The sequence below is a fragment of the Amia ocellicauda genome, chromosome 5 (assembly GCF_036373705.1).
Source record: "Amia ocellicauda isolate fAmiCal2 chromosome 5, fAmiCal2.hap1, whole genome shotgun sequence".
NCBI lineage: Eukaryota > Metazoa > Chordata > Actinopteri > Amiiformes > Amiidae > Amia > Amia ocellicauda.
In genome coordinates, this window is record NC_089854.1 from 33,793,122 (window position 1) to 33,937,300 (window position 144,179).

The following is a 144,179-nucleotide window of genomic DNA, read 5'->3' on the forward strand; positions in this document are numbered from 1 at the left end:
TACAAACTATTAACAAATATTAGCACATAAGAATATAACAGGACAATTCAGCGTTGGCATACATACAAACACAGGCAGTGAGTAAAACCATATAGCATTCAAATCTGCATATCCTTATATGCACAAAAACATCCTGACATTTCAGGGCCCAGATGAAATGTAGATTTCCTTCAGTGAAAACAAAGAAAGTGTTATTTTGTTTTGAATCACCAATCTTACGATACTTGAAAAATCATCTCCTGACTGGTCCTCACAGGAGAAAAACCAATGTAATTATACTGGATATACTGGTATGAATCACACCCCTTGAATCACAGAGGTATCCAGGCACAGAGGACTTCAATGTGCCGCTTTTCACCTGCTGAGAGGCTCTGCAGCTCGCAGCAGTCCTGCCCCCGTGTCTGCGCAGCCCTGCGCAGGAGTCACCTGGATTGCTGCTGCTGCTGCTGCTTCTCTTCTACCTGCCGGATGAGCTTCTGTCGGCGCTCCAGCACGTCTGCCAGCTTCTCGTTGTATTTGGCCCGTTCTTCAGCTCGTATTTCCTCCACATCGGAAAAGAAACGGTGCCTGCAAAGAAATGCACACACAATGCCAATATACATCTAAAAACCAATACAAACGAAACACATGCCACACAACGACAACATCAGCAATCAGCTTTAATCCTACACACAAACTGCTAGGCTATTTTCTCTTAGGTTACCTGATCAATGTCAGAAGGCCTGAACTAATTTAAATGTAAACTGCATACATACTTCGTAAACAGACTTCCCAACAGTGCAGTAAAAACATCAACTGGATCCTGGTTCTACTGTCAAGTCATTTATTCTGAATCATCAATTCGCCGTCTACTGTTATCATGTTATTGCACAGTGCCCCATGCAACACGTTTTGGGTTTCGCTCATTTGGTGCATGGCACAATGATAATTAAAACAAATAATTGCAATAATTACAATTGCGCTGTAGACAATTCAAAGTAATGAAGACGGAGTATCTCCACCCCACCTCCTTACACACCTGTTATAAAAGGCGACGGATAGTCCAAAAATGATAGTCCCCAGCAAGAATGGTTTGGCAAAGCGCTTGCCAGCGGATAGCGTGTGTTGTTTCATGATATATGGCGCAATATACTGATGTTGGAAACACAACAAATTAGTGGCAAAGTTTCAATGTCACAGACAAAGCCTCGGCTTTTCTAACCTCCACAGCAGCGGACACTGGATTGTGTTGCACTTTAGTCTGCCTCCACTTCCGCTCCTCGTGAAACAAGGGTATTAGCTGTTAATTTATATTTATATCTTGGTGTTGGTTTGAATATTCATAATGTGAACGAGATTACACAAAAACGGCTTTCAGTTATTTAGTTTATTCATCATTTTGCTCCAAGGAACCGAATTTAAAACTCGCGTTTCAGATACTCGGGGGAATGAAATTGGCAACGGAACGGAAGTGAGCACAAGATGTAAACAGCGCTGCTTTAAAGGGACACTTCAGTACATTGCGAGAGGTGTGTTCAATATGTACAATCATTATTATTACTATCACTGTACGCAATACATATAGCCTACATATTGTAAGGGGAAATAGAGACCTGACATTGTACAATAAGACCCTTTTAACTTTTGAAATTATTAGGATCCTGAATTAATATCTACAGGTAATTGGCGGTCTAGTACAATACCCGCAGTAAATGTACGTAATTAATGTGCCGTTTTTTCCTTTATATTTGTTCTGTGTTTAACAAAAAACAACATGTAAATACTGTAATCATTGTCACTATGTGTTCTCTTCTGTAGTATAACGAGTCAGGTTACCAGGGTTTCTGGTCAGAGAAGCAATACCAGCACTAGGAACTACTGAAAAGCACACGACATCATTGGTTGCACTTGAAAACCGCAAAGGTCTTTTTTTCATTTCAGCTGATTGAGATGATCAATGCTGGAAGACCTCGACAGGATACACAACACTGAACCGATCATTGATCCCAGAAGTGTGATGTTCTCTAGGAGAGGAGGGTCCCAAGGCCTGGACCGGTTTGAATATCTGCAGACACTGGTCACGGAATTTCAGGACACCGACAGCCTAGGTTGGGCTCATTGATTATTTAAAAATATATACATGTATTTTGGTTTTCCTGGGCAATGCTAATAGGCTATCTGATCGAGTATGTCTCAGATATTTTGCTCACCCTTCTGTTTTTGACAGGCCCTGACAGTTGTTGATTCTGTTCTCACATTTAGATGCAAAGGAACAAGTGCTGGCAAACCTGGCAAATTTTTCTTATGATCCCAGTAACTATGAGGACCTCAGAAAACTTCATGTTATTGACCTCTTTTTAGACATGCTGACAGAGGACAGAGAGAGTTTTGTAGAATTTGGGATAGGTGAGTACAGATTTTGGACCTGTCTTCTTGGAGATCTTGGGTAGAAAACCTAATCATGAAATTGCTTCTAATAAATGTATTCATCATTTTTCAGTAAAAGTGTATATTTGGTTAAAGGAGTTATGACAAGAAAGTAACACACTTTATAGGATTACCAGTTTAAAAGGTATCTGCTCATGTTCAGAACCACGAGCCGCCAGAACAGATTCAATGCTCTTGGCACAGATTCTATGAGTCACTGGACTCTACTGGAGGGATGAACACTGTTCTTCCAAAAGATATTCCCTCATTTGGGGTTTTGATGATGGTGGTGGAGAGCGCTGTCTAACACATCAGTCCAGAATCTCCCACAGGTGTTCAATTGGGTTGAGATCTGGTGACTGCGAAGGCCATAGCATATGATTTCCATCATTTTCACATTCAGTGAGCCCTCGTACACTGTGGATGAGGGCATTGTCATCCTGGAAGAGACCACTCCCATCAGGATAGAAATGTTTCACCACAGGATAAGGTGATCACTCAGAATAACTTTGTAATTATTTGCAGTGACCCTTCCCTCTAAGGGCCCAAGTGGACCCAAACCATGTCAGGAAAATGCCCCCCACAGCATAACAGAGCCTCCGGACCCCCTCACAGTAGGGGTCAAGCAGTCAGGCCTGTACCGTTCTCTTGGTGTTGCCACACATGCAGTCACCCACTTGTCGAGAATACTAGCCAGTTGAGCGTCTTTGTGACTGAAGCTCCTTCCATTCGTGTCCCAATAATGACCCCTCTTTCAAAGTCACTTAGATCCTTTCCTCTTGCCATCTTGATCCAAAATCAAGGTTAGCTGGGCCTGCTCAGCATTTTTATACATGCCACAGAGCGTGATAGGATGTTGATTGCTTAATTGTATCCTGCAGTACACCTCTTTGGAGGCATCTGCATTCGTTACGTTCCTCCACTCATTTATTCAGGTTTTTCCTTTAATCTGTCACCTGTCTGTATATTATATGCAGTATTTATCATGTACAGTGGAAAGTCTGTCAAACTTCCTGTCTCTTTAACAACTATAGTGAGAAGTTCCAATTCTAATTGTGGTTGATACATTTAAAAAATATGTATTATTCAACCAGTACCAGTCTCATCAGTAATACAGTTGCCTAACTATATTCAGTTTTATATACATTCATGTATGTATGCATGCATTTATTTATGTATTGTTTTTGCAGGAGGTCTGTGCAACCTGAGCCTGGATAAAATCAACAAAGAATACATCCTGCAGAACAATGGTGTGAAGCTGGTTATTGGCTGTTTGTCAAGTCCCTCTGAGGAGACCGTGCTCTCTGCCATCACTACTCTAATGTACCTCATGACCCCTGCCTCCCGCCAGGAGATCACCCATACTGCAGTGGTGGAGTGTATGCTGCGTTTTTCCCTCTCTGCCAACAGGCGACTAAGCAATCTGGCATCAGTCTTCCTGCAGGACTATTGTTCTGTGGAGCAGGTGGAGAAAGCCCAGAGTTTACAGGGACAAAGTGCACTGGGCATCCCACTACCCAAGGATTAGACCATGGATCTGGGCAGGACAGTTGTTTCTGTGATTCTGTCTTACTAATAATCAGATATTTCTGTTATACCACTAGCTGCCTTTTCACATTTTCCAATTTTAATAAACTAATGTACACTGAATATGTATGCAGAGAATGTACTTTTATTCATCACCAATCGATCACTTATCCTACCTCTTCACTGGAAAGGCTAGAACACTTATAGGAAATAGTTTGAATTGATGCAAGTTATCCTATTTGTTTCAGAAGATTTTCATCTGTATGGTATTTTCTGGCAATATATCAAACAAGAAAGACACTGAGGAAATGCTGGCGTTCCATGCATTGTGGAACTAATTAAATTCCTTATTCACTGCCAACTGATTTCCATGCCAATACAGTAAGATCAGGGTTTTCCTGAAATGTATCTGTACTAAAGTTAGTTGGGCTTATTAACGATTGAGACTTATTGTGGTTAATGTTATTGGTTATTGTCTGTCGACAGGCTCATAATAAAACAAATGGGGTAACAATACATACTAATAAGCAATACTTGAATTCAGAGGGATATGAAAATAAATGAATAAACTGACATTGAAAATTAGTACATAATTTTAGCAGAGGTCTTGTCAACAGCTACAGGTCAGATCTTAGTGGTATAAGAGCTCCTGCATTTTGGCCATTGATTTCAGTACAAGTACCCCTATTAATAATGCATACTTTGCAGTTTATAGGTAAAATACAAAGGGAATTTTTAAAAGGATGCATGAAATGCCCTTCAAATGAATGCCAGAGAGAACATCTGAATGTATGTTCTTAGTATCACTCAGGTTCTCAGTGAGTAACTCCATCACTCTACCTTCCATTTACTTTGTCTTGTTAAATCTGCAATGGTCAAATATACAGATGTTTTCAGTTCTGTTGTCTTCTCCCCCAATCAATTTTTAGGGAGCCATGAAACCAACCTTTTGATATGGAATAACATGTACACTGGCAGGCAATATGACCAGGAATCCAAAACATAATTCAAATAAAAAGATCACATTCTATTAACTCAAAAGAAAATTAAACTGAGTATGTTTTGTCGTCATTTTACTGCAACTTCTCAAAATTGAAGCTGCACATACTTCCATCCTGACAAAGAAAATAAATCTTGCCCAGCTCAAAGAATAAAAAGATTCCAATAATACCATGGCATTTCAGAAGGTTATGTTGGCAGAGGCTGACAGTAAACTAAACCTCAAAGTAATCTAAATGTGTGCGACTCCTTATAAAAATGAAACTTTCAGCCAGCTGTTACTCAAATATCATGCATTTCACATGGTATTCTGCATTAATTTAAATCAATGTAATCTTTCAAATATGTAGATAAATACATAAGGAAAGTAAATGACTGAATGCCTACCTTTTCAGTCCTCAAAGATCAAAGCACTTTCTATTTAGCTTGTCTGTCAGTGCCAAAATCAAAAATAAGAACCCAGATGTTGAGGAAAGTCTGAATGCCAGTATCAGGTGCAAAACACATGTGCCTGCATACAGAAAAACAGGCACAGCTTCCCATGAAAAGTGGAGAGTTTTTAATTGACTATTGACTGTATTAGATCATTTTGCAGTCCTCATTTTCCACAGGATATTGGTGTTTTGAGCAAGGCAGATTTTGGAAAAATTAAAATCTATAGTCATATTGTCAGACTGAAGGTTCACTATGACAACAGGCATTCGGCACCCACAACGCAGTTTTTCATTTTGGGGTATAAAAAGGGGTGGGGATTTGTAGGACTCTCCTGGCACATAATTTATGTATTCATTTATAAAACAACTTTATTGTATAATGGACAGCATCATGCACATAAGACTATAGAATATAAGGCACACATTTTTAATTTAAAAAAAATAACTATTTCCACATTAACTAATATTCACTAAACAGTATTGCAAGTAATGTTTAAGAAGAAACCATAACAAGAAAGATTTTGTATATCATACACAATTCAGTTTCTAATAGCAGTGTTTATTTTATTAAAATTAGTAATTTAAGATATTGTGTTCGAATACATATTACACACGACTTGAAAAGTCTTTCTATCCATCTACACATATATATCTAGATAGAGAGAAGTATAAAATACCAGGAAGTTCACATCTCTGACACCAGATTTCTTACTATTGTTTTATGTAATATTAGGAATCCATGGAACCTTTTCATTTGTTTTAATGATCAATGCTTCCTACGCAATAAAATTCCCATAATTATGTGAAAAACAATATGATTGCATCATGTAGAATTCAAAGATCCAACTCCACAAATATACAGGATTTCTCACAGTCCGATTTCCTTTTCCATTATTTCCCTCAGGATATTCTTCTTTATCTGGAAATAAAGGAATCTTATTAAATATTGATTATGAAAAACAAATATTGCAAACAACTGCACTGAACCATATCCGGATTTAGACAATCGATAACTGAATATAATTGTCTCCCAGTTTATACCATTAGATTGTTGGAGGTCAGTGGCAGCGATTGAATCTGGTCCTTCTCCAGTTTGAAAAGCTCCATTTAAATTACATACACCTTTTCATATTAACAAATATTCACAAATTTACACGTATTAAATTGTGTCCAGAAAGCAAATTTAGAAAATTATAGAATATTCATATTCATATTCATATTAACCAAGGTATGTTGTTGTATTATATTAATAGGTGTATATCCATGATTTAACAGTGTAACAAAATTATAAATTCAGCAGTCCCACAGTGCACAATTCTGAAATGCTTGAAAGAAGCAAAAGTTACCAACCTTTCCAGACACAGTGAGTGGATAGTCCTGCACAAACATCACATAGCGGGGGATCTTGAAGTGAGAAATCTACACAAGTTGGAGAATAATATGGAACCGATTAAGTGGAAGTTACGGAGAGTTTATTGTAAATTGATTGATGAATGTCTTCTTATCTTGACATGGTTCGGGAAATGTAAGGACGGGTTTAAAGGTTTTCTATGCAAAACTGTGTTTAAACTTTATAGGAACATCTGCTTGGTGCTTTCTATCCTGAAGTGCCCAGCACAGTTATGAAAACTGAACACATGCACCAGGCACACTGAGGTTTGTCTGTTTAGAAGTCCATACATTTTATACGAATTAAAGCGGATTAAGATTTATGTTTTTGAGGCCTGCACAAAAGGGTTGCAATGTTCTGATCTTCAGTTACTTTAAAATATAAAGAACCTGATATTACAAAGTTGGTAAGAGTTTACTAATCAGCAAGAAGAGTATGTTTGGTTGAATTAATGTGACATTTAAAAAACTGCAGGATGTAATTAATCGGCTCAAATAAATGCATGCTGACTGGTCCATGATCACCCGATTAATTTGTGTTCCTCCTCTTGTCCACGAGTATTAGACTAGGAGTTCTTTACTGAATGATCTTTGTATGTGGCTCTTGAATACTATGAATGAATACATCTTTCTCACTGCACTTTGTTTAACCTGGAGAATATTATAGATATACGGTATTCACCCACTTGGACTTTTCCACATTTCTTTGTGTTACAACATGGAATCAGGAGTTTTTGCCATTGGTGAACACAGAAAATGTGCATAAATGTCAAAGTGAAAAATATAATCTGCAAATTCTTCTAAATGAATTACAAATAGAAAACAGAAAATAATTGAATGCATAAGTAAATCACCCCCTTTGCTATGACACCTGATTGAGCTGTGAAACCAAATGTCTTTATAAGTCACGTAATTAGTTGAATGGAGTCCACCTCTATGCAATCAAGGTGTGTCACATGATTTCAGGTTAAATACATCTGTATCTGGGAGGTCCCACAGTTGGTTAGTACAATTCCTAACAAAAACTACATCATGAAGACAAAGGAACATTCAAATCAAATCCTGAATAAGGTTCTTCAATCAGAGGTAGGATATAAGAACATTGCATTGAATATGCCTCGGAGCACAGTAAAGTCCATTATTAAGAAATGGAGGGAATATGGCACAACTGTGAATCTGCCTAGATCAGGCCATCCTCAAAAACTGAGTATCCAGGCGAGAAGGGCACTAGTCAGGCAGGCCACCAAAATGCCTATGCACAGTGTCTCCCAGCCCAGCAGTGGAAGACTATAGCCCAGGTGCTTCACAAAAGTGGCATTTATGGGAGAGAAAAAAAACTCGCATCAAATCTCGGCTGGAGTTTGCCAGAAGGCATGTGGGAGACTGAGACCAAGTGGAGGAAGATTCTATGGTCTGATGAGACCAAAATAGAGCTTTATGGCCTCAATGCTAAGCACTACGTTCGGCGCAAGCCTAACACCTCATCCTGAGAACAACATCCCTACCGTGAAGCATGGTTGTGGTGGCAGCATCATGCTATGGGGATGCTTCTCTGTGTCAGGGCCTAGAAACCTTGTAAAGATAGAGGGCAAAATGGATGCAGCAAAGTACAGAGAAATCCTGGAAGAAAACCTGCTGAAGTCTGCAAGAGACCTGGGACTTGGGAGAAGATTCATCTTCCAGCAGGACAATGACCCCAAACATACAGCCAAAGCCACACTGGAGTGGCTTAAAAACAAAAAGGTCAATGTCCTGGAGTGGCTCAGTCAAAGCCCGGACCTCAATCCAATTGAGAATATGTGGAAAGAGTTGAAAATTGCTGTTCACCAAATGTGATGGAGCTTGAGCAATTTTTCAAAGAAGAATGGGCAGAAATTGCTGTGTCCAGATGTGCAAAGCTGATTGAGACTTATCCACAGACTCATGGCTAAAATTGCTGCCAAAGGTGCCTCTACCAGATATTGACTGAAGGGGTGATTATGCATTAAATTATTTTCCATTTTGTATTTGTAATTTAGAACAATTTGCAGATTATATTTTTCACTTGGACATTATGGACATGTTCTGTGTTGATCAGTGGCAAAAGCTCCTGATTAAATTCATTCTGATTTCATATTGTAACACAATGAAATGTGGAAAAATCCAAGGGGGGTGAATACCTTTGAGTGCCACTGTATATACAGAATTAAGATAATTTGCTGACTCCTTTTTCAATTTAAGTACATCCTACATAAAGATCTTACAGCCTTTCACTGGGAGGGACGGTCTAGTTCTCCTTTGTCTTAATTGTTACGCATCTCTCACCTGGCCTTTGCAGAATGCTTTGATCTCCTCTGCAGAGGCCTGCTCTCCTTCTTTCAGCTTAATGCAGGCACACACCTCCTCTACCATTCTCTGATCCTTCACGCCAACCACCTGGAGAGTACAGTCAAATTATAACCAATCCACCAACTGTACAATGAACTAATTAAGACTAATCAGTGCTTTGAAGCATTGAATTTGGAGTAGCAGGTCCTGGTTTTTATCTGGTTTTGAGTAGACCCACTGAGATTCAGCTCATCATGTTGTTATTCTGCCGGACATTGCTTGTAGGTCTTAAAATTCCATGCTGAAGATATATACAATATATGATGCTTCCCTTTGACCCATTGCCCCCCAGTTCTTGCAGAACCCTCAATTGTACTGGACAGACTAATGTGACCAAAGTAAATTACAGATTCAATTATTGTGCTGGTTAAGCTAAAGCAGCATTTAAAAACAAAAATCTTCAGCTGGGAAATCAGATTCTCTTAGTTTTTCCATACTTATCCAGTGACCCAATAACTATAGTTTGTTCTACTGAAAACTCAACATACACTGGATTTTGTTTTGGACTCACAGTAGCTTTGCAAAACTGTGGATGAAAAACCTGATCTCAATATCTTAACTAACATGTTAACTAAGTTAACAAAGATGTAGGAGGCCAAAGCAAAGACAAAATGACTTTGAGATACACAATCACCAGATACTTGAATAATATTTCTGGATCTCACCTGGGCCTCATGTATTTTTGGGTGTGTGTGCAGAAATTGCTCTATTTCCGCCGGGTAGATGTTCTCCCCTCCCCGGATGATCATGTCCTTTATCCGGCCATCAATCTTGCAGTAACCATACTCATCAAGGCTGGCTATGTCACTACAGGAGGATGATCACCATCATATTCAGTGTGAAAAAGATTCCTAACCACCAAGTTCCCTCTGGTACATGTCCAGAGCCATTTGCCACTTCCTCACATGCTTTCCATCTATACTTTTCACTCATGTACAGTCATATAACAGTAGTAATATGTAACCATAACAACAGCATTGTAAAACCACAGACAAGTACAGAGAAAGCCAGGTCAATTACATTAAGATTACAACCAAAGTAATGGTGTGAGACTGTCATGCCAATGTAACCTGTTACATGGGTAGATGGATTTGGACATAAACATGCTATGAGCTCCCACTGAAATAATACTATATTTCAGGGAGAGTAGTATTCTAAATTACTTAAATTCATACCCTGTTGTGTGTCGTTAGACATGTTTTATTTAATAATTGACACGTCTTAGGAATGATGCAGTAAAAGCTATAATCACCATTAAAATGAGGGTTTATTCATTAAAACATGAAAATCAGCCTTATCCTCACAAAGTATATACTAGATAAATAGCAGGTTTGGTAAGTCCTGATAGTAAGTATACCTAAGCAGAGTTTTTCAAGTACTATCCGCTATTGGATATAGGTCAAATTTTACCCCCTGACTGATACTATGCGACTTGGATTGTAATCAATTGGATCAATGCCCTTACTTAGGAGTCCTGCCACTCACCCAGTCTTATACCAGCCAGTGTTACTGATGCAGTCCTTGGTTTTCTCAGGATCATCCCAGTACTCTGGCATTACACAGTATCCCCTGATCAGCAGCTCTCCTGAGGTGTGTAGAGGCAATATATCTCCTGACTGGGGGTCCACAACTTTAGCCTGTGAATAACAATGCAGAACTGAAATCAAGCTGAATGAAGAATCTGGTTAGGACTACTTTATGCTATACAATGGTGCAAGAAGGAACATGGACCACAGGAAATTAACATTAGCTCTTTTTAAATACAAAGTTGTGGATATCTAGAACTAGCTATTCAGACATATTTAAAGCAGACACTATGGGTTCCTTCAAGCACCCAATACATATGGTATCAACCACTGAATGGACATTATCAGGCATTGTCAGTCCCATTTGAATGGTGTAGTAGGTACCTGCTGTGCCTACTAGCATGCGTAGCAGGTTGTTATCAGCCACTGAATGGTTGATCATTAGGCATACCTAGTGTAATACTAATACCAAAGAGCCTCTCTTTCAACTTTGCTTATACTAAATATTTTATTGGGCTATATGGAGGGGCAGAATTTACCGGCTACATAAAAAAGTTAGCGGATATATATTAAGGTAGAGAGATTGAAATTAAATATGTATGTATGTAGGCTGCTATTATTATTATTATTATTATTATTATTTATTCATTAATCTCTCTACCTCAATTGTTTAAGCCTACTGCATTTTTGCTGCATTAGAGAAACATTAAATACTTTTTTCTGTAGTCCTCAAATAGATAGATACCTGATCGTATTTTAAATAATAGGCTACTGTATGTGTAATAATTTTGTAAAATGTGCTTTGGAAGAACAAAAGCACAATGGAAATGCAAAACGTACTGTTGTTGCATTGAAGCAGCTAGAAGAACATTTTATGCGAGTGGGGGCTGCGCCTGTAGCTCCCAGAAGCAAAGGCATATGCATTGAGCCATCACGATATAGCCCCCCATTGTAGTGTATGAACAACTAGTGGCATACAAATGCTACTTTAGCCTTTGCTTCCCCCCCCCACCCCGAAATCACTATTCACTTGCTTCTGCCTGACAAGGCATGTTCAATCACATGGGCTACTTGTCTCCAGAAACCCCATATTGCTTTAGCCTTACTGGTCTCAGTTCCATGTGTTACAGCCTCCATTGCTCGCACTTTATGTGATCCTATTGAGGGAGGAAATGGACAGGCTACATTTTAAATGTGTTGTGTTTTGAAGGTGCCTTTATTTGTATATATTTATCAAAACCACGCAATAACAGGGTCGTGCAGATGTAACCGATGCAGGTCGGAGCTCCCTGCCCAGGATTCAAACCACATCCCATGGTTTCTCTTACCATTTTTACACAGATGATAACCAGATCTTCCTGTCTTTCCCCTCCTCTGACCCTCTCATCCCCTCTCACATCTCTTCCTGTTTGTCTGCTATCTCTGCCTGGATGCACTCACACCACCTCAAGCTCAACCTCTCCAAATCTAATCTCTTCTTTTCTACAATGCAGCAAAAATGCAGTAGGCTTAAACAATTCAGGTAGAAAGATTATTATTATTATTATTATTATTATTATTAATAATACTACTACTACTACTACTACTAATAATAGCCTACATACATACATAGAAATAAAATAAATATCTCTCTACCCTAATATATTTATGCTCTAACTTTGATTCAATGGCTGATAACGACCTACTAAGCATGCCAGTAGGTACCATATGTATCGGGTGCTTCAAGTAATGTCTAGAGGACATTCTGGGGAGGATTAGCTACTACAATACAAACAACAAAGATGACATTAAGAAATAACTTTCCTTATGTTCCTTATGTAATGTGTCTGAGTATTTTAGTTGTTGGCGTGGAAATACCACAGGTCTACAAAATTCTAATAATGAACTCAATAATTATATAAAGTGTTCATTATTCAGTATTAATAAAAAATGTTTATGCTACAATCCAACTAGGAAATTAAATGGCACAACTTTAAGACAAGGTGGAGGATAAACGGCACTCACAGCTACCAACTTGTTCCAGAGTTGCCCAACCCCTGACTCACAGTGATGCAATTGTTAAAACATGATTCATTTCAACAAACAAAAACACAATGCAAAAACACAATGCAAAAACACAAGTCTTCCACTGATTGAATAAAAAAAAACATTAGAATGTGCGCCTGGATCTTGTGACCACAGATCACTTGTGGCAGAGCCTCAGTCTGGACCAGTACCCCCTAATAATCTGAGAGGAGTTTTTACTGCAGGAGCCATTTGGGAGCTTACATATACAATACACATATAACATATTTCTAGTTTTTTTGTTAATCTAAAAATAATTCATGTCACAGTGGATTGTGTTTTTGGAAACCTGCACAGAATTCAGGTTGTTTAACTATCCAGCCCTTGTTTAAATGTACCTCAGTGTGATTCATCACACAGCCCACTGTATGTAGTTTCCGAGGCAGCGTGTCCATTGGAAAACACAGGAAGGTCACAGGGCTATTTTCAGTTGTCCCGTAACCAATCTAAACAAACAAAAGGATGAAGAAAAGTTGGTGTTGTGTTAAAATCCTGAAAGAACAAAACCAATAACAAGACAAGAGATACATGAGCCAAACACAATGGCTATGATAACAATAGAGTACCAGTATAATGCATGTCCCCAAATAAAGCAGAAAATATTTGAAACAATGTCTAATTTGTTCACAGCTCTGACAGAAGACTCACTTTCCCCTGATGTTGAGGTCTTAAATTTACATTCTGTGCTAGAACCAAAATTCACAGAGTGCAGTCAGAAGGGAGACTGCAAAAATAATATGGCATATGAAGGGAGTGAGATATGTAGTGGCTATCTGAGAAATCGCACACCTTTCGGTTGCCTCTAGATTTTTGGTGGTGTTTACTTCAGGTGGGGAAAAAAAAATTAAAATTAAATTAAAATAAGCTGCAATGATCACAGATCTTTAATTGAGCCCTGTCTATCTATCTATCGCATGTAGCATGGTTGCAGCTCATGTATCAAGACAGCTCTTTTAATATGCTGTAATACTAAAAGTATGTTATACTTTGTCACCCAAATTCACTTACTGGGTCAATGGAATGATTAATTGATTCAAGAAATAAGAGCATAAATATATAGAAACTATACAGTAAGGAATTAGTATATAATTAAATGATTAATTTTGACTATATTTAATAAGACCCTGACAGAATCAACCATTAAACAATGAAGCATGGTGGCAAGTCCATATAGAAGTACATTTTTAAATTAGATTAGTCTGGCTTTTGTTGCATAATTTTACCTTTAGTTTAACCATTTTATTTTTACAGTGCTTTTGGTGTCTACAGTCCCAAGGTAATGTGATTTTAGCTTTCACGGTATGCTATATTACACATCTAAAAGATAGGAAAATACATGCATCGCACCAAATAGTAACATTAAGTTAACAGTATTATTGTATGTATGAGTACTTGTATGAATACCACCGGTACACATTGGTAAATATACACGATACATCTATACCCAGAAAATGAATGCAGTTTTATTATACTACTGATATTCTTAGACTAGACTATGTTCTTGTTTTTACTTTTTTGCCAATTAATCTCAATGTGAACCATTTCTCTCTAAAAACAGCTTATAGTCAAAGGTGTGTGTTTTCCAATTGACCTGTTACAGTTTACCACTTATTATTGTTCATTATGTAGAATAAGAGAACCATCTGCAAGTTATTATTGGGGCTGATTTGCTCATGCTCGGTTTAACTGACTGGTTTATTCATTTTCTAATCTCACTTCTACAACAGCCCATAATAGTTACTAAAGCTATATTTTTGCCAATATCTTTACTGGAAACATTTGACAAACACGCCAATATATTAGTTTAATCAAGTGTGAAATGTTAGGAACAAGGATATCCAATGTTTTGCTGTCAGACAAGTAGCCTACATTTTAAATTTTATTTTGAGTTGCTTGATGTAAATGGTGAAAAAAACAACAACAAGTCATGCACATACCTTTGGACAGTACAGTACTTGGATAATTACATTCTCATCTACAATGTTAAATTTGGTGAGTAAACACTAGATTCCGCCTATCCTCAGAGACTCATAAACATATACATCCGAGGCCAAACCATCCCAGGAATACTGCCAGTGACCAAGAAAACATACATTTTAAAGCCAGTTAGGATTTTTTGGGCTTGAAACCCTGGCCTTTTTTCATGTGCCATAAGAACCAGACTTGGGGTCAAATGCAAGTTAATTTGCATATAAATGCACTTAAAAAGTGAACGATTTTGCCTTTGCTTTGGTATTTACACATCTTGAAATAAAAGCACTTGTATTTACATATTAATTATGTACATACATACAACATTTTTCAAATGCTTCTGGAATAGCATTCATCAATGTACAGAACAAATTTCAATTAATCTGAATGAGCCTTTTGGTAACTAAGTGGGATAACCATATCCTGTCAGTCCGACTTTAAATCAAGTGACAATGAAACAAAGGACAATGGATAAATAGGGCTGGGTGATAAATCAATATCAATAATTAGAGGTAATTACTTCCTTCAATAACAATATAAAGACGTTTACATTGACTTTCGATAATGTTGATAATTCGGTACAGCAGTCCTGACCTCTGTGACACAGCAGGAGCGTGCGCAGAAGTGACAATATGCACGTGGCCAGGTACAGCGCCCCAGAGCTGTCTGTAAAACCTCGCTCTTTGTTTTTAAAACGAAGCAAACCAAACTCACAATCGCTCTGCTCGTCCCACAACAAATGAACTTCCGACAAGGCCAGGTCGCCATAAGTAACGAATTCAAAATAAAAAAATATTGTTAACAAAAAAAAGGTCGCTCAAACCTACTGGAATAATGGAGACCCATGATCCACGCCTCCCTGTAAATCCCGCCCTCACGGCAAAACAGCGCCAAAACTCGTAAACGGGAAAAAAAAAAAAAAATCTAAAGCAAAGAAACTGGCGGCGAAAGCGAGGCTTGTAGCGTCACAACCACAGGCAGCAACTCTAGGCGAGCGAGTCAGTGAAATGGACTCACTCAGTTCGAGTTTTGCTCTCGATTTAACATTAATTGCTTTCAAGATTTTATTTTTTGCTTTTGATATTTTTTTTGTTTACAATTCTATAAATTTTGCTTTTGATTGTTTTATTTTTTAATCTCATCATCAACTTCTTTTTTTTTGTTTACAATATTTTTTATTTTGAATTTGTTACTTATGGCGCTAATTATGGGCTCACTGCCCGACCAGCTGCCTGTTGTGACGATCAGTGCCGATACATCGTGACGGCCAAATCGGGCACAAATCAGGCTTAAAATCGTGTAGTGTGACCCTGGCATAAGTCATACATTTAAGTTTTCACTTAAAGATCTTCAATTTGTTTTAATTTATTTTTCATTCAATAGCCTAATAGTTTAGCAATGTGAGCTGCAACGAATGTGCCTTAACATTAGCGTCCTTGTGGCAATGTTTTCTGGTCATAACAGCGAAATATAAAATGTATTAGACTATGTATGTAACTAATTTATACAATCTACTTAACTAAACGATTTACTTTTCCACGTTTCCAAACCACACTCAACACACAGACACCGCTGCACTCAGAAACACACTGTGCGCTCGAGTTATAATAAACGGCAGTAGCTGCTGTATGTGTAATTTAATAATATGAATGTGTTTGTTGCTCCTCTTTCCTTTTTTAATTTACTAGTTTCACACAAGGGTGTTTGGCTTTTAGGTGGGAGTCACATATTACACACTTAACAGTGTTTTCGTCTCTGTGTGGAACACATTGGTCAAGTTCTTGTAGCGCAGATTTCCGCAGACATGCGCGGATCTGCATAATTCCACCGATCGTGCTTGTATGGAATTGGTGAATGCAACTATTATAATCCTAGAACACTTTGATCCAGGTCATTAAAAAGTCAGTCATTAAGACTATGGAAAGTCATTAAAAGTAATTATTTTCCACATCCTTAACCTGCTAGATTTGTTGGTGGATCGTATCGGATTACAACATCTATTATTTCCGATATCCGATCCAATGTTTTTGGCCTGTATCGGACCGATACCGATACGGATTATCGGATTGGCGCATCTCTAGTTACTCATGCATATTTTTATGTTTGAAAAAGATTTTATCATTATAATTGTTTTGAATGTTCTACCTCAGATTTGTGAAATGATCCACTGTTTGGCAAGTGTTTGTCATGTTCTGACCATAAAGAATAGTTTAAAACCACAATTAACCGTCTGAACTTCAGTTCAACTTTCACTCAGGAACAAAAATCAGCCTTTAAACTTGAAAGAAATAATGATTTGACATTTATTGTGATAATTATCAATAGACTGATATGAATTATTTTATCGTGATAACATTTTTGAACATATCACCCAGCCCTATGGATAAACATGTTTGCAGCAGGAGTAGCACACAGAGGATGAGAGTAAAGATAATAAAAGACAATGAAAGAATAAGAAAAGATTTAGCCCTTCTTGACTGTCCAGGTCATAGTATCATCTGGATCCATATAACCATCACAAGCAATTTCTTTAAACCACTTTAACAAATCTATAAAAAAATCGGTGGCCAAAAAATGCCTCCTCAGTATTACACTCCCACAATTTCTTAAAAACCCCAGCAGTGGTATTCCGCACAAAATCTGGATCCACAAGCTAGTAAATCCAAGTTGCAATTGTTTTGATTTCTGTGTGTTAACTATTTCTGCATCTACAGGCAGAGTGCCTGAAAAAACACTGATCCATATTACAGTAAATGCCCGTTTCGAATGTACAATTCACATTTGTAACTATGGTCAAAATGGAGATAGATCTACCAGTACCATGTTGTTAGATTTGATGGTGTCCATATTTCAGTCAAAGAAAAGTTCCTTCTCTAAAACAGAAGTTTGATCAATTATAGAAGTGCTACACAATGATACATATTCATAAAACTGCAATATCACATTTTTTGTACTGCCTTTTATCAAGACAGCTGGGCTGAGCCACACATATTGCAGCAGACAAGGGCTACACTGGGGTGCCATGGTTCTGCTGGTTAGCTCTTTAAATCCCACCTGCTTACAACCTGGTCACTAAAATGATTGGTTTAGATGCACTCGTGTTAGTGGGAGTGTGTAAGTTAAGTTCCTGCAAACTTTTATTTATTCTATCATTTTAGTAACTGTTAACTAGTAGAACTTTCATCACAATCAAGGCTACTGTGAATACCCCAATTGAGATATCTTCAGTGATTCAGGATGTGATGTCTTTTCTGCTATCCATTAAGTATTGAAACATCCTAGGAGCACAGGAAGAAGAGTGGCTCAATTCACCAAATGCAAGGTTTCATTAAGTAACTGAGAGCTCAACTGGAACAAAACTTAGAAGATGCTGCAACTATCAACAATCAGGGTTTCCCACCATTTGAGGGTTCCCTGGAAGATCATCATGCTTGCCTTAAACTCTATGTAGGTCAACCAAAGTTCTTGCAGTTCTTACAGAAACTTTCCTGAAAGTGGAATTTCCTTATACAGAAATACGCCACGAGGAAAGTATCAGACTTCATTAAAAAAATCTCCCTGGGTCAAAAAAGTTTGGGAACCCCTGCCTTAGTACATTTACTATATTAAATCAGCTTTTGCATTCAATATTAAAAACAAAACTTTGACCACGAAAACTGGTGTGTAAAGTATGTGATTATTATTTAAGGTTCAGAATATCACAAAAATAGGATCACTTTATGAAAATATTGATTTAATACAGCTGAGACAATAGACATAAGCTTTAATGTTTTGAAAATACCACATTTGGCATCTTGTTATCTAAATGTATAGTATTGTCCAATCATGTCAATGCAATTTGTGGATCAGTATTAATTCAACTTCTATAAAAAGATGTAATGTATATGTCAGAAAAAGGTGTGTTCCTTAATTATATTCAAATTCCTAAACTGTTACACAAAAAAGTATCATCTTCCTATGAACAAAACAATTATGTATACATTTATATACATGAAAATGTTTTCTGTCAAATGGTTTCTATTTTGCTATTTGTGATATTTGCTATGAATACTATTATAATGGTGCAAGCCAAAGCTAGGTAAATGAAGCAACCAAATTATATTATTGTTGAAAAATGCTTTGCAGTCTTATGTTTCAACCACATTTTAATCACATTCACATTAAAGTGAAAATCTGATAATGCTGATTAAACTGTCAAGATATAATTGACCAATGTTATGCATTGAGTATGGTAGACACATTGCCACAAATGGTAAAATGTATGTACAGAACATTAACTAACCTTGCCTGTGGCACTAAAAAATAAAATAAACAAATCTTAAACTATAACTTAAAATAAGAGAAGGTGAACATAGTATAAATGTCATGGTCATTACAACGTTTTAGTTTCAAATTACTTTAATGGAAAATAGGTGTGTAAAGATTTTTAAATTTGAGGTTTTCTAAATTTGGACACCACTGTATGCATTGCATGTAAAAAGACAGCTAATTCCCAAATGTTACCGAACTGAGATAAATATAAAACTGTCACCATTCTATAAGCAGATGTTTAATTACTCCATCTGCAGATTTATTAAAAGGAAGAACTAGGTATAAAAAGTTCTTAAATAGTTAGTAGCTGACCGTACCTTAAGTGTTAATGCTGACTGACTCTGCTTACCCCTGCAGACCTTTCCACGTAACATTTTGGCTCCTCTGTATGCTTTTTTATTTTTTTATAATGTTATAAATACTGCTGTGTTCTGTTGACTGAAGTCTTTCAAGCTCAAGTGATTCTTTGCTCTGCCTCTTTTCCCTCCCCTCTCCAGCTCTGCCTTATTAGCAGCCTGAGACCAACTAACAGTTCAGCACCAGACATGCTAAGGGTGAGCTTTTGTGTGGCGTGCTTGCTGGTCCTGGTGGTTGCAGTGTCATCTGCCCCCAGCAAGTGCCCCAGTTCCTGCCACTGCCACGGGGACCTGCAGCATGTCATCTGTGACAATGCCGGGCTGAAGAAGATCCCCCGCGTGTCTGACACCACACGCCTGCTCAACCTGCAGAACAACAACCTCCTGGTCTTGCCTACTGGGGGCTTCAGCAATGGCAAGAATCTAATTTCCCTGCATCTGCAGAACTGTCAGATCAAGGAGATTGCTGGGAAGTCTTTCAAAGGGCTCAAGAAGCTTGTCTACCTCTACTTGTCCAACAATGAGATCAATGTCCTTAAGCCGGGGGCGTTCGAAGACCTGACTGGGCTGACCTACCTCTACCTGGATGGCAACCAGATCAGTGACCTGCCCAAGGGCATCTTCTCGCCCATGATCAACCTCTTCATTCTCCAGCTGGACAACAACAAAATCCGAGAGTTGGGTGGCAGCACCTTCACTGGCACCAAAGGCCTGCGCTGGCTGCATCTCAGTGGCAACGAGATATCCTCCATTCAGACCACTGCCCTGGATGAGGTCGAAAACCTGGCCATCTTCTACCTCGAACGTAACCGCCTCAGCACCTACCCCGGCGCTGCACTAAGTAAACTACGCGTGGTGGAGGAGTTCAGTCTCTCCAATAACCCCATGAAGATCATACCCGACAATGCCTTTCGGTCCTTCGGAAAGTATGTGGAGAAGCTGCATCTTGACAACATGGGGCTGGAGCTGGTAAGTACTCTATGGAATTTGGTCAGGGGTAGCTTTGTGGTCACCTGAGATACTAGCTGAAGTATAGACTTCATAGGAAATGGAAGCACCAACAGATTGGTTGTGAGGAGTAGCACTCTTACTGCTTACTTGATTAAACTTTACAATGGATGCAAAATTATAAGCTTGTATTTAGATGATGGAAAGAAGGATAGAAAAAGACATAGATCATTCAGTTCCACATAAGCATGCAAGTTTAAGCTATTATCAGTTTAAATAAAAAGGCACTGGATTTCTAAGTGTTAGCAGTGAGCAAAACTAATAACAATAATGCTTATGCTTTTAACGTTTTGATTATGGTCACATTGTTAACAGGAATATAAAAAAATATGGACTTTCTGAATGATTATACAATTTATGTTGGTTCTGTATCAGGTTCTGCGCAAAAAACATGCTAAACACTTGGAGATCAAAGTACAGCTCATGTGTTTCTAATTGCACTATGTTAATTTTAAAAAGGTTTGCATGGATAGGAAAAGCACTATTTACTAACCTCTAGCACTAGCATGAAATTCTTTACATTCTTTACACTGTTATATAAAGTTCACATGTCTTCGGTTTGTCTACTTGGAGTTTATAAGCAGTTTTGGATGTCAATACAAATTTACATTGATATTAACTGAATGATGTCTTTAAATCAGTTAATATCTACTAGATGCATATCTTGAACAAGGCATTCAGTGAATAAGTTCTTGCTATTTTCCTATTCAAAATTGCATTCTTGATGTAAAAAAGTGTTTTCTGGAATGACTGTGGCATCTAAAAAAACAAAATCCCATTAATATTCTTGAGTTCTGCTTACTGAACTTATTAGGAAATAGAATACTTTTTATTGTACTTAAAATAACATTTTTATGTCTATTGCTTATTCAAACAGAAAACAGGTCTTCCTTTAAAATCGGTTTTAATAACCACTCACTTGAGCCCTGGCGTAATTCTGGATGTGAATCTCTGGACTCTGAATCTCCAAAGCTACAATATCAACTGTATTATCTGTACACTACAGCGGTTTACACTTTCAGTATAACCTTAACTAATTTGTATTCAATGCTCTTAGCTACTTCAGCATCCCACTTTTTATTGTACTTTTGTAATGCACTGGATAAAAATAATTCTATTCAGTCATTTCCTTAACACAATATATTAATATGTATAATTAAGAAATTAAAGAAAACTATAGGTTGTGAATGCAACTTCGGTTATCTGAAAAACAGATAACATTGCACGTTACCATGGGGAACTCATGAATGATTTTTCAAACAAAGCTGCCTATAGGCTGCTGTGTGATGTCACTCGGGCAGAGGGCGGGTCTTAACTAGTATAGCTCACAGACATCCAGCATATTTTTGCCAGGACCAACAGGCTCTTGCACAACCTTGCAACATTTGGGTAGTATTCTCTTTCAGATAACCGGGGTTGCATTCACAACCCATCATTCATTTTTTAAGTTGAGAATACTACCCAAAGGGATAGGGGATACTGTGTACCCAAGCCATTATGAGGGAAGCCAGCAGCAAAGCTTAAGGAAGCAAACTCCGAGGCCACAGCCTATATCAGGGGTGGGCAATAATTTTCATAAGTGGGCCACTCTATGAATGTCAGCATGGCATCACAGGCCACATATGTGTATTGTCATGAATTATTATTTTTAACATATTGTAGCGACCTTGCCTTTTGATGGTCACTGTTGAAATAAAAAGCAAAAGAAACAGATGTCTTCCAAAACAAACTGGCATTTATTAACCGTTTCAAAGAAGTACATCGACTTTCCCCTTTTTACTTCAGGTTCCAATAAACCGCACACAGGTCACTTTTCCATTAACTAACTCCTATGCAACTCCCTGAGAGGTGCATCACCACGCCCTTATATATCCCACTATCAGGTGACTCCTACCCGCCCAATCACCGCTGTACCACCCGGAGACGGGGGGAGCCACACAAACACAATTAACCCATGAACATCCCTCCCTAACCCATCACAATAACACCCCACATATAAAACACATTCACACTCATGCACACATACAGACAGACAGGGTCCCCAAACTGACCCACCCACCCTGCATACACACTTTTACATCTTCCCCCTACCTTTGGGCTGCCCTACTGGCACATAGACACAGACACCCGCCAGGATCGCTACAATATTTACACTGATATTTATGTTAGAAAGTGTAAAATAGATCTAACTTAAAACTTGTACTCATTCATTGTGAAGAAGAGTGTCTCTCTTGGACATTAACAAGGGAGGTGAAGTCAGGTGTCATTTCCGATGTTGCAATGCAAAGTACTGCTGCAAGGTGGTCATCACTAATGGAGGATCTGATTTATTGAATTTCATCACCGAAAATGTCTGTTCGCATACGTAGGTTGAACCAAACAGTACAAGCATCTTTTGAGCGTGGACCCTGATCTTTTGAACGTTTTGTTCATTGAGAGATACATAAAACCTCAGGAGTGGCGCAGAATTGAATTGTTCCGCAAGCAGTGCATAAGACTGCAAGCCAATTAGCTCAAGCTGGAGATTAATATGAGCATTGTCCACACTGAATGTGAAAGGGGACAAAATCAAAGCCATGTCATTTTCTAACATTTTAAAATCAATGAACCGGATGAAAGCGAGCTGTAGAAATGCATATCTTTTTCACATCAGATATCGTAACCTGTTGCAATGTTGGGAGGTGTGTGAAGTTCTTGCCTTCGATTTGACGGGAAAAAAGTAGCAACTTTGCCATGAAAGCTTTGACAAGGGAGTACATGTCATGATGATTAAGCCCCCTTCCTTGTAGTTTACAATTCAGTTCATTCAGGAGACCCATGACATCAACAGCAAATGCAAAATCAGTCTGCCAGTCCGTGTCATGCAGTTGAGGGAAGTCTGTGTCTTTTCCTTTCATTCGCAAAAACAAATCGATCTCTGATTTCAGGTCCAACACTCTTTTCAGCACTTTCCCCAAACTGAGCCATCGGACATCTGTTTGATGAAGAATATCCGTGTGCTCTGTCTCGGACTCCTCCAATAGAGAGACAAATTGCCTGTGGTGTTAAGTTCACTAGTTGTGTAACGGTCTCAACAACATGGCTAAGTTTTAGAACACATTTGCAGAGAACCTCCTGGTGAATAATGCAATGCAGAAAACGTATTTTCGGCTCTGGGTTAGTTTCTGTCACTTGGTCTTGTATCCTTTTTAATAACCCAACATTTTTGCCTGTCAAGTTTGGACAACCATCGGTGATCACACCAGCCAATTTCTGCCAACTCAGTCCAAGTTTTGAGACACGCTCATTAACTTTGTCCAATAAATCCTTGCCTGTAGCTGTGTTTCTCATTGACTGCACTGACACAAGTTCTTCAGTCAATGTAAAATCTGTAGTAATGCCTCGTATGTAAATCAACAGCTGGGCTCTGTCTCCAATGTCACAGCTCTCGTCAAGGGCCAGAGAAAAATAAGAAAAATTGTTTACCCTACCTTTCAACTGTTGTTCTAAGTTCTCAGATTTCTTCAACACGTCGCATCACAGTACATCTTGACAGTGAAAGTTTTTCAAAAAGTGCTTTCTTGTCAGGGCACAATATTGCAGCAGATTCAACCAAACATTCCTTGATGAATTCTCCATCTGAGAATTGCTTGCTGTTTTTTGCCATTTTGGGAGCAACCACATAGCTTGTTCTGGTAATTCTATCTTGAGCTGAATAAATTCTCGTGAAAATTCCTATTGCATTCATGAAACCATCTTGTGCGATTGTCTAGCTTTCTCTTCCGAAGACATGTTCTCATATTTGGCTGCATGTTTCATGAGAACAAAGTTTACAAACGAAAGGAGGCCATTTGATCCATCATGCTCGTTTGGTGTCCATTAATAACCGAGTGATCCAAGGATCCTATCCAGTCTGATTTTTCAATTTTCAATTTGGGAACATTTAAAATCAGACTGGATAGGATCCTTGGATCACTGGGGAGTTTGTTCCAGATTGTCACAACTCTCTGTGTGAAGAAGTGTCTCCTGTTTTCTGTTTTGAATGCCTTGAAGCCCAAAATCCATTTGTGTTCCCGGGTGCGTGTGTCCCTGCTGATCTGGAAAAGCTCCTCTGGTTTGATGTGGTTGATGCCTTTCATGATTTTGAAGACTTGAATCAAGTCCCCACATAGTCTCCTCTGTTCCAGGGTGAAAAGGTTCAGTTCCTCAGTCTCTCAGTAGGACATTCCCTTCAGACCTGGAATAAGTCTGGTTGCTCTCCTCTGAACCGCCTCTAGAACAGCGATATCTTTCTTGAAGTGTGGAGCCCAGAATTGTACACAGTATCCAGATGAGCTCTAACTAGTGCATTGTACAGTCTGAACATCACTGCCCTTGTTCTCAATTCTACACTTTTGACAATATACCCTGGCATTCTGTTTGCCTTTTTTATTGCTTCCCCACATTGTTTGGATGGAGAAAGTGAGGAGTCCACATAGACTCCTAGGTCTTTCTCATGCGTTATTTCATCTAGTTCTATTCCTCCTATAGTGTAATTATAGTGGACATTTTTGTTACCTGCATGTAATACCTTGCACTTGTCCACATTGAATTTCATCTGCCAGGTGTCGGCCCACAACTGAATATTATCTAAGTCCATTTGAATAACCTGTGCTGCCGAGATTGTATCTGCTGAGCCACCTATTTTAGTATCATCTGCAAATTTGACAAGTTTGCTAACTATCCCAGAGTCCAGATCATTAATATAGATTAGAAAAAGCAAAGGCCCTAGTACTGATCCCTGTGGAACTCCACTAACAACCTCACTCCAGTTAGAAGTGACTCCTCTAATCGACACCCTCTGCTTCCTATACATCAACCAGTTCATAATCCATCTACTTACATTACCCTGAATGCCTACAGCTTCCACTTTGAGGATCAGTCTTTGGTGTGGAACCTTATCAAAAGCTTTCTGAAAATCTAAGTATATCATATCATATGCTTTCACATGATCTACAGCTGCAGTTGCATGTTCAAAAATGTTTAATAAATTAGTAAGACATGATCTGCCTCATCTAAACCCATGTTGACTATCTCCAAGAATATGGTTTTCATTAAGATGCTCCTCTATTTTCTGTCTAATATTTTTTTCCAACATTTTACAGGTGATGCAGATGAGACTGGTTGGTCTGTAATTTCCGGGCTCAGTTTTGTCCCCTTTCTTGTGGATTGGTATGACATTTGCCGTCTTCCAGTCAGTTGGCACATCCCCTGTTCTAAGTCATTTGGAATATTTGAGTTAGCGGCCTAAAAATAATTTCCCTCATTTCTTTAAGTACTGTTGGAAATATCCCATCTGGCCCAGGTGATTTGTTTGTTTTTAATTCTGCTAATCCCTTTAGTACCTCCTCCTCATTTATCCTGATCTCTATTAGGGTTTGACTGGACTGGTTGTTAACCTGTGGCATGTTATCAGTTTTTTCTTTTGTAAAGACCTCTGAAATACTAATTTAGGACATTTGCCACATCTTGTTCGTTTTCTAAGATACTTCAATTTTTGCCCTTTATCTGTTTCACTTCCTCCTTTATTGACCCCTTGCTGTTTTAGTATTGAAAAAAGCTCTTTGCATTAGTTTTAGCTCCAAGAGCTATGTTTCTTTCTATTTCCCCATTTGCTTTCCTGATCATTTTCTTAAGATCTATTTGCAGGTCAACATATTCTTTGTATTTGGTTTCATCCCTATCTCTTTTGTATGTGCTATACAACATTTTCTTTCTCTTTATATTTTTTTTGCATACTTCTATTAAACCATTTTGGCCAATGTTTTTTGGTCCTAAATTTTTGGTACAGTTTTGGTACAAATATTTCCTGAGCCTCAACTAGTATATTCTTAAATTATAACCATCCATTTTCAACTGAATCTTATCCAATGTGCTCCAGTCTAACTCTTCTAAGTGCCGCCTCATACCTTCAAGGTTTGCTTTTCAAAAATTGTAGACCATTGTTTTAGACTTGGTCCTTGTTTTTTGAAAGAATGCCTCAAAGCTAACCATATTGTGACCACAGTTTGCCATTGGTTCTCTAACTAGTGTCCCTCTGACTCTTGGTCATTTGAGAAGATCAAGTCAATGCATGTGCTCTCTCTGGTTGGTTCCCTGACAAATTGAGTTAGAAAGCAGTCATTTACCATCTCAACCATTTCTATTTCTGCTTCTATAGTCCCAACTGGGCTTTCCCAGTCTTGGTTATGAAATTGAAATCCCCTTATCCTTGCTACATGCAGTCCTGATTACACTGTACAATGCAACATCTTGTTGAATATCTGAATTGGGTGGTCTGTAACACACTTCTACCACTAATCCTCCAGATCTCTTGTTCAAAAGTTTAACCCACAAAGATTCTGTTCGTTACTGGGATCTAATTTGAGTTCTTCTGCCTCAATGTCATTTGACATATAATGCTACCCCACCACCTCTTCAATTTTGCCTGACCCTCCTAAACTGTGTGTATCCTTTCAACTTGTAATGATCCCCATAATTTTCTCGAAGTGACGTTTCAAGTTGTACTCTTTGAATACTGCTACAATTTCTTTGCAATCTAAGCACACAGCTTTCCCTGCGACATCAGTAAAGAAGTATTTTGATGTCCATTCTTTTTTAAACACTCTGTTCTGCGTCTATTTTTCTCTTCTTAGATAAACTCATTTTGCAATTGTAAATGTACCGGTGAAATGTGAAATCACTTTCCGCACTCATGTTGAAACATAGCAATGCATCACAGCAACCAATCAGAGGACCGCGTCAACTAAGTACATTAAAAGTGCCCTGAACTGTGTGTTTTCACATTCAAAGTATACTAATGAATACTAAGAGGATTTTATTAAAGTTTTCACAGCTAAGCAAGTCTATTTTATTCAAAATGATGATTTAGTCTGGAGGTCATAACGGGCTGGAGTGAGGTAAGGAACGGGCCGGGCCGGGCCAGGCCATATTTTGCCCAGGTCTGGCCTAGATGGACATGAGGCCTCAACTTAAGCACAATGTAACAATAAGGGGAGGAGGCACACAAACAAATCAACTCAAACCAGGAGCATGGGCCACAGAGCCAAGGTCAACTAGCTGCCCTGGGGCTGCCCTGGATGAGGGACGTCAGGCGTTTACACAAGTTGCAGAAGGTCAAGGCAGAGGTGTAGCTGATGACGAGGCTTGAAAGCCAGCTGGGCGCTGTTCAGCAGCTTGGCTAGGCGGTCACGCAGGGAGCAGATCCCAAAGCGCACCAAATACCACAAAATGAGGGGTCAGCCAGAGCTTGCCATGGGTGGTCAGCATACTGTCTCCCCATCTCGTGAGCAGTGGAAGGAGGATAGAGGAATATAAACAAACCAAGGATATTCATAAATAAAAAAACACAAATGAAAGCTAATGAGCAGTACTATAACTGCTGAAGTGAAAATAGTGGACTAAGAATGGCCTCTGCCTGCTGTTATGCAGTAGCATAACTTAAATAGCAAAAAATAAGGGCTGTCTTTGGATCAGTGTTCATTTTTTTTTTTAATGTGTGTTTAATGGCAAAAGTTCCAGCCATTGAAATTCATGTTAAAATAATTTGCCTTTTGGAACAATAGTCACAAGATAGAAATTGTGCTTCTGGAAAACGTCTGAATGGAACGACTGATGGATATACAACTGAATAATGCAGTCAGTAACCAGCTACTTATGAATCCAGAGAAGCAGAAATTATACAGATTTATCCTGTAGTGTATGTTCAAGGTGCTGGTCACAAGGGTATTACGTGACAGATTCCAAAATACAACACTACTGCAACAGGCTATGATGGTCAACTTGTTAATAATCACCCGTTTGCTACAAGTCAGACTCCGAGACATCTATTACAGTCAGACACCTGGAGTCTAGACCAGGTGGTCACACATAGCACTCTGAAATGAGTCAAGGTGCTAGACCTCAGAAGCCAGGAGTGTTGTGCAGGAGAATGTGTTTGACTCCTGCAAATGGCAGAACTAAGCTACACATTAAGTCAGGACACGACCTGTTAGGGTCTTGTCCCGTCTTTAAACTACTAAGGAACAAACAGGCACACGCATTGCTCTTTGCTCTGTGTCATGCTGCCTGATAAGGTGACAGTCAAAAGCTCATCTTATATCAGTTGACAACTCACCAGCTCAAGGTTTGATTTTTATAGGACCATAGTGAGATCCAGATTATTTTGATTATATTTATTAGCCGACACCCTTATCCAGTGTGATTTACAATTGTTACAATGTATCAAATTGTGACAAAATGATTATTATATATATTTTTTCTACTGCAGCAATCTAGATAATATACCATGCTGAAGGGTACAACAGCAGTGTCCCCAACCTGGGAGTCCTAAACCTAGCCCAAACCACTACTCCACACTGCTGCCCCAGATGAATGGATTGGGATCTGTATATTTGCCATAGAAATTAAATAACTGATTCCAATTGTCCTGAAAAATTTGAGACCAGTTTCAAATGGGGTTTTGGTCAACAAGAATAATTTGCATTTGTTTACTGCTGAAGATTATCATTATGGTCTGATCATTGCTGTGTGATGTTGATTAAAAAAACAAATGAACAGTGTGCCTTAATGCCTTGAACCATACTAAAATAAAATACTTGCATACCCTTATAGTCCAGGGACCAAAATTGCACTGCAACCACATGATGTGGTATTTTGATGTGCCTTCAATTACATTTTGGTACTAGATAGTGCCAAACCTATAGAGAACTCTGCAAACCAGGAAAAAACAATGGTATTTTCCAGCTCACTTGATAACTGACATTAAGCGGCTTAAGTAGTGGTTTATGCGTCATTGCAGTTCCATTGTACCTCCTGTTGGAGAAAACCTTTGGATGTTCCCCGAGACCTGCAGATGTTCTGCCACGTTTACAGGCGGCAGTTATAGTTCAGGCATAATTTAAAACAATGCATTTATAAAAAATAAACAAAAAGTAAGTAGTATGTAGTTTTCATGTTCAGCATTGGTTTACAGTTGCTCTCACAGGTTTTCACCCCCCTTGGACTTTTCCACATTTCATTGTTACAACATGAAATCAGAATGGATTTAAATCAGGAGTTTTTGCCACTGATCAAAGAAAATGGCCATAATGTCCAAGTGAAAAATAATCTTTAAATCAATGTCATTAAGATACAATGGGGAAAATCTACAATTACTGTCTGTTGTAATGAATTTAGTGGTTAAAATAACACTCCTTTATTTAAAACCAATTAAAAAAACAATTGGTACTGAAACATGGTTGTTAATAAAGTCAGCATATGTCCCATAGAATTTGAGATTTAAACCATATCTGGACTATATGAACCACACTGAAGAGAATGGACAGAACCGGAGGCATTCATAAACACCAGCTGCCACTAGCTGTACTCCAGTGCAAAAGCAGCAGTAGTCCAGAACTACAATTCAGATGTTTTGTTGTTAAAATCACCAACAGAAAGCACATTAGCATGAATCCAGGCTGTTTATACTTTAAAGGGTGGACCAAGAGTAAAAATGCAAAACAAGAGTATTCCTTCACACTTCATGAAGAAAAAATACTGACATTTGTCTGTAAGCAATGTCTGAAGCTTAACCGGAAAGGGGAAAGTTATACAACTCCTGAAATTGCAGCACACATTTATGCCATTAAGGACACATAGGCTTCCTTAGTTCAGTTTAAATGTACCTTAAATAACCATGAGCTTAAAGAACTATGGATAAGAGAAATTCATTGTAATCTGTAAATCAAGAAAAAGCTGTTGGCAAAATTACATGAAAAGCAAATCTCCAGAGACCAGCAAATTATTTTATAATTCTGTTTGTGTGAAAGAACAGGTACTTAAATGGCAGTCAGAGAATGCTTATAAAAGAGAAGTGAGGTTGTTCAATGGTTTAGAGTTCTTTGGATGCAGATCACTTTCATATTTATCAAGAACTTGACTGACAAACAAATGGAAAAGTGATACCACAATACAACACACCATTACAACAGTTTAGAATTTGGAAGAGAAGACTATGACTAGATTAGTTATGGTTTTAGAATGCCTGTAATTTCCAACACTGTCATGAAGGAGCTTGATATATCTATATCACAACTAGAAATGTTAATGTAATAGGATTTATTTATTTTGTGTTTTCCAAATTGGTGTTCACTTCCATCCAAACCAAACTGACCAAATTGATGTGAAGTGATTATTCTGCTATAAAAATACTACTGATTGAATGCTTTTGTAAAGTGAATTAAGAGAAAATTGCAGATTCAACATTTAACAGAAGTGGCAGTTTGGGGTCAAAGGTGAATCAATATTTTCATATACAATTCCTCACACATCCTTTGTGTCCGCATCTGTTTTGTTGAATTGTAAACTCCTAGACAAACTAAATAAACTAATTTGAAAACTAAACTGCAGCAAAATCTGTATATGGTCAATTAATGAATGAATGCACTCTGATGCTGTCACCCCCTCATCTTTCTCACACCACCTCAGTGTGTTTTTCCAAAACATAATGTATGGCCACACTGTGTGAGCTAAGCTGGAAAATAACCATTTCAAAACCAAGCAAATTACTTAGATACTTTGAAAAGGCAAGGGTAGTTCAGGGTGAGACGAGTGCAGTTACCTATTAGAGGTAAACACTTTCCAGTCAAAACTGAGTATTTTTAGGCTTGCCCGTTTATTGGCCAAAATCCAAATGTGTCCAAGCCAATTATTGCACAAGTGTTATTTTCAGACCCTAGGTTTTCCTCTTTTTCTTTCCTAAATAGAAAGCCCTGTAAACAGGTTAGCACGAGTTATGAGATGGATAAATGTGAGTTTTCTGTGCCCAATGAAGAGATGTATTTTTAGGTTGCCATCACACTCCTGAATAGACAAGTGAGCTCTTTGCAAAGCTGCTGGCAGGGAAGAGGCTTAAAAGGAGACTAAGAGAGAAAAACAACCCTTAAAACTGGAAGACTTCCATATTCCATCCCTCAGATTACTAAACCCTCCACATCACTTCACTTCTCCACTCTCCGAGTGGAATTTTCCATACGCCTGCTTCAACTAGTTAACGTCTTGCATCATTACATAAGAACTTTTCTTTGTCTTCTTTCCCTAGAGGAAAAAGTTGATATTCAAGAGATCCATTTGCATTGCACCTCAATGAGATTTTTAGCATTTTAACTGAAATGTTTGAAGTCCAGGAGGACTACATTTACCAGGCTTACAAAAAGGTTACATGAGATTAAATGAAAAAGGTCTTTTAGATACAACTCCAGAATAATAAGGAATAATATTTGATCTTATTTTAAGCACCTTTAGGCAAGAATTACTGCAAGTATACATACTACTTTTGATTACGTTAGCATTTACCATTTAATATTTGAGACAAATTGCTGTCTGGACTCCATGGAGCCTATTTCAAGACATTTATCTACCTTTGGCTTTGATAGCTTCCTGAAATGTTTTCTTATGGTCTCAGTTGCAATAGACTTACATTTTTGCCAAGAACACCCCTAGAAAAACTAGTGAAATTCTTCAATTGAAGGCAAATAAAGTTCTGCAATGGACTCCAACCATGTATAGCAATCCTGGGCATTACTTCAAGGAACAGACTTACTTCAATTCTAACAAAGAAGTACTTTCACATGGTAAAAACTGCCTGGTAAAAGAAATCCTAATGCTCAGACAATTTTACAGGATTCCCTAATATAAAGTGAACCTTTAATACAATATTAAACCATGCCTATATTTAAAGCAGTATAGGATTTTGGGATACAAAATAAAAAACAAATATTTATGACATACACTCATAGAAACTATGCCAAAAGCCATAATTTAGATGCATGAAGAAACTAGAGTAACTAGACATGAACTCTCACTGGGTTTATTTCAATTTCCATCTTTGTTTCTTTAATGATTCCTCTTTGTCAGTTCTCAGATGGGGCGTTTAATGGTGTGACAGCTCTGAAGTCTCTGCACATTGAAAACAACAAACTCAAGTTCCTGCCTCCCAGCCTAGAATTCACCACCATCCAGAACATGACACTGGCCAACAACTCTTGGATGTGCACTTGTCAGCTTGCCCCCCTGCGCAAGTAAGATTCAGTTTGTGTTTCATATGCTACCTTCATACCTACCTTACATTCTTTACAGAACACGAGGAATGGGCAGCATGTAAACAAGTGCCTACAAGATCACATGAATGTTAACAAAACCAAACCAGACGGGTCTGGAAGCAATTGTATCTTTTCCACTTGTGAAAAGAATTTAAGCACCATCACAGACATTCCTCAATGCACCCGATATTATTCTATATGCTTTTCTCCATTACTCACAAAATCATTTTCCAATTTTACAGTGCAACACAGAAGCACTCGTTAAATGTTGTATTGTTTAAGTTGATGGAATCAGGTTTTGTGCTATTTATGCCATCATAATTAGCTTATACTTATATGTAATCAGTATAGTTTCACATTTATTCCTTTATTAACAAATGTAGTATTTCTTAGTTTTCCATTAAAAGAGAACTAGCAAACTGAGAAAAACAAGGTTCTAGTTCTCTTTGCCGGGATGACTTTGTATTAAAAACATTAACAACCATACTGGTTGTGTCCATAAAAGGTGATTTATATTCGTTCTCATATTACAAAAAACAACTTGGTCCTTTGGTGCATGAGTACATTAGCTGAAGTCTAAATCATGATGCATTTTAATCGTGCAATGATTTTCTTTGCAGGATAGAAACAGAAATCATGTAACTAGTGGTATGTACCATGTTTTACTAAGGACACAAAAAATGTCCTAGTCCTAAATAAAATAAGTAGTGGATATGAGAATATGAAAAAAACTTGATAAAAAGTCAATTTCCATTTCTCTAGTTGTGCTGGCTTGTTCTAATGCTAGCCAGAGAGTATTTTAACTCTGATCTTTCCCTGTAGGTGGATGGACTCCAGCAGGCTGCGTCCAGAAGCTACCTGTGTATCTCCTTCATCACAGAGAGGAAAACAGATCAGGGACAGCAATGCCTTTAGCAGCTGCAGAGGGAAACCAATTAGGCAGAAAAAGGGAACACGCCTTTAAAGAGGTAAACAGCCACCTAATTCAAAAGGTTGCATTTCAATCACCATGCAAGTGCAGGAAAGCACTTATGAGAAGGTGGGATGAAAAACCAGGCAGGTGGTGATCATCTATGGTTCCCATTCAAATACAAAATGTTCTCCACTGCAAAACGTGTAAGTTTACTTGACCAAGAGCAAATTGAAATGTGCTAGATGGCTGGTATTCCTTAACATTCTAGACCAGACCATGAGGGCACTAAGGGTACATCATGCTGTTGTACAAAAGCTGATCCATCAACATCATCATTTGGGTCTGTGACATCTACACAGGTCACTTGCATATTGCCAAACTTTGGAGGACATTCAGTTTTGGATTTATACTTATAATTAACTTATTTGTGCTGATCTTAATAAGAAACCTCCCTGTTGTACAGCTTGGTGGTATTTACAAGGTAACTGTAAAGGAGATCTATGGATTTAGTACGTCTCACTGTAAAAATTAAATGCCAACACTCAAATTCTCGGTCTTCTACTTGTTTTTATTCTACATTATGGTGTTGCTGCTAATTCAATCAGAAACAGGACACATTCAACTTTTTCAGCATATTTGAAATAAGTCTGTATTTTGAAGCAAAATGGAAAAAATAGTTGTATCACTCTGAATTCTTAATTTTTTCCATAACTGTCCGGGGTCTGATATTTGCCTGCTGCCTACATTACAAAGATTGTCTACATCCAGACTGTTGGTTAAATGCAAGAATTGATTCTTTTCATATTAAGTCAAGATGTTGTGGTCATGATGAGATTCACAGTTGCTGGCTCTTAGATCACAGCTCTGTATTTAATTTGTAGTCAATGAGCTACATTTTCTTGGATGTAGTGAAGCAAATGTTTTTTAAATACAAATTGGTGTGAACTATGCACATGGATTATTAAAACTAGAGGTTGACCGATATATCGGTTTTGCCGATCAATCGGCACTGATAACGATTTCTGTAATTATCGGTTATCGGCAAAAATCGATAAAACCACACCGATAGTTTTTCCCCGTTGTGTCCCGTTGTCTGGTGCTGGAGCGGCTGAGAAGGGCCCGCTGTGTTATACAGTATGAGTGCAGCCTCTAGAGGCAAATAAACACGTCACTGATGATCGTGTGCTGGTATGACACTGAGGCTGCATGTTGAATTCAGCGGAACACTTCACGAGCTGAACAATGCAGATTTAAAATACCAACAACTAAAGTTCTGTATACAGTACACGTTTTCATATCATTATAAAGTAATTCATTTCTTGACTAGATGCTACATTAATAGAGAACAGCTGTAACAGCTGTTTGCCGACAATCTGACAGGATGCTAACATTAAGCTATCCTCAAGCGGTTGGAACAATGTGACAAAAAACACGCAAGTCCTACCCAAATGTTTAAATGTCACGATTATTACAATTTATTTCCATCGATTTGCATTATGCTGGGGTCACACTGCACGATTTTAAGCCTGATTTGAGCCCGATTTGGCCCTGATCATCACGACAAGCAGCCTGGTCGGGGCGCGTCCCACTGCCGATGCATCGTTGCCCTCCGATCCGATCGTAACTTCTCGGAGCCCCTACGATTTTATTAAACATGTTTAATATTTATGACTTGATCGGCAACGACCGTGGAGAGTGACGTGATCAGCAGCCAATGAGAGCCGAGCTGACTGAAGTGAAAAGAAACAGGAAGAATAAACATGACAGGAGAATAAGATTTTCATACGTATTTATTAAAATTCTTCAAATACCAATAGTTGTTTCAGCACAGGTTATTTAAAAATACTCTAATACAGGGAAAATAATATTTTCAAATACCAATTAGTATCTGTAATTGACCCAGGTCTGCGCTAAATATCGACCCCTACAATGAGATGCTCACACTGTGGGATGGATAGAGCCTGTGTTGCTCAGCTGCAGCTCTCACGGCCATGTCTTCACACTCATCCTCTTTTCTCTCCACTTTTTTTGTTTGTCCGACACTGTGGACATCTGCACTTCACGAATGTGACCTGTACATGTGCACGTCCGTGTTTGTTGCCCTTTTCTCTGTGTGGATCACGCGTGTTTCTGTGAGATTTGGAGGTTGTGACACAGATCCACGACACAAATGTCAGATCAGTCAGTGTGTCCCTGTTCTGAAGCACTCTGGTGTGTGCGCTCCTTCACGACGCAAATGACACAAATTCGGTGCAAAATAGTCGTTAAGTGTGAGCTGCTCACTGTTCACAAAATCGGGTCGGATTGTAGTGTGTAGTTGTGTAGTGTGTAGTTTATATCCAGAAACGTTTACCCAGCTTGTATATTTAAAGGTAGTGAGTGATTTGAGAAAAATATCTTCATGCAGGCAAGAGAAACGTATAAACAAATCAGAAACGCATCTGATTTTAATTAATTTTTGATGTATCTATTTTTATTTATGCTATTTGGAGTGCTGCTCTGTTGGTTCAGTTTGGATGTATATGTTTTATTTACTAATATATTTTATTTGAAAAAGTACAAAACATTTTCATGGTTCAGTCAGTACGGTTTATTTTTGTAATAAAGTTCAGCATTATTTTACTTTAAGTGTTGTTTTTTCATTCAGTATCAATTTTAAAAACTATTGGCAAATTAATTGGTTATCGGCTTGTCTTCCCAACTTAGTTATCGGTATCGGCAAAATCCTATATCGGTCGACCTCTAATTAAAACAGCTATTCTTAAGATTACCTCAACTGTTGCAATTAATTGAAAGTGAGATTAATTATCTTTAATTCTGGTTTAGCTGCTTTTAAAATAAAACACCAACTTAATCTGTCTCAACTTGCTTTATCATCCAAGTTCTTTATTACTTTTATAATTTAGTTTATCAAAACTAATCAGCCACAACTGTGTAAATGTTGGGAAACTGGCAGCCATTTTGGCTCTAGACCCTTATTTGTGTGGGCAAGCCAAAATGGCTGTTGACACCAGTTTCCCCATTGTAACTCTTCATCATGTCATTGTCTGTTAAGGAGTGTGCTTGTGACTTCACTGTAAAAATCATTGTATTCTGATATTTTTTTAGAAACAATTTAAGAGGTATTACCTTCACACCACCCCTCATATATTTATTGCCCATTGCTACAGGCCCATTTGCATCTCTGCAGTGTAGCCATAAGGTAGCATGATATAACAATCATGATAATGTACAAACTTAGAACTAAAACTGGGACCTTTCCTGTCCCTAGGCACTCTGCATTCCTGCTGAGCTGGGTGTCTGTTCCTCTACATTTTGGCCCTTGAGCTCTGGGGCACAAACTGCTTCATTCTAACCCTTGCAAGCTCTAGCCCAGTTGTTTGATTTGGCTCCTGTATTTTTGTTTTTCCACAGGAGACGCTGGGAAAGTCTGTCCAGGTGACTGGCTATTTGTGCAAAGAAAGGAGCAATGCCAACTGCTATTTCAACACTGTTCATCTCCTTTGCCCTGCTTCCCCCTCTTCTCTTCCCCACTGAAGAATTTCTCAAATAGTTACCAGTCTCCAAAAATTCCTTCTCCCCACATCAGCCTGCACTTGCCAGGTTGCCCTGTTTACTCTCTCTAGCATGTTATATAGCAATACATAAAAAGTCCCTTCTGAGGATGTAAAAGTTAGGTGCAAGGGGAATGACCTGTACCATCAAGTGAAGTGGGAATATGATATTTGATCTTTCTAGCGGTTTGTGTGTTAATTCCATGCAACAAGTTTTAACCATACTGCTAACACCCTAAAAGGGTGTAAAAAAACAAGCCTCAAAGTGGATCCAAACACCTTGTAATGTGATCCTTTTGTTTTATTTTCATACTAAATGTCAACAAAGCAGAGTCCCTCTTTGAGCCTTAGCATTTACACATTTCAGTGTTTCCTCCTAAACTTTATTTAGGGTTGAAATTTTGGAATCTGAAACTTAGCACCAACCCCAATTTGGAAACATCTCGGCTCACCATAAGCTATCGTGGCACTAACATGGGACACATGTAGACAGACACGTGCTTATCTGCTTATCACTCTGCGAGTCCACAGCACAACCAGCAGAACTCAGTCACAGTTAGCCACAGGGGTTGCTATTGCACAAAAAGCCAAGGAAGCCCTTACTGACTGGAGCCCAACCAGCCTGGCAGCACTCAGTCAACTGTACGTCCCCACTTGGGAATCCTGTTCACAGATGGTTTAGACATCGCTAAGACTGAAACCAGCAATGTATGAGTGTAGGTTGAGCCCTATAGTCATCCCTTTTAGGGGTTAACTCATTGGAAGCCTGAATAGACCCTTTTAAATATGTTCTCAATTTAGAGGGGAGAGAGCAAGACAACCCACAAGGCACTTGTGAATAGGGATGTTTTAGAAAGTTTCAAGAATAACATATTCAATTAAATCAATATAGACATTCCCATTTCCAACAAATTTAGATTTCTCATGGCATGTAGAAATAGAGAAGTACTGACATATCTGATACGTGAATGTAAATTCAGCTGAAACATTCACTTTAAACAAATAAACAAATAAAAGAGAAAGCAGACAATGTGTTCAGAAATATTAAAAAGGAAAGAAAAAGCTAAGTTACAGAAAGGGAATAGAAGTCCATTAAGAGGAATATAAGACACTAATTTGTGTTAATTGTACCAAAGAAGTTAAAGGAAGAATTGTGTGGAACACTGCAAGGGAACTTTAAGATAAGTGAGACTTGCAGGCGATTGTTGAGTTTGTTTGAACATTTAAATAGTAAGTCATGATTCAAGAGACAGCAGTCCTTGTTTATACGAAACAGAACATCTGTTAATTCATTTTCTGAGGAACACAATACTCTGAAATGTTTATATATAATGCTCAACCGCCTGTACAGGGCCACAGGCTTTGGATTCACGAATTAAAAAAATAGATTAGATTAAGTTGGAAACTGCTTTAATGGAAAGCATTTATATTCCCATGGCAGAAGGTAGAATTTGGCAGTGGAAGAAGGCAGAGTAATCATGCCTAAAAATAACTGGCTATGGGTTTTAAAGACAGGATACATAATGTTTCAGAGAGAAGAGATACCAAAAAGGTAGTTTAAATTTCTAGAAGTTTTAATAAATATTTGTCCCCCACAATTAGGAGTAGGCAGTTATTCCAAGCCTGGCTTACAGCTAAAACATTCCCACACTGAAGAGAGGGCGACAGCACACAAACATCCTTTGAGGGACATCCAGCTTTAAGCCTCTCCTCCCACTCTGATCTCAGAACAAAATCATGGCAGAGCTTTGATGTCAGGAAGAGGACAGACACGCAGCCCTTATTGAAAGATCATTTTTTCCTTTCACGAAAGAAGCCACTTTACCCTTTTTATTTGATGAAAATCTATCCTGGGAGACATTGGTGTAAATGAAAGGATTGGTTCACCAATAACTATGGCTGACTATTAGTATGAAATTTCTAGGAAACAAATTATATATATATATTTTTTTTTGTTCAATGGAAGACAGGTTCAAATATCTTTGATAATGTGGTCACCTGCTGTACATTAAAGATGCTATTAAGAGGCTTTGGATTTAGGAACATATTGTATGTTATGTAATGTGGTCCTTGGAATACACCAAGACTTACAAAAATGCAATTTCCAACAGTGGAAACTGCTCAACCCAGTACACCCCACCCCCAAAACAAAACAAACTTAACCATTTTGTATGTTTAGTATAAATATATGGAAGACAAGACTGTAGTTCTATTCTCTACAGTGCTATGAACTCTCTCCTCCAGCAGTGATTGGTTTCAATAGACACTGCTGTTTGTTGGGATTGATTAAGGGGCATCACCTGGCTTCATTCCAGATACATACATAAATCAGGGCAGGCGTTTCAGATCTCCTACTTTAAAAGCAGTCAGAATATGAATTGGTTGTGAATTTCTGCCTGTGTGTGGAATCTAACAAATTCTTTGACACTAACATTCAAAGAATTTTACCCAAATAGGTCTGATCCACATTCACTAAAAGGAGGAAGGTGTGCCCACCTGCCCAGACTGATATAAGGTAGCAGTTCTTTTAGCGAGAAGACATTTGTTTTTGATTTTAGTTGTGGACTCGCTATAAGCAGGTTGGCTTATGCTAGAAGCACAGGGCCTTACAACCAATCACTTGAAAATACGGTTGACAGATATGACACCCCTATTAGCATTAGGCAGGAGGGAACGCTGCCAATGCAGAAATACTGTGGTGAATTGTATAGTATACGGTTATTCCTGGTTTTGGCAGCTCAATTTCTAACACCTTATTTATTACTATAGTAACAAGGGCTTTATTACTTCAAAAAGGAAGTGAAACTGGGAATCAGATTTTATCCAGCCGAGACTCATGCAATTCCTCAAATAAACAATGTACTGTATATATACAGTATATTAGCAAAATCATAGTAACATTCAGCAAATATGCAGTTTAAAATTGTAATTTCAACTAATATTTTAACTGAATTGTGTAATAGTAATTTGTATTGCTATCATTTATACTCAAACTATATGAATGGACTGACTGTTGTGAACAGGTGAATATAACAGGGGAATCTATGCCACAGTATCTTTTCCTATTGTTTTTTGTGCCATTAGCTGCTTAACAGTTTTTCCTTCAGTGTGAAGAAAAAAAAGATTACAATTTAAATCTATTAACCAATTAATTTGAAAGTGCCCTATGGTGCTACACACTGATTTACTGTTGTGGTATCAAGATATATTGACTGAGAATCTCGTCACTAGCTTGGTGATGTCGTCAGTAGAAAATATCTAACTGGTCATTCGTCAGTTTGTAAATATTTGTGTTTATTTAAATATTATAAGATTAAATTATAAGACCTGAAAACCCTGCAGACACAGACAGTCAACATATTTTATTCCAAGCCCATGATGGCATTTATGCATTGAAGTCTTTATTTCATAGCTCACCAAAGATGAATTATAGGAAACTGTTGAACATTTGGCTTACTACATAGTAAGTTACCATAGAAATTAACAATTATAATATTGTGAATGCCAATATTTCACCTTGAACAGCATATAGGTCTGTACCCAAACAGGGTACGGGAGTTCTTGAATTACAGCCGGTTACAGAGTTTTGCAACAGCTGTGTGGGTCTTTCTTTGGGATGGTCACATTAGCGAAATGTGGTTGTATTAAACCACTGTTCCTACTGGGCCTGTCGCCATGCGTGTTCTGTCCAGATACTGAGGTACACCAGAAGACAGTGAATGCCTCTTTCAGACGCAAGGAGTTTGATGATCTTATGGTAACAAACTGCATGTGCTTCACACAGAGCAACATCATGTATCAAAAATGAGAATAAGAGACCTGGAACTGTCAAGGAGGATTTTTTAAATTGTTATAGACTTTGTAAATGACTACTGTGTGTTGGATAGTCTTTTGGGCCTTTTCATACAGTGGTTGATGGATTAAATTTACTATCAATGTTCTGGGCAATCAGTCCTACTTTAAACCTGAAAGTATAACTATACAGTATGAAAATGTGCTATAATCCATCTGTGTTGTGCATAATACAAATTAAGAAATGCCTCCTCTTATAAACTGACTGCATGCAATATTTGGCTATATTTAGGTTGTCACTGTTCAATTTATTGTGGGCATATGTCTACAGTCTCACTTAAATCCATCAGGAAGCTCCAGTAGCTTACACTCAGTTAGCAATTTGAACTGATAGCTTGGAAACTGGACTTTCCTTTGTGTTCTGGAGAATGCTGCAGTCACGTGTTACCCATGAGGAGAATGCTATAGACTGCGCAGGTCACTTTACTATACGCCTTGGGGAGGACTGCTGAAAACCAACCCACTTGAGTTCCCTGAAACTCAGGCATTTGTCAGTTCAGAAAATTCAGCAGTGTCTCTAAATAAATCTCTGCTGAGCACCTAATTATTCTAACAACCTTTACATTTACTTTCAATAATATATGGTTTGTTGCATTCTATTTCAAATAAAAATGGTATGCTTTAATAAAGGGGTACATTTCTATTTTGTTATTTCTGTCCTTATATACAAAGGATTATTTTGTAATGAGGTAGTTCATTCTGAAACCAAATGGCAAAGATGTGGATTACACAGTCGACAGAAGTGCCATCTTGTGGGAGAAAGTGTAAACTACAGTTCCTGATTTAAGTACAAGGTACAATACAACTAAGTTCAGTTAAATATACAAAACTATACAGTAACAGAATAGTCAAACTCCAAATACAAAATAGATTCTAGGTAAACAATAAGTAACTTGATCTTGATTTAAACATGGATTTCCTTCTTACTAAAAACACCACATTTTATGATTACACTGTATAAAAGAAAAAAGTTAAGATCCTGTCAGTTGAAATTATAGACATGGGACAAAAGACGGATCCATAATGTCTGGTATTATCTTGCACAAAATCATAGATATAGTAAGGCTAAAGAATTTGCATCAAGACAATACTCAAGTGAACACATCATTCTGATTGACAAAATATGTGCAGAGCAGAAAATCTGAATGTTTATTTTCATTGACTTATGCTGTTCAAATCAATGTTTTCGGTTTATGAGAAGAATACAAGATTGATTTCAAAATAAGAATACAGGCAACATAAGCAGAATATACTCACCAAGTTATTTGCTATGGTTATTTTTAATAACAATTTGCACAATAACTTTGTCTTGGGTGAGTGGTTCTACAAATATTGTCCCCAGAAAATCAGTGGTCCATGGGCTGATGCAAATGCAGGTTGATCCACAAATAAGGTTCATAACTTTTGTTTTGGACACTAATATTGTATTGATATTTAAATTAAAAAATTAAAAAAATATTTTTCATAAATTTAATTTCTAACCGGCTAGAGTGAGCGGTTCTCACTTAGCTACTGCACTGGGATGAGGAGTTGGGTGGTCTATAAAAAATTTGCATCAGCAAAGATGTCCATGGTACAAAAAAAGAAGAGAAAGGGTAAAGATGAAATGTAGAGCTGAAGTCAACAATGCAATAAAGTAAGTTTTCTTCTCTTATCAATAGGAATTTCAATTTTAAGGATGTCTCGGCAACATCCATAAAAGCCCGGATAGTCCATAACCTCAATTAAAATGATACAGGTGGTCCTTTCATCCATGAGGCCTTAGCAATAATATTGAGCTAAATAAATACTGGAATGATATTGAATTAAGTTTAACATGATGTCATGTGGCACTCATGTGTTTACCAAAATAGAATGAGATAGTCCTTACCATAAAGACTTTAATGCATATCAGTTCAGTTTAGACAGTTGCTCACAAAATGGTTGTACTCACCGTCAACTCATTTATCTCCAGTTCTGTCATGACTTTCTTCACTACCTCGGGAGGACAAATAGAACCCGCCACTATGCCTACAATCAAACAGAACAAAATGTCGCTAAAAAACCTTTTCCAAAAACAACTGAAAACTTAATATACTAAGTTTAGCTCACCTGAAGGCATGTAGAGTATGTTTGGAAACTATAGACTTCACTTTAGTCAATTATACTGATTTAGCAACACCACAAGAAGTGATGTGTAAATTTAATTTAATAATTTCCCAGCATTTCTGTCCAATAAACAATGACAGGAAGGTCAGAAATTCAATAATGCTTTAGCTCAGCAGCTTGTGCTGATGGCTCGCAATATGAAGAAATGTGCATAAATTTGACAGCGCATTATTACGAACATTACCGCAGCTATGATCTCTTCTCCACTTCTCACGTTAATGTGAGGGCTGAAGCATCCAGCCAAGCTGAATAAGAATTCCTGATTCCTAATTGTTAGGGTGTTAAAAAGGGAACAAAACGCAAATGTATATAAAATAAAATAAGGACATCGTCTTTCTGATATTTCAGCAAATGTGTTGCACATTAAAAAAATTCTGCTTTACTGTGCTAGCCAGTATCCGAGAGAATACTTAAATACCTTTACAAAAAGGAAGCAGTTACGACCTGTAAAAGAAACTTGACCTCTTGCACACAAAACTTGCTCATTACGTATAAAATTTAAGCATTTAAATCAATAATTTCAAAGTTTCACAGCTAATGTATTCAATCCCTAGGTGCATTCACTGTATTGCCTTCTCAGTCCCCAGTGCCTACCCACAGCACTTACCCCCTTGCACTGAAGATAAGTCAAATTTGTGGAGGGCAGCCTGTGCCAGCATATCAATGTACATTGTTGGGGTGCCATACACAAAAGTGCACCTAATGGGAAAAAGACTGGTCAATGCATGAAATACAGAATACTGGATTGATATTGAGAATACATGCCTTCTACACATTTAAATGTGGTACATTGCTTTTTAATGTCTCAAAGGTATCTAGGGTTCTGTGTATAACCAGTTGTGCAGTTGTTAATTTGCAAAATATAAATTTCAAACTAATTATATATATATATATATATAAAAAAAAAAACTTTACAGAGACAATATATAATTATGTAAATGCCAAAAAAAAATCTGGAAGTAGCCAGTAACTTTCTGGAAGATTGTAGGAATTGTAGGAAAAGAGAAAGGGCTACATGTAATATGTAATAACCTGCCTTAATTTAAGGTGTCGGATCACCTCACTAAACAGGATGCCTGTGAAACATTTGGCTCAACCTTCACTTCCACTCTCGCACATGCATGTATATATATATATTACATTATATATTAGTTATCAGAGAAAAACTATAAGGGTTTCTATGGCTGCACTTATATGTTAATATGTGGACCCTTTTAATTAGTTTTTTCTATAGAAATACAGCTCCCATATAAATGTAAGTAAATGTGATTTTAAAGCCAGAAGTTTAATCGGTAAGGAGTCTTTCCAGGTCCACTATGAAACTTAAGCATGAGAACGAAAGTATAATACTCTTAGTATAATACTTTAATTTTAATTCAAATTGTTGTTATAGTTCATCACCATCCTGGCAAGAGAGTGATTTTCATGTGTCAATCAACAGGTTAACTATACATTTTGAATTCTTAACAGTATCACCCTTATAGTAAATGCATGGTGGGGTTAAAACCAAAAGTAGGCAATAATAACAGTAGACCTCTGTCTGTACCTCTCCTTTTCAATGGCCTTGAGTGTTGCTTTCCCATCGTATCCAGGTGATGGGAATACAAGGGAGATACCATGTACTGCCATCATCAATGCTCCACCTACAGAGCCAAAGCAGTGGTACAAGGGCACTGGCAGACACGCACGTATTTTCTGGGAAACGGAAAGATGGGTGATGAAGACTCACAAAATAAAACAAACACCTCTTGCCTTGCTGTTTATTTCATTGGATTGTGTTCTTGTTCTAAATAGAACGTCAGTGAGAACAATCAGTGATTGGAGAAAATGACAATTAAAGTCTCACCCTCCAGTCATAGCCCATCCTGAGGCCAACCATGTATGCGTTATTCACAATGTTGTGGTGCGTCAGTGTGGCTGCTTTCGGGCTGCCAGTTGTGCCCTGCAGATCAGAACCAGAGAAATTAAGCAGACATAAAACCACAAGAGTCTGTCCAGATCTTCCACACCAGGTTCAGGACATTAAATGCATTGGACTACAAGTTTGGGGAAATTGGGGAATGGTACATTAAAGAAATCACTTAAAAGTACTGGGGCATCCTGTCTAATGTGAGGCTAACGATCATTCAAACAGAAGGGCTAACCAAGTGAAGTGATTCTTGTATCCTGTGGATTGCTAACTGGAATCCAGGCTTGCCATTCAAAGCAAGTGTGAGGAGTAGAAGCTTGTACATCACAATGGGGATAGGCTGGAGTGGAAGACTGGTGAAATCCTTTGGTACACCTCATCATGTGACTGGTGCTACCGGATAAAACATTGCAGAGGCCTCGTATTAGTCTGGTTTTCCTAGGCTAGAGAGATACTCAGACATGGGAGTACAGAAAGAAAATGACTGACACCTCTGCATTCAGAAACTGACTCTCCTGTGTGAACTTTGAAAAAGGAATACTGAATGTCAATATCAAACTAAATTCAATAAAAATAACATTGCACCAAAATTTTAACAAATCTATACATTGTGAAGATTCATGTATATGAGTTTACAGTGCATATAGAAGTAGAGTGCCCCACTTCATGTGTAAGTGGATTATTTTTAATTACAATTATATTATGTAGTAAGAGGTTTACACTCTGCAGCAAGGCCAAACCATGAACATCCCCTGTCCACTTTAAGCACATAGAAAGTTTGCCGAAACTGATTCTTTATCTACATTCCCCTGAAGCATTTTCTTCTGAGCTCTGTTGCAACACTGGGGAACATGCTTCAACAAAAGCACAGAAAAGCAGCATGACAGTGTGGGCACCGAAGTTGATGGGATCCCTTGAATTAAGTGCAAAGAGTCCATGAGTTATCCCAGTGCAGTTTTTCAGAATATTTTTAGGGCTGCATCAAAACTTCATTAAGGATATACATTTTCATTGTCATTGAGGTCCACTTAATGTTTTGCAAACTATTAGTGAGAATCTCAATAACGTATAATCTATGGTAGAGGAGAGATGGTATACCGATGTGAACTGAATGTTGATGGGGTCATCAAAGTTCAGCTTCTTTGAAAGAATCCTCAGCTCCTCCAAGTGGGCATTGGTGGCTGCCTGCCTCACCTCTGACATCTGGAAGGTTCCGGGAAGCTTGTTGTCGAAAACAATGACAGTACGGAGATCTGGGAGTCTGAAAGAAGAACACTCACTTAACACTAAAACATGATAGGCTTTTGCTCGACTAATTCTCCCACAGATTCAGTCATCACATCATGAATTATTTGGGACTCCGATCATTCATTTAACATTTTAACATTTGCTTGAAAAACATTACTTTTTCCATGCCTACTTCGTGCAAAGATTGTGGCTGTGCTAATGCCAATTATTAAATTTATAGTAGGCTAATAAGTGGTGTACAATTCGAATAGTTAAGGGATCTTTTACGAGAATATCTATTAAGCTATGTACAAAAAAAAAAAACTTGATACAACGTGTGAAGATGGTGAGTTATATTTTGTTCAATGAACAGATTCTTAAGCTTTTAGATTTAATTATTTTGTAATCCACATTCATCTGATTATATTTAACAACCCACCAACATTATAGCGTCATACATCAAAAGGACATTCACTTGTTTTCATACAATACAATTATTTTCTGTTCCTGAATGATTTAGTCCATTATATTCCGAGCCAACATGCACTGCGCACTTCCCAAAAACAGTCCAAAGCCACAGGAAAAAGAAGGTCAACCACCAAAAAAAAAAAAAACTAAAGGATCACTCTCACCAGTAGAAGCACTGGCATGTAAGTCCACAGTTCCAATTGTTTACTACAAGTTGATCCAAACTGACAAACCAGTTTCCTGCATTGCTGGGGTAATCCGAGGTTTTCGTTACCATTATAATTCAATGTATATTATTTCACACCATAACAGAAGGCTAAGCAAAATCCCAGGATATTATTTGTTACAGCTATTCAAAGCTGGTGGGGAAAAACCTCCCCATTTTATCTGGAGCCTGCCCAGAAAGGTGCGCTATAGGACATTTCCTCTATAGGCTACATAGACCCCCTCCTACCCGTGATGCAACTTCTATACCCAGACCCACATTTATTCTTTCGTTTTATACTATACATTGGTAAATTTTCTCAGATTTATCAGTCCACAGCATTTCAATGTCACAGGAGGGGATATGTAAGGGTACTGCCAGGGCCGGCCCTAACCTTATGAGGGAGATTTGATTGTGGGGCCCCTCACCTCCCTGCAAAACATTTTAGTGGTGCCCATCTTTATGGCAGAGACAAACATGTTTAAGTAAAACTAGAAGACAGAAATATTTAAATAGTGCACATCACAGAACATGTATTACACTTAGACATACACTGTACATGTTGAAGAAATAGATTTAGTAATAAATACAAATGTAAATAGTGCACTGTTAACACTGAAATAATCGCAATAAACAAACAGTTTAGGTAACAAACACCCACACTAAATTATATTGCACTTGCATTATATTGCACAGTGCATATTAAAAAACTAAATTAAATACAATACTATCAAAAATCATTAGGTGGCAACTGGCAAACTGTTGTAGTTAACTACTAGCTACTCATCATCATAATTTGGATGGCAACTGGCAGTAGGCTAGCTTTTAAAGTGATGTGACCCTACACCACAAAACCAGTCATATCACCAAAATGTTAAAAATGGAGAATTACATCATATGATTGAGCTGGATTATTGCTTTAAAGATAAAGATATGTTAACTTCATAATCGGGGTTATGCTGATAAGCTATCGTTCCCATTAGGTAATGGCTGTCTTTCAATTTGAAAGGGAAGACTATACCAGAGCTGTCCCGACACCTGACTAAGCCTAAACCCATAAAGCCTAAACCGTATCCTCTCCATTGTCAGTCGAAGAAGTGGCAGTGGACTGTCAGGTAACCCATGTATAGGATTAAGGATTAATATACTCTGCACACACGTTTTCTCCATGCTCCCACTGTCTGTTCATGTAGCCTACTGTATACATATTTATTTATAAAAATATCTAAAAATAACTGGTGACATTTATTTCTGACCACATTGAAAAGGAAGTGAATGTAAAGACAACACAGATGAAAATAGTTCCTTTTAATAATTAAACTATTTACAGTTCAAATACTTTCTCAGTCAGTGACTACTTCAGTCAAAACTAATGTTTTTATTTATTCCCCCAACCCTTGTATGTTTTATGCAGATTTTTGATTGTCAACAAAAATTTGCTTAATCTTTTTTTGTGTACTGTATGTCAGTTGTTAAAAAATACATTAAAATAAATAGGCAACTGCTCTGTTTTCCTTTCACTCCTTGCTGATTGCTCAAAATCTGAAACCTCACCATCTTTCTACTTGAAACTTTTCACTCTCGTATTCAACTCGGATAGGGTCCTGTCAAGGCCAACTGACACAGTTTTTTTTTTTTCAGCCAAGCTTTTTTGGTAGGCATTGCATTTGCTGAGGAGAGTGAAGTCCAGCTTCTTTTCAGCCCTTTCTGCCATCTCATCTGCTTCTTTTTGCATTATTTCAATGCTTTGCAAGATCTTTTGCTTCTTCAGTTTCACATTTTCAATTTCGGTGGCAATCTCTTTCCTTATCTGGTCATTTTCAGATTCCACCTTCTTTTTCTTCATCCTCCAAGAAGTGGACATACCACATCCTAGCTGCCTTGACATGCTGAACAAGTGCCTTTGGAATGGTATCATAACTTGGATTTCCCCACCAACACATCCTGTACTGTGCACAGTGCAATGAGAGTTCTCTCCTTTAGGTTCTCTACCACCAGGGTACAGGAGAGGGCTCAAGAAGCTTTTGCTTGTTGTGGCAAGAAATGCGAGGCATTCATTCTTGAACTTTTACTCAGTTCACATGTCTGACGTCTCAGCGATGCTTTGTCCAATTGCTTGCTTTATGGCAAAACCAATGTCAAGTTGTTTGTGTAGCAGATGTAGAGTGTTGTCCAATGGGTCAACTTTCGGTATTTTGAGAGCTGTATATGCCTTGTCCAAGATGTCTTTCTTGATGAAGCAAGACAGCAAGATCTTCAGAGTTGACTGATAGTCCTGTGCCAAAAAAGGCACGATTGGTGCATCGGTCTGAAACTTTTCCAGAAATGGTTTCAGTTTTGCTGGAACAAAAGCAAAGAAATGCATTTTTGCTTCACAAAGCCTGTCAGTAGTTGCTTCCTTCACCAAAGTATATGACATGGAGATAGGTACTTTGCTTTTGGGTAGTTTCTTGTGGCTGTCAATACACTTCTGTATAGCTGGCCATAAGTGAATGGTTCGCGCTGCAACCTCTGAATCTTCCACCCATCTGTGTGGACAGCACTTAAAAGGAAATTGTTGTTTTTGTAAATTCAACAAAATCCTCTCATCTGGCAGGTGTGTCATGGATGAACTGCCAAAGGGCTCTGAGGATGTCTTCCAAATTCCAACCAGATTCTGTTTCTCCCTTTTGCAAACTCCCATGTAAAACATGGAGGCCAAAGCATCACAGCTTTAGCAGATCAGGTAGATTTGGGTCCATCGTTTTCCTGTTCTCCTCACAATCTTAAAAAGAAATCCAATTCACTGTCCAATCCAATGAGATCTGAATGAGTTTATTGGGATTGAGAGGTGACATGCTTGTCTTCATTTTCTCTAGAAGCTGCTCTGTTCAAATGTGACCAAGACATTCAAGAGTTGACCAAGAGTTGAAGTAACGAACCATCACCTTTACCTCTTGCTCACTCCATTATTGAACAATGATAGCCATTTGTTCTGTCTGGGTCATTTTGTTCAGGCACTCATCAAATGAGAGAACTTAACAGTTCAACTTTCTAACATCTTGGATTAGCTCTTCCCTGAAATATGGAGCTAATCCAAGGCACAGGAAATAAGCAGTTTTTGTTGGACAGCAGGTATAACACTTGGCTATTTCACTATCAGGAAACAGTTTTGCAAAAAGGTCAGACATCTTTGCATGAGTTACATTAATAGTGTGACATCACTAATTTCATAACCCAGTGGATCTCTGCTTCAACAAAGGTGATACTGAATAAGATGCTGCACTGCCTTCCTGACATTCTGCTCCTCAATGGTAATTCTGAAATTAAAACTAAATTTTAGTGATATAAATAATGAAATGATTAACCCATATGCCCATATCTTCAAAATTATGTTTTTATCTAATTGATCTTTGGACTTACCGATGAACAAATGATTGTTTTTTTTTCTAATTCTATTGCTATCAGATACATATATACGGTTTTGTAAACTGTATATATTTGCATTTACAATTATTTAACTCCTTAACTGTGGTAATGAAATTCCTCCTGGTGTATTATGCAGTGATGCTGTCTGAGCAGTGTAGCTCAATACCCAATGAGGAATTGCAAAAACTATTTTGTGAACCCAACCCAGAAAAGCATAACAAAGGCAGTGGTTCTGCCGTGTAGAGAAACCAGAGGTGCGATCACACAAAGTACACATTTGGTGTACTTTAAATGCATCTGTGACTCCACAGATTAAAATGAAAAGTTGGGCTTCATCTGTGACTGCAATACTTCAGAGTGGCAGAAAACTACACATCTTTGCATTTGATATGTAGCTGGTCATTACTACTTTAAGACATGCCTGCTACAGTACAGTACTCATTCAGGAAAAATAAAACAAAACTTAAATACATTTTTACTTTGTTTGCAAATTAAATCACATATTACCATCAGGCAGTCTTGATGATTGTGCAACAGAGCAGGTTCAGATTCTTACTTTTTAAGCTTAAAAAGTATAACAGACTATTTTCTGTTATGATTTGAGCTTTTCGTTACAATTATTTGGATTTCAGAACTATTTTTTAGGTATGAGAAAATATGCACGTTTAGGGCAGGGATAGTCGATTTTGTGTCCGGGTCCTAATTTCTTGGTCAAGGTATAGTCAAGGTCGAGACATCAGAGGGGGGGAAATCACACCTTCAAATAACCCTTTGCAACACACACACACAATTCTGTGAATTACTAATATACCTAGCTGCTTATATTTAGTACATTCATTTGACAAAGTACAAAAATAATAAAATGTTTAAATGAATGTAAATTAGTAATAAAACTTTCACACCACTTCTAATTTTAAATGTGTTAAAGATTATTTTAGGCATATATATATATATATATATACATAATACAAACTTTCAAGCATTTATTGTCTTATTAGATTAAAGTCTTTACCATTTCTCTTTGCCCCACTGTGCACTGCACTAAAGTAATTTTGAAAACTGAGGGCATAGAGGATTGAGTAATTCAGGGTGGGTGGTCTGGGGGTCCTCCCCCAGAAGATTTTGACAATTGGAGACCTGAAATGCACGATTGAGTCATTTCAAAGTCAAAAAACATACTTAACTTAAACTCTCCATGAAATCAGGCAGATTTGGACTCAAACATATCTTTGCTTCACAACCACCAATCACCAGCAAAACATCACACATCAACCGACATTATGCAGGCAAACTAGACACGGTTTCTGGTGCTTGTCAATCACAGAGATCTATTTCGGTGGGTCTCTGTAATTGAAAGTGGTTAGCATGCACAATTCTTGATTTGTGCACCTGCTAGAAATATGCGTCTTCATCTGAAATCAGCGGTTTCCACCACTGATGTAGGAGTTTCTAGGTGAATACAAGCTGTGCCCCCTCCCCAGGTCATGTGTATGCACTTTTATATTTTTTAATTGAAATATGTCCACACGACAAACGATCCACAGTTTAGCTGTTTATTGGTAGAAATCAGGAAAATAAAACGAATAGCTGTGTTTTTGACAAGTATAAAGTGACGCTCTTACCTCAGTCCAGAACGTGAACAGAGACGCCCGAACCGGGAATCTGCAAGCAATCAACTAACTTACTGAACACAGGCTCTATATAGGACATCCCATATTAATACATAACATCCTAATGGATAATAACCAGGAAGGGCTGCTAATAGGTTCCACATAATAACAAGTTATCAAACATCTAATAAAGATGTTTGATCACTGTGACAGGACGCTCGCTAATTAGGTGCTCGTGCTGCAATGAGCACCGAGGCGACTGTGACGTCAGCGGCAGCTGTGCTTCCTTTAATCTTGCTGCCTTCCTGGGGGGGGGGGGAGCTAACCATTGTGACGGAGGACTGCCGATCCTACCTTTCATTTCCCAGAGCACCCTGTTTGTTTTATTTTTTGTGAGATACCGTTTTGCCTTAGTTACCCTTTTTGTGTTTTTTTTCCTTGAACAGTGAGCTAACCACAATAAAGCCCGGACTCCGCTTATTGTGTCCAGCTGATACAATCACACAAAAAAGTTGTTGATTAATCAGGTGAGAGAGAGAGACACTGGCAGTAAAAGCTTGGGCATCTTTGGAGAACTCCTGCTGGATTTACAGGGGGGTCACAATTTTCCAGTGGCTGTAAGAAACTGTGCCCCCTGGAAAAAATGGTGACCCCTTCCTTAGTGACAGCAAATATAAACTAGAGTCACAAAAGTGGTTGAGTGTGCATTCAGATGGCAAATCATTGACCGTCATAATCTCCTTTAAAGTTCAAAGTTTTTGTTATTGCTTCACCTGTGTGTGTGACAGGAACTGGATAAGAAGGACAGAAACTCAAACTTACTAACATATTACTTGTGTGAGACATTCTAACAACTCCTTCAGGATCCAGTATGTGAAGGCGGCATCTGGTGGCTTGAGTTTCCACGAAGCCCTGTTGACTGCATTTAAGGTGCATCATTTTATACCCATGTAGCTTCCCGTGTTTACCTATTTCTGCCATCACAAACAATTCTACTTCAAGTACAGCTGACGGGTTTTAATAGAAAAACATTTCTGAATGTTCTCATACTGAGCACAGTTCCATTTATGTGACTCAAACATCGTAATATTTGTTTATGCTGAAGACCAAGGTTAAAGTAAAAGTGGACAATGTCTGACACACTTGCAATTCCTCTTTAGCTAGTGAAACTGGGCTCATATGGTATATGAGTATGTTACAAGTGACTTAACCACTCATCAAAAAGTCAGTACAGTGTCAAGTCATGTTGTAAAATCAGGTTTTTTCGGTGTAGTGGCTTAATACTGTACTGTGCTGGAGTGGCCTGGCTGCGGTTCCTGTGGTGCACAGTTCGAATGCCAAGCAGAGAACTCTGGCTACACTTGCTATTAGTATTAGCAGTTTGTCTGGTACATGTTTCTAATTAGCATATTTTGTGGCAGCATTTTGTTTTTGTTTCATGCACAACACAACACAATGAAATATATCAGGCTTTTAACTAAGGAACGATAAAGAAACACTTATAGAACGATTTGCAGGAACAATATAGTTTCAGTTCCTATCCAGTTCTGTCATATTGTGAGGTTACCCATTAGAACCATAAATGGAAAAATGTACATTTTAAATGATTTGGATAACAGTTTTTTTTTTCCAAACTCAATGCAAGTCAATGGAAGAAAATTGTAGAAAAATCTGAGTGATAATTGTTGATAACTTCCTTAATACTGAAGGTACAGGCATGTATGTATTTAACCCTCTATTTAACTGCTTCAATTTCAGGTTGCAATCGGTAAAATAAAATAAAAAATATTGTAAGATACCTACCATTTCCTCTTACTGATGTTTGGTTTGGGCAGAGACATGTTTAGATAGCCACTAATTGAAAATTAGCGCAACACTGGTTCTCGTTTAAAAAGCTTTTTTGATTACATTTAAAATAATCATAATAAAAAACGTTGATGAACACCACAACTATGGCCGAAACTTGATTTTTTAAAATTATTTTACCGTCTTAATGCAGAAGTAATACAAAATGTTTTCAAACATTTAGCAATTGTTGTGCTAATTCCTTATTCTATATTCAATATTCTAAAGTTTTATTTTTAGTGGCAGCTCGCCTTCGGTTTTTGTTTCTTTAAGACTAATTCTCGTTTCGTTGGATATTCACTTACCTCGAATGTATTCTGAGGGGGAAAATGCTTTTCAACCACACAATTTCGCTTTTGTTTATTTTTTATTAAGTTCCTTAGTTAGATGTCAATTGGCCAATTTAAAACAAATACCTATGTTAGTAAAATAGTTACTAATAGATATTAATTAATGGGGGTCATATCCTGATCATGTCGATATTAGACCAAAACAAGCAAGTGTGTGCGTGCTTGGGTCAAACCGTTCTTAAATTCTGTGTGTGCATCGTCATGCATGCACTCGTTTCTGCCTGTCAGTCAGTCAAGCACTATAGTCAGCTACAGAGCTGCGGCTGCTCTTAGAGATCACACAACAATTAATTGCATTTTAGCTATTTTTTTCAACAAGCACGTGCCATCAAAAATGTAGTCTATCACAAACACAACTCCTTATATTCTGTATGTGCGATATCATAACCTCATTTTCCGGGTGTTTTCCAGGACATTTCATATTTTTCTAATTTCCCAGCTGTTTTCTATGCCTTGAAAATAACTTAAATTCAAGCTTTTCCAGGATGCATGAGAACCCTGCAATGTAGCTGTGTAGCATTGTCATAACTGGTTATATGAATTGTCCATGTTGTCAAGCAGTGCAGTTGCCTGTATTCATCTGGCAAAACAGCCGTGCGTGGCTGCAAATATAGCAATATATATATACACTCACCTAAAGGATTATTAGGAACACCATACTAATACTGTGTTTGACCCCCTTTCGCCTTCAGAACTGCCTTAATTCTACGTGGCATTGATTCAACAAGGTGCTGAAAGCATTCTTTAGAAATGTTGGCCCATATTGATAGGATAGCATCTTGCATTTGATGGAGATTTGTGGGATGCACATCCAGGGCACGAAGCTCCCGTTCCACCACATCCCAAAGATGCTCTATTGGGTTGAGATCTGGTGACTGTGGGGGCCAGTTTAGTACAGTGAACTCATTGTCATGTTCAAGAAACCAATTTGAAATGATTCCACCTTTGTGACATGGTGCTGGAAGTAGCCATCAGAGGTCATAAAGGGATGGACATGGTCAGAAACAATGCTCAGGTAGGCTGTGGCAATTAAACGATGCCCAATTGGCACTAAGGGGCCTAAAGTGTGCCAAGAAAACATCCCCCACACCATTACACCACCACCACCAGCCTGCACAGTGGTAACAAGGCATGATGGATCCATGTTCTCATTCTGTGCACGCCAAATTCTGACTCTACCATCTGAATGTCTCAACAGAAATCGAGACTCATCAGACCAGGCAACATTTTTCCAGTCTTCAACTGTCCAATTTTGGTGAGCTTGTGCAAATTGTAGCCTCTTTTTCCTATTTGTAGTGGAGATGAGTGGTACCCGGTGGGGTCTTCTGCTGTTGTAGCCAAGGTTGTACGTGTTGTGGCTTCACAAATGCTTTGCTGCATACCTCGGTTGTAACGAGTGGTTATTTCAGTCAAAGTTGCTCTTCTATCAGCTTGAATCAGTCGGCCCATTCTCCTCTGACCTCTAGCATCAACAAGGCATTTTCGCCTACAGGACTGCCGCATACTGGATGTTTTTTCCTTTTCACACCATTCTTTGTAAACCCTAGAAATGGTTGTGCGTGAAAAACCCAGTAACTGAGCAGATTGTGAAATACTCAGACCGGCCCGTCTGGCACCAACAACCATGCCACGCTCAAAATTGCTTAAATCACCTTTCTTTCCCATTCAGACATTCAGTTTGGAGTTCAGGAGATTGTCTTGACTAGGACCACACCCCTAAATGCATTGAAGCAACTGCCATGTGATTGGTTGATTAGATAATTGCATTAATGAGAAATTGAACAGGTGTTCCTAATAATCCTTTAGGTGAGTGTATATATATATATATATATATATATGCAAATATATGCCTACTGGTATTCTGTGCATCCACAAAATCTCACGCATTTGGCCCAAATATTCTGTGCGCACCCCACCTCAGGCTCCTGCTTTTGCCAGTGGGAACGGTATCTATCACCGCATTTTATTTTAATGTGACAGATCTCACACATTGATGTTTTGAAATCTGGACAGCTAAGCAAAAACATTGTGTGTAGTTGTACTATCGATTATTATACATCCTGTGTTATCATCAAGCTAAAATAGTTGTGTCCCCTTAGTCATTTCTGATGCCCCCTTGCCAAGTGTATCCTGCCATCAGGCCATATAGCATCAACAGTCAGTATCACTGCAACTCTAGTTCACAATGCAGGAATGCAAGTTGGGATGTAAAAATGAGCCTTGCTGAACTTATTAACTGCTGCAGTGAACAAGATTACCAGTTAGTATTAATCAACGCTATACAATACCTGCTGCTTTTAATATCACCAGGGGTGGCTTTCTCCACCTCAGGACAGATCTGCTTCAACATTTCATAGTACTTCTGGGTTTTAAACTGGGTAGGGAAAGCCAATCCATTGCAGCGCACCTGAAACAAGACAACAGTAGGACATATTACACAGCTGTTTCATACTAGAACAGTGAGCGAAGTTCTCGATCAGTCATTGGACTGTATGAATCCTGTACTGGATTTGAAGGAATCCATGGCATGCAAGCGATATCATAAATATCATATAACATGTATGATATGGTTAATCTAATACACCTGTAACTTCTGGTATTTAATGCATTGGATCTTACTTATGTAGCATTGTTATAAGTTTACACTGGAGCGCAAACATTACTAATACATTTCCTTATTCTGCAGTTGGGCAGTTCTCTAGCCAACACAAAACTCATTTTAATTCTTATATGACTGCATGTTTATTAGGTAATTATTCATCTGAAATTGAGCTGGAAACCTACATAAGAACATAACGTTTACAAACGAGAGGGGGCCATTCGACCCATCGTGCTCGTTTGGTGTTTATTAATATCTAAGTGATCCAAGGATCCTATCCAGAATATTTTTAAATGTTCCCAAACTTTCAGCTTCAACCACATCGCTGGGTAGATAATTGAATGCCTTGAAGCCCAATTTCCATTTGTGTCCCCGGGTGCGTGTGTCCCTGCTGATCTGGAAAAGCTCCTCTGGTTTGATGTGGTTAATGCCTTTCATGATTTTGAAGACTTGAATCAAGTCCCCATGTAGTCTCCTCTGTTCCAGGGTGAAAAGGTTCAGTTCCCTCAGTCTCTCAGTAGGACATTTCCTTCAAACCTGGAATAAGTTTGGTTGCTCTCCTCTGAACTGCCTCTAGAGCAGCAATATCTTTGACATACAATGATGTTGATTCAAGAAGTATTTGAGTTCACCAAGCTCGTGCTAGCATTTAAGTTCATGGAACCCCAGACAGAAATGGGAATTTGGCATTATTCACCGAAGTGAAAGCACTTATCATTAAAGATACACAGTTTCAATATTGTACAGCCATGACATGACCCTTTGTGTAAAGAAACTTTATTCTGCACCAAAATGAGTTTCAGACAATGTTATTTAATCAAAACAGGATTAAACAAATGGCAAGTGTATCAAAGTGCTGCCAAGACGTTTGCAGAAATAGAAAACACCAACCTTTCGTAGTGCAAATTCCAGCTCCTGTACTTGATAAGCGGGATTAACAGACACCTGTGGAGTATAAAAGGAATCTGAGAATTTGTTGAAGAACAAAGAAGGTCTTGACAAACAAGCCAACCAATAACATTTGTACAGGTTTTTTTTTCGCCTCCAATTGTTGGAATGGTGGATTGACTTCACACTATTCAACACTATTTATATAGTGAAGTTTGATTATTTTTTGTTAATCTGTCATATAGTAATATTGTATACATTGTCATGGTTTCATTGTATCCGAATAGCTTTATATTTTGGCCACACTGTTTGCCCACAATCCTCCTCCCAGCAGCCTGTGCAATTTATAGGTTTATCATTGCTGGGGCTGCCATTACCCATTACTCAGAAGATTGTGTTTACTCAGTGCCACTCATCATAAAATTTACAGATGACCTGGCATAAATTATGTCAATTTCAGAGGGAGTGGTAAGTGAGATATATATATATAAATATATAGATTTCCATATATATATATATATATATATATATATATATATATATATATATATATATATATATATACACAGTATTCTGCAAAAGTTTTAGGAAGGTGTGAAAAAATGCTATAAAGTAAAAATGCTTTCAAAAATAGACTTGTTAATAGATTTTATTTAACAATTAACAAAATGCAAAGTGAGTGAACAGAAGAAAAATCTAAATTAAATCCATATTTGGTGTGACCACCCTTTGCCTTCAAAACAGCATCAATTCTTCTAGGTACACTTGCACAAAGTAAGGGATTTTGTAGGCATATAGTCAGGTGTATGATTAAACAATTACTTTCTGTAATCTGCGACTATCATGTTTTAATGAGAGGTTACAAAGGGCTACAGACAGTAATTTGCATAATCACCAATGCAACTAAAATTGATTTTTCATGACTGCTTTCTTGAGTAGAAGTTGGGTCAGCCCCCCAGTCTGGGGTCTAAGAGTAGTCAGTTAAAAAAAAACATTAAATGAACTGTACTCCAAACATGCACTTAATCATTAGCATTATTCTCATGGCCATAAACTGTATTACACTGCATTCTTAATGTTAAATACAGCAAAATATGTATTGTATTCAGATTCATGCTCAAAACACTAAAAAAAATTACAGAATTTGTCACTTTACATAAAGTCATGCAGTATTGTATACAAACTTGATCCTCGATGACTTACTTTCTACAACATGGTTTGATAGTTTGTTCATTAAAGAAAGATAGGTATGTTTTCCATGTAGTTGTTCACAGGTTAATAATAAAACGATCTTAAAGTTCGGTTTTCAATATTGAGTTTAGCTACACTTATAAACCCCAATGAGTAAAGGCATCCTATATGCTCAGACTCAAATGTACATATATAGTACACTAGAGGAGCACGGTAGATACATTAGAGCATCATACAGTTTTAACACTACCTCTTGATTTGTACTCTAAACATTTCCATGTACTATGCATCCATGAATTTTGGTAGCTTTTCTAAACCGGCTATTACACAAAGATTGCAAGCCCCAGTTATATGCTTCCTTCCAACTTCCCAATTCCCATGTAATCCACTTTTAAAGTTATAGTACAGTATTTACTAAACAGTGGTCACTAGCGGCTAAATGTTTCAATTTACGTTAGAGAAAACCAATGCAAAAGTGGAGATGGCCACTTTATTCACTTTATAGCATTTAGACTGGCGGGGTACTACAGGGGTGGTAACTGAATGAGGTAACTGGACAAAAGGTAAGAGGGGAAGGAGGAGACCGGGTGAAATGCATACAAGAGTGAAAGTGCGGTCATGTTGTGATTTTGCTTGCCTGCATGAATAAGAAAAAAAAATCTCTATGCGGGTGCGCTGGGATTGGTCATACTGACACTGGGACAGAAAGAGCAATTATTTTACTAGAAATTTCTAGAATATTTTTTCACTTTGAAGTGGGTAGGATGTGTAATTGTTTTTTTTCTGCATTTAAATTCCAGCCTATTAGGCAACAAAAGGTGAAAATTGTAAAAGGGCGTGTAGACTTTCTACAGGCAATGTATATGTAAGGGTCAGATCAAAGTGCTGTAAATATAAACACACATTTATATAAAATGCATACTTTGTTATCATAGCAGATAAGGAAAAGGGGGAAATTCTAATGTACCCTAGAATGATTTTTCTGGCATGCTTCCATCTGGGGCAATGGAGAGATTGCAAAATATATCAAATGGCTGCTTAAAAGGAGGCAGAAGCTGTTAGTTCTAAAGAACTCCTCAATAAAACTGGTTTTCAGTTTTACAACAGTGTCATTTTATTACTCGTTTACAAAGTTTTAGAGTGGACTAGGATGATATAAATGGCAGGACTGTCAATCAATGTGTAACTTTTTATTATTTTATTTAATTGCCAATTCACTGAAACTGTCTAAGTTGCATTTAATTTGGCTGAGAACTTTACAATACTTTACTCAGTCATTGCTTTCACTTTTAGTTCACAAAACTAGTTACCAAAGCATATCCTGCTTTAACTACTTTTACATGAGTTTATTTCATCCCCTCCACAGCAGCTCCAAACCAGATTTTCCACAAGATTTCAGCTTCAGTTCTGCAACTCTAGTGTAGCCTTCCTCATTTTACAGGAATGTAAAAACCAACTGGGGTTGAGATAATATTTCTTACTCCAGATTACTTCCTTCACAATCCCAGGGTGCAGCAATCTACTGGTAACATGATCCCTCAATGTTCCTCTGAAGTGGGGTTCATATAAAGGGGAAATACTTAAAATTTAAAAGACCAGACACATTAGCATTTACTTGAATATCATTCACATTTTGCCTTGCTCCATACTTCAAAAAGAGTCAGTCAAATGCTCCAAAATTATTAAATAAAAAACGTACTATTCATATTTCAATTAACAGCCATTCACAAATAATGCCTGGGCATAAATACAAAATTATAAAATGCAAGATTGTAAAGGTCACCTAAAAACACATACATTAGATGTTATTTGCAGATTTTTTTTAATGGGTCTCCTTGAACAATATATTCTGCCCAGTGTTTGAATTATAATACGCTAACAACACTTCTGGATTCCTTAGTAGCACAGCCCATGGGTAAAACATGGGAGCTTGAGACTCTACATGGCCCAATAAGGTACACTTTATATTTTCACATTTAGCCCATGGACTTAGCAGGGTTGTCCTCAAAGGTTTGAAGGTGCCAGGGTTAATTTGCTAGGCAGGCCAATTTAAATAAATTCTGAACCTTCTGAGGGTCATCAAGGCATTGATGCAGTGGATTCATTCATACTGAACAAAAATATAAATGCAAAATGTAAAATGTTGGTCCCATATTTCATGAGCTAAAATGAAAGTTCCAAAAAAATGTTCCACACACATAAACCGCTTATTTCTCAAATGATATGCAAAAAGTGGTTTACATCCTGGCTATTGAGCATTTCTCCTTTGCCAGTATAATCCATCCACCTGACAGGTGTGGCATATTAAGATTAAACAGCATGATCATTACACAGGTGCACTTTGTACTGGGGACAATAAAAGGCCACTCTGAAATGTGCCATTTTGTCACACAACACAATGCCACAGTGGCTGAGGGACTGTGCAATTGGCATGCTGACTGCAGGAATGTCTGTTGCCAGATAATTAAATGTTCATTTCTCTACCATAAACCACCTCCAACATCGTTTCAGAGAATATAGCAGTACGTCCAACAGGCCTCACAACCACAGACCACTTATACACCAGCTCAGGACCTCCACATCCAGCTTCTTCACCTGTGGGATCGTCTGAGATCAGCCACCCGGACAGCTGATGACACTGGGTTTGCACAACGAAGAATTTCTACACAAACTGTCAGAAACCGTCTCAGGGAAGCTCATCTGCATACTCATCATCCTCACAAGGGTCTTGACCTGACATGCAGTCAGCATGCCAATTTTATGATCCCTCAAATCCTGAGACTTGAAATCCATAGATTAGGGCCTAATTTATATAAATTGATCGATTTCCCTATATGAACTGTAACTCATTAAAATTTTTGAAATTGTTGCATGTTGCATTTATATTTTTGTTCAGTGCAGGTTTTAAAATAATTTACTTGGTTGTTCAGTGCATCAAATGTTAAATGTAACACGTGAAGAACCTGATACTATTGTTTCATGCCCATTGTCTACATTACAGTTATATTCCTAGTAGCCCTATACCCCTGCATTATCCTGCAAGTTCTCCAATTCCTTCAAATCGCTATGACTACAGGCAAATATAGGCTAATATTTATTGAAAGACATTGACAACTATGTCCATTTCCGATGTCCAATGATTCTACTGAAGAATAATGGGAAAACCTGCCTGGGGAGATTCTGCGAGTAGATTCAAAAAGCCAGTTTCTGGATATTAAATAATACGGTTGGATAATAATAAATGCTGAGGCAAATTCATGAATGTTTCTCCAATTTGTAATACAAACACTGCCAACAGAGTCATGAGAGTGGCAGAACAAATATCTGAGATCTAGAAATGGGGCACAGATGGCGCTCACATATAGGTTGGGTGTCTGGGAGGCGCCTAGGCCATCAAAATCCAATTAAAAATAATTCCAAGTGCCAGTTTAAAATGTTTTACAAGTTAGAGGGGTTTGGGTTGCCAGATGAAAGGGGGGGCTTTCCATAGCAAACAGAAGTGGAGGGCAGCGGATTGACTAAATTCCATAAAAACTCAGAACACACGTCTGCCATAGTCGGTATTCTCACCCAAGTAAACCTCATAAGTGGCTTGAAACTTCTGAAATTATTAATTGCAAATCTTTACATCTACAGAATGCAGGTTTTTTGAAAAATATGAAAGGAAAGTTAAATGTAACAAACTACTATGTCAAGAGTTGGCATTTTAAACCAAAACATTGTCCCATAGCCTTACAACCAGGAGATGAAGTGTGGATACAAAAACCACCATAACCGTGTCTGTGTGGCAACATTACCTAGAAATGGAAAGGTTCAGACACTTTCAAAAAAGATTGGGGCCTAACTGTGAAGGCTAAGAAAATTAAAGTGATTGTTTAGAATGTCAAGCCAGGAGAGGCGGGGTTGACATTTTTTGTAAAGGCCAGTGTTGCCCCACCGTCGTTGAAGAGCAAAGCGAACAGCAATTGTCGTTCTTGCATCAGTCGCCCTGCTCGATAATGAGTCACTGCTGGTTACATTGTCCGGAGTTTAAATCAACTGAACTTTGACCTCATCACTGTCCCCTTTGCTGTCCGATTCATTTATAGAGTATTCATGACCCAGCCATAAAATGGAAGCTTTTCGCTTGTTGAGAAGCTTCTCAGCACAATAACTTCATATCCCCATATATACCAGGTTGATGAGAATGCTTTCATATTTGATTCATTTTTTAATTTTGTTGTATATAAGGGAAATAGAGTATTTAACAAATACTGAAACCACCCCACACGGGTCCCCTTTGCTTAAAGGAAGAATTCTGATGTGTAATTCAAAAAGCCCCAAAGAGCAGATTATTCACACAATAGAATACAATTAATAAATATGTCAGATAAAAGAAGCACCATATAGCTGCTTGGCTTATATATTAATAAATATTTGAAATATCCGAGCAGGCTAGGCTGCGCTGCGCTGTGTGTTAGTGCGAGAGCTCACAGACCGCACATTGGGAAGACGGGGCTCACACAGAATAGACGCGATTCACAGACAGAGCAGAAAGACGCGATACAGCAAGAAAAACGTAGAAAAATGGAATCTGATACAAAAATAAAACACCTTACCCTTCAAAAACAAATCATAGACGCTGAGTCTGTTTACAGCGCTATGAAAGCCACTGAGTGTGTTGTTTGCAAGAATAAAACGCCATGGCAGCGTGGTGGCTGGGATGAGTTACTGCATCAACATAGACAGGAGCTGTTGTAAAGAATAGCCTGTGTCTATGTAATGCCTAAAGTGACAATATTCAAAAGCCAGATGTTTGGAATTCTATTTCCCTGTTTAGTATTATTCTTTACTTGTATATAGTTATTCTGTTTGTTGGTAGTCTAATATAAATGGCTGTAATTTCTGTTCTGGAGGTCAGATTTGAGTTTTATTTTTTACGCAAGTTCATAAGACTTTGAAGTTTCAATGTTCAGTGAAAAGTCTGCTTGGAGCAATAAAAAGGTGTTATACTGACCATAATTTTATTTTGTTCTGATAAGTGTTTTTGTTCTTCACTTTTTTCATTTCTGTATTAATGTTGGTGAGACAAACACAATTATTTGATATTTTCTGAATCTCCATTTTGTGCTGAGTGTTTCCATATAAGAAACTTGCCTCTAGCCCTTGTAGTTAGTTACAAAGTAAAAATATGACAACAGTAAAATCAAGCATAAAAATGAATGCAAATAGCTGTAAAATACATTTCACAGTCTAAAATGCATGCAAAGTAATGTAGGTAAGAATGCACATATCATGAGAACAAAACATAAAAAACACACCACTTTTGATCAATGGTAGACCAATTTAAATTGCTAAATCAAGCAACTCGTGTTGCTAAGCAAAACCATTTTGATTAGCATGAACTGCTATGCAAATTTGAGAACAAAATGTACGCTGCATATATGCATATAATAGTAATAATAATATTATTCTACTAGCAGATTTGCTTTTGATATAGCTCTCATCTGTCTGACCTGATCATCTCAGAAGTTTCTAACTTTCTTTTGGAATTCAATCTTGATCATGTTGCAAACCCAGGTCTCGGGATCAATGCTTTGATCAGTGCTTTCGTTTGCATATTTTGTTAATATTTCACTTTTATGCTATTTTTAGAACTGGTGATTTAGGTTTTATAATTGTATAAGTCTGCTAACTTATGTGCATTCCGATTTATACACCAGTTTATTGCAAAAAGTATTGCAGGTGACAGCTTGTCTGTCTTTCCTCTGATCAGCTCTTTTTTTTTCAGGACACTTTTTAGTGTGGAGCTCACGGTTTCATTTCTGTGGTATTCTCCTAATTGCTCTAATTTTTAAGGTGGATTTCATGCACAGATGTTTTGAGGCATTGTCTCCAGCTCAAGAGCAAAGCTGCCAAGGTAAAAAGTCTTTGTCCTCCATGTCTACTCTAATCAGTTTTGGGTCTAGAGTAGCATCGCTGCACATTTATAGTTCGGCAACGGACTACACTGGTGAGTTGATCGGTTGACAAACCACCAAACAGCTTGCGGTTGCCGAGTTTTTGGTCAGGCGACGCAGTGTAAACCGGCCTAACAGTGATGCATGAAGTTAATTTTAGATTAATTTAGAAAGCATGATAAATGTGACTCGTGTCTGTTTTGCAACTAATATTTTTCTTCACCAACACAACTACTTGACATAATCAACAAAATACATATCCGTTAACAATCACTTTTGTTACTTTTAATTCTCCATGCTCACATTCATGTGTGTCGTCCTCTCTTTTTGTTTCACTGTATAATAGTCTGATACTCTACAATAATCTGTTATTCTCTTGAACAATATGCAACAGATTACACTTCCTAGCTCAGAGTCATTAGATAAATACAGTAAAAACTTTGTTCAAATAAATTACTCGTATCGTTTACTTTGCTGTTGGTACACTTAAAATCTACTAATTGTGTTCCACTATTTGATTTCATGCCTTCTTCCTCTTAATGTTTACTCCTTACAGTAAATTGAAGTTGCATTCTTCTTACCAGAATGATCCCAGCTTGTGCCGTGGCAAACTGGAAGAGGATCCATTCATAAATGTTGGGGCCCCAGATGCCCATCCGCTCCCCTCTCTTCAGCCCCAGAGCCAGAAACCCAGCTGCCACCTGGTCCACCTGTCACACAACAATGAAGTGGTCATTGCTTCAATATGTTAAGTTTAGCACATACAATCCAGTACCAGTGTGCCATGAGATGTGAAAATGTATTCAGGGACTGAAGTATTCCTTACTGTGAAAAGTTTTCAACCTCTGACAGTTACAGTGTAGTTAGTACTGCCGGACTATTTAGCACTGGCTAAAAGATTACTCCACTTCATGTTCACTTTCTTTAAACTTTTGTACTTATCCCTGTTTGACATTTGCTTTAGAACTTTTGCGTTAATCTTTTATGCACATTTAGATATTACATTGCCTTATTTGAAACTGATTTACAACATATTATTGTGGCTTCCCCACTAAGAGTTTAAGGGGACCTAACGCGGTCCCTAAAGAAGTATTGTATCAACGGCTATGAGAAAAACAGTGAGGAGAGTTATTTTCTGCTTTCCAACAATAGAGGAGATTAATTGGCAGTGGAGATTTTGAATATGGGATTGTGTATTTGCACAGAGCAGGGGTGGAAAGTAACGAATTACAACTACTCTCGTTCCTGTAATTGAGTAGCTTTTTCGTGTACTTGTACTTTTTTGAGTATTTTTCAAATTTGGTAATTTTACTTTTACTTAAGTATGTTTTGAGTTCAGTATTGTACTACTTTTAAAAAGGCATTCGTTACAGAGTAAAAATGTTGTAGTCTCTCATGGAAAAAAAACGTGAATGACAGACAAATACACCAATAAATGAAGGCGCAATACATTCAATGTCAAGCATCCCGCCCACAGCACTCAGCAGGCCAATCACACTGTGTGTTGTGATGTTACGGTTGGTCAGTCAATTCGAAATTTGAAGTCAGTCCTCAGTCCACCAGCAGTGAGGTGAGTTAATTAGCTATCTAGCCTCGAGTATTAGTCAGTAGGGGTGAACATTTTTTAATCGAAATCAAAGATCGATCGAAACGAGCGTTTCATTTCGACCATCGTATTTAAAGACGGGGTCGTGATTTATTTATTTATTTAGCTTCGCCAAACCAATATTAATTCAAGTATCAGAAAAAAACAAAATGACAGCAGACAGTACATATCTCTGCATGTGTGCATTTCTCCACTTATCCGTTATTCTGTCACTAAATATTTCAATTAAATACCTATAGTGTTTCAGATGTGAACTCCTCAAATGTAATAAGTTATAAACACTTTATTCTCCAACTGCAGAACCTGCAGTTTATATGGTAGGATATACTGAATACAATATAGCCGACAATCTGGGCTTTGTAATAAAAATTAGTCATTGTGAAAGAGTTATAATCGTGTTGATTCCTGAAACGTGGTTTTCCACAAGTCATATATTCATATATTATTGTCAATATTTAATTTTATTAGTTGTGAACACAGGTCTCTGGATCAATGCTTTGATCAGTCACCTGTTTGATGCTAATTATCTTATACGTTGGCGCGATGTTCAAAACGACGATGGCCCGACCTTGGTCCATCTGTGTTTTGATCTGCAACTGTTAATTCCCCAAATTATCCTTTGCTCTTATCCTGTATCCAGTGTTGCTTGTTCCTTCGCTGTCCTCATCCTGTAACCCTCTGTGATTTCAGAACTCGTTCCTGATCTTGCAGAAATGTTTTGCAGAAGAGCAGAACTACAATCACACTTTGTCAGTGCTTCGTTTTCTCTCTCCCTGGTGAGGTACAAATGCGGGGAGCTTGAGAGAGTATTTCTAAAATGTGTATTATCCAATACACTTGGTTATTTAAAAAGGAGATGTATTATAGATTATGCATTATGCATAACTAAATAATGCATTTAAAGCTAGGGTTTACAATCTTTTCCAGAATCATTTTTTGTTATACTGGTTGAAAGTCTCTTCACATCCTGATAGCAATCAATAATTTAAGTGGTCTAAATGTAAAAAATATATATACATATCGGCTGTGGAAGGGACAGGACTAAAAAATGATCGACCAATCATTGCATTCGGTTCAAATGTAATGATAGGATGTCCTTACTGTCTGTCAATCTATATTTGCATACCGCCGCGCAACTTGTTTGCGCAGACAATCACATGTCATCAGCGCGGGTTCCTTGACGCTGCGCAGAGCGAACTCAAACTCTTCTCTGTGTGTGTGTTCATGTGTGATAAAGGAGGCGTGGCTCTGGAGACGCCTCTGAAGCGAGGGCAGGCTCTATGCTTTCAAACCTAGCTTGCTAACTGCTAGCCTCCCTGGATTACACACCCTAGCTTTATATTCAATTATAATGTGCAGCAGCCACTTGGAGAATTATGTATCCCCAGACCAAAACACAACAGTAAGACATGTAAGATCATATATTCAAATCACTCAGCAGAGGCATTATTAAGGAAAACTCAGAAAAACTGTTCATGCAAATCTAGAACTACTTAAAGTCCATTAAAGTGTGTTTCATAAGCCCTTACTGTTAATTTACTGTTAATACTGTTATTGTTAATTTCCTGGCTGGCAGTGTTAAAATAATTGTTCAATTTTTATCAAAAAAGGTTATTAATTTGGAGACAAGTGTGTGAAGAAAAATAACTACAATCAAAAATGTGTGGAATTCTTACACCCCTACTAGAGAGCAAACATTTGAAATGCTTTGTGGCAAAACGTGACAATTAAGCCAATTCCACAAATAATTCGGGTTCTTGCTATCCTTTTCAAACAGTATATATACACAGTTTAATCTAAAACTAATTATAATCCTAAAATCCTAAATATGCTTTCGTTAAAGTAACCTCATATAAAACATAAAAGTGGAATGACATGGAATGACAGACCTGGATTAATCGAAAATGCACTGAAAACAGCACAAATAGGTTTGACTGCCTGTATCTCCAAATCCTAGATTGGGATTCAAAAACCTGAAGACGCTTTCTTTAAAGTAACCTCATATATTGTCAAAAGTGTAGAATTAAAACAAGGGCAGTAATGTTAAGACTATACAATGCGCTAGTTAGAGCTCATCTGGATACTGTGGACAGTTCTGGGCTCCACACTTCAAGAAAGATATCGCTGCTCTAGAGGCAGTTCAGAGGAGAGCAACCAGACTTATTCCAGGTCTGAAGGGAAAGTCCTACTGAGAGACTGAGGGAACTGAACCTTCTCACCCTGGAACAGAGGAGACTATGTGGGGACTTGATTCAAGTCTTCAAAATCATGAAAGGCATCGACCACATCAAACCAGAGGAGCTTTTCCAGATCAGCAGGGACACACGCACCCGGGACACAAATGGAAATTGGGCTTCATGGCATTCAAGACGGAAAACAGGAGACACTTCTTCACACAGAGAGTCGTCGCAATCTGGAACAAACTCCGCAGCGATGTGGTAGAAGCTGAAATTTTGGGAACATTTAAAAATAGACTGGATAGGATCCTTGGATCACTTAGATATTAATGGACACCAAACGAATGGCCTCCTCTCGGTTTGTAAACTTTCTTATGTTCTTATAAAACATAAAAGTGGAATGACAGCTGATTCCATGGAATGACAGGCCAGGAATACTGAAAACACACTAAAAACATAATAGGATTGTTTCCACACACACACACACACACACATTGATTTACAAGCAGGTCTCACAAATGAAAATCTTTGGACGTTGTATGGTTTGTTGAAAGGCATCTCCATGTTACCACTTCCTGCACTAACAACAAAGAACCCTTTCTCATTTGATTTGTTCATTTACTTTCAAAACTAAACAAACCATATCTACTGCAGAAAAATGCACAATACATCATATTTGAATTCATAACACCTATTGCTTTAATATTAAATATAATAAAATAGAAATTACTTATTGAATGTCAATTAATGGATTAACAATATAATTTTCTGAAGTATGTAAATTGAAGAACTTTTTTTCTTTCCCTGCGTGTCACTCTCACTGTGCTATGGTACTGTGCAATAGTTCAACCCTGATACCTAGAAGAAAAGGGTCTGATAAGAACCAGTTTTCACCAACAATTTGGGCTTGATACATCATACAAACCCCCTTTATATTAAACATTACATATGCCTTAATTCTCCCCAGTTTGACTAAATATGGCTCTTCCTGAGCAGTTGTCAGGCAGAAACCAAACTTCCACTCATCACAGGACAGACATGTGGGTCCTGTTATCTTTCTCTCCTGTCTGGTCTGCATAAAAGTGCCTGTAGTTTGTAAGTTCTCCAAGACTGTTCTTGAGATCGCCTCTTGAACCTCTTCCTTGCAGCTGCTTGTAATAAAAACCTTTCGATTGGAGGCACATCTTATTCTGGATTTCTGCGACTCTTCATAAAGCAAACAAAAAGAGTACATCAGTTAATTATCATAATGCTGATGTCTTTATTGCAGTTAATTGCTTATTAATATTCTTTATTATGAATATTTCTATGCAGACATTGTATTAAGCATGATTTACAATTGTTTCAAGATCTCATTTTACATACAGTTGCCCATTTACACAGTTTATTTTTTCAGATAAGGTTGAACTTGCAGTGTACAAAAATGTAAATGACAGATTATATACACCAATCAGCCATAACATTATGACCACTGACAGGTCAAGTGAATAACACTGATAATCTCGTTATCATGGCACCTGTCAGTGGGTGGGATATATTTGGCAGCAAGTGAACATTTTGTCCTCAAAGGTGATGTGTTAGAAGCAGGAAAAATGGGCAAGCGTAAGGATCTGAGCGACTTTGACAAGGGCCAAATTGTGATGGCTAGACGACTGGGTCAGAGCATCTCCAAAACTGCAGCTCTTGTGGGGTGTTCCCGGTCTGCAGTGGTCAGTACCTATCAAAAGTGGTCCAAGGAAGGAAAAGCAGTGAATCGGCGACAGGGTCATTGTCGGCCAAGGCTCACTGATGCATGTGGGGAGCGAAGGCTGGCCTGTGTGGTCCGATCCAACAGACGAGCTACTGTAGCTCATATTGCTGAAAAAGTTAAACCTGGTTCTGATAGAAAGGTGTCAAAACACACAGTGCATTGCAGTTTGTTGCGTATGAGGCTGCGTAGCCGCAGACCAGTCAGGGTGCCCATGCTGACCCCTGTCCACTGCCGTAAGCACCTACAATGGGCACGTGAGCATCAGAACTGGACCACGGAGCAATGGAGGAAGGTGGCCTGGTCTCATGAATCACGAGTTCAGGATGTTGACTTGGCCTCCAAATTCCCCAGATCTCAATCCAAACGAGCACCTGTGGGATGTGCTGGACAAACATGTCCGATCCATGGAGGCCCCACCTCGCAACTTACAGGACTTAAAGGATCTGCTGCTAACGTCTTGGTGCCAGATACCACAGCACACCTTCAGAGGTCTAGTGGAGTCCATGCCTCGACAGGTCAGGGCTGTTTTGTTGGAAAAAGGGGGACCTACACAATATTAAGCGGTGGTCATAATGTTATGGCTGATCGGTGTATATGTATAGGCAGTCAAACCTATTTGTGAGGTTTTCAGTGCGTTTTCGATATTCAAGGCCTGTCATTCCTTAGATAGCAGCAGTCATTCCAAGTCATTCCACTTTTGTTTTATTTGAGGTTATATTAAAGAAAGCATATTGAGGATTTTAGATTTCCTGTGTGGGATTTGGAGATATAGACCGCCCTTCTGCTTTCCCCATTGTAGTCTATGGGCACTGCACTCCCCATTATAGTCAATGGGCACTCTGTTTTGTCATTCGTTTTAGTCTGTCATAAATGCGGCCTTCTGTCCTGACCAGGGATGTTCCCCACAATAAACTAGCAATAAAGTTCTAGGTAAGTTTGCATTGTGATTTTAGAAATAACACAAACTTTTAAATCAATTGAACCATTACTTTACTGTTACACATCTCTGCACTCTGGCCAAGACTGAGGAAAAAAATATATATAATTGTGTTAGTGTTTGCTTTGAGATCATTTGACAAGGCTTTGTTAATATGTGAACGGGGTCATAGATTTAGGCCGGCCCTGGGCCAAGTCAAAACTAGTCCTGCTTTTCGACCCGGCCTAATGCCGACCTAAATGTAAATGTGAATGCTCCGGGCCCTGGGCCGGGTGAAAAGCATCAGCGTGTGACGCAACTCAAGCCCCGCCCCCAGAGACTGCGTGTCTGAGAGACACGGAATAAACACAGAGTAAACACGGGCACCAAGACAGCTGCACCGCTGCAGGACACAGTATTGTCTCTATATTGTTTGAATGTCATATCGATCTATAGCCTTAAATGTACTGTTACATTTCACTAGCTCACATCTTTATATATATTATAAAAGTCTAGGCTAAGTAATGAGTTATAATGTAAACAGTTCAAACTACTCGGTCGATTATAATAAAAGTGTGTGTAGCTGGTAAATTTGCTATTGTTTGTTCTTGTACAAAGTATGATTGAAGTCTGAAATTTAACAGTATGCATTTTACACGTGGAAATTGCATTGTGAAATTGTGAACGGGACCATAACTTTATTAATTATCCGAATTTTGCATTAAAACGATATAAATTTAACCGAAGCAGGTTTCCATTCTAATCAATGCATTTTAAAACAAGACCAGCTGTTTACTATGCAATCCGAAATGCGATTATATTGAGCTGAGCAGTACAATCACAAATGCCGGCATTAGGGGTAAAAACTGGGATGATGCAGAAAATAAAGCGCTTACAATGTGGATGAAAATAAAGTTAAAACAGAAACCGCAGGAAGTGCACAGCGCTGCTGTCTGAGGATAAAACTATAGACGCATCACAGAGGCTGCTTTTGATGCATACGATTGCATACTAATGCACACGATTTCTTGTGATTTAATGCAGATGTCCTAATAAAGGTGCTTCGCTTTCGGGTGAATTGTATAACAGCACTTTTAGACTTGCAGAACCGAAGATAGACATTTGAAAGGGGAAATACATGAATTAGATTCCCCATTGAACCAGCACATTTTTAATTATTTTAGAAAGCTTCGGCTGCAAAGGGTTAAGATTACTTTCAAATAAAATATAGAACCAAACAATAGCCAATCGATATTAATAAATTGTGATTATAAACACATCGCAAACACCTGTAAGCAGACCTAATGTCCTGCGTCACTGGTTTGTTTGAGCAGATGTGTTTCTTCCCGGCATGCATTTCGTTCAGGCTGCCTTTTTGCCCGCATATGTGACGCACTTAGGCTCCTAAAACCGCAAGTGTGAACGGGGTGTCTGAAAAAAGCCGGACTAAATTTGAGGCGCCCAGGGCCGGCCTAATAAGTGTAAGCGGGGTCTATGTAACTTGTACTCCAAGTACTTTTTATTTTAGCTACTTTTTACTTGAGTAGTTTTTTTATACCAGTAATTTTACTTCTACTTGAGTAAAATATCAAAGTAACAGTACTTCTACTTGAGTAGGATTTTTCAGTACTCTTCCCACCTCTGGCACAGAACATCACGAAATGTGGCACAAAAACAGTGGCTGGGACATCTGTGAGATTGACATAGCTTTGTAGCTAATAAACTCAGCTTTCAAACAATATACAGATTCAGCAGTTAGCCAATAGCATCTCTGCACAAGAAGAATGCTTAATGAAGCTGTACAGTGTCTTTGCACACAGGTACAATCACAGACTGATGACGCATAAAGCTGCAATGCAGCCGCAGAGTCTCATTTTTAGAACGACTGGGTACTGTGGTGGATTTGTAAGTATTATTTGCATTTGCATTCACCTACAGTTTTGTTTGGCCACTTGTGTACGTGACTCCTCTCACAAAAGGGTGGGTTCGGTTTGTCCCATCAACACACAAATCGGTACAGTTGTTGTTGATATTCCACTGAAGGGATATGTGGAGATTCAGTGAGCTATACATAGAGGTGCCCTCTTTAGGTGATGTGAAACATGAAAAAACTACTTTGTTATCATGTTGCATGTATTGTGTTACTCCACAATACACAAATTCAAATGAGACCACCCATATGCATGTGATGCAAATATTTACAGAGTTATGGGCTTTTGAAATTGGGCCAATCCTTTTAATAGGAAATTTCAGCTGAAGAGGTTAACGGGTAACAGAAAAGATTACATCTACAACAAGAGCATGGGGCTGGTCTTCCCCACAGCAGCTACAGTCAGTGTTAGTATGCTGATAATGGAAATAATTTTTATTACACATTATTATTACAGCATTGCCAAAGTCCTATTGCACTGTAATAACTACATAATGCATTCATAATAGTCTATCGGTTTGCCTGATAAAAATGTTCATGTCTTTCCATTATGCTAACGCTATAACACTACTACTGAATGTAGCTGCAGTCAGGGAGGAAGTTTAGGTAGTGAGGCTCAGTTGGTGGTTCTTTGTTCTTTTGGTTTCTGGCCTGAATAATTAGTTTCCAAAGTTCCAGAAATTACAGTTTTGTTTTAGGCTTGTGGAGTGAGAGTGTAATGCCCTCAATCCTGTTGAGACCCAGAACATTTTCTGGGGAGAGGCTGTCTTAATAACTTGGTTTCTTTTCTTGGTTTTGTTTTGATTATTCATGACAAAATGCACCCTCACCCTCATTATTATACTGCATTGTCAGCTTCTTTGTACAATAAATTCATTTTGTGGGCACATAATGACTGTCTCTGTTGCGTCTAAACCCACAGTACAGGGAACTTGATCACAATTGAAAAAGACTTTCCAATCTCTATTCAACTACAACCATAAATGTAGAAGAGTAATATGCCTAGGATTTACAAAATTCTAATCCACTGAGCAGAAACCACTTGTTCCAGTATCACTGCACTGGATCCCTTCAGAATTCACAGACACTTTATTGTCCTGATCATGTATTATTAAAGGCCCTGAATTGTCTATCCTCTAATCACCCAAATGATCTGGTCTCTGTTTATCTCCCCCTTGTGTGTTTTCCTCATTCTGCTGCCATCAACCAGTTTAAGAAAGGGACAGTCAAAAAGTGAAAGATCAGGGGTGGCTAACCCTGGTCCTGGAGAGCAGCAAACCTGCAGGATTTAAATGACCAATCATTGGATACCTTGAACACAGGGACATTTTGCCTAATTAACTTATTCAATTAAGCAGTTAACGATCTGGATAGAACAAAGGCCTGTAGACCCCGCGGCTCTCCAGGACCAGGGTAAGCCACCCCTGTGCTAGATAAAGATTTGTTATTTAAATATGCAATATTTATGTATTACATAACTGAATTAAATTTAAACTAAATTTTCTTTAAAACATGAAACCATTAACTATATACAGTTATTTTGTTTATAAAGCAATCATTAGTTTGTAGTTCTTTCTGGGGGATACTTTAGTTGTTTAGTTGTAAACAGCTATGGTCTTTAGGTTATGAGCACAATCAGTATAAAGGTGTGTTTTGGGGCTTGTAAACAGGAATTTGGCCGAGGACTTAAAACCATGGCTTTGATAACATTTGCTGCCTGAAGTATGCTGCCCAGCAGTAATGGATGATTTATTTTTTACTGTGATGTTTTAAACTGCTTATGTGGCACCACACAAGTACAACAGTAATCTCAGGCATTTGTTAATTATGCATATGGTAATTCTATTTGTACAACTGGATTTTAACAAGGTGTCGTCTTCACCTATCAGAAGAGACTACAAACTATTGTTGAACTCTGAACATACAAAAACGGTTTTCCAGCTCTCATCCTTAGTTCATTTCTCCACTTCATTTGAGAGAAGAGATTTTTTGTAACTTCAGAGAGGATTCGTGTGATTTATGCACTTTGAAGCATGCATTGGAGCAGTTTCGACTCCCCTATTGCCCTTATTCAAAGGCTGGCATAAAGGTGGGCAGCTTATTTAGTATTGCAGGGCCAAACAGTGTTTAAGAAATCCCCTGTGATTTTAGTTCCTGGGAAACAAGAAATAAATTCAACCATCTCTGGAGACTGCATGAAAATATACACCTTCAAGGTTGCTCCTGCAAAATTATATTCTATAAATAAAAAAAATGATCATGCAAATTTGTAATTACAATCTTCTGTACATAATCGTGGATAAGCAAATCATGACAAACTCGTCTTTAAGAAACATCTAGAGACAGTCATTATTCATCTTATTGTAGATTAGTAGTGGGCGGTAGTACTGGTATCAGTGGTGTACCGCGAATACCAAGATGTAGCAGTTCTTATACTGTGGACTCCCAGGAGTACCAACACAACTTGTAAAAAACAAACTAATGCTACAAATTTGATTTGGGATTATTTTGATGTTTTGTGGGGCCAGGCAGTTGACTACAGGAAGTCAAAATGCAGAAAATGTCTAAAAGAAAATGCATCCAATTTCTTTCAACATTTAAGTCACACCAACATCCTTGTATGTTTGCAGAAGTCAAACGGCAGGTTTGTAATATTAAGCGTTCTCCTTTATTTAAATAACAATAAGAACTAAAACATTATTTCCATAGATTTAATTGGGGTAGATGACAGAACTAGGTTTTGTTATTTAGATTACATATTGTATTACTAGTGGGATCTGTGAATGACAAAATTCCATGAGGCAAACCACCACGTTTTATTGAAAGAACAGCTGCAAAAGTGAAGACAAGATGTTCACATTAAAACTAACTACTGTACTAGTTTGTTAGTTACAAGTGTAATTGAATTATCTTGTAACAAAAAAAAAAAACTTGTTAACCAAAACACAATTTAACAATTTAATGACTGAAGATACAGGAAAGCATACTAAAGTATACGCCCATCTAAAACCAAAAAAAATTAAATAAAATGCAGTGCTGATTTCAAAAAATAATTTTAATTTGTTTGGAGATTTGCCATGTCCTAGCAGGGATTTTTTTTTATGATACTAAAATTAGTATTAGTATCATGGAGCACACACCATTATTATCTCATATCAGGTGAATCACTGCAAAAGCATCATACAGAGAGTCTGTTTTGTGGCTTGCAAATATAAAGAACTCTAGAAAATATTTTAATTCATACCTAATGAAGCTATTACATTACATATTCCTAAATAATTTTTAACTTTCAAAATAAATGAATGTTAGATGGTACTGAATAGATTTGTCTGGAAAGAACAATAGGTCATAGGATATTCTACATTTTCTGCCCAGGAAATGTAAACCTCCTCGAACACTGCTTGAAGGACCCCAGATGGAATGAGAATGGATACCCATTTATTCCACCCAAGGAATCTCCATACCGTAATAAAAACGTAGAAAATAAATAACTCACATCTTGTTTGAACTCTGTAAAGGTCTTTCTGATGTCCTCATGCACAAAGAACAGGGCCTCTCGGTCACCCCATTTCTCTGCAGAATATTCCAGGAATTGGCCCATTGTTTTGGAGAGCAGGGCTGTATTTGAAGTGCCATGAACATAGCTGGTGGTGAGCGTAGGTCTAGGGGGAACAGTGTCTACATGGAGAGCCCTGCTGAGAAGACAAAAGAATGAAAATACTATTTACCTTAGAAAACAGTCATTTAGCTTGTTTGTTCTGAAGGAACTGCCTAAAGAGGTACACATGTATAAACACACTTGCAGCCATATAATGGGAAACTTGTAATCTTCAGTTACTCATTAACAAAAGTGCTATCACAGGGACTTGAAAGCTTGGCTGTTTTTCAGGTCTTGTAAGAATGAATCTGTCATTTTTATTCATTTTAAATTTAAATTTAACATGGTATATAACTTTTTCTAACTGTCCTGCTGAGACAGAGAACCAGTAACGAGATTAGGGCATGTGAAGTGTTGTATGTAGGCCTATGGCCCCAATGGTGTTAAGTTGACAAACGTATTGGACTAACTAAATAAATAAAAAGACCAATTCCATATGGTCTCAAATAAATGCATAATTAGAATAAAATGATAGGTTTATTTCTCTTTTAAAAATAAACAAAATTAAAGATTAAATACTAATAATCTTTGTTTTATGTAGCACCTTTCAGAAAGAAATAGAGTGTTTGGTGTAAGGTGTAAGGAGAAAACCGTAAATAGTACATCATAATACAGAAAACAGTACTTAGGCCTTAGTATGAACAAAGGTTTTCTGTAATTAACTGTAGAAAATTTTAAAAACATGTTGAAACTTGCATTCTAAATGAAACCTTGCCTAAAATCTCACGATCTTTCATAATTGTCACACTGGCTTCCGCGAGTATCCCACAATACACCTGGTTACAAGCATGAACTGTGCTACAAACCCAGTGCACTAGTTCAGTGGACCAGTGATGAACAGGATTAATAGTATTTTAAAATGTCCAGTGAACTGGGCCATGAAAAACATTCTCCGGGAGTTCACTACTTCACACCCCAGGCCTACCGCTCATCTAAAACCTTGTCTGAAAATGTTTTTTTTTTCCAATCAGTTCTTATTGGGCTGCTTTTACTTTGGAGACAGTCTCCACTGAGTGGAGTGACCACTAGGTCCACTGACCACATCATGAAAACAGTCAGACAACTTGGTGACCAGGTCAATGCATGCATTTACTCCAATGCCAAGCCACCCCCAGCACAGCTAAGAGAAGGCTGAGGTACATACACCAATTGTGCGGGACTCATTTGCATGTTACCTAACTATTTATTTTGCAAACCCCAAATTTAACATTTAGATTTAAAAGCTAAATATTTTGGTGAATCAGAGATTTAAGTGAAATGTTTCAAAGTAGGAGGTTCAGTTTACAAAGCCCAGATTTAGGATTTATTTAAATATTAAGTCAAACGTCAAATATTTTTCTAAAGTGAGATTTAGAATTTGAACTATTTATTAATGTGGGACAGTACGTTATGCAATAGTTAGCACATCAAATCCTAGGGGAAAACCTAGCACAGCCAAATACATAAACCCATCAGATACTAATGTAACACAATACGTTTCACCCACAACCAGAAACATGTGAACTTTACTCACCTTAAAGCCAGGAAACTTGTCGAGGTTTGTTTACAGTTTCTTGGCGAAAAGTTCAAATAAGCCGGAAAATGCTCGCTGTACTGATAGCATTTTGAAAGTATCCTGGCTGCCATTGTAAAAAATAAAATACAAATACGCTCTTTCACTCGTTTAAAAACGCTACACTTTCGCAAAGACTAGTTTCGAAATGAAACACTGCGTGCATTAAGTGGATAACGGCGCTGTGGGACAGCAGCACTGGGCTCCGCAGCGCAGGCGTGTAAAGTAATGACAACCAGCTGCGGCGCGCCTGCAGGGCACCAGAGACACCCAGCCCCAACCTGCGCTGCCCGCTTCCTAGGCGGCATTTCACCTACAAAGTGCACTGGCAGTTGATTTCTGCACACAAATTAACATGAATAAAATGCTATTTTCAAAGGGGATAAGAGAAGGACAAATTAAATAGATAACGTATGAGGACATACTGTACAATTCAAAAAGTTGTCCCCGATCAGTGGCCCTTGTTAATCCTGGCACTATCCAAACAATCAATGACTCAGTAATATAACTCGGTTAATACAAAGCAGGTGGCCATAAAGCTTTCTGAGGTCAGGGCGTGAAAACCCACAGCTACACTGTGCCTGTCTCTGGATGAATGCATTACTTCTGCCAGTTGTTAAGTGACACTTTCAGATCACTTTATGACGTGCACTAGATCTGAACGGTCTTGTGATGATGGTTTAACTTCCTGTGTCGGATTGTTTTGAAGGCGTTTCTTATTCTAACTAAAACAATATTAGATCTTAAAAGTTACAACTTGCTAAGGTCCGCGTAGTCGAAGCCCCTTGCTTACTTCTGAAAGCAAGAGCAGGTCTTCAATGCCAGGTTGTCGCAACTATGTCTGCTAAATAAACACACACAGACCAGCCGCAGCGCACAGGCGTAAGCAGCAGCGGCAGCGACACTGAAGAAAGTCGTTTTCACGCTGAAAGCAGACCAAGCACGACTGCAGCCTGTTTACATGTTCCTCACAGGACGTTATGCAATAGTTAGCACATCAAATCCTAGGGGAAAACCTAGCACAGCCAAATACATAAACCCATCAGATACTAATGTAACACAATACGTTTCACCCACAACCAGAAACATGTGAACTTTACTCACCTTAAAGCCAGGAAACTTGTCGAGGTTTGTTTACAGTTTCTTGGCGAAAAGTTCAAATAAGCCGGAAAATGCTCGCTGTACTGATAGCATTTTGAAAGTATCCTGGCTGTCATTGTAAAAATAAATACTGCTGCTAAAACGTGTCAAATGCGCTGTTGTAACATGTGCATACAATGTATATGTTTTCGAGCAGATGCTCTCCGTGCTGTAAAATTGACACTTGCGCACAAGCTGGCTGCAGAAGTTGTACTTATAGACCTATAGTCTAAGGGGCCGAATTAACCTTCTTTACTTACTAAAAAAAGTAGTCGCATTGCACATATATGTTTCCCATTATGTAAAAGTCAAAGACGAGATGGGGAGTGTATTGTAGCCTTTTTATGAAACAACTGATTGTCATATTTTATATTCTTAAAGAACAGTTTTAAAATGCAAACTATAAGAATGTGCGTTTTTTTGCAAAGTAAGAATTATCGCGGTGATCCCTTTCACTGGGATCAGTGTTTGCGTATATGGACATATTCCTATGGGTTCTTATAGGGAATATTATGGGCTTCCCACCCTTCTTGGCATAGAAGTTGCCAACATCAAAATCTTGTATTAAGCCACGCTAATATTGGAAAATATTTCCCGATTAAATGGTCTGCCTGTTGGTGGTAACGGCCCGGAGAATGGGTGGGAAGGGATCGGAATCAAGATTTTCTTTTTTTGGCAAAGCGTTTTGCAAAAGCTAATTAACACCACCTTGTTCAGGATCTAATTGTTGGGCATTTGTGTGTATTATTCTTATAATGTATTAACTTATTTTTCTTCCGCTTTCTTTCGTCTCGTTCATATAATCTTCTTTTCTAACGTGTCTACCATTCTCTCCTCTCTACTACTAACCACAACCAAAACAATATCATTTTCATAATTATGAATGACAGACAAGATGTCCAATAGACAATCCTTCATAAAGATGGAGGTATTTATTTGCAATGAATGTGAGTGAAAATTAATATGGTCATAATACTGTTATCCCCATACGGAAAGGAAATATATTGCAATATATTATACAGATATGGGGACATATAATTCGATATTATGTAAAATATATTCAGTTCAAAATAAATTTTCCTAAATTATATCTAAAATACATTTAAGAATATATTTACATTCATATATTTCTCCAAATGTATTTGTAATTTTTACAAAATATATTTCAACAAATATATTATTTCCAATTTCAATAATACATATTTAACATTGCATTGTAGTGAAATGCCTGAGTCTCAAACTCAGGTGTTGCAGGTATGTATTGTCTACTAGCAATTGTCTGGACAAGTATCATAACTCAAAATATTTCATATGTAACTAGTCAAAAGTGTAGAATTGAGAACAAGGGCAGTAATGTTCAGACTGTACAATGCACTAGTTAGACCTCATCTGGATACTGTGTAGTTCTGGGCTTCACACTTGAAGAAAGATATCGTTGCTCTAGAGGCAGTTCAGAGGAGAGCAACCAGACTTATTCCAGGTCTGAAGGGAATGTCCTACTGAGAGACTGAGGAACTGAACCTTTTTACCTACTGTTTATTTGGTTTAGTATTTTACATTTCATAAAATAAAGACAATTCAATTTTTAATACTTGTGATTAAAATCATTAAAATATCAGTCCTTAAAATCACTTAAAAAATTTTAAAATCTTTGTGATTTTTACAAGAACAAAAACAATTAACTTTAAAATAAACGTGCCCAAAACAACAAAACAAACGTGATAAAAGCAAAAACTGCCCACCAACAAAAGGTCAAATACATTGAAAATAACTGAAAATGCATTAAACAAAATAAAGAAACAATTAAAAAGGAAAAAATAAAAAACAAACAAAAAAGGTCTAATGCATTTTAAATTAAACCCAAAACGGTCAATGTATTTGACAACAAAATATAACAAAACTATACCAAAATCCCTAAACAATGTGATTTAAAAGTAACTAAATCTTTAAAAACAATTAAGATTCGTTTTTAAAATCTTTTCTAAAAACAATCATCCGTAAAATCTTTAAAAGATCTTGGACTCGGGCTCCAGCAGGGGGAACTGACCGTCCCCGGAGGTGGGTCCCATCATGGGATCCTGAGCTCCCCCAGATCTTGTATACGCCAGTTCTTGTAGGCTTCCTCCTTGCCCCTCTGATGGACCTCCAGATTGACATAGTCTCTTACAAACACCATGCCCCTCCGCGCGATGACGATCGGGTCCAGCTCCTGCTTATTGAACAAACAGATGTTCCGTCCCTCCCACAGTGCCTGCTTCACTGCGCAGACGACACGCCACCAGCACCTCAGGGTAGATGATGAAATTCCCCTGGCCGGACCGTACAGGATCTGCTGGGCGGTCGCCCGCGCAGGAACGGCAAACCTGTGGAGGAACGGAGAAAACAGGAGCCAGACCCTGTGGGCGGAGGGGCACTCACTAAAGATGTGAGCCTCCGTCTCCTTCCCCAGGCAACCCTTATAGGGGCAGGTGTCATAAGGAGCTATGCCCCTTCTGTGCATGAACACTCGGGTGGGGAGACACCGACTCACAGCCATCCAGGAGACATCTTTCTGCGTGTTCGTGAGGCAAACGTGCGTAGCGTTAGCCCAGATAAACCGGCAGGTTTCGGGAGGGAAATCTTCTATCCGGCTGGTCTCCTGGGCAGATCTCATCTGGCTACAGATGGTCTTGTAATCCCAGGAGGCCAGCACGACTTTATGGAGGCCTACTTCGAGCGCAAAGGCTCGGAGCGCCCTGTAGAACGGCGGGGGATCCCACGAGTGCGGCCCGGTGTTATCCATGGCGCAGAGGCCGAATGGTCTCAGGCTGCTGGCAAAATAAAAGCGGTTCATAAAACTCACTTTCTTGCCAGCAGCCTGGATGTTCTTTACCACATAGGCCAGCCCCTGCGCCTTTATCACAACGTCCGGGACCCCCCTGCCTCCATCCAGGGTACCCTTCACCATCTGTACTCTTTTCAGCCTCTCCATTTTGCTCCCCCAGACAAACCGAAATATAATTCGGGTCACTAATTTTGCGATGACCTTGTCTGGGGGGAAGATCATTCCTACGTAGAGGAGTATCGGGAAGAGGATGGCCTTTATGACCAGCACCTTACCAGCCATCGTCAAGGTCCTTGTGCTCCAGCCGTGGATCTTCCTTTGGACCTTCACTATGGCCTCCTCCCAGCTCCGGGTGCCCGTGTTGGTCCCGTCGATCGTGATCCCCAGAACCTTGATAGACGGCTTCACAGGGAACACGGTCGGCGGGCCCCGGCCGACAGGCCATGCCCTGGAGAGGTAGACCTCGCTCTTGGCCTTGTTCACAGCGGCCCCTGTCGCCCTGCAGAAGCCGTCCAGCAGTTCCTCGACCCTGGCCACGGACGGAGCGTCCGTGCAGACCACGGCCACGTCGTCCATATAGGCCAGGGCCTTCAGTTGCTCTCCGCCGGAACCCGGGAGATGGAAACCTGTCACCCGGACGTCCCGGCAGATCGCCTGCATGAACGGCTCCAAGCAGAGGACGTACAGCAGGGCCGACAGGGGACAACCCTGCCGGACCCCCGACCTGACCGGAAATGGTTCGGTCAGGTGGCGGTTCACAAGGACCCTGCTGCTTAGGCCGCTGTAGATGATCTTGACCCACTTCCTCAGGCCAAGAGCGAGACCCATCCTCTCCATGACGAGCTGCAGGTATTCGTGGCCCACTCTGTCGAAGGCTTTCTCCTGGTCCAAGCTGATTAGGACCAGGGGAAGCCCTCTCTCGTTCGAGTAGGCCACGACATCCCTGAGCAGCATGGCGTTGTCGGCCGCCGATCTCCCCCGGGCACCGCAGGCCTGGTCGGGACCCACGACTTGAGGGAGTGGCCGCTGCAGCCGGAGCGTCAGTGCTTTGGCCAGTATCTTGTAGTCGGTGCACAGGAGGCTGACTGGCCGCCAGTTCCTCAGATCTTTTGGGTCTCCCTTCTTGTGAAGAAGGGAGAGGATACTCTTCTTCATCGAAGGGGCCAATCTGCCCTCTCTGTACATCGACCCCAAGACCTGGCCCAGATCTTCCTTAAGCACCTCCCAAAAGATCTTATAGAACTCAGCAGGGATCCCGTCGGGACCCGGTGTCCTTCCAGAGTTAAGACTCTTTATCACCTGGGAGAGTTCAGTGGTGGTGATCTCTGGATCCTCCTCCTCCTCCTCGTCCCCCTCATTGCGGGACTCCAACAGGGACAGAAAGTGATGGATCAGATTTTGATCCACCACCTTCTGATCGTACAACTCCCTGTAGAAATCCCGCACCACTGTCTCAACAGCCTCTCTGCCCTCCACCTCTTGCCCCGAGGAGTCGATCATGGAGGACATTGCAGGCCGCCTCTCCTTCGTTTTCTTGAAGAAGAAGCGGCTGCATTTCTCATCGTCCTCCATGATGCGGACCCTGGAAAGGACCTTGATCTTCTCTTGCTCCTCCCGATAGAGGGCGGAGAGACTCAGTTTAACCCGGGCCACCTCCTCAGCTAGGTCGAAGCCTCTGAGCTGTAAAAGACTCAGGCGCTGGAGGCGGGCGTTTAGATGGGAATATCTCGCTCGCCTCTCGCGAGCTTTCCGTTTCCCCAGCTGAATGAAGTAGCCCTTGGTTCTTTTCTTCACCATCTCCCACCACTCTATGGGAGAATCAAAAAGGTCCTTCAGGGTCCTCCACTCCTCGAGGCGTCTGCTAAAGGTCTTAATCACACGAGGGTCATCGAGCAGAGAGGTGTTGAGCTTCCAGACCCCAGGCCCCGACTCCCGTGTGCTCGGAATGAGCACCTCTGTCGTCAGGAGCCTGTGGTCTGAAAAGAAGACCGCCTCCGAAGACATGGCGGTCCTCTCCAGTGGCTTACTGAGGAGGACGAGATCTATCCTGGAGAAGGAGGAGCCAGAAGAACTCACCCAGGTGAACAAGGGGACCAGGTCCCGACCTGCGTCGCAGAGTTCAAAGTCCTCCACGAACGCAGCAAGGTCCCTGCTGGATCTATCGTTGCGGGGCTTACTCCGGTCTACATCCCTCAGAGCACAGTTGAAATCACCTGAAATGATAACTGGCAAGGTGCCGATCAGGAGCGGGCGTAGCTGAGGGAGAAAGAGGACTCTCTCTCTCTGGCTGGTGGGGGCATAGACATTGACCAGCCTCAATACAGCCCCCTTGTATTTAAAATCGAGGCTGGCCAGTCTGCCCGCCTCTATAACCTTAAATGTTATAACTGTTAAGAAGGGGTTTTTCAGGAGTACGGCAATCCCGTCCGCTCGGGACACATTGGACCCCGACCAGAAGGATTCTCCTAGGGTCCAAGTGTCCCGGAGATCTTTATATTCTTTTTGGAACGGGATGCCGCACTCCTGCAAACAAATAATATCTGCCTTCATTCCAGCCAGAGAGTTTAAAACATCGGTCCTCTTTTTCACCTCAGCAATGCTCCTCACATTTATTGAAATAATAGTTAATGCCATAATGGCTGTGAGGGCAATTACCCGCTCCGTAACAATCATGTAAAGAAACCTTTCTCTTCCTCACTCCTCTCTTCTCCCTCACCTAGCTTAGCGCTAGCACCCATCATTTCAATCATTTGCCTCACCGCTTGATCCTCTAGGAAGACTATGGGGGGGGCTCGGCTCCCGCCACCCGGTAAGGCTGGCAAAACTCCACTGGGCTCAGGGCCCGTGGTGCTGGAGGTTCTCCCTGGTTCCTTTGAGGCCGAGGCCCGACGAACAGATGGCAGGGCAGAGGCTTTATGTACAACTGGGGAGAAAACTGTGTAGACCCCGCGAGTTGTTCTTTTAACTAATGGTGGGGGAGGGGGTGGTCTCTCCCTTCCCGGCTGTCTGCCGCCGCAGGCCTCCTCCCCCAGCGCCAGTGACCTTACCATCACGTCCCTGATGTCTTTCTGGGAAAGGACACTGGCGCCGACTCTCATCTCCTGAGGACCTGCGGCTCTCCCACTACTGCCGGGAGGGCATACCTGACCCCTCCCCTGGGAGAGTCTCAGTTGTGGGGCAGGAGGAATGTTATTTCTAGGGGGCCTCTCATCCACCAGGCTGCCCACTCGGGGCAGTGGAGAAGGCCCACTACTCTCCTCTCCGGAGTCAGAGTGGGGCGTGTAGAAATTAGAGGGAGAGGACTCTGCAGCGGGGGAGGAGCCGGCAGGGGGGGGAGAATCTGCAGAATGGATCCTTTTTTTCATCATACCCCCCCTACCCATGCTCCTCTTCTCTGCCCTCCTTCTCTTCCCCGCTACCACTGTCCACTCCCCCTCTGCCTCCACTTCTGACCCAGAGTCAGAGAGGGAGCCTATGAGGCTCCTGAGGATTGTTTCCTCTCTACCCCCATCTTGGGGTATCACCTTTAGAGGAGCCTCCGCTTGATTTTCTCTCTCTCCACCACCCCCGAGGGCCCGCGCCCTATTTGCATAGGAGGAGGGACAATTCCTAAAGAGATGCCCTCCCCCACCGCACAGGTTGCAGGCCCTCTCCTGCTTGCAGGCCCTGGTCTGATGTTCTCCGCCGCAGACCTTGCACTTGACAACAGTACAGGCTGCGGCTAAATGACCCAGGGCCCCGCAGTTCCTACATAATTTGGGCATGCCATGGTAGAAGACAAGCCCCCTATTTGCTCCTAATACCACGGTGCTTGGCAGATGGCGTACTCCGCCGATGGCGGCCACTTCCACCTGCAGGCGCACCTGCCACCGCCGAGCACCGGTCCAGACCCCATCCTCATCATTAACTCTCCTGCTTTCAGACAGGATCTCACAGTGTCTCCTCAGCCATACTTCTACATCATATTCTGCCACTGCTTCATTATAGAACTGAATAGTTACAATTTTAATTTCTCTATCTGTCAGGGCGTCGACCACAAAGTCATTCAGGGGCATGCTGTCTTTTTTTTCCCTATACAGATTCCAAAAACTCTCCAGCACTTGAGGGTTCTTAAAGCTCACCTCAAACACGTCCCTAGGTCCAGGCAGTTTAACCTCCGCAGCGCAGGCGTGTAAAGTAATGACAACCAGCTGCGGCGCGCCTGCAGGGCACCAGAGACACCCAGCCCCAACCTGCGCTGCCCGCTTCCTAGGCGGCATTTCACCTACAAAGTGCACTGGCAGTTGATTTCTGCACACAAATTAACATGAATAAAATGCTATTTTCAAAGGGGATAAGAGAAGGACAAATTAAATAGATAACGTATGAGGACATACTGTACAATTCAAAAAGTTGTCCCCGATCAGTGGCCCTTGTTAATCCTGGCACTATCCAAACAATCAATGACTCAGTAATATAACTCGGTTAATACAAAGCAGGTGGCCATAAAGCTTTCTGAGGTCAGGGCGTGAAAACCCACAGCTACACTGTGCCTGTCTCTGGATGAATGCATTACTTCTGCCAGTTGTTAAGTGACACTTTCAGATCACTTTATGACGTGCACTAGATCTGAACGGTCTTGTGATGATGGTTTAACTTCCTGTGTCGGATTGTTTTGAAGGCGTTTCTTATTCTAACTAAAACAATATTAGATCTTAAAAGTTACAACTTGCTAAGGTCCGCGTAGTCGAAGCCCCTTGCTTACTTCTGAAAGCAAGAGCAGGTCTTCAATGCCAGGTTGTCGCAACTATGTCTGCTAAATAAACACACACAGACCAGCCGCAGCGCACAGGCGTAAGCAGCAGCGGCAGCGACACTGAAGAAAGTCGTTTTCACGCTGAAAGCAGACCAAGCACGACTGCAGCCTGTTTACATGTTCCTCACAGGACGTTATGCAATAGTTAGCACATCAAATCCTAGGGGAAAACCTAGCACAGCCAAATACATAAACCCATCAGATACTAATGTAACACAATACGTTTCACCCACAACCAGAAACATGTGAACTTTACTCACCTTAAAGCCAGGAAACTTGTCGAGGTTTGTTTACAGTTTCTTGGCGAAAAGTTCAAATAAGCCGGAAAATGCTCGCTGTACTGATAGCATTTTGAAAGTATCCTGGCTGTCATTGTAAAAATAAATACTGCTGCTAAAACGTGTCAAATGCGCTGTTGTAACATGTGCATACAATGTATATGTTTTCGAGCAGATGCTCTCCGTGCTGTAAAATTGACACTTGCGCACAAGCTGGCTGCAGAAGTTGTACTTATAGACCTATAGTCTAAGGGGCCGAATTAACCTTCTTTACTTACTAAAAAAAGTAGTCGCATTGCACATATATGTTTCCCATTATGTAAAAGTCAAAGACGAGATGGGGAGTGTATTGTAGCCTTTTTATGAAACAACTGATTGTCATATTTTATATTCTTAAAGAACAGTTTTAAAATGCAAACTATAAGAATGTGCGTTTTTTTGCAAAGTAAGAATTATCGCGGTGATCCCTTTCACTGGGATCAGTGTTTGCGTATATGGACATATTCCTATGGGTTCTTATAGGGAATATTATGGGCTTCCCACCCTTCTTGGCATAGAAGTTGCCAACATCAAAATCTTGTATTAAGCCACGCTAATATTGGAAAATATTTCCCGATTAAATGGTCTGCCTGTTGGTGGTAACGGCCCGGAGAATGGGTGGGAAGGGATCGGAATCAAGATTTTCTTTTTTTGGCAAAGCGTTTTGCAAAAGCTAATTAACACCACCTTGTTCAGGATCTAATTGTTGGGCATTTGTGTGTATTATTCTTATAATGTATTAACTTATTTTTCTTCCGCTTTCTTTCGTCTCGTTCATATAATCTTCTTTTCTAACGTGTCTACCATTCTCTCCTCTCTACTACTAACCACAACCAAAACAATATCATTTTCATAATTATGAATGACAGACAAGATGTCCAATAGACAATCCTTCATAAAGATGGAGGTATTTATTTGCAATGAATGTGAGTGAAAATTAATATGGTCATAATACTGTTATCCCCATACGGAAAGGAAATATATTGCAATATATTATACAGATATGGGGACATATAATTCGATATTATGTAAAATATATTCAGTTCAAAATAAATTTTCCTAAATTATATCTAAAATACATTTAAGAATATATTTACATTCATATATTTCTCCAAATGTATTTGTAATTTTTACAAAATATATTTCAACAAATATATTATTTCCAATTTCAATAATACATATTTAACATTGCATTGTAGTGAAATGCCTGAGTCTCAAACTCAGGTGTTGCAGGTATGTATTGTCTACTAGCAATTGTCTGGACAAGTATCATAACTCAAAATATTTCATATGTAACTAGTCAAAAGTGTAGAATTGAGAACAAGGGCAGTAATGTTCAGACTGTACAATGCACTAGTTAGACCTCATCTGGATACTGTGTAGTTCTGGGCTTCACACTTGAAGAAAGATATCGTTGCTCTAGAGGCAGTTCAGAGGAGAGCAACCAGACTTATTCCAGGTCTGAAGGGAATGTCCTACTGAGAGACTGAGGAACTGAACCTTTTTACCTACTGTTTATTTGGTTTAGTATTTTACATTTCATAAAATAAAGACAATTCAATTTTTAATACTTGTGATTAAAATCATTAAAATATCAGTCCTTAAAATCACTTAAAAAATTTTAAAATCTTTGTGATTTTTACAAGAACAAAAACAATTAACTTTAAAATAAACGTGCCCAAAACAACAAAACAAACGTGATAAAAGCAAAAACTGCCCACCAACAAAAGGTCAAATACATTGAAAATAACTGAAAATGCATTAAACAAAATAAAGAAACAATTAAAAAGGAAAAAATAAAAAACAAACAAAAAAGGTCTAATGCATTTTAAATTAAACCCAAAACGGTCAATGTATTTGACAACAAAATATAACAAAACTATACCAAAATCCCTAAACAATGTGATTTAAAAGTAACTAAATCTTTAAAAACAATTAAGATTCGTTTTTAAAATCTTTTCTAAAAACAATCATCCGTAAAATCTTTAAAAGATCTTGGACTCGGGCTCCAGCAGGGGGAACTGACCGTCCCCGGAGGTGGGTCCCATCATGGGATCCTGAGCTCCCCCAGATCTTGTATACGCCAGTTCTTGTAGGCTTCCTCCTTGCCCCTCTGATGGACCTCCAGATTGACATAGTCTCTTACAAACACCATGCCCCTCCGCGCGATGACGATCGGGTCCAGCTCCTGCTTATTGAACAAACAGATGTTCCGTCCCTCCCACAGTGCCTGCTTCACTGCGCAGACGACACGCCACCAGCACCTCAGGGTAGATGATGAAATTCCCCTGGCCGGACCGTACAGGATCTGCTGGGCGGTCGCCCGCGCAGGAACGGCAAACCTGTGGAGGAACGGAGAAAACAGGAGCCAGACCCTGTGGGCGGAGGGGCACTCACTAAAGATGTGAGCCTCCGTCTCCTTCCCCAGGCAACCCTTATAGGGGCAGGTGTCATAAGGAGCTATGCCCCTTCTGTGCATGAACACTCGGGTGGGGAGACACCGACTCACAGCCATCCAGGAGACATCTTTCTGCGTGTTCGTGAGGCAAACGTGCGTTGCGTTAGCCCAGATAAACCGGCAGGTTTCGGGAGGGAAATCTTCTATCCGGCTGGTCTCCTGGGCAGATCTCATCTGGCTACAGATGGTCTTGTAATCCCAGGAGGCCAGCACGACTTTATGGAGGCCTACTTCGAGCGCAAAGGCTCGGAGCGCCCTGTAGAACGGCGGGGGATCCCACGAGTGCGGCCCGGTGTTATCCATGGCGCAGAGGCCGAATGGTCTCAGGCTGCTGGCAAAATAAAAGCGGTTCATAAAACTCACTTTCTTGCCAGCAGCCTGGATGTTCTTTACCACATAGGCCAGCCCCTGCGCCTTTATCACAACGTCCGGGACCCCCCTGCCTCCATCCAGGGTACCCTTCACCATCTGTACTCTTTTCAGCCTCTCCATTTTGCTCCCCCAGACAAACCGAAATATAATTCGGGTCACTAATTTTGCGATGACCTTGTCTGGGGGGAAGATCATTCCTACGTAGAGGAGTATCGGGAAGAGGATGGCCTTTACGACCAGCACCTTACCAGCCATCGTCAAGGTCCTTGTGCTCCAGCCGTGGATCTTCCTTTGGACCTTCACTATGGCCTCCTCCCAGCTCCGGGTGCCCGTGTTGGTCCCGTCGATCGTGATCCCCAGAACCTTGATAGACGGCTTCACAGGGAACACGGTCGGCGGGCCCCGGCCGACAGGCCATGCCCTGGAGAGGTAGACCTCGCTCTTGGCCTTGTTCACAGCGGCCCCTGTCGCCCTGCAGAAGCCGTCCAGCAGTTCCTCGACCCTGGCCACGGACGGAGCGTCCGTGCAGACCACGGCCACGTCGTCCATATAGGCCAGGGCCTTCAGTTGCTCTCCGCCGGAACCCGGGAGATGGAAACCTGTCACCCGGACGTCCCGGCAGATCGCCTGCATGAACGGCTCCAAGCAGAGGACGTACAGCAGGGCCGACAGGGGACAACCCTGCCGGACCCCCGACCTGACCGGAAATGGTTCGGTCAGGTGGCGGTTCACAAGGACCCTGCTGCTTAGGCCGCTGTAGATGATCTTGACCCACTTCCTCAGGCCAAGAGCGAGACCCATCCTCTCCATGACGAGCTGCAGGTATTCGTGGCCCACTCTGTCGAAGGCTTTCTCCTGGTCCAAGCTGATTAGGACCAGGGGAAGCCCTCTCTCGTTCGAGTAGGCCACGACATCCCTGAGCAGCATGGCGTTGTCGGCCGCCGATCTCCCCCGGGCACCACAGACCTGGTCGGGACCCACGACTTGAGGGAGTGGCCGCTGCAGCCGGAGCATCAGTGCTTTGGCCAGTATCTTGTAGTCGGTGCACAGGAGGCTGACTGGCCGCCAGTTCCTCAGATCTTTTGGGTCTCCCTTCTTGTGAAGAAGGGAGAGGATACTCTTCTTCATCGAAGGGGCCAATCTGCCCTCTCTGTACATCAACCCCAAGACCTGGCCCAGATCTTCCTTAAGCACCTCCCAAAAGATCTTATAGAACTCAGCAGGGATCCCGTCGGGACCCGGTGTCCTTCCAGAGTTAAGACTCTTTATCACCTGGGAGAGTTCAGTGGTGGTGATCTCTGGATCCTCCTCCTCCTCCTCGTCCCCCTCATTGCGGGACTCCAACAGGGACAGAAAGTGATGGATCAGATTTTGATCCACCACCTTCTGATCGTACAACTCCCTGTAGAAATCCCGCACCACTGTCTCAACAGCCTCTCTGCCCTCCACCTCTTGCCCCGAGGAGTCGATCATGGAGGACATTGCAGGCCGCCTCTCCTTCGTTTTCTTGAAGAAGAAGCGGCTGCATTTCTCATCGTCCTCCATGATGCGGACCCTGGAAAGGACCTTGATCTTCTCTTGCTCCTCCCGATAGAGGGCGGAGAGACTCAGTTTAACCCGGGCCACCTCCTCAGCTAGGTCGAAGCCTCTGAGCTGTAAAAGACTCAGGCGCTGGAGGCGGGCGTTTAGATGGGAATATCTCGCTCGCCTCTCGCGAGCTTTCCGTTTCCCCAGCTGAATGAAGTAGCCCTTGGTTCTTTTCTTCACCATCTCCCACCACTCTATGGGAGAATCAAAAAGGTCCTTCAGGGTCCTCCACTCCTCGAGGCGTCTGCTAAAGGTCTTAATCACACGAGGGTCATCGAGCAGAGAGGTGTTGAGCTTCCAGACCCCAGGCCCCGACTCCCGTGTGCTCGGAATGAGCACCTCTGTCGTCAGGAGCCTGTGGTCTGAAAAGAAGACCGCCTCCGAAGACATGGCGGTCCTCTCCAGTGGCTTACTGAGGAGGACGAGATCTATCCTGGAGAAGGAGGAGCCAGAAGAACTCACCCAGGTGAACAAGGGGACCAGGTCCCGACCTGCGTCGCAGAGTTCAAAGTCCTCCACGAACGCAGCAAGGTCCCTGCTGGATCTATCGTTGCGGGGCTTACTCCGGTCTACATCCCTCAGAGCACAGTTGAAATCACCTGAAATGATAACTGGCAAGGTGCCGATCAGGAGCAGGCGTAGCTGAGGGAGAAAGAGGACTCTCTCTCTCTGGCTGGTGGGGGCATAGACATTGACCAGCCTCAATACAGCCCCCTTGTATTTAAAATCGAGGCTGGCCAGTCTGCCCGCCTCTATAACCTTAAATGTTATAACTGTTAAGAAGGGGTTTTTCAGGAGTACGGCAATCCCGTCCGCTCGGGACACATTGGACCCCGACCAGAAGGATTCTCCTAGGGTCCAAGTGTCCCGGAGATCTTTATATTCTTTTTGGAACGGGATGCCGCACTCCTGCAAACAAATAATATCTGCCTTCATTCCAGCCAGAGAGTTTAAAACATCGGTCCTCTTTTTCACCTCAGCAATGCTCCTCACATTTATTGAAATAATAGTTAATGCCATAATGGCTGTGAGGGCAATTACCCGCTCCGTAACAATCATGTAAAGAAACCTTTCTCTTCCTCACTCCTCTCTTCTCCCTCACCTAGCTTAGCGCTAGCACCCATCATTTCAATCATTTGCCTCACCGCTTGATCCTCTAGGAAGACTATGGGGGGGGCTCGGCTCCCGCCACCCGGTAAGGCTGGCAAAACTCCACTGGGCTCAGGGCCCGTGGTGCTGGAGGTTCTCCCTGGTTCCTTTGAGGCCGAGGCCCGACGAACAGATGGCAGGGCAGAGGCTTTATGTACAACTGGGGAGAAAACTGTGTAGACCCCGCTAGTTGTTCTTTTAACTAATGGTGGGGGAGGGGGTGGTCTCTCCCTTCCCGGCTGTCTGCCGCCGCAGGCCTCCTCCCCCAGCGCCAGTGACCTTACCATCACGTCCCTGATGTCTTTCTGGGAAAGGACACTGGCGCCGACTCTCATCTCCTGAGGACCTGCGGCTCTCCCACTACTGCCGGGAGGGCATACCTGACCCCTCCCCTGGGAGAGTCTCAGTTGTGGGGCAGGAGGAATGTTATTTCTAGGGGGCCTCTCATCCACCAGGCTGCCCACTCGGGGCAGTGGAGAAGGCCCACTACTCTCCTCTCCGGAGTCAGAGTGGGGCGTGTAGAAATTAGAGGGAGAGGACTCTGCAGCGGGGGAGGAGCCGGCAGGGGGGGGAGAATCTGCAGAATGGATCCTTTTTTTCATCATACCCCCCCTACCCATGCTCCTCTTCTCTGCCCTCCTTCTCTTCCCCGCTACCACTGTCCACTCCCCCTCTGCCTCCACTTCTGACCCAGAGTCAGAGAGGGAGCCTATGAGGCTCCTGAGGATTGTTTCCTCTCTACCCCCATCTTGGGGTATCACCTTTAGAGGAGCCTCCGCTTGATTTTCTCTCTCTCCACCACCCCCGAGGGCCCGCGCCCTATTTGCATAGGAGGAGGGACAATTCCTAAAGAGATGCCCTCCCCCACCGCACAGGTTGCAGGCCCTCTCCTGCTTGCAGGCCCTGGTCTGATGTTCTCCGCCGCAGACCTTGCACTTGACAACAGTACAGGCTGCGGCTAAATGACCCAGGGCCCCGCAGTTCCTACATAATTTGGGCATGCCATGGTAGAAGACAAGCCCCCTATTTGCTCCTAATACCACGGTGCTTGGCAGATGGCGTACTCCGCCGATGGCGGCCACTTCCACCTGCAGGCGCACCTGCCACCGCCGAGCACCGGTCCAGACCCCATCCTCATCATTAACTCTCCTGCTTTCAGACAGGATCTCACAGTGTCTCCTCAGCCATACTTCTACATCATATTCTGCCACTGCTTCATTATAGAACTGAATAGTTACAATTTTAATTTCTCTATCTGTCAGGGCGTCGACCACAAAGTCATTCAGGGGCATGCTGTCTTTTTTTTCCCTATACAGATTCCAAAAACTCTCCAGCACTTGAGGGTTCTTAAAGCTCACCTCAAACACGTCCCTAGGTCCAGGCAGTTTAACCACACAGTTCAGCTCAGAAGGGGCAAAGCCCAGGCCCCTCTGCAGCACGGACCTGCTGAACTCCAGCCGGGTGAGGGCCGCGGTCTCGGCTCCAGCCTCACGGCTGAAGCGCACCGCATTATGGCGCCTCACACCGGCGGTTCGCTGGGCCATGCTGCGCTTTCCTACCTGGGAGAAGGGTCGGGAGGCTCTCAATCCGGAGGTCGGGGCAAGTCCACCTGGCTGGGGAGCAGCTTCCACCTCCGGGGCTCTTGCAGGGAGCGGGCCTTGCGGGGAGAAGTCCGGGCCCTGGCTGCAGGAGGCCTCCCTCAGGGACGTTGCCGATCGGCCTGGTCGGTCCCTGGAATCCGAGGCCTCTCCTGGATCCTGGCTGGTGACGTCAGCGGGAAGCAGTCCTGGTCAGGCCGGGCTCCGGGTAGATGGTCGGCCGGGCTTCTGGGTGGGACCCACTCCGTGAGGAGTCCACCGACTCCTCTGGCTAGGTCCCCTGTCGCTCCCGGTCCGTCCCAATCTCCACTCGCCTCGGCCTCCGGACCGCTCCAAGGACCCAGGACTCTGCAGCTCTGTCAACCGGCACCTCCCCGTCTCGTCTGGTCTGGCCTGATGGATCAGCTCCCTGCAAGGAAAAAAGAAAGACTGTCAAATACAGCTCAAAAAGCCCCCTGCTGGACAAAGGTTTCTCTCACTATTGATTCTCTCACTTGATTCAAGTCTTCAAAATCATGAAAAGCATCAACCACATCAAACCAGAGGCGCTTTTCCTGATCAGCAGAGACACACGCACCCGGGGACACAAATGGAAGGCAAGGCATTCAAGACAGAAAACAGGAACAAACTCACCAGCAATATCATTGAAGCAACAATTTGGGAACATTTAAAATTACATTGGATAGGATCCTTGGATCACTTAGTTACTAATGGACACCAAAGGAGCACAATGGGTCGAATGGCCTCCTCTCGAATGGACACTTTCTTATGTTCTAATGTTAAATATTTGAAAAAGAAGGGAAAAAGCATGTGCTCTGTGGAAATGAAATGATGACAGTGCTGCTCTTGGGACAAGAAAAGGTTCACATATATGTAGTTTATGCTCACAATTGATTTAATTTACCAGCAATTAAATTAATTGTGCACTGTGCGGTGGATATACCAGATCACAGAGTGTGGAGGGGATAATGTGGGGAAGTGTGGGCCCCTGCTTTGGACCTTAGGGCCCTGCAGAGGTCTGTGGCCTGGTGTGGGAGCCTAGGCTGGTGTTGGTGCCTGCTGACCACTGTCCACCCTTCATTCCCCTGTAGCACTTTCTCTGTGCTGTAGGCTCATAGCGAAAGTAATACTCTTCCTTTAGGACAGGCATTGCAATTTTATTTCAGTGACTGCTCACTCTCTCTTACAAGAGCACTGAGAACAGAGAGAGAGACGCAGACACAGGGGAAAGGCAGGTAGGGTGAGACAGGTAAAGGTGCACACATTGGGGTGTGCAGTGTCCGTTTCCCTGTGTGAGTTTGGGGGGGGTGCGTTTATCCCATTATGCAAATGCTAGTAGCAGCTCCCCTCTGTGCAGCGCCAATTGACCAGCAGACGGCGCTACAACTAGGCGGGACTAAGCAGACTGCCAATCTAGAGAGCCTTTCATTGATCACAGTTACTGTAAAGAAAAACAGTAATACCGCAGTTTGGACAAAGTGAACGGACGAAAATCAAGAGGGAAACACGTGTAAGGTGGGCCCTCTCTCTTGACTTAACGCATTGTATTGGTAATGGTGATCAGGGCTGTTGCGTTCATTGTACAGGAGGGGGTGCAGCCTGCCAGCTCTGCTGCTGATCGGGGTTATACTCGTGTACTGTGGACTTGGACTGAGGGACACTTGTGCTGCTCGTTGCTGGTTGTGTTGGTGCTGATGTGATGAGCCATGCAGATCAAATGTTGATCCTTAATGATCAGTAGTGACTCTTCAGCAGCTACAAACACACACGAAAACAGGAGACACTTGTTCACACAGAGAGTTATTACAATCTGGAACAAACTCCCCAGCGATGTGACTGAAGCCACAATTTGGGAACATTCAAAAATAGACTGGATGGGATCTTTGGATCATTCTATTATTAATGGACACCAAAACGAGCTGGTGGGTCGAGGGGCCTCTCGTTTGTAAACTGTTTCCTGTTCTTCTGATGTGTGCTCGGTATGACGTCAGGTGTTGTGAGTCGCGTACGTAACAGTCGCTGGAATTCGATTGTGTTGCTCTGCGGATTTCGCCTAATTAGCGCTGATAGTGAGTGTGGAGACGGAGCCGTACAGTCGATTGATTTTACCCGCGAGTAATTTCAGTTTTACCGAGAACATTTTGGTTGTATTGAATTCAAAATATGTCAGCGATTGCAGACTTCAAGTTTTGTCTTGAAGACTCTGCAACTTTCAGGTAGGCCGCTTCATTAATCTATCGTTTTCTTTTCATTGCAGCAGGGTATGTATAGACTATGTGTTTTTAAATGACAGTACAGTTGAAGTCTGCACACAATGTGAATAATAATGTTTTTCACCAGTACAAGATCGTGTGGGTGTGTAGCTACACATTGAACCATTATTCTCGTTTATTGATTACTGTATGAGAGGATATGAAATATGGTGCAATGGGTATGGTATATGCTGAAATTTTACTGTTTTACTCCATGAGACAAAGTAATGAATATAATGACTGGTGTATAGGCATATAACTTTTTTGTTTTCTTTTTGTAATATTTTCCATTTTTGTCTAAGCTATGAATATTTTCTGATATCTGTTGAGTAAAAAATAAAGCTGGGTCATTTAAACGCAGCAACAGATTTTGAGCCAAATCCTAAAGTGTATTGCTTTCATTATTTCGTAATCCTCGGCACAACCAAGACTTCTGTGCAAATGTTGTTGCATTGAAATTATGTTGTAGGTGGAAATATACCCCTGATGAGAAGGAGAATGAGCGGCAGTTCCTGCTGGATTTACAGTTCATCTGTGACAGGCTGCAGAAACTGCGCATTAGCGATGTGGTCCTGTCTAAGGTATGCAGCCCTGCTTGTCTAGAAGACCCTAGAGTTTTATTTTCTTGTTTTTATATATCAATTAATCTGATTGAGTTGGTTACCTGCATTGTTCTGATGGATCTGTTTAATGTTCATATTTGTCATTTGAACTAATGTACCATATTGCATGTTTTTTGTCAACTGCTGTCTAATTGTGATTGTTATTCAGAATACTGTATGTGTGTTACCTGTCCATCACAGCAAGTTACCAGCAGACTGTTTTATGGCTTGAAGGAATAGCAACTTTGGTCTGACCCTTTCTCCCTCCCTCCCCCCTCTCCAGGTCATAAATACCCCAATGCATTGCCTGGACCCTAGTCAGCGGACAGGGATGAACTCTGTCCCTGACCTTACCCCCTCTCTTGCCAACCTTGGCAAACAGCCCATGGGGGGACATGGCCCAGGCTCTTTGCCCCCCCAGCCCTCAGCAGAGGGTGCCCGGTGCTCCCGGCAGGGCGAGAGGAAGGAGCCACGAATCATCAACGTGTCATTCACGGATGAGATTCAGCTCAACAAGGCAGAGAAGGCCTGGAAGCCTACAATTAAGCAGGCTCCCACAGTGGGCGATGACCCCGAGGTCATTAAGACCCAGGTATGTAGGAGCAGAGGACACGGTTCTTGTTTGGGGGGGTGGGAATAATAATTTGCTAGTCTAGTAAAGGGGATTGTGGGTAAACTTGGAGCCCCAGTGATGATCTGTTTTTAGTGCCATGGTGTCTGGGCCACTGACCTCTACTGATGGAGAAGAGGAAGTGAGGGACTGCATACACTCACATGCATCCACCTCTCCAGAACAAATAAGAACACGGACTTGGCCGAGGTTTGCAGAACTAACTCTTTTTCCTTCCTTCCCTCCTCCCCCCTTTCCCTTCAACAGGAGCTGTTCCGCAGGGTGAACGGTATCCTGAACAAGCTGACACAGATGTTCCAGCCGTTGATGCGTCAAGTGAACGAGCTGACCATCGACACGGAGCAGCGACTCCAGGGTGTCATGGAGCTCATCTTCGAGAAGGCCATCTCCGAACCCAACTTCTCCGCCACATATGCCAATATGTGCCAGTGCCTTCTGAGGGTGAGAGAAGGAGGGTGACGGGGAGAGTGAAGTAACAGAGGGAGGGAGGGGATGGTAGAGGGTTGTGAAGATGGTATTTGTGTAAATTTGAACTTGTAAAATGTATTATGCCTTGAACTGCTCTGTATTATTGCACTTTGTATTGCTCTTATATTGGACAAGGGTGTCCGCTAGGAAATAATAATAATAATAATAATAATACAAATACATTGAACAGATTTGTTTAGCTCTGGAATTGTAATTTGTGGGAGTTCTTGTGAAGCACATATCAAGAGTTTTCACTCCGATACCTATTGAAGATGGAAGCCAGCCTAGCACACAGACCACGCTTAGCAAGTTTCCATCTTGCTTAGGGTTTATGTTGTTCCTGCTCCTCTTTCTGTAGTTCAAAGTACCGGCCGCTGACAAGCCGGGAGAGACGGTGCCTTTCCGCACTCTGCTTTTGAACCGCTGCCAGAAGGAGTTTGAGATGGAGGAGGATGGAGACGAGGTCTTCGAGAAGAAGCAGAAGTTGCTGGATGTATCCTTGGTGGTAAGAACATTTGAACATATTTTTTAGGGCTGCCCTGATTAATCAATTAATCGGGTCTATGAATCAACTAATGAATTGACGATCAATATTTTTTCTATTTAATCGAGCAGATTTAAAAAACAAAAGTCATAATAGTGACTGTCGATTATACGGTTAACACTAGAATCACAGAGATTTTGAACTACCTACAAGAGCTGATAGCTCTTTTAATGCTGTGGTATAATGAAAGGCAAACGATCGTATAAAACTAGCATAAATGGATTAGTATTTAAATGTAAATATGAACATAAAACATTCAAATGATTGGTATAAATGACATCAAAGCACTTTGTTTTCTAAACGCGTACACTGCACAATCAAAACTAATGAAACAAGTGTTTAATCACTCAATCTGAGTACACCTGTAATGCTACACAATGCGTGTGTTTTTCAAGCACATGACTGTAGACTGTAGGTGAATTAGAGATCGCGACGTGAACTCGTTTTGTGATTATGCAGCTAAAACGCTACTTAGGCATATTTAATACATTTATTTAGTCAAAGTAAAGAACCGGCCTGCACAGAGTATTCAGGAACACAGAGTAATTCACATTAAATCGGTCAAACTGAGCAGCCCTGCGCTTCTACAGTGTTAAATTATAAAGGCGAATCAGGCAAGATATCACATCACGAGAGCTATGGTACAGCATCCCCGCACAAACTGCAGGGTTACAGCCGCTAAAAAGCTGGATTCGTAAGGAAACACTGAAGACAAAGGAAAGGTTTTCTGTTTAATTTGCATGCAATGCTTTTCTTACAAGGGCAGTGTGATTTTACATTATCATTTGTGAGCAAAACACAAGTTTGCTGTAGCGATTTTAATTTAGTTTGCTGATTATAATGATTTAGTGTTTTTTTTAGTTTTTTTTTTATATTCATTTATATCTTTTTTTTCCATTCCCATTCAGTGTTGTTATACTGTTATATCAATGCCTAGTATTTATTGAAGTATAACTGTGTGGCACAACCACTTAAAGACTGTTACACTTATTTTAATAAGTGCATGATTAATCTGCCGAAGAATCAACTAATTAACTGATTAACCAATCAAATATTTCAATCGACTGACAGCCCAAGTATTTATTTTAAATATAAACAGGGTTCGTACGCTAGTCTGGATGTCTGGAAAAAGTCTGGAAAATGCAAAAGTGATTTCCAGGGCTTGCAAATGCTTGAAAAATCATGCCTCCATTATGATAGTATGTAATTAAGTGCCGTGTGTGCACAGGGCGAGGAGCAGCAGTGTCTATGTGACAAGCTGCAGGAGACCAAGCGCAAGGCCCAGCGGCGCTCACTAGGCAACATCAGGTTCATTGGGGAGCTGTTCAAGGTGAAGATGCTGGTGAAGAAAACCATGCACAATTGCATCGTCAAGCTGTTGAAGAACCACGAAGAGTCCCTGGAGTGCCTGTGCCAACTCCTCTCCACTATTGGCAAAGACCTGGACTTGGAGACCGCCAAGGTAAGGCAGGTCCGGCTGCCGTGCCAGACTGAGCCCTGGCTAAACATCAGAATCGTGATGGGGCCTCTAGACAGTGGTCTGAATAAGTGTTTCTGAGCATCTGCAGAAGCCTTCTTGAAGGAATGCTGCTTCACTCGGTATAAATGTACTTCTCTAGCTCTCACAGCGGCAGACACGTGCCCCCTACCCTGACCAGCGACTGACTTTTTGTCCCCCCAGCCCTCAGCATTGGCTCTCCAGCGCTCCCAGCAGGGCGAGAGGAGGGACCAGCGCAAGGTCATCACCCTGTCATTCTCGTATGAGGTTCAGCTCAACAAGGCCGAGAAGGCCTGGAAGCCTACAATTAAGCAGGCTCCCACAGTGGGCGATGACCCCGAGGTCATTAAGACCCAGGTATGTAGGAGCAGAGGACACGGTTCTTGTTTGGGGGGGTGGGAATAATAATTTGCTAGTCTAGTAAAGGGGATTGTGGGTAAACTTGGAGCCCCAGTGATGATCTGTTTTTAGTGCCATAGTGTCTGGGCCACTGACCTCTACTGATGGAGAAGAGGAAGTGAGGGACTGCATACACTCACATGCATCCACCTCTCCAGAACAAATAAGAACACGGACTTGGCCGAGGTTTGCAGAACTAACTCTTTTTCCTTCCTTCCCTCCTCCCCCCTTTCCCTTCAACAGGAGCTGTTCCGCAGGGTGAACGGTATCCTGAACAAGCTGACCCCACAGATGTTCCAGCCGTTGATGCGTCAAGTGAACGAGCTGACCATCGACACGGAGCAGCGACTCCAGGGTGTCATGGAGCTCATCTTCGAGAAGGCCATCTCCAAACCCAACTTTTCCGCCACATATGCCAATATGTGCCAGTGCCTTCTGAGGGTGAGAGAAGGAGGGTGACGGGGAGAGTGAAGTAACAGAGGGAGAGGGGGGATGGTAGAGGGTTGTGAAGATGGTATTTGTGTAAATTTGAACTTGTAAAATGTATTATGCCTTGAACTGCTCTGTATTATTGCACTTTGTATTGCTCTTTTATTGGACAAGGGTGTCCGCTAGGAGATAAATAATAATAATAATAATAATAATAATAATAATAATACATGGATGAGATTAGTTTAGCTCTGGAATTGTAATTTGTGGGAATTCAGTTTTGAATGGACTAGCAGATGCCTGTCTTGTGAATCACATATCAAGAGTTTTCACTCCGATACCTATGGAAGATGGAAGCCAGCCTAGCACACAGACCACGCTTAGGAAGTTTCCATCTTGCTTAGGGTTTATGTTGTTCCTGCTCCCCTTTCTGTAGTTCAAGGTCCCGACCACTGACAAGCCGGGAGAGAAGGTGACTTTCCGCACTCTGCTTTTGAACCGTTGCCTGAAGGAGTTTGAGATGGAGGAGGATGGAGACGAGGTCTTCAAGAAGAAACAGAAGATGCTGGATGCATCCTTGGTAAAAAATGTTGAATGACTTTTAAATATAATCAGGGTTTGTACGCTAGTCTGAAAGTCTGGAAAATGCAAAACTGATTTCCAGTTCTAGGAATGCTTGAAAAATCATACCTCCATTATGATAGTATGTAATTGAGTGCTGTCTGTGTGCGCAGGGCGAGGAGCGGCAGCGTCTACGTGACGAGCTGCAGGAGGCCAAGCACAAAGCCCAGCGGCGCTCACTAGGCCACATAAAGTTCTTTGGGGAGCTGTTCAAGGTGAAGATGCTGACAGAGGCCATGATGCACGCCTGCATCTTCAAGCTGTTGAAGAACCACGAAGAGTCCCTGGAGTGCCTGTGCCAACTCCTCTCCACTATCGGCAAAGACCTGGACCTCGAGACAGCCAAGGTAAGGCAGGTCCGGCCACCATGCCAGACTGAGACCTGGCTAAACATCAGCATCGTGATGGAGCTTCTAGACAGTGGTCTGAATAAGTGTTTCTGAGCATCTGCAGAAGCCTTCTTGAAGGAATGCTGCTTCACTCGGTGGTATAAAGATACTTCTCTACATGCTGTCTGCACTGTTTTCTAATCGTTCCGTCTGACCTTTTCACCAGCCCCGCATGGACCAGTACTTCAGCCAGATGGAGCAGATGATCAGAGAGAGGAAGACCTCCACTCGAATCCGCTTCATGCTGCAGGACGTCTTGGACCTGAGAAGAGTAAGTCAAGAGTGTTGGGAGAATAGAAACCTTCCTTGCTTTCAGCTTCCCACCCCCCCCAATCCCTGTGTGCCTCTCGTTCTCTCTGTACAATGGTCACTGACTCTTTCTCCCCTTCCTCAGGATAACTGGGTGCCCAGGAGGGGTGACCAGGGTCCTAAGACAATCGACCAGGTCCACAGGGAAGCAAAGCTGGAGGCGCACTGTGAGCAGATCAAGGTGCAGCAGCAGCTCATGAGCAAGAAGGACAACCGACGTGATGCAAACTTCAGTGAAAGTGTCCTGTCACGCGTCAGTCGGGCCAGAGCAGAGCAGGCCAGGAAGAGAGTGACTTTTGTGAAAGCACTAGAAATAGAAGCACCAGTCCTTCTCTGGCGAAGATGAAAGCATCAACATACAATCATTAAATTTCTTTCCCTTCTCTGTTTAATCTACAAAATAAAATGATAATGTTCTTCTGTTCAAACTAAGACTTTTGATCAGTGTGTATGTGGTGTCATATATATATATATATATATATATATATATATATATATATATATATAGAGAGCACGATCAGTACAGCCTGGGGAACAGTATGGATATCTATATTATATTGAATGGGGGTGCACTGTAGATCAGAGATGTAGACTCGGATGGTTTCACTGACCTTGGTTAGCATTAGTCTCGGAGTTCTCTACCTCCTATAAAATCTAATAGAGACTAATACTAAACTGTGTTTGTGAAGCCGCCGCTAAGACATTGTGAGCAGAAGTTCGATAGTTGTACAGTGCGACAGGAACTGCTACGAATTTTAAAAAGGGCGTTTTAAGACCAATTAAAAGTATCTGATGAATATAAGCAGTTAAGTGTGTTATATACCTTTTAAATAATTGTAGCTTCAAAGCAGCATCATAGCTTTTTTCTGAAAGAATTTATGAGGATTTTGCATTTGACCTGACAGGAAGGTCATAGGTGATCAGAAAGGGCATTTTCAGGTACATCATACATGGGTTCCTTTGTAAGTATGAGCCTAACTGCACTATGAAAGGAGTTAGTACTCACTTTGACATTAAGTAGAGGTCAAAGGTCACAGTGGAGGACATTGAGTTCCTATCCGAGTTCTGTAGCAATCATCAGCCTATCTACACTCTTTAGGGCAATATCAACAATTGTAAGCATTGATTGACATTGAAGGTGAGGTCAGGGTCAAGATTAAGGGTGCAGTAAACTTTGATCTTCAATCTGAAAGGAAAACAACATATACTTGATCTCTGAACTGTAAAGGAAGGGTCAAAGAACATATTTGGCACTTTATGACATGATGTATGATGACTGTGATGACTTTTGAAAGCTGTAAGCCAAAAATCCCCCAAAAAATCACTTTTGACCTGAAAGGAAAGGTCAGAGGTCAAGTTGAAGGCCATGCATGGAAAGTGCCCATCTGGTTTCCTATACATGTTCTATAGTGACAAACATTGTATCTGCCACGCATAAAGTGTCATAAGCTGTCAAATGTCAAAAAAATATTTTGGTAATATCCCATGATCCTTAGCTCCTATAGGATGCAAGATACACACTTTTCTACGACCCCGTTCACACTTGAGTTTTACGGGGTCATAGATTTAGGCCGGCCCTGGGCCGGGTCAAAAATAGTCCTGCTTTTCGACCCGGCCTAAATCTTTCGACCCGGACTAATGCCGGCCTAAATGTAACTGTGAACGCGCCGGGCCCTGGGCCGGTGGAAAGCGTCAGCGTCTGACGCAACTCAAGCCCTGCCCCCAGAGACTGCATGTCTGAGATACACGGAATAAACACAGAGTAAACACAGTAAACACGGGCATTGACACAGCTGCACCGCTGCAGGACACAGTATTGTCTCTGTATTGTCTGAATGTCATATCGATCTATAGCCTTAAATGTACTGTTACATTTCGCTAGCTCACATCTTTATATTTATTATAACAGTCTAGGCTAAGTAATGAGTTATAATGTAAACAGTTCAAACTACTCGGCCGATTAAAAAGTGTGTAGCTGGTAAACTTGCTATTGTTTGCTCTTGTACTAAGTATGATTGAAGTCAGAAATTTAATGCATTGTGAAATTGTGAACAGGACCATAACTTTATTAATTATCCGAATTTTGCATTAAAACGATATAAATTTAACCGAAGCAGGTTTCCATTCAAATCAGTGCATTTTAATACGAGACCAGTTATTTACTATGCAATCCAAAATGCGATTATATTGAGCTGAGCAGTACAGTCACAAATGCCGGCGTTAGAGGTAACAACTGGGACGATGCAGAAATGAAAGCGCTGTTTACAATGTGGATGAAGATAAAGTAAAAAAACAAACCGCAGGAACTGCAGCGCTGCTGTCTGAGGATATATCACTATAGACGCATCACAGAGGCTGCTTTCGATGCATACGATTGCATACTAATGCATACGATTTCTTGTGATTTAATGTGGATGTCCAATAAAGGTGCTTCGCTTTAGGGTGAATTGTATAACAGCACTTTTAAACTTGCAGAACCGAAGATAGACATTTTAAAAGGGAAATATATGAATTAGATTCCCCATTGAACCAGCACATTTTAATTATTTTAGAAAGCTTCAGCAAAGGGTAAGATTACTTTCAAATAAAATATAGAACCGAACAACAGCCAATCAATATTAATAATTTATGATTATAAATACAGCGCATACACCTGTAAGCAGTCCTAATGTCCTGCGTCACTGGTTTGTTTGAGCAGATTTGTTTACTTCCCGGCATGCATTTTGTTTAGGCCGGCTTTTCGCCCGCATATTTGAACGCACTTAGGCTCCTAAAACCGCAAGTGTGAACAGGGTGTCTGAAAAAAGCCGGACTAAATTTGAGGCGCCCAGGGCCGGCCTAATAAGTGTGAACGGGGCCTATGTATGTTCCATAGTAATATTACTCTGAAATGCATGCTGGAATGAGAAATGAGATGTTCAACATCTGAAAACAAGTTCTAACATAACCAACATGCAGTACTTGGCTCTCAGAGGGTCAAAGGTCAGATTAGTTAGTGTTAAATTGTAAGTATAGTGCTAAAAGTAAGTAAGCTATCAGCATGTCAAAAAAGAGGATCTGGGCCACCAATCAGCACCAAAAACAATAGCATACATTCTCAGATATTGTACAAAAAGTGTTTACAGTGTCATCATGATGGTTGAAAAACTGTAGGAGGATATGCGTTTAAAAAAGTGGTCAGAAACGAAAATTAGATGGAAAAATTATAAAGAAACTAAGAAAGAACAAGACAACTAACTTAAATCCAATAACTATAACTAAAAACGAATAGGATAAAAAATCATTAACTATTAGTATAACTGAACTATAACTTTTAAACCCATAACTAAAACAATAGATGAAGTGGGGATTGAGAATGAATAGATTAAACCAAAGACAGCCTCCCAGGACCAGGATTGTGTGACAGCTGTTTCCTCCGAATCGGTCATCTTGACACAAATTAAAAAAGAGTCTCATCCTGAGCTTTTGCTTTCCCTTGCAGGAAAAGCACTAACTTTGAAGGTCACCTGGAATGGACTTCCTGGTATCACTCAAATCATATATTTTTGAAGAGTGTAATTGTAGGACAGAACTGACCCATGTCTAAGAAGGTGTTCAGGCTGGCTTGTCCCCCACTAGGATCTCCAGAGTTAGGGATCCTGGCTCCTGCAGATGAGGAGGAGAATCAGGACAGTCAGGACATCACACATATCCAGTTGTGCACATCTGCCTAAGCACTGACAGCAATCTTACACATTGCAGCTGTCTGGAATCAAGATACAGACCTGCCCTCAGCAAATCAACAAACCTCTTTGCTGGAATATTTGTCTGGTGATGTTCCAATCCTGCAAAATATAAAAACATAAAACCACTGAATGTCATCGCCAGAAATGGTGGGACAGACAGGACTTCTCAATGTTGAGGTTTAAAGTCCTAGACTACAATGCAAAGCTGATGGACAGAGAAAGAGAGCGGTACCTGCTTGTAGTGGATTTCCAGCCAGAGGGCAGAGCAGGGGGCAGCAGACATTATTTGAGGGGAGACAAGAAAGAAGTAGTAAGAATTAGTATTAGGATACATTTTCAGTGCTTTGAAAACATTTAAATGCAGTAGAGCCCTTGTGACTAACACACATGACACTGGTAAGTATGAATACAAGACTACAGCTGTGTTTACAGGTGCGATATTTGTATTTAATAAATGCATTGAATCATTTAATACAGTATTTTAATATAGGTGCAGTCTACTTTGTTCCAATTAAATGGAACAAGGAGGGCTCTGGATGTGGCTCAGCTCCCTTCTGTCCCCCGAACCCGTAGGCCGCTGGTAACGACAGTGGATGGGACCTGTGTCCTGAAAGCACCTTGAACAAGACAGCCCTTGCAGGGGGTAAACCAGGGCTGAAAACCCAGGTGACACATAGGCAGGCGCCTCCAGGTCAATGTCAGTCCAGCAGAACCTACAAAGAGAAACATGAAACCCATAAGACTCAGACACAAATACTAGAACAAGACTGTCCCAGGATTAAATAAGGCCACAACACGTCATATATTGGGGAACATACTGGAACACAATCATGTGTTTGATAAAAAAATAAAAAAATAAAATAAAGGGGTAGGCCTACAATTGTGTTATGTATGCGTCTGTAAGGCAAGGAACTCCTATTTGTTTGTCCCACGCAGGTCTGGCAGACAACCCCAGATACAGCACAGGCACCAGTTCACAGTTATCAAACAGTTCATTTACACAGTCCACAGATACAGAGGGATGGGGCACGAAGTCCACACCATCCGCATCGTTACTGGTTCTAAACCCCCAGTTAAAACTGCCCAATATATGGGCAAATTACTGTAGAAAAATAGAAAAAGGGGAAAAGGAAAACTATAAGTCCAGCCAACCTCTAATCTAAAGCTGAAGCTAATTAAAACACTAAGCTAATCCTAACCCTATGGGTGGCTTATATAAAAACAGGGGGGGGGGGGGGAAGAACAAAGCACATACTGTGCGGTCTCCCGCGCTCTGTGTCCCGAAAAAGTCCCTCCCAGGCCAGTGGAGTGGATCCCTCAACTTATATGCACTGCTTCCGCATCAGTGGGTTTCCACGGGCCGTTTCAGTCTCTCCGCTGACCCTCCGTGTTCAGGCTTTGCTACCAGGTCCCGTCCCGGGATATCATATGGACTAATATCTGAGTCTGATATGAGACGTTAAGTTTTTACCGGGACAGTCAGTGATTTGAATTAAACTGTATGTGTCCCGACAACTCTGTCACAATAGTTTAAATGGCACAGTTTTTAGCTTTGCTTGTTTAGACTCACTTAAACCTTTAAACTTTAAAACAATCTGGTCACTTTAAAACATGTTTTCATTATCTACGCTACACATCCCTTTTATATTTCCATAGCCTACTTCTTTTCACTTAAAATAAGTTATAGGGAACGGGTTTCTCTTTTCTCTGGGCTGGGGTCTTTTCATTTAAAAGTGATTGGTTATATAGCTCAGTTGCGTTTGTGTGCTCAATATCAATGTTATCAATGTCGTTATACTGGAAAAAACTAATCAATTAAATCAATGAGTTTTTTTTGCAAAACTCGCTAACCACAAAACCTTACACCAATCCAGCAAAGAATTATACATCTCTTGCAAATGCAAACAATTCTTGCAAAACTCTTCAAACTCTTTTACAGTTTTTCCCAATTGTTTACACACGTTTGCTGAATCTTTGGCTCATTTTCCTAAAACTCTAAACACAAAACACAAAACCACAAACACAAAATGCAAAACTCTACAAATCTCTAGCAAAAGCAAACACTGCATTCAAAACTGTTTTATCTCTTTCCAAAATGTTTCATGTGTCATATGAAGCAATTTGGTGTTATCTGCCATTTTGTGGTCCTGCAGTTCTCTGAGTCTGATGCAGTTATTTGCAATGACCATATTTACAATGTGGGTCGACCAGATACTGGTTTTCTTGCAGTTCTGTAAAAACATTTGAAAGGTTTTAGTGAAAGATCCTTCTCATTATGAAAGTACAGTACATATTACTGTGCCAGTAAGACTACAGCTCTTACAGTTACTTACCGGTTCTCATTTTAAAATATCTGGATGATACCTGCAACAGGATAGCAGCTCATATTTGGTTGAACCTGTTGCCCAGCCTCCCTCATGCTCATCCCATGGTTGATAACATGGTCAACCACAGTCGCTCTGATTTAATCAGTTATTGTGTTCCTGACTCCTCTTCCTCTTCCCCGTCCTACTTCACCTCTTCCTTCTTCTCCTCCTCTAGTTCTCACCCCTCTTACTCTCTGTCCAATATTGGCCTCCATTGTTGTGCTTAAGCTCTGATTTATAAGTCAACTCATTATTTACAAGTGTTTTCACATGTGTCAATGTGGAAAGGCAATGGGCGAAATAGTGTAGCAATGTAGAAACCAATGTTTACAGTTTTGCTAGAAGTGTGTTATTAAATTGCAAACTGAGTGTAAAGCAGTGAGTTGTGTTTATAGTTTTGCACACACTTGGTAAATGCATTGTCTACAAGTGTTAATGGTTTCAGAGATAGTGCTTCAAGAATCACTGTTAGTGTTTAAGAATTCAGATGTAAATGTAAATAATGCGACAGTTTGACATATTAAATAGACCAAGAAATTCTGTGATAAAATTATATGCATGTTGCTACTGTCTATATTTGTATATTTCCTGTTTTCTTTTTGATTCGTTCACTCATTATGACTCATCCAGTTGCGGACAGATTAATTTGTTTAGTGCCTCTGTAGCACTAGCAGACACGTGAAATTTGGTATTTTTTCTACTTGATTGATCTTCAACTATGAGACGGCACTTAGAAGAGGTAGACTGGAGCACACTGGATACAGAGTCAGTTGAAAATGGATGGGTATATTTTAAGAATATACTACTTGAGGCTCAGGAGCAATTTATACCAAAACTTAGCAAATTAAGGAACAAAAAACACTGGCCAAAATGGTTTAATAGAGGTATGCAAAAAAATATAAAGAGGAAGAAAATGTTGTATAGCGCATACAAAAGGGATGGTGACGAAACAAAATACATAGAATATGTTGAGCTGCAAAGAGATCTTAAGAAAGGGATCAGGAAAGCAAAGAGGGAAATAGAAAGAAACATAGCTCTTGGAGCTAAAACCAATGCAAAGAGCTTTTTTCAATATTACAAAAGCAATCGGTCAGTAAAGGAGGAGGTGAGACAGATAAAGGGCAAAAATTGAGGTATCTTGGAAAACGAACAAGATGTGGCAAATGTTCTAAATGAGTATTTCACAGAGGTTTTTACAAAAGAAAAAACAGATAACATGCCACAGGTTGACAATCAGTCCAGTCAAACCCTAAGAGAGATCAGGATAAATGAGGAGGAGGTACTAAAGGGACTAGCAGAATTAAAAACAAACAAATCACCTGGGCCAGATGGGATATTTCCAACAGTACTTAAAGAAATTAGGGAAATTATTTATAGGCCGCTAACTCAATTATTCCAAATGACACTTATAGGGGATGTGCCAACTGACTGGAATACAGCAAATGTCATACCAATCCACAAGAAAGGGGACAAAACTCAGCCAGGAAATTACAGACCAATCAGTCTCACCTGTATTACTTGTAAAATGTTGGAAAAAATTATTAGACAGAAAATAGAGGAGCATCTCAATGAAAACCATATTCTTGGAGATAGTCAACATGGGTTTAGACGAGGCAGATCATGTCTTACTAATTTATTAAAAAAAATTGAACATGCAACTGCAGCTGTAGATCATGTGAAAGCATATGATATGATATACTTAGATTTCCAAAAAGCTTTTGATAAGGTTCCACACCAAAGACTGATCCTCAAATTGGAAGCTGTAGGCATTCAGGGTAATGTAAGTAGATGGATTATGAACTGGTTGATGTATAGGAAGCAGAGGGTGTCGATTAGAGGAGTCACTTCTAACTGGAGTGAGGTTGTTAGTGGAGTTCCACAGGGATCAGTACTAGGGCCTTTGCTTTTTCTAATCTATATTAATGATCTGGACTCTGGGATAGTTAGCAAACTTGTCAAATTTGCAGATGATACTAAAATTACGGTGAAGTGCAACTGCTGAAAAATAAAGCAGCTGCTGCAGCATTTTCAGAAGCAATTATGGAAAGGGAGGTACATTGTGAAATATATTTGACTGATGCCATTGGACAGCAAGCAAGTCACGTGGGCCGAGCTGCTTCTCCGGAAGAGTCAACAGAATCTGAGAAACGGCGCCAACTGCGCAGAGCACGAAGTATCATATTAATATTGCTGTGATCTTCTGCTCTCTATCCACTTTGTGGTGACATATTAAGAGTTATAGGGCTGTCCTAAAATGTATTTGAAATTAATGAAAGCTTAGGTAGGAGACAGAATGGGGTTAAAAGTAACTATATTTACTAAATTAACAACTGTACTTAAGTATTACAAGGCGTGTGACAGTGCTTTATTTTTATTATTATTCTTAAGCACTAACAGAAAACAACGGTTAACAATTCCATCAGAAGGAGCAGTTTACTGATTTAATAGACAAGAGCATGAGCTAATTTGGGAAATGCAAAATTAGAGAGGGCTTTAACAAATATGAATAACTCAAAAAAACTAAGAAACAATAATAAACAGCACATTAATATAAGATAGTATTTTTATTTTAGGGGCAGCACGGTGGCGCTGGGTTCAGGTCTCGGCTCGGTGTCTGTCTGCGTGGTTTCCCCGGGTCTCCCGCTTCTTCCCACCGTCCGCCAGGTTGATCGGCAAAGCTAAATTGCCCAGCAATGGGCTGCGTCCCGTCCTGGGGTGTTCCTGTCGATCCGCCATGCCTGAAGCTCCGGCTTCCCAGCGACCCTGACCAGGATAAGCGGCTTCGAAAATGGATGGATTTTTATTTTATTAAGGACTTTTGCATTGTCTCTCTAACTTATCTTAATTCTACATGTGTTTTATACTGAATTTACTTTTCTGCTTTAAAACCATGTACTGTCTGTAGTGTTCTGTACAAAACCTGTTGGGAACCTTAACCTTTGTTGTATTGTCTACTCTCAAATTAGCCTGCCCCACTTATGTGTTACCAGACATTGTAATTTACATTGGATCAGGACTATTTTACTTTTTAAACGTAAAATCTTTCAAATACAGTTAACAGAAAATAAAGCTTCTACAGTAAATTAATAAGTGTAACAGAAAAAACACCAACAGAGTACACTCTCACTCTAAAAATGTCTGATTCTTCAGCGGTTCTATCGAACCTTTGGGTTGTTAAAGATTCGTTTAAGGTTTGTTTAAGAACTGTGAGCTCCGTGGTAAACACAAGCGATCATTTAAGAGCCCTTTTTCATCATGATCGCGATTGATTTAACACACATTCAACGTGCTTTAAGGATCCTTGTTTGCAGGGAACCTTGGTAAAAGGTTCTAATAAGAACCTTAAGGATCCTCCACAGTATCAACCCTGGGAATCCAAAAAGGTTCTTATTACAACCTTCACTTCTTAGAGTTTACATATAGGCTGAGTACTGTAATTGTATATGAAAATATACATGTTTAGTTAAATCAGTGATACCATAAGCTTTCATTAATTTTGAATACATTTTAGGACAGCCCTATAACTCTTAATATGTCACCACAAAGTGGATAGAGAGCAGAAGATCACAACAATATTAATATGATACTTCGTGCTCTGCGCAGTTGGCGCCGTTTCTCAGATTCTGTTGACTCTTCCGGAGAAGCAGCTCGGCCCACGTGACTTGCTTGCTGTCCAATGGCATCAGTCAAATATATTTCACAATGTACCTCCCTTTCCGTAATTGCTTCTGAAAATTCTGCAGCAGCTATTTTATTTTTCAGCACTTAAAATCTCACAGCAGCTGCTTTATTTTTCAGCAGTTGCACTTCAGGGCCACCGTATTATCACATTGATTGGAGATGAACTGCCTCTAGACAGATGTCAGATAAGTCATTATAAAAACGATGGAAGTATGCAAATAAAATCATTCAGAACAATGGTAGAACTACAAGATAAGAAAAACAGAGGAGGCGCTATTCTTCCTACACAAAAGTAACAAAAACAAGAGGTAAAACAGGGCACTACAGTGTGAGCGTTTTACTCGCATTTGCGATTAAAAATAATGTGCGAGTGTGAAATACAATTTGGGCACACATTGTGTGAATACAATATTTGAACTCTATATGGAAATACTACATTGACATGATTAAGATAATAACGATATTTTACACTAATCGTTATTACGGCAGAAAATGTGGGAAATGTAGTTATCACACCTGTCAACCACAATTCACCTGTTCACCAGCAGAGGTCATCTTCCCCTCAATACTAACCCTGCAATCATTCAATTAACATTCCTTAATTCCATGTGCACAATAACCCTCTACACTCATTGGTTCTACCTCTCCATACCAGCTTCACTGGCTCCACTCTGCCCTGCACTTAAACCCCTGTTTGTCCTTCAGTCACTGCTAAGTCTTCTCATTCATTGTAGCATTTCTAAGCACTACCTCTGGATATTGACTGCCTTGTGTTCCTGACCTCCTGCCTCCCGCCACCCTTTTGGATTGCCTCTTTCAGCCTGTTTGCCCCATCTATTGACCCCTGGACTGTCTTTAAACCTTGTCTCTTGGATATCCCCTTTGTATTGTCAGTCGTGCTTCCTCTGTTTGTGAGCTTGCACTTGGGTCCACCTCTGAGAAACTACAGTAGTTTGGTTGTGGGTTGTCACAATTAACCAAGAAGGCAATGAAAACTACGAGTCCCATGAATTACATTTATGACCCAGTGTTGCACACAATCTTAGAAGAAATGGTTCTATATAGATCCCCAAAAGGTTCTATGTGATGATACATATATGGCACCCTAAATGGATCTATATATTTTAGTGTACCATGGTCTGTGAGTTGCAATATTTCTCATCTTATCTTTAGTCGTTTGTTATACTGTTTTTATTGCGCTATAGATATGGTTTTCTAACAACAATTGAACTTGGGTGGGTTTTTAGTGGAGTCGGTGGCATTTATGTTGCGGTATACTGTCAATCAAATCTGGCAACGTTGGTGTTGCCAAGATATCCAGTCACCTACTAGCTGGCATTAGCCACCTCGTCATTAAACCACACTTACTGATATAATAGTAGTCAGCGACAGCGGGGCTGCAACAACTTATTGATAACGTTGATTCTTAAAATCTAGTAAAATCTTAAAATGTAATGAATCGTGGATTAGTTGGGTCGCAAGCTCTGCCTATTTCTTTACCTCCTCTTTTTATTTATTTATTTTATTTATAATGTGCTCTTATTATACCCACATGCTACACTCAAGCAACAGTCAAAACAGACACAGTACACAGATGCAATACAGCAGTGCAGTACACAGACACAAGAAAACAAGCAGTTAGGTTAGCCAACAAAGGAGAGCAAGCAATAAAAAATCTGAACAAAATCTTTTAAAACTTGTAACTAACAGAGATCCTTGCATTTTTTCCCTAAAAGTGATTGGTAAGACATTCCATTAAATGTGTAGGGCGCTCCAGAGCCTGTGGAAGTGGGTTGAACAGCCGTTCCACACTATACTATATATGATCAAACTAGTGCCATACATATTGAATTCAAAATATAAATATATATAATAAACGAAAAAACAAATGGAAAACATTTGAGTTTCGTTTTGAGTTTGCAACAGCGCTTCTGTGTGTATGTATTTACACAGGGGCGTGCAGAGGGGCCCATTTTCTTTCCCTGCCCTTTTCCCCTCGTAGTGCCCATATGACCCGACTGCCCCCCGGTCCGCACTTGGTTACAATTGCCCCTTTTTTGGTTTGAGGCACTGCCCCCACGAGGCTCCATTGTAGAGCACTGTATTTCAATGTTGCATTTGTTTTTCATTGTAGCATTAAATATGAGCCATTTAATTTTGGACTGTGCCCCTAATTTTTTCAATTTAGGGGCACAGTGCTCCTAAGGAAAAAAGTAAGCGTAGAGCCCTGTAAAATGCGTCTCCAATCAGGTTATTACAGTTTTTTTTTGTCTAAAGCTACAGTATCCCCATGCTGAGAGTGTACGAAGTTTAACATATCAATTCCAATGCAGTAGCTACATTACAGTAACATTTTCAGAACAGTAGCTTTAGACTTATTAACATAAAATACATGTTGTATTATTTACTACTGACACATTAAACCTGACGGGAAGTTGGCTATGATTAATATGAACTTGGTTGTCATTTTTACATCCCCATGTCTGTAAAGTTACTGTAACCTACCCGCAATTCTGTACTGACTCTTTCAATCCACAATAAACGCGCAATCACGACCACATGGAAATATATGGTATCACCCTTGAGATTTTTCAGTATTCCTGCTGTAATATTTGGCACCCCCTTGAGTGCCGAGTAGAGCGGTCTGTGCATGTTCAAAATCAAGGTGATTGCTAGAGGATGCATGATATCCAGAGGGTGCCAGATTCGTCATAGCACCGGCCCTGACCTAGGCCTATATGTTTAGCAGCATCACCGAGTCAACAGGAGCACATATAAATTAGGACAATTTGTAGCACCAGCTACATTATATACTAGTATAGCTAACAATTTGTATTTAATGTGGATTTTAGTGGGTATATTTTTTGTTCTATTGAATTATATTCATGTATACACAGAGTTGTGGTGAGAATTATACTGAATAGATGTGGATATTTGAGATTTGCATTGTATTGTGTGGCATTTTCGACTTGCACTATGTGTTCTATTTGAGATTTGCACGTCATAGGTTGGTTGAATGCCCCCCAAATTAAATATGCTGGTACTCGCACTAATGCACTTTATTGAACATGTTACTATTTTTATCTGTTATAAAATATTTTATCCATCCATCCATCTTCGAAACCGCTTATCCTGGTGAAGGTCGCAGGGAAGCTGGAGCCGATCCTGGATCGGGTGCCAGTCCATTGCTTGGGAACACACACAGACAAACACAGACACACACACACACACACACACACACACACACACACACACGCACAAACAGGGCAATGACTTAAACCCGGGACCCCGGAGCTGTGAGCTAAATATATCCAGTTTGTACTTTTATATGGGCTCAATACTGTTACAAGTGTAATAAGTTCACATGGCCAACCATAAAAGAAACCTCTTCTGTTTGAACTTGAATCCAATCTTACCAACTTTTGTGATTTTCAAACACATAGAAAATCAAACTGTATAGAACTCAAAAGTCAGAAGAGAGCAATTCATTTTTAAATACTGTTTGATTCCACTAGATGTCAGTGTCATTGCATTACTGCAAAGGTTGCTTAAACTCAAATTCCAACACAGGCCTGCATTGTCTCAGTCTGTCTTATCTTCCATATTTCTGTGAAACATGAACAATATACAAAAGACATGATGTTATCTACAATGATGCATACAAGGAATTTGTAAACCTCAAGCTGTTAGTATGACACACTGCTCCTCCTGTGTGAAGCACATTTCAGACATCAGAAATAATACAAGTAAAAATAAACAATATAAATATTATAACTATATGGGAATACCATTTATATGGAATTTAGTATTATTATTGTCATAGGCTACACTGCCTATATTAAGAACCGAATTTTACATTTCCTGGGTACCTGAGTATTCTTCAGCTTATTCCTGGTTTCTGAGTAGATCTCAGTTCAAGATCAGCGTTCGGTTCAGTCCAGGTATAAGTGATGAATTTTATTATGTCTAGGCCAAATAGAGAATTAGATAGTTAAGCCATGACAAAGGGAAAATAAGAAATAGCAGTAGAAACTACTTAAAAATAAAAAATAGGCAATGATCCAACTGCTGGTTTCCCCCTGCAGCCAGAGATGTTACTGTATATTTAGGTGGAGGGGTGGTGGTCCTCATGAGGCCTATCAATCCCACAAGCTAATGGGGAGTGCTGTGATGCCCAGCTTGACAAGCTCTTCAGTGGAAGTAATTCGACTTAAATGACTCCTGTGGAATTTCAATTACATTTAACCATAGCACATAGACCTTCTTGCCTGATTTGCTCCTGAATCCTGACTCCAGCTGTAGGGATCCACTGGCTAGGGCAGCTAAACAAATATCTGGATTAGCACTCTTACCAATGTTGGTGAAGTAGCTATGCTGCTGTAGTTTACTACTTTTTTCAGTAGCAAGCTAATTTTGTGCAGAGAAAAATTGCTGAAGCTATCATTACTTCCTATGCTACTTCCTTTGCCCCACTGCAAAATATCAGATAAAGCTTTTTGAGGGGAGGGCTTTGAAATAACTGAGCTGCCTTTGCATTGTTGGACTGTTGTTAGTATGGCTAAAGGGATGCTAATGCTGGTAATTGGCAGTTGAAAATCAAGGCTGTTAGTTTGATAAGCACACTTGTTTATTTTAGCTTTAAATGTGGACATTGCGTATAAACTGTCATCTGAACTGTTTTAACTCTACATTAAACGATTCAGTTATGCCAATCAGACTTTCTGTTAAAATGCAGAAAATATATTGCATACACAACATAATCATGTTACTGTATTAGATTTAGGTTTTGTGCATAACTAGAGGTGCTCAAAATATATAATAATGATTGAGTTGATAAAACTGATTTTATGGTAATCTTTCGAGTATGGAGCAGTTTAAGTCTAAAAATTTGAAATTCTATTCATTACTTAATTATATCCAAATTGATATGATTGAGAGGTGTGTTACAGCAAAACTCCCTATGTTTTGGAATGGAGGAACTAGGGTCTGCCTTGCTCAAATTAAATTGAAAGTTAATCCTACAAATGTGGATCTGTGATGAATCTCCCTCCTCTCTCACCAGGTGGATACGGTAACTTAATTTCCTCCTACAGTGCTGATTTATCAGTACTGACCCTTATTGCTATCCTTTCATTTTAAAGTCACTTCTGTTATTCATTCTATACCTCTCAGATAAAACGATATCTGAATAGTCATTAATTCACATTGGTGCAGCATTATTTTCAAATCACACTTGCCAAAAGAAATGGTGAAGGCTTTGGTCCCATAGCAAAAACAATGGACTTGTGGTGACCTGTGCAAAACTTGGAATTGTTCAGTTGTTACGTGGAGGGGAAAATATTACAGTCAGATACAGTGCTCTTTAGAAATATTTTAAAAGCTTTCATCACTCATAATCCTAGTATTTAACTTAAGGTATATGAAGAAAATACAGTTGGTAATTCCAAATACTTGTACTACAAATATTAACGGATTCGTATTATTTTCATTAGCTGCTGTACATGGTAATGTATTTAGTCTAACCCAGCTAAAGAAACCACATAAACTTTCATCAATTCTTGTTGCTTAATCCTGAAAATGGCAGTTTGACTCTACAACACATTTTTTAGAGTATTTACTGCTTTATTGTAGGTTGTACAGATGTACAGGACGTAGCCCATAAGCTAATTTCACACCAATTTATTATTAGGTAGCAATATTAATGACAATCATCCATCTTAAATTAAGTTGCTGCCTGCAACTATAAAAGTGATAATGACTTTGCAGACTCCAGATGAGACCATACCTGACAATGATTAAATGCCTGCCTTTTAAATGCTAGTATAAAGACATCTATTCACTCAACTAAGCATTCTCAATAACTGTTTCATCTATTACAATACAGTGATCCAACCTAACCTAGAAGGCACAGGGCACAAGCTAGGGTCTCCCCCCCTCCACCCTTGTATCACGACATTAAAGTGAAACAAAGACGTCGACAACAATATGTACAAAAAGTGCCACATACAGCGCAGTGCCGTGCCATTACTCTTTATTATTGAATTCACTGTAACTGTTTTTCTGTAATTTCACGTAACCCCATGGACAGGGAGATTTAATTGGTTGTACCCAAGTCAGCACACTACTTTTGCCTTTGGTGAAAAAGTTACAATTACAAATAAACAAAACACTTTGTATATCTTCAGGGTTATTCTGTTTCTTGGTATATCTTCAATCAATGCCTAGGACTGTATTTAATTAAGAGTGTTTCCATGCAAACATGATAAACAATGACCTGATATTTAGCTACATGGTTTACATGTCACATTTTTGGCATTAAATTGACAGATTTAATGGAGGTAAATGTATGTAAATGTGTGCACAGTTCATTACTAACTTGCTAATTCCTCCTTTCCCACTTTCCAAGATGATTCCAGTCCAGTGCAAGCACTAAAATACTACAGACAGTTGTAGTGAGGTAGTTGAAATATAAAACAGTGTAAAAACACTTAGTTAAATGTCTGTGAGAGGGGTGTGAAAACTTTTCAAGATTACCTGGAAATTGGGACTCAAGCAGAAAGGGCATGCCAAACTGCAAAAATGATCTCCCCACTGCAGTGACAAAGTCTAGTAACATTATATTGATATCAAATCTATTGTGGTTGTTTGGGGATATTGTCATTTCTCTCACTCTCTGTATTCAGATTGGAATGTGGCAGCAGATTACTCTATCAAAAAGCACTTAGTCATGCTCCCTGATGAGCAGAGGTGCAGATCAGGACCAGAGCCCTGCAACCAGACAGCCTCCCTGGCCTGGCACCAGGAGAGATTACACTGCCCCACTTTCTAATATAATTCTGTCTCGTTAAGCCTTTGACAGCCTAATTGCCATTATCCAGACTTCAAGGGTGGAATGGTGTCTTCAGTCGCATGACCGTTAAAGCTCTTGGCCCAAACAACGTGCAGTGGGATGTACTAGACGCATCACACCAATGAGGAATAAGACCACATGGGAAAGACCACCACTCACCGTGCAACCCATCCAATCAGATTCTGTGTGTAAGTCTCCTTAAAACCGGTGGTAACATTCAAAAACATTTCTCTATGTACGTTTTGAAGCTCCCCTGCTGTGTAAAGAAATAGCTGGTCTGTTTCATGGTACACAAAAGAAATCTCTCGGAGCAGAACCCAGCATCCGAGTCTTTAACAATATGTATTATTACTGTTTTGCGATATTTTATCTTTATTTTCGGTTATCTTAATCAAGCAAGTTATTTTGTATACACTCACCTAAAGGATTATTAGGAACACCATACTAATACTGTGTTTGACCCCCTTTCGCCTTCAGAACTGCCTTAATTCTACGTGGCATTGATTCAACAAGGTGCTGAAAGCATTCTTTAGAAATGTTGGCCCATATTGATAGGATAGCATCTTGCAGTTGATGGAGATTTGTGGGATGCACATCCAGGGCACGAAGTTCCCGTTCCACCACATCCCAAAGATGCTCTATTGGGTTGAGATCTGGTGACTGTGGGGGCCAGTTTAGTACAGTGAACTCATTGTCATGTTCAAGAAACCAATTTGAAATGATTCAACCTTTGTGACATGGTGCATTATCCTGCTGGAAGTAGCCATCAGAGGATGGGTACATGGTGGTCATAAAGGGATGGACATGGTCAGAAACAATGCTCAGGTAGGCCGTGGCATTTAAACGATGCCCAATTGGCACTAAGGGGCCTAAAGTGTGCCAAGAAAACATCTCCCACACCATTACACCACCACCACCAGCCTGCACAGTGGTAACAAGGCATGATGGATCCATGTTCTCATTCTGTTTACGCCAAATTCTGACTCTACCATCTGAATGTCTCAACAGAAATCGAGACTCATCAGACCAGGCAACATTTTTCCAGTCTTCAACTGTCCAATTTTGGTGAGCTTGTGCAAATTGTAGCCTCTTTTTCCTATTTGTAGTGGAGATGAGTGGTACCCGGTGGGGTCTTCTGCTGTTGTAGCCCATCCGCCTCAAGGTTGTACGTGTTGTGGCTTCACAAATGCTTTGCTGCATACCTCGGTTGTAACGAGTGGTTATTTCAGTCAAAGTTGCTCTTCTATCAGCTTGAATCAGTCGGCCCATTCTCCTCTGACCTCTAGCATCAACAAGGCATTTTCGCCCACAGGACTGCTGCATACTGGATGTTTTTCCCTTTTCACGCCATTCTTTGTAAACCCTAGAAATGGTTGTGCGTGAAAATCCCAGTAACTGAGCAGATTGTGAAATACTCAGACCGGCCCGTCTGGCACCAACAACCATGCCACGCTCAAAATAGCTTAAATCACCTTTCTTTCCCATTCAGACATTCAGTTTGGAGTTCAGGAGATTGTCTTGACCAGGACCACACCCCTAAATGCATTGAAGCAACTGCCATGTGATTGGTTGGTTAGATAATTGCATTCATGGGAAATTGAACAGGTGTTCCTAATAATAATCCTTTAGGTGAGTGTATATATATATATATATATATATATATATATATATATGTAATAATAACATTAACTCAAACTATCATATTTAGTCAATAATTAATCAACAAAAGATAATATTAATAAATCTAACACCACTACTGCATACTGTGAGTCAGAGAGAAACTGCACCTAGAAGATCAGTAAATTACTTCTCTGACACTGAGAGACACTACTGAAAGTAGTGAATACTTTCACTGACTGTTCAGAATCTGCAAAAAGACATGAAAACTGACATTGCAACTGCATCATTTAGATAGTAAACAGGATTATTATAGTTACGTGTGTTTTTTTCATATGGCCACTGTTTGTTCTGTGTTGATTGTTGGCATATGTTTTATTCAGCATGTTAACCTACTTTCTGATTCCATCACATTGTTGTATTTATTTGAAACAAGGACCATTTGTTGGGGGAAGTAAATGTAAGGAATGAGAATAATTAAATAAAGAAATGATAGTTATAGTAATAATATAAATAACATTTGTAATGGTGATGATTGTGATATAATAATAGAGTAATAATAATAATAATAATAATAATAATAATAATAATAATAATAATAATAATAATAATAATAACAGTGTTAGTATAACTATAATATACTGTAGAATTGATATACAGTGCAGTCATACAAAGCTTGTAATATACAAAATTTTGAACACCCTCATAGAAACCAATGACAAATCTCTACACTGCACTTCAATATTCCAAACTACATTCTGTAGGATCTCATGAAAGCCTGATGCGGTATGACCCGCCACTTCACTGCAGTATATAAATATGGTAAAGCAGAATCGCCACGGTTCACATTTTGGATCTAAAGAAGTAAGGACATTGATAGAGTCTAGTGCACAATACATCTTAAGTTTCCTACAATTTAAAAAGGATATTTGTGTCAAATTATGGTCATCAATTCATTTATATAGTTTATATTAACAGTGTATAATGTTGCATTAGTTATTTAGGGATTATTTTAGTCATTTAAAAGTGTTTCATGACTGACTGTACATATTACAGTAAGACCGGATACAAAAGTCATAAGTTTAGAAAATTCTCACGAGTTTTGATCGGCCTGTCTGCCCTGTTTGTTCCATTGACTGTGACCGCACAGTATTCACTGTGAATAGTTTTAGTGTGGTTGTACTTGGTCATTTGTTATTCCTAATTAAGATATATGGGTTGAAACTGTAAGAGGATAGGGCAGAAGGAACGAGAAAGGAAAAACAAAGAGAGTGTGTTGTACAGTACGTTTAGTATAAAGGCTTTTAAAGTTAACCCACAGGCTACTGTATAAACAGAAAATCTCAAAAGCTTGATAGTCACTTGATATCTTGGCATATTTCCTATGGGATCTGGATATCATCCTGTTGATGGTTATGGGAATAACAGGACTTTGATACCTCAGAGCTATGATTTATTATGTGAACTAATTAACTCTGCCGTAAGGGGAAACAGTAAATCTAATGCAGAGGAATGGGAAACAAGTTGATCACTCCAATTAGGGAAGCAGATGCTCTGTTACATTATGGGATGGGATCTAATAACAGCAAGATTATACATACATTAATTTTATTGTAGTAGGCTGACGATGCTGCTGTCAATTAAGGTGAGGGACCTATTCTCCCACACAGGTAAATATCTGAGAGAGATAGTAACTGAAAGGATGGACACACACAATAAAGGAGAAAGTGAAGAATTAAAAGAACTGACAATTTATTTCCTTTTTTTTATCTGAAGCACAAATGTATAGTTATTTCAGTGTAATAATAAAATAAAACAGAGTCAGTAGTACAAACTCCCTTTTCTGTTATAAGGAGGGAAAAAAGCAAACCGTATTTTATTCAAGATCAATCTCAACAGCAGTGTTTGGAACACACAACTCAGTACCAATAACACAAAATAAAGGAAAAAGTGAATAATAAAATTAACTGGATCGGTCATTCTCACATTTATTTTTTCAATGTAACCTGTTTGTTAATCTTATTTTTTTATTATTATTTTCATTTCTTGCAGTACTGAGAAACAATTTTTTTATCTGGACTAATGTCACTGATGATTTGTTTTTGTATAGATTTAATAACATAGGACACACACTCGATAGACAGTACATGGTACCATAGATATCATTATATAGAGCGTTTCTGAGAAATTTGCAATATGAATATTTAAGTTTTGCATAGGATATGACAACCTTTAAGTATGAAATCGACTTGTATCCAAACTGCAATACATTCGATCTTTAATAGAGCAACCATTAAAGGAAAAGAGAGCATAAAACATTGACGTGCACATGTCAAGAAAAGTTACAGTATCTGTGGAGAACCTGAAATGGGAGAGCAAGAAACCCTAATAATGCTGGCAATAATTACAGAACACACAGCTTCTCGTCACTCACAAACCTGGTAACCTTTACTGCACACCTGTTTGGTAGACTCTCTAGTAATTAAAGCAAATACATTTCCAACTCTACTGTCTCAGGAGCTCCTGTAGATAGTGGCCAGTCTGCCATCTATCCCCAACATGGACTTTTTAAAAGCAGTCGAGTGTACACAGTCTCTAGGGCAACAGGCTCCAACCAATCATAAAAAGGAGAGGGTCCCATTAGCAGAAGGCATAAGTACAGACCAATCTAAAAATAAAATAAAAATGTAATTTAATAGAAATGTCTTAAAATGTAAAGTGATAGTTACATTAAAAGATGGGAATCTATAGACTAATGTATGAATGGTAACAGTACTAACACTTAACTGTTAAATAAAACCTGACCCAAATAACTCTCTGTTCACTAACAACTATCAGCAAAACAAAATATGATAATTAAATCCCAGATCCACAGGGTCCTCTGCCTTTCATGTCATCTACCTTCAGGCTTATTGTATTAGATAAATTGTTCCAGGTTCCTATCCTCAATGAGAATTTAAAATATCATACTAAACCTGTAAGGCAATGACTTTTCAGGGTTAGGGTGAAAGTTTGAAAATCCAAAATGTAATCTGCATCCTGATTTTATAGAGCTATGTATCATTTCCCTCAGTGAAATCCACAGAAAGATACATTTGAACATAAGAGAGCGTGAAATTGAAAAGGACGTTCAGCCCATCAGAGCCCCTTTATGTGCCTACCAGATAACATATGACAGTATCTTGTCCAGTTCTTCCTGGTCCTAAGGTCCTAAACAATGAAGGTTTACTATTGCCCGAGTTACTATTGAGTAAACTATTGCCTGAGTGATGTTCCTCTCTCTGAAATCTTCTTTGAAGCAGTTTCAATATTTCTTCCTGCTGCATGCAATGAACTTTAGGAACTCCCAGCCTAATATTTACTGTAGATCTCTTCTCAAAAGTCTTTTACATCCGGGATAGGTAAATACAAAGATAAATGCACACCCTTTAATCTTGCTTTCTAAAGCATACCCTTTAATTATTTTTAAAGTCTTATTCATATTTTCTAATCCTTATTTATAACACACTTATCCTTCCTCTGTCCCCCAAATGTAATATATTATCATGGATTGAATAAACCCTCTTAAAATGACATAAACGGCAGCGCAGGAGCTGTGTTGCAAATGGAAAAGAAGTCTTTTATTCAGGCCGGCCCGGAAGAACAGAGCGAATGTGAGGCGGTCTCGGGTTCAAACAGCTTTTCTTACAGATATCTTCCGGGTTTGCATTTTTATACAGTTCTAAACAAAATGTGCATAATGTCCAATCAGCAGAGGGCAGTGTCCCAGATGTGCATGTGGATTGGCTCAGCCCTCGCTTCTCTACTTCCTCTTCCTCCTTTCGAGGGTGGAGTTACCAAGCACCGGGTTGACGTCACCGCTTCCTCCGCATAGCATTCTGGGATATGCAAAGGACTGTGGGGGAGAGAGTGTTTTGCATGTGGAACCAGACAAAGAAAAGTGGCTGCAGGGGGAGGGGAGAGTGGTTCAACATCTTTTACACATGGAACCAGAAAAGTGGGTGTGCAGGGGAAATGAGACAGACAGACAGAACTATACAACAACATTTTACATAATAATAATAATAATAATAATAATAATAATAATAATAATAATAATAATAATAATATTATTATTATTATTATTATTATTATTATTATTATTATTTCTTGGCAGACGCCCTTATCAAGGGCGACTTACAACATAAGTGCAAAACAAAGTGCATAAATACAGTTAGTTAAAGGCATCAATCATTACAAGTTCAATTTACATAAAACATAGCAATTCAAAATATAATACATTTTACAACTTCCAATTTACAATTTACACAGGCAAGTACAGTAAGTGAGGTCCTACATCCTGGACAGTAAAAGCTAAGTGCTGTCAAGATGTAGGGTCACAGTCAAGGGCTACAGGAATGGGAGCAAGGAAGAAAACAAATCGAAAACACAAGAAGCATAATAAAACTGTGAAGTACTGTCTGAAAAGATGTGTCTTGAGTAAGCGCCGGAATGAGGTAAAGGACTCTGCTGATTTGACTTCGGTGGGCAGGTCGTTCCACCATTTAGGGGTTAGGGATGAGAAGGAGCGGCTCTGGAGGAAGGAGAGTGGAGAGGAGGCAGAGTTAGTCTTCTGGCAGTGTTATTCTGGAGAGACGAGGGTCTGAAGGTAACTTGGTGCAGTGTGGTCGAGACAGCGGTAGGTGAGGGTCAATGTCTTGAACTGAATGCGTGCCGGTATTGGGAGCCAGTGGAGGGAGCGGTGCAGTGGAGTAGCGTGTGCAAATCGGGGCAGAGAGAATACCAGACGAACCACAGAGTTCTGGATGAGCTGGAGCGGCGGGTAGTAGTTGCAGGCAGGCCGACTAGGAGGGAGTTGCAGTAGTACAGACGGGAGAGGACCAGTGACTGGAGCAGCTGAGTCGGGTAGTCTGTGAGGAAGGGACGGATCCGGCGTATGTTGTTCAGGAAGAATCTACAGGTGCGTGTCAGCGTGGTGATGTGTTGGGTGTAGGAGAGCGCAGGATCAAGGGTGACTCCTAGATTTTTAGCGGAAGAAGAAGGAGAGAGTGTGGTGGATTCCAAAGGGATCGAGATGGGGAGGTCAGCAGAAGGTGAGGAAGAGTGGGGGAAAAACAGGAGATCTGATTTGGAAAGGTTGAGCTTGAGGTGGTGTGAGTGCATCCAGGCGGAAATAGCAGACAAGCAGGAAGAGATGCGAGAGGGGATGAGAGGGTCGGAAGAGGGAAAAGACAGGAAGATCTGGGCATCATCAGCGTAGAAGTGGTAGGAGAAACCATGGGATGCGATGAGGGGGCCCAGGGAGCGAGTGTAGAGAGAGAACAGGAGCGGGCCCAGGACAGAGCCTTGGGGAACACCTGTGAGGAGAGGTTGGGGGGTGGATGAGGAGCCTCACCATGTCACTTTGTAGGACCGGTCGCTGAGGTCGGAGGAGAACCAGGTGAGAGCAGTCCCAGAGATTCCAAGGTCAGCGAGGCAGGAGAGGAGGATGGAGTGATCAATGGTGTAAAATGCTGCGGAGAAGTCAAGGAGGATGAGGACTGAGGAGAGGAAGGCCGCCCAAGCACAGCTGAGGGAGTCAGTGACTGCCAGGAGAGCCGTTTCAGTGGAGTGAGCTGTGCGGAAGCCGGATTGCAGAGGATCAAGGAGTGAGTGTTGGGACAGAAAGTCAGAGAGCTGACGGTGGACCGCCTGCTCGAGAGTCTTTGAGAGGAAGGGGAGTAGGGAGATAGGGCGGTAGTTCTGAGGAGAGGTGGCATCAAGGGTTGGTTTCTTTCCAGTGGGCTGACAGCAGCTTGTTTAAATGCAGAGGGGAAACAGCCAGAGAGCCAACCAGTGATTGGAAGTAAGACTTCTTGGCTGAGGTGAGTGAGGAGGAGAATGTAGACAGTAGAGAGCAGTAGACTTCGAGGGCAGCTGGGAGTTTGGTCCTTTTCCACTTCTGTTCGGCGGCACGCAGATTAGTTCAGGTTGAGCGGAGAACAGCAGAGAGCACAAGAGGACAAGATGTGAGAGGACAGAGAGAGTCAAGGGAGGAGGTGAGGGAGGAGAACAAAGAGGAGGTAGCACAGTTGACAGATAGATGGGAAAAACAGTCAATGGAAGGTAAGAGGGTGAGGGCAATGGAGGCAAGGGTGGAGGGGGAGGGAGGGGAGAGAAAGGGAGAAGGAAATGAAGTGGTGGTCTGAGATGTCCATGGATGTCAGGGAGAGTGTTGAAGGGGAGCAGTCTCTAGAGAAGATGAGGTCAAGCTGGCGGCCTGCCCTGTGAGTGGGGGGAGATGGGGAGACTGAGAAGTTAAAGGAGAGGAAGAAGTCCGGCACAGTGGGAAGGGTTGGAGAGGTGGATGTTGAAGTCTCCCAGGAGGATGGTAGGTGAGGACAGTGAGGGGAGGGAGGAGACAAGAAAGTCAAGTTCATCCAGGAAGGAGGTGAGTGGACCAGGTGGACGGTAGAGAACTAGAAGGAAGAGGTGAGAGGGAGAGGTGATTTCCATTGCATGGAATTCAAAGCTGTGGGTCGAGATAGAGGAGAGAGAGGGGGGGACAGAGAAGAGGAGAGAAGGGGAGAGCAAGAGCCCTGTTCCTCCTCCCCACCCAGTAAGACGAGGGGAGTGGGACAGGACGAACAGAGAGGATAGGGCAGCAGGGGTGGTTGAGTTGTCCGGGGAGATCCATGTCTCAGTGAGAGCGAAGAAATCCAGAGACTGGTGGGAGGCGAAGACGGAGATGAAGTTGCCCTTGTTGGAAGCTGAGTGGCAGTTCCACAGGCCCCCGGAGAGTGGAGTAGAGGGGAAGGAGGAGGAGGGGAAAGGCAGAGAGATGAGGGATTAGGGAAGCAATGGCACGCAGGTGCATGCCGAAAAGACGGAGAGAGCAGGACAGGAAATCAGAGAGATTTGCCTCTGGTTGCCGGTTGTTACTGTGCAGCGTCCCCTCACAGTCTTCTCCTCGCTGGAGTCCCCGCAGCTAGAGTCCCTGCCCTTTGTAAGTGGGGCCCTTTGGAAGGGGGGCACTGAAGGCTGCTGGCGCTGACTGCCAGCGCAGAGGTGTGGGGGGCTGTTAAATACGACACCTGTAACTAATTAGGACAGTGCACACTTGTGTTGTGTTGAATGACACAAGGCTGGTCAGGATGGCCCTCCCTCCCACGCAGGACTGCTAATAGCACAATTACTGGCCGCTTAATATCTGAATACAGACAAAAACAGTGCCAGACACACACAGTTACACTGAACAATAGCGCGTAGTAATGTTAAACAAATGCTAAATAATCACAGCCTACAGTGTAACGCTTCTGATTACAGACAGGGCGTGTCGAGTGTGCTAAGTAACTTGCTAAATTCACTAACAAACAGTTGCTGCTCTTACTACAAAACAGGTGCAAATATACAATTCATAGCTAAACAACAAACCACGTAAACAATCAATGTAACTCTTAACTAACTAGGAAACGCTTGCCCGAGTGTCCACTGGTATTCCATTCAAAGAAATATATATATATATATATATATATATATATATATATATATATATATATATATATATATATATTCATATACACTTTAATATTTATGCAGAGCTGATTTGTCATTTATTGTATTTAAATTTGACAAGACCTCAGGTCTTTCATGGATCATGCCTGGCTAAGATGTTATGCAATTTAAAAGCCTCTCTGCAATTGAGTTGCACACCCTTATCTGTGCCTGACCTAAAACTATTTTCTTTCTTTGGAAGTTAACAATTGCCTGTAGTTCCACGAGTTAAATCCCTGCTCACACACAATGTTGCCACAGCAGCCACAGTTGTAGAGCTGTGTGTTACTGGCTGGGATGCTGACTATATAGCAGCTCCATTCTGCTGCCTGTTGCAGAATGGCAGCGAATCAGCCGCTCTTTGGCAAGAGACCATAAATAAAAACAATGTTGCAAAAATACTACACACGGACCCCTTCAGATTCCCTTACACTTGTACACTTGAATGTAAATTATGTATAAGTAATCAGTAATCTCTTACTCTTTTAAAAAAGTATTGGTAATCGGAGTACTGGTCTAACAGGAGTAACATAACGGAAGTATTAAAATTCTGTAATCTGATTACTTAACGCTGCAACTTGTATTCCGTTACTCCCCAACCCTGTATAATACAGGAGACAATCAACCTACACAGGCTCACAGGATAATCCAATCGACTTTTATTTGGATTAATGAGCTCTGGGAAATAATTAAACTATTTAATGCTAGTTCAGTTTAGTCACAGCTCCTTTTCGATTTGCAGCTTCATTAAGCAATATTATACTGCCTATTATATGCACTGTTTGATAGTTGTAGCTAGTTGTAGAGGGAGCCATTATGTTACTATTGCTGCCTTAAGACCTTAGAAACTAGGTTTCCTGGCACAGTTAAAGACATAATTAGTTCAATTAAGCTATTAAGAGCTCAGAGTCCACAAAACTAACTGCAATTAGGAAACCCTGGTGTGAAGCAGAATAATATCCATTGGCAAATACTCAGAGACAGTGGTGCTTTGTGTATTGAACACAATATTTTAATTATTATTATTTTGAAACAAACATATTTCAAACATAGAGAAAATGAGGTTCTGGGTTGTTCTTTTATCCTTTTCTATATGAGCTTTCAATGTATTTTATTACTTTCAAATAGCTGAAGCTTCTGGGGGTCCTAAATATTCAGCAGATTATCATTGACATTGACAATGACAGTTGTTGAAGTGAATTGAATTGAAGACCAGTAGAACTGTATGCACTTTTTGAAGGAAATTAGAAACTGCAAATTGACAGAAGCTGCAGCAATAATTGGGAAAGCAGAAAACAGCCAATTGCTTCAGCAAATATTGATATTTCACGTTGATACGTTCATTTTCATTTTGGGCTACTGACTCTGTTTTAATTTGTTTATTTGATTAGTAAATAAATGTTTGTCTTGTTTACCTTTACTGGAGAGTCATCTCCCTATCTCATTTGTCTATCTCACTCTAATCCATATACCTGAAGTGTAAGAATACATATTTATTTTGAAAATTATTTTCGATAAATTGTTCTAGCCATTTTCCAGAATTGCAAAATCCATCTAAAAGTACCTGCAGCATATTTTTAAAATATTTATTTTCTGAAATAATAATTTGCTGCCTCATATCTTGTCTCCGTTTCCCTTTTGAGCTTCAAATAAATATTAGAGACCTCATCAGGATTTCAAATACCTGATTCAATTTCCCCAACAAGTCATCTGCTTCAGGCTAAATAGAGTTAGTTTGGTATATAGCATCGATTTCGTAGTCCAGTTTAAACTGTTGGGCTGCCAACAGTGGCTCAAACAGCTATAGCCTCCCCTCAGAGAACAAACTGAGTCCTATAGTACAAATAGCATTGACTTCGAGATACACTATGCCATTGTCAATAATGGCCAGGATTCTTCACGGATTGGCTTACAATTGGCTGAGTGCCTTTAGGGCTGGGTGGGGTTGAGTCATACAAGGTGTCTGCTGCCTGTCACAGAAAATAGACTCCTGCAATCTGTGTTATTAGCGAGAAACCTAATAACACTATTAGTAAGAGGGTGTAAAGATTTATTAAAAATTAGATCAATTACAAGTGTATAAAATAAATAAATGCATATGTCAGGTTAGTATACTCTACTGTAAAATACTTTGGCCCACTTGGAGTTTAAACAGCATCACGTGAAAAGTAAGAACAGCTGCTTTCTGAACTAATTTTGTGACACCCACTGGTTTCACAGAACAACATTAGCACTAGTAAAATTGGCCTCCAGAAACTGGCATGCATCAAAAATGAATAGAAGTATCTTGGCCAGGTTATGGCCAAGGCTAAGGCAGTAAAGGGAGGTGTTCCATTTGTTTTCTCAGACAGTGTTAATCATTCCCATCCTGAAAAACCACAGTACAACTTTAGTATGTTTAGAACCTACATATGCTTTGAAACATTATCAATTGGCTGCTTTGTTTGACAGTTCCTTTGAAAAACATGAAGGGTAACAAAAAATTATTTCGATTTTTTTTATCAAAACAGGCAATGTTGACTGTATATTGCCATATTTGAACAACTGTCTGACAAATTGTTGCCTTAAATAAATCCAATTTAAGAGTCGATTAAATCATATCAAGTCATAAAAACACTTCAAGCCTGGCATTTTTCAACACAGAATAAGTTCCAGGTCAGACACAAAGAATGTAATACATCACAGTTAATGCCTCATCAGCTATAAGTAGTCTTTTACCATCAACAGCTTACAAACAATGCTGAAAAAGCAAATGTTAGCAAATGGTTCCATTAAGTCATTGAGATATCATGTGGAACAAAACCAGAAGACACTATGGTACCCCCTTGCTACCAAGACCAGGGCATTCCACCACTGTTTTATATGCTGGGTATTTAAAGACGGCATGTATAATATATTATCTCTGAGGATAAGGAGCACAGAATGGAAACCTGGAAGAAATCCACTACAATCCAAGATAAAATAAACATAAATGTAATATTTTGTCTTAGACTGAGAGAATCTATGTTTTATTTTTCTATTTCAATTCCCTTGCCCACCTATTCCTGTCTCTCCCCATGCAACCTATAGGAAATTACAGAGAATTGTGTGTTGGACAGGCATTATATTCAGCTCCATGTGGCCCAATTGTATGTCTCCCCCTTCCCATTTAGACTTGGATGATTAGCAGTTAATTGAAAACATTTGCAAGACCTGAGGTATTCTTGAAAATGTATCATAATTGTAATAATAATATTAAAAAAATGTTCCTTGCTTGCCTGCGGCATGATTTATTAATAATGATGTCTGTGTTTCCATTAAGGATATCTGGGAGATGGGGGGGGAGATTACCGCCACATCGGCCCATATCTCACAGGGCTCTGATTGGATGTTAGGCCTAGAGGGCTGTTCAATAATGAAAATACTGCTCAAAGTGGAATTTGTCCTTTAAATGGGGAGAGAGATGTCTTTTTAGTAGTTGCTGTTCTAAATAGAACAGAACGCATAACAGCTAATCAATGTGTTTCGGGGGAAATGCGATTTGAAGTACTTGCCAGCAGTGAAATCATGTACTTTTGCTAATGCATTTAAAATAATTTGTGACGGTAATGCAACAACAACAACAAAAAAGAGTGTCTTAGCTCTTATAAGTCAGATTCCTTCTACGTGCCAGGCTGTTTTTAAATATGAGTAGTAAATATCACCTGCTTATTTGAATTATTTTCAAACTTCATGATCTTGCTTGGGGGTTTCAGTAGATTTGTAAAGCTTTGTATTTCTGTTCCACTGTTCCATTCCTGTGCATTACCCCCTTTTTTGTTCAGATTGGGCCCTGAAGTTACCGCACTGACCTGATCATTTGCTTATAACCACTGAAGCAGATCATCCAGCAGATTTAGTTTAATTTGACTTCAGTTCTGTACATCTTGTTCTTTTTTCCTCTGCATGATTCTCTGTTGGAGACTCAGCTTAGAATGTGAACTGCCCCACTTGCTAGCCTTCCTCCTTAACACAGGCTTGTCAAAGCTGACAGCCAACTATAGTCAAGTCTTAACATACTTACCAGTACATTACAAATGTAATATAAACCATCACAATTCACCATGCCCGTAGACAGGGGGTGGTTCGGGTAGTTCGAATGACGCCCCCCCTCACTGCCAAAGGTCCAGAATTTAAGTCTGTTTTTTTGCATTCATTAATATCATCCTTTACAGGAGTATTACATGCGCAGCAACTGACGTTATGCACTCATAGCAAAATCTGTGAGGCCAACGACATCCAGCTGGATAGTAAGTATGGGGCAAAAAGAGCAGGAGAGATGGAAGAGAAAATATGCAGCAGTGTCATTGTCACAGAATATTGAACATATATTCACAAAGACTGCCAAACAGGGTAAAGTTGTTATATTTACTACTTAACCTAACAGTTGAGATAGCTAACGCTAGCTACGTGCTAGCTAACAGTCATCAACCCCACAGGAGCAGAAGGTAGCTAATGTGTCTGTGTCTGTCAGGATTACGCAAAAACTACAAGACCGATTTTCACAAAACTCAGTGGAGGGGTGTAGCATGGGTCAAGGAAGAACACAGTAAATTTTGAGCATTATCATCCAGTGGAACTAGCTAGCTACAGTGACCGATTCAGAAGGGTTTTACCCTGAATATGTGTGTGTTCCTCTGTGTCGGCGCTCCATTCACGTGTGTGTGTGTATGTGTGTGTATGTGTGTGTGTGTGTTTGGACTGAAAAAGGTGGTACATGATCTTGGTAATTAATTTGACAGCATTGTAGTAAATATTTTTGGTGCATCAAAAAGCGTGCTCGTTAAGATACCAGCAGACAAGCTAATCCAGCACAAATTAGTGCATAAAAAGTCACAAAAATTAAGTATTTGAACCTCATAATTAAATACAAAATGAGGGGAAAAACTGCAAAAAGGTCCACTTTTTGAAAAAAAGAACCCCCCCTTCCACTAGGCTGGCTACTGACCTGTTCACAGAGGGAAATAGTAGGACTTTGGCTTTGGAGCTGAACTTGATACATTCTGTATTTGTTAATGGTCAATCGTTCAAATCTATGTGAATACATCTCTGGACAAGTGAAATATATATCACACAATGCTGAACAGCTCATTGGCAAACATAAAGACCGCCTTGACTAGTAGAACACACCTTTTCTTATCCCTGTCACTTCCTCTCTTCATGAGATACCTTTACTTAAACCATTTTTCACACCCTTTCTCCTAAGCTTCAAGGAGCATATTTGTTAACACTTTACAATAGATCTCCCTAGTTTCAGTGTATTAACATCGTAGGTACTCAGTAACTACATCTTAGTTACTCATAAGAGCAATGTAATTATGCATTTCCTAACATGTACTTAATGTGTAAAAATGATTTACGGTATATGTAAGTACTCCTTTGGTGCTATATGAGAAACTAAGATGTAGTTACTGAGTATGTTAATACACTGTAATTAGAGAGACCTATTGTAAAGTGTTACCGCATCTTTTGTGTGAGACTGTATAATGTGGTGGAAAAAAGTTCTAATCAGAATTTATGTGCATGGGAGGAACAGCGCAACACAGAACTCAAAGGATTTTAGGCTAGTATGACACTATTCCCTAAAACTAAAAAAAAGACAGAACAAAGCTTTTATACCCCCTCTTGGACATAAGCCCAAGGGGCCTTAACATATAATCAGTGTCTGAATGGTCATTTCTAATCACTATAACAGTGATTTCATTGGCATTCTAAACTAAGCCTTCCCATCTCATCAATATTATAATCAATACTCATGAATAATAATCATTAACCTCTACATTGCCAGTTTCATTGGAAGGTAATTTGCAGATAATACGTTGCAAGAATGTAATGTGAACTGCTGATAACCAAGTTAGGAGTAACAGCACACCAAGGACAAAGGCAGGACAGGATTTCTATTTTTTCCCCCACAATAGCAAGTGGCCCCAGTACCTGGAATGGAAATTGAGATTACAATGTTGTCAGGGCAGTTGGAAACTTTAACAGTAGGGGCCCCTCCTATCCCATGCCTATCCTTATTTTCAGATTTAGCAAACTCCCACTGTAAAGAGTATTATTGTCTTTGTATGCTTTATTTACTTTATAAATGTCTTCTTTCAGTATACTAACCTCTTTCAGGGCCAACTCAAAGTGCTTTACAATGAGCAGTACAGAACCTGTAGCAAACACATTAAAGACAATAAACACTTACAAAGGCACAAGGTCAGGACTTAATGTATTACTTTTTTATTGTCACATGAAGATTAGATTTGAGAAGAAAGAGAATAATTCTAAGTGACTAAGAAACTAAAACCAAGGAGAGACCATTATATTGATCAGCAACACAGTAGGTCAAAGAAATGTAATTTTGGGTTTAATAAAGTTCAGAGTTTAAGGAAAAGAAAGAGAGAAGATATGTATCAGTGTTACAGATGGTGACAGCTGGTCGGCAGGATCTTGGCACACCAACAGGGACAGATAGGAAATGGGAAATGCGCAGGGGGGTCAACAGTTTGGAAATGTGCCTGGAAAAAACAAATGGCAAAAGAGTAAGGGCACAAGTTATGGCAATGTAGGGAAGGGGCAGTTACAATCTTGCTGTAGAGTGTTGTTGGGATGACAACCGTTCCAGAAAGGAGGAGTGTTACATATGGTGACAGCTGGGTTTTTCACTATTTTATTATTTTTGCACAGAAGTAGTGCAATGGCGCAGTAGGAGGTGGTGGCTCTCTCTGGGCAGTAGATGGGACTGGGCAGTGCATGAGGCGAGGGCAGAGAGGAGAGGCGACCGAGGAGGTGGGCGAGTGGACAGAAGATGGGAGAGCAAAGGTGGGTGCATGCCCTGACTGTCCGCGGGGGAGCTTGTGGCTATGCGGGCGGAAGATGGGCAGCCCCAGGGCTCCCAAATGCCTGACCATCCGCTTGGGTGCCATGGACGGGTGGGGGAAGGAGTCACCAACCCCGGGGTCGCATTGCCTCTGCCCTCTGCGCCTGCAGCCCCCCAGCTGAGAGAGTGTCGTCTCCAGTGGGCATCAAGGTCACGCCACGGAGTGAACTGGAGCCAGGGTGAAGGCAACAGAGTGCAGTGTATGGGACTGGGATGAGACAGGAGGTGACGGTGTGTGACAACGGTGGCGAAGATGGCTTTCCCTGGTATAGTGGATAGCACACCCATGACCAGAAGATGGCAATTCCTGGTGCGGGTGGAGAATGGCTGGCAAGGACGGTGAACCCGTGGTCAGAAGATGGCAATCCCTGACACGTGGTGGAAAAAGCCAGTGGGTTGGAGTATAAGGGGAGAGCTGCCGCTGCCTGTGCCTCCCGTAGTTTATCCCTGCTTCCTCCCCTGAGGATTGCATGTTTTGCACAGAAAAATGAACTGCATGTTTTGCACAGAAAAATGAACTGCATGTTTTGCACATTTTGTTCCTGCCCCTTAGATCGCCGTGCCAGGCGGAGGCACTTGCCTGTAGTGGTGAGAGCGCTGTCTGTTTGGGAGACATCTGGACGAGACAACAGACGAAGTAAAGAGGTAATCGGCTTGTGAAGAGGAAATCCCACAGAGCCCCGATATCAGTGGTGGTAGTGGGTGGTATTGCTGTCTGTGGGGACATGCCCTGGGGTATTGTGCACAGTCACTTTGTGTGAGTGGGGGAATAGTTTTAGCTTAGTATTTTAGGGCTAGGATCTTTATATTTTATTTTTTCTATTTATTTAGATTAGGGTAGGTGTTTTATAGTTATGGCCCGGGCCAGCAAGTCATTTTAAACTGGTTTTAGTGATTAGTAATTGTCCCTCATATTGTGATTGTTTGTCTGTTTATGGATCTGCTTTCTGCTTTCGGTGAAAATAAATTATACATTGATTGAACCTGTCCTGTTGGTGTGCCGAGATCCAAACATTCTGTGTGGGGAGGGTGTGGAATGAGTTCTCTGACAAATCAAATCAAATCAGAGTGGCGTAGTCGGATTTTAAAAAGTAGGTGGTTTTAACCCATGCCAATGCACCCGTGGCATGGGACATCTTCCTGTTTGATTAGAAATAAACATTTGGAAGGTGTCCTATAGACAATTTATGGTTATTTTTGACATCCATCCATCCATCCATTTTCGAAACCACTTATCCTGGTGAGGGTCACGGGGAAGCCAGAGCTGATCCCGGCAGGAATACACCCAGGGCGGGATACCAGCCCATCGCTGGGCAACACACACACAGAAATACGTACAGGGCAATGTAGATAGGCCAATTCACCTAACCTGCATGTCTTTGGACGGTGGAAGGAAACTGGAGTGCCTGGAGAAAACCCATGTGGACATGGGGAGAACATGCAAACTCCACACAGACAGGCACCAGAGCTATTTTTTACAGGCATTGTTTAATTATTTTTGTTATCTGTACATCTAATGTTCAACCCAACTTCAGTGTACTTTACTGCACAATTTCCCCATGCTTTCATGATAATTTACAACTGCATACTTTGATAGAAACATGTTCTATGGGGGCTAAAGTGTATTAGGGCTGTGTCTTGATACAGTAGATGCAAGGCAGCTTGGCACAAACAATCCTATCAACATCACTATAGGAAACCTTCATTAGGGTCTGGTGTAAGAGGCCTATAAGATATAGTCTGATGCATCACTTTTTCTACTGGGTTGTGCTGTGGATGGAGTATCAAAATATTAGTTTCCTGATGGGGACTACAAATATAAAGCAAATATGGAAATTGTGTCTGGGAGGTTCCTGTGTCCTCAAAGTAACTGATTGCATATCTTTCTGTGAAATGCCTGGGAATGGGGGGAGGGGGGGGGGTTACAGCTGCTCCGTCTATCATACAAATTAAAAAAAGCAGGTGGAGGCTTACACAAATACACAAATACATAAGAAAAGACTAGGGATGGTCAAATATCCATTCCTTACAATCCATTGAAAGATCTTAAAATCTAATATGTTTGATAGGGCAGAGTTGTGGAACTGTATTTAGTAAGGTAATCTAATTTGTTTATTTCCTGAGTGTTGTCTGCAGTGTTTTTAAAGTGTCTTCCCAGTCAATTGATCTGCATTGATTTCAACCAATTTGACCCTGAAACTTGTTCACTATACTTTTTGTAGAACCGTCCTAATGTATGTATTTTGATGACAGACCTCACAATGAAAAGGCCCTGTTTAAGCATACTTGACAGCATAGTAATTGACTGATTGCAAGGCAATGCAGTGTGTTTGCATGGTATTCATTCCCGATCATAAAAGTGTTTGAGTTATCCTTGGCAACTACATACACAAACATTGTACAATCTAAAATAAAATGAAAATAAAATGAATTAAATAGATGAGATTCAAGGACATTAGAATGGAGCATTAATGAGTCTGAATATATATTGTCTGAAAAACACAGCATGTTACACAAAACAGTGTATTTCAAATTAATTGTTTCATACAGAACACATACAGCTGAACAATCCTGTCTGAAACACAGGCTATCAATCATGAGTTAAAGAGTGTACAAAAACCTCAAGCTCTCATTTTGAAATATTATAAATTACTCAATTTGCTTTAAGACACAAGTTACCTTGCAGATGTCAATTGTCGAGGTTGTATTAATGGTGCTGAAGTTTCTAAAGGCATTTCAGAGTTAAGGTGACCTTTGTAAGCTTGCTCATTCCACAAGTGCAGTACTATTTCCTGTAGCATTGCTTTGTCACAAAGTAACGTGGGAGAGTAATCTCCTCGCTTGCTACAATAGCACTGACTCTTTTATAGCAGAATATGTACTTAACTACTAGGAGGAATGACACATGGGTATAAAGTTTCACAATAATACCTAGAAACACAGTGAAAGGGGAACTCCACCGAAAATCCATATTTTCTCAGGTTATTTTATAAGTAGAAACATTCTGTGGAGTAAGTTTTTTACGCAGCTCATTCTATGTGCCAGAAATCAGAGATCGAAAAATAGACCGTGATGTCACAGTGGTGCTAACTCTGGAGCTGCTTTGCTGGAAGTCAATGGGGGAAATCAGAAAAGTCACGAAAATCATTATAAAATTACATTTTATGCACGTTCAATTGACCCATCACCCTATTTTCTGAAAGTTGGAAGCACTGCCCAAGGGGGAGGGGTTTCTGTGCACTTCCGTAGGAACCCGATCGAAAATGTCACTCTATCATTGGCCTCTGCGCATGTCACTCAGAACAGGTCCCTTCCCACTTCCTGTTCTATAAAATGTCTGCGCAGGTTCGTCCTCTTTTGCCATTTCGCTAGACTCGAGAACATGAGCTTTCTGTGTCTGTGTGTTGCATTAGACTTTAAAAACTGTGTATTTTGGCTGGCTGGCTTCACTAATAGTGTTGTTCACCACCGTTCCGCTATATATCTCTGTCTCTATTGTGTGTCTCATTAGTTATAATTATAGCTAATTTCGATTCTGTCCGTCCATGCACTGGAGCTCTGGCTACGCTTTTGGTTTCAGTTTCAGTTTTGGTTCACAAATATAGCATTTAAAAATAATAATCGTGTTAATATAGTGCCATATATTATCTGATTGATTGATGTGTTGGTTTTTTGTCCACAGGGCTTTTTCCTCCACAGAAGGAGTGCTAGCAGTGGCAGTAAAATCCGAGTCCTGGCCACCCGGCCTAAGCCTCGCTCTGTCATAAGAGATCTCACTTGAGAGAGGTGCTCCTCTGCCCGCACGACAGCCTGCGACTGTAGGAGATCTTTCTCTCTCAGCTCTATAACATGTGTAAACAGCAGGACTGTGGCTCTGTTCTAGCTTGCATAGACTGGAGCTCACTGCAGCTGTTCCCAGCTGATGGCGCTCGAGTTGTTCTCACTGCCCTGCTGTGTACATAGTTCATTTGTCAGCACAGTAGAGCTAATGTTGCCCTGCGTTAGCTGGTCTAATCATCAGACATAAACTGCTCCTGTGTTCTGCAGGTGGTGCATGATTTGGTTCCTGTGCCCTGTGGTGTATATAGTTTGTTAGTACGACATTGTAGAGCTGGTGTTGCCTCTCTCCTAACTGGGCTAGTGGAGCAAGCGGACAATTCTCCCATGTTATGTGGAGAGTGCATGAATGTTTTTCCTGCTCACCACAATGTTTATGGTTTGATTGTCATGGTAGAGCCTGCTGTTGTCTTGCATTAGCTGCACTAATAGGTGACTAATCTGCTTCCTGCACCCCATGATGTGTATAATTGTTATGACAGCACAGTGGCCGCTCTGTACCTGAAGAGTTGTAGAAATCTGGAGAGAGATATATGTTTCCAATCAAAGGTTTTTATTACATGCAGCTGCAAGGAAGAGGTTCAAGAGGCAATCTCAAGAACAGTTACAAACTACAGGCACTTCTATGCAGACCAGACAGGAGAGAAAGATAACAGGACCCACATGTCTGTCTCGTGATGAGTGCAAGTTCGGTTACTGACAACTCGTTCGGAAAACCCATATATGGTTAAACCGGGGAAAATTAAAGCATAAGTAATGTTTAATATAAGGGAGGTTTGTATGATGTATCAAGCCCAAATTGCTGGAGAAAACTGGTTCTTATCAGACTCTGTTCCTCTGGGTATTAGTGTTGCACTATGGCACAGTACCATAGCACAGCAAGGCTGCGAGACAGTGACCTTGTTTACACAGACACACAGGGAAAGAAATGTAGTTCATCAGTACCGTTCAGTGAATGTGATTTCTCCTGTGCTGCGCGGAGGCAGCATAAATGTTTCTGCCGCCATGCTGTATATACTGTTATATCCAGCTGTGCCTACTCAGTTGACTAGCCAGCTGTGTGTTATTCAGTGGGTCTGTGGCTCCTCTCCTGCAGGATCAGGGGTTCACTGCCATGTTAATGTGCAGAGGGTGCACAAGTTGCTTGGTTGCTTGCGCAATATCTTTTGCAAGTAGATATATGGCCTCGCTCCTAGATGCACTAGTCGAGCAGCCGGCCTTGGTATTGTGAGTGGAGAGTTTACCTCTATAGCCCCGCTTTGTATATGCTGATTGCAGACAGTTCCCGGTGGAGCGTCACTGCAGTCCCCAAGGGGCCTCTGTGGCTTCTGTCTGGAGTTGTGTTGCCGAGGTCCTCTAACGGTACACCTCAGGGCAGGCTCCCTTATCTGCTCATTGCCTCCTCCCTTGCGACGGTTTTGTTATACAGTAACCCCTCTCCCTTGGGCAGTGCTTCCGACTTGAAAGATAACAATAGGTTGCGAATGCAACCCCGGTTATCTGAAAAAGGAAGCACTGCCCAAGGGTTGCAAGGACGGGTGGGAGTCCTATCTCCTGGCAGAAGAGGACGAGCCTGTGCAGACGTCATGATTTATAGAACAGTAAGTGGGAAGAGACCTGTTTTGAGTGACATGCGCAGGGGCCAATGGCAGCTGTGATAGAGTTATGTTTTCGATTGGGTTCCTTCGGAAGTACGCAGAAACCCCTCCCCCTTGGACAGTGCTTCCTTTTTCAGATATTGTTTGTTGTCATAACAAGTTTTTTTCACCACCCAGAGCTGTCACTATTATTTTACTTGATTATATGATTTAGGTGAGTGCGAACACTAATAATAGTGGGTATAGCACAATACAGTTGATGCATTCTATTTGCCAAAATAATCTGACAATGGAAAATGATAAGAAACCTTCTTTAAGCCTTTTATTAAGCAATTTCAAATTATATTTTCACAGGATGGCACTTCAGAAATCACCATATCAGACTTCAGTTTGAAATAACTATAGGTTATAAATGCAACCATGGTTATCTGAGAAAGAGAATACTACCCAAGGGGGGAGGGGATAGTTTATTACTATAGGGAAAATCATGAATGCATTGCCTGTGAAGCCATATTACAATGCTAGGAATATCAATGTTGAGAGTGACAAGTGACATGGCCTGGTGCACTTCTCAGAAACAGGGTGTAATCTCTCAAATCGATATCCCTCTAGTCCTCACAGCAGAGCTTGAATGCTAAAAAACTTTTTACAAATCAATGAGCTTGTTCAGAAAAGATGAACAAAGCACTTTGAAATGGGAATCGATGCTCCAGCATTTTTCTTGCAATGTGCCTGGTATTATAAGTCCACAATGCCCAATATTACGGTGGCCCTGAAGTGCAAAACACAAATGCAAAAAGAAACACACAATTGCAAAAAGAAAAACACAACAACAAAAATAAATACAGAATTGCAAAAAGAGAAACAAAAAACAAAAAGCAGAAAGCAAATGCAAAAGGAAGAACACAAATTCAAAACGAGAAACACAAAATCAAAAATATTTTTTTGTATTGCCGAATTTTGTCATCTAGAGTCCTACCAATAGAAAACGTGTCCCGCCTCTTCATCCCCACCGCTGTTATGGGCAGCTGCACAGGATTGAAGCGCTGCCATTGGTCACGTCTCTGTTCTCTGCTCTGTGCTCTCTGTGCACAAGAAAACGCTCAGTATAAAGTATGAGTGTTGATGAGGACCCAGAAATCAGACGCTCCTGGAATTACGATTATTTTGAATGTCACTCTCGCTTCATTAATTAAATACAGAAAATACAAATAATGTCTCTATTGACTGTAAACTCTTTACAGGGAAGTATAATCAGAAATGGAGGTGCACTGCATAATGTTGAATGCAAAAATACCAGGTCTGGGACCAAAACACTTTTAATATCAGAAATAAACCCAGAGAGCTTAACTCACATTCATTGCACCAAGTATGTGTATGTTCTGTGTAGTGTTTATAGTGAACACTGTCCTCATATGTATTAAATGTATGCACACACACACACACACACACACACACAGACCCACATACACACAGGCAGAATTGTGTGAACTGTAACGTTTTAGTGTTAAGCAAGATGTTCTTCATTAATGTGAAATCAGTCCTCTTATTTCTGTGTTAACATCTGTGTTTAGTTGTTTCTGTTAACTCGCCAACACACCATGTGCATGGCAATTGGTTTATCAAACACTTAACGTAGGCTAACATCACTTTCTAATCTTTGTAATATAACCTGCATCAACACTTATACTTGAAATCAAGTGCTTCTCTCGTGCACACAGCAGTGAACAGCGACACTGACCAATGGCAGCGCTTCAGTCCTGTATGGGCATGTAGCTGCCCATAACAGCGGTGGGCTTCGACATAATGCGGCTGGCGGATGAAGAAACTAAAACAAATTGTTTTTGTTTTTGTGTTTCTCGTTTTATTTTTGTATTTTTATGTTTGCATTTGTATTCTTCCTTTTACTTTTGTGTTCTGCTTATTGTTTTTGTGTTTCTCTTTTTGCATGTGTGTTTCTCTTTTTGCATTTGTGTTCTGCTTTTGTTTTTGTGTTTTTCTTTTTGGAATTGTGTTCTGCTTATTGTTTTTGTGTATTTCTTTTTGCAATTGTATATTTCGTTTTGCATTTGTGTTTTGCACTTCAGGGCCACTGTACAATATAGTCTCATCCTAAATTGTACTTAAGACAAACAATGTTTATTTTGGGATTCAGGGTCTGGGATCATACATTAAAGTCATATAATATAATATGCCAAAAAATATGTGTTGATGTCCCTCAGAAGAGAAATGCTTTCAGTCTCCTTTCCATAGTTTGGTTCAGAGAACTCTTCATTCTTTGAAGTATGCTGAAATACACAATGTACAGCTGTCATTAAAATGCTTTTTATCTGTGTGTGGGTGCAAACAATTGTTGTCTGATAGTAATCTATTTCCTTTGCAGCAAATGTATATTTGTTTATAATAAATTGGGAAATCTTTTGGGCTGGATATATGGAATTTAAAAAAAGCTTTTTTTAAGCTCTTTCATAGAATCTTGTCTAGTAGTTGGCATACTTAGGGTAGGCTTTCAATGTTCATAAGGAGACAAATAATATAATATAATTTTTTGCTTTATATGCATGCAGAGATAAACTGACCTAGTATCAGGTATCAAGCTTTTCATAGAAGTCCCTAAGCCTGCAATTTCAAAACGGCACAGAAACAGCTTGATATCTACACACAAAAAATAATAATGTTATTTTGATGCACAGCCTTATTATCCATCACCCTTGCGAGCTGACCTCAATATCGACCCTTTGTTCGATCAACTCCCAATAGGGGGATTTTTTAATAGTCATTGCCCAGCAGCTTTTATAATTAACTGTGGGGTGCTGTCTGCCTTGTGTGGGGAATAAGTGAATTAGCAAATTGATAATCTAATTCAGACTGTTTATTAATTTCCTTCTCATTAATGTCAGCAATGTCCAGAAAAATTATGCTGTTGTCATCCTTAAATAGAGTGCATTAAGCAGGGTTTGGGTTAAAGTCACATTCAGAATATCCTAGGAATGTTTTGGTATATTGCAATACATTGCTGTGGAGCACTGTGTTACATATAAGCCTGCAAAATTACTTTATTATTATGGCATTCTTCAGTGAATTCCATAGTAACTGTCACAACCTCTGATTCCAGATATGTAATGAAGTGTGGAAGCAGATGGGATTGTGTGGCATTAAATAACACAGTGAGTGACATTTAAAAAGACACCATTCTAGTGTATGACAAAGCAACGGTTCTGTTTACACAGGAAATTGAATATTTTTGCAATAAGTAAACAAGAAGTGGTAGGAAGGTAAGTGCAAGAAAGTGCTTATGACAGTGTATTTCAGCTTCAAAGTCATTAGTAATTCCTTATTAAAACTGTTAGGGGATCAGGAGTGTGCAACTCCAGTGCTGGAGGCCACGGTGTCATCAGATCGTTCTAATTTAACTTTAGCTAACTTGTAGCTTTAGTGTAGTGTGTGTGGGTAGGAGGTTCCTTGCTCAGGATTGGAACCGCCCACTACATTTGCAACATTGTTCTGCCTATTATTCTGCTATGTGAAAGTAAATGCATTCTGGTTAAACTGG

The 144,179-nt window shown here is 40.2% G+C and overlaps 3 protein-coding genes, 2 non-coding genes and 1 pseudogene across 8 annotated transcripts; 4 read left to right on the top strand and 2 right to left on the bottom strand.

Moving 5' to 3' along the window:
- The first annotated feature begins 1,180 nt into the window (after positions 1-1,180).
- Positions 1,181-4,056, top strand: armc7 (armadillo repeat containing 7). Of its 3 annotated transcripts, XM_066704871.1 has the most exons (5): positions 1,181-1,272; positions 1,416-1,508; positions 1,921-2,087; positions 2,242-2,385; positions 3,597-4,056. In XM_066704871.1, the coding sequence occupies exons 3-5, from the start codon at positions 1,937-1,939 to the stop codon at positions 3,932-3,934; spliced, it is 633 nt and encodes a 210-aa protein (XP_066560968.1). In that variant the 5' UTR covers positions 1,181-1,272; positions 1,416-1,508; positions 1,921-1,936; the 3' UTR covers positions 3,935-4,056. The 3 variants fall into 3 exon arrangements, with proteins under 3 accessions (XP_066560968.1, XP_066560970.1, XP_066560969.1); XM_066704873.1 differs by lacking the exon at positions 1,181-1,272 and having other exon boundaries at positions 1,338-1,508; positions 2,341-2,385; XM_066704872.1 differs by lacking the exons at positions 1,181-1,272; positions 1,416-1,508 and adding an exon at positions 1,535-1,658.
- A 1,848-nt stretch (positions 4,057-5,904) lies between these two features.
- On the bottom strand, positions 5,905-78,877 carry acsf2 (acyl-CoA synthetase family member 2). 2 transcript variants are annotated; one of them, XM_066704866.1, is made up of 16 exons: positions 78,113-78,877; positions 76,438-76,633; positions 65,144-65,272; positions 57,436-57,489; positions 56,234-56,352; positions 45,931-46,093; positions 44,770-44,865; positions 44,470-44,618; positions 43,531-43,622; positions 42,709-42,785; positions 13,051-13,158; positions 10,608-10,759; positions 9,788-9,929; positions 9,060-9,170; positions 6,717-6,785; positions 5,905-6,285 (listed from the first exon to the last, which is right to left on the bottom strand). In XM_066704866.1, the coding sequence occupies exons 1-16, from the start codon at positions 78,223-78,225 to the stop codon at positions 6,235-6,237; spliced, it is 1,821 nt and encodes a 606-aa protein (XP_066560963.1). In that variant the 5' UTR covers positions 78,226-78,877; the 3' UTR covers positions 5,905-6,234. The 2 variants fall into 2 exon arrangements, with proteins under 2 accessions (XP_066560963.1, XP_066560962.1); XM_066704865.1 differs by having other exon boundaries at positions 76,438-76,636; positions 78,113-78,872.
- Positions 19,458-41,404, top strand: chad (chondroadherin). Its single transcript, XM_066704869.1, has 4 exons — positions 19,458-20,319; positions 32,272-32,435; positions 33,279-33,424; positions 36,784-41,404. Exons 1-3 carry the CDS (start codon positions 19,540-19,542, stop codon positions 33,418-33,420), a joined length of 1,086 nt encoding a protein of 361 aa, XP_066560966.1. The 5' UTR covers positions 19,458-19,539; the 3' UTR covers positions 33,421-33,424; positions 36,784-41,404.
- On the bottom strand, positions 22,959-23,688 carry LOC136750485 (general transcription factor II-I repeat domain-containing protein 2-like; annotated as a pseudogene).
- A 19,051-nt stretch (positions 78,878-97,928) lies between the features above and the next one.
- LOC136750649 (small nucleolar RNA SNORD66) lies at positions 97,929-98,005 on the top strand. Its single transcript, XR_010816940.1, has one exon. It is a non-coding gene; the product is annotated as a small nucleolar RNA SNORD66 (small nucleolar RNA).
- A 2,829-nt stretch (positions 98,006-100,834) lies between these two features.
- LOC136750648 (small nucleolar RNA SNORD66) lies at positions 100,835-100,911 on the top strand. Its single transcript, XR_010816939.1, has one exon. It is a non-coding gene; the product is annotated as a small nucleolar RNA SNORD66 (small nucleolar RNA).
- Positions 100,912-144,179: the final 43,268 nt, after the last annotated feature.

Excerpts from the sequence above, each read along its gene's own strand:
- armc7 (XM_066704871.1), top strand. The coding sequence starts at position 1,937 with ATGCTGGAAGACCTCGACAGGATACACAACACTGAACCGATCATTGAT. Across the intron at positions 2,088-2,241 it reads TCAGGACACCGACAGCCTAG|ATGCAAAGGAACAAGTGCTG; the intron begins GTTGGGCTCATT and ends TCTCACATTTAG. Across the intron at positions 2,386-3,596 it reads TTTTGTAGAATTTGGGATAG|GAGGTCTGTGCAACCTGAGC; the intron begins GTGAGTACAGAT and ends TTGTTTTTGCAG.
- chad (XM_066704869.1), top strand. The coding sequence starts at position 19,540 with ATGCTAAGGGTGAGCTTTTGTGTGGCGTGCTTGCTGGTCCTGGTGGTT. Across the intron at positions 20,320-32,271 it reads ACAACATGGGGCTGGAGCTG|TTCTCAGATGGGGCGTTTAA; the intron begins GTAAGTACTCTA and ends CCTCTTTGTCAG. Across the intron at positions 32,436-33,278 it reads CAGCTTGCCCCCCTGCGCAA|GTGGATGGACTCCAGCAGGC; the intron begins GTAAGATTCAGT and ends CTTTCCCTGTAG.
- acsf2 (XM_066704865.1), bottom strand. The coding sequence starts at position 78,225 with ATGGCAGCCAGGATACTTTCAAAATGCTATCAGTACAGCGAGCATTTT. Across the intron at positions 65,273-76,437 it reads TTACAGAGTTCAAACAAGAT|GTGGACCAGGTGGCAGCTGG; the intron begins GTGAGTTATTTA and ends GTTGTGTGACAG. Across the intron at positions 13,159-42,708 it reads TGGAGATAAATGAGTTGACG|ATTGGTTACGGGACAACTGA; the intron begins GTGAGTACAACC and ends TTGTTTGTTTAG.